The sequence below is a fragment of the Oncorhynchus tshawytscha genome, linkage group LG13, assembly GCF_018296145.1.
Source record: "Oncorhynchus tshawytscha isolate Ot180627B linkage group LG13, Otsh_v2.0, whole genome shotgun sequence".
NCBI classification, from domain to species: domain Eukaryota; kingdom Metazoa; phylum Chordata; class Actinopteri; order Salmoniformes; family Salmonidae; genus Oncorhynchus; species Oncorhynchus tshawytscha.
In genome coordinates, this window is record NC_056441.1 from 68,201,190 (window position 1) to 68,345,368 (window position 144,179).

Genomic DNA, 144,179 nt, shown 5'->3' on the forward strand with positions numbered 1-144,179 from the left:
GGTTCTACTACAATACAACTAGTAAAATGCTCCAATCATGTGTCCCGGTAGTATAATATTTCAAAATAAATCGGTAGGATAACTGGTCCCTTTGAGCACCAGTACCAATACCAGCAACAGTCAGTCCAGCTACAATCAGTAAGAAGGTTAGAGAACTAACCAATCAAATTACCCTTGACAATAGCGACATAGGAGTCACTCAGAGTGCAACACGTGGAAGGGAATCTCCAGTGCACTCTTCCAATGTTTACCACACATGTCACTAATAAATAGAATCCTCCATTCAGGAGGATGGAGTCATTAGAAGTCATTAACCATGATCACACCACGTATGACTGGTCCAATACTTAAAGAGTACGTCCGTCGTGAGGTTAGCTCCTCCGTGGATAACATAGCTATGAAATAGACTTCATACCTATCACCACTACAATAGTGGAAGACACAGTGACTTGTAGTAAAAACTACTACAGACTCCCTCGACACCAATTCTGACTGACCTCCCGGCATTGACCTGAAAATTACCTGACTACGTCAGACTCATTCTGAACAAGTTGCAATCTGCCAGGATACTTGGTTTTCTTCCCTTGACATGCGCGCTTGTGTAAGCATAAACACACATGTACAACGGAACATCCAATTAGGATTTATGCTAGGATCACTTAAGGGTCCAAGAAAAATACCAGCCTTAGTAAAGTTTAACATTTACTTCTAGGCTTTGACTCTACAGCACTCACCAGTTTTCTTCCCAGAAGTCCATAGGTCATCCCTGTAGATTGCCCAAAACTAGTGCCTTACAGCTGTAAACTTATCATATAGTTATCAACTTAGGATAGTGCCTAAGCAACACACCAAGTAGGAAAACCCTAGATATGGAATTAGAGACAATGCCATGATAGTCATTTTGCCAGAGCATTGGATGTATATAGAATACAGTCCAATTATATGATTTTTGTGTAAGAACTATATTTTGTATATCTTTTGTTTATGCTTTCATTCCTTTTCGGTTCAGTTCCTTTGACACTTAGGAAGTGATAGAGCCATAAACAAAGTCCCCATGCAACCATCACTTAGTGCCACAACGCCACTCATTGGGGAATGAATGCAATTATATATATTTTTGTGTGTGCGTTCTTAACATCTGCCTAAGTTACTGCCCAGATCTTCCAGTCTGGACGACGACCAGATGACGGGTCCGAAACGGCGACCCCAAATCCGGACACCGGCGGCCCATACATGTGGCAGCATGCCCCGCTGTCAGAGAGCCTGCCAAGGTAAACCACCAGAGGGGGGGACTGCAACGGCTATCACCAACCAGGACATCCCCTGGCCCTTCCTGGGGTACTTTGCAGCTTCCAGGAAACCTACCAAGATAAATCACTAGAGGTGGCCGCAACGGCGATCACCAACCGGACATCAACTGCCCATTCTTGTGGTGGACTGCTCCGCTCTCAGAGAAGCCTACCAAGTTCTTTCACCAGAGGGGACTGCAACGATGATCTACAAACAGGACATCATGTGGTCATGATTTTATGTTGATTTGTAACTTGCACGACAAACAAGATCCAAACCACTAGGGGGGTGTATGTCATGATGTTGCCCTCTTTGGGTACAGCAAGCCCCATCCCCATCTTCCTGTCTCCTACACACAGGCTGCTGTGGTCAGAGAGAAGTCGTAAATTGCTGGAAGAGATTATCTCCTCATGGCCACAGAGAGTAGAGTTTTCATAGAAGAGAACAAATGAATTTCTTCCACCACACATACCTTGAGGTCCGAACAACATTTATGTTCTGGAGAAGGTATAAAAACCAGTGAAGACTCCAGCTACGAACTGGTCCGTTTGGTACAATTTTGTGAAACTCATGGGAGTCAATACGGCCACATGATCATAACGCTGTTTATATAATAGCCTCAGATATGAGGTTTACATCTAATTGTTGTATAAGATAAATGAGTGAGGATGATACTGTTTGTAAAATTGTGTAATGTGTTTTTAGACTGTTTAATGAAGGAAACTCCAATTCCCTTTTGAGTTGAACTAAATCAGAGTACTGCCCATGAGCACAGTTAGGACCTGGCGTCATGAGACAGCTTTTTCTGCTCTTCCAAATATAACCCCCACCTTGAGAATTTCTCAATAGACCATGTTGCTCTCAATTACGAAAGGACAAAGGTTGCAGACCAGACTGCTGAATCTTTTAACCATCCCACGTGGTTAAACTCTTAGACTATCGATACTGACAGAATAAGAACCAGTCTTTGATATTAATTACTAGTCTGCAGCTAGGAATTCGGTATCATTGAACGCGAAGACCGACGAAACATCTATTCTATAACGACATGAATGAATGTCACTCTGAACTATCCATTCTAACCACGACAGAGAGGGCGGACAAACTCTCCAACAGAAACGAACTTTTTAGCAGAGCGTATATATATATTGATTGCAATTGTTCCCGAATGAGTGAGCGTTCATGTGCAAATAATTAGCATTTCAATTGTTATAATTATCACCTTTGTGTTGTCTCATCTCAGACGACCCAACAATTCCCTTTTGTACACCAAGCCGTGATGCCGGTTTATCCCACTAGGGAAACTCCGTTATCATTTCCTTGTACCTATCTACTGTTTGTTTATGCATTTCTGTGAATTACTTAGTTAGTAAATAAATGATTTAAGACAATTGATGTATGGATGACTCATAGTGAAGACTGGGTTCGTGAAGATAACCAACAATTTACGACGTTTGGAATAAGACTAACGTGAGGCGAAATAAATAATTCCTTAAGAAGACTAATTGATCAGATATTAAAGTATCTGAAAAGTTGTATTGGGAAAATTATAACTTTGTAATCTGAATATTTTCCTTGGTTCCCTGACTTCCTAGTTAATTACAATTGCCTGATTAGTTAATCACGTAATGCTAATTACAGAGAATCTTTGATAAAAACTAAAAGTTGTCAGTTAATGAAAGTAAAGACAGAACAGTGGGATGTACCTTTGAGCGCTACATCCCGAGGTGTTCGTGGCCTGTCTGAAGTTTGCTAGATAGCATTTTGATGATCCAGAAGAAGATTGGGAGAATGTCATATGGTCAGATGAAACCAAAATATAACTTTTTGGTAAAAACTCAACTCGTCGTGTTTGGAGGACAAAGAATGCTGAGTTGCATCCAAAGAACACCATACCTACTGTGAAGCATGGGGGTGGAAACATCCTGCTTTGGGGCTGTTTTTCTGCAAAGGGACCAGGACGACTGATCCGTGTAAAGGAAAGAATGAATGGGGCCATGTATCGTGAGATTTTGAGTGAAAACCTCCTTCCATCAGCAAGGGCATTGAAGATGAAACGTGGCTGGGTCTTTCAGCATGACAATGATCCCAAACACACCACCCGGGCAACGAAGGCGTAGCTTCGTAAGAAGAATTTCAAGGTCCTGGAGTGGCCTAGCCAGTCTCCAGATCTCAACCCCATAGAAAATCTTTGGAGGGAGTTGAAAGTCCGTGTTGCCCAGCAACAGCCCCAAAACATCACTGCTCTAGAGGAGATCTGCATGGAGGAATGGGCCAAAATACCAGCAACAGTGTGTGAAAACCTTGTGAAGACTTACAGAAAATGTTTGACCTCTGTCATTGCCAACAAAGGGTATATAAACTTTTGTTATTAACCAAATAGAGTTTGCTGTGGAAGGTGTGGAAGTGAGCATGGATCTCCAGCTCCCTGGGACTGCCCATAGCCAGGAACTCACAGCCCTCCCACAGACATGCATAATCATCTAGAGGGAGCAACACAACACACGTTATCTGGCGAAAGGCAGTAGGTGTTAGTGATATTCTGGTCAGCATATAATCAACTATGTCTCAGTACTTTTCAAAGGCTTTCTGTTCTTGACTACTTTCCTGTCGGAACTAGAAGCACAAGCATTTCGCTACACTCGCATTAACATCTGCTAACCATGTGTATGTGACAAATAAAATTTGATTTGGTTTGATTTGAAATACTTATTTTCCACCATAATTTGCAAATAAATTAATTAAAAATGTGATTTTGTCTGTCATAGTTGAAGTGTACCTATGATGAAAATTACAGGCCTCTCTCATCTTTTTAAGAGGGAGAACTTGCACAATTGGTGGCTGACTAAATACTTTTTTGCCCCACTGTATGTAAACTTCCGACTTCAACTGTATGTCAGGAGAAGTGCAGTATTATCGTAAGGAGACGTATACTTGGAATACGGAGGAGGAATGGAGGTCTAAGAGAGAGAGGGAGGAAGACTGAGCTTGAGTTGGTTAAAAAGGATGGGAAAAAAGGGAGATGGTTTGTTAAATAGGAATGGTAGAAAGTGGAAGCAGATCGAGCTGAAGACAGGAGGAGAAATGGAAGTGAATGAGGGCGAAGTATTCAAGAAGAGGAAAATAGCAATAGTCTGGTGGCTCCGGTACCGCTTGCCTGTGCGGTAGCAGAGAAAACAGTCAATGACTTGGTTGATGGAGTTTTCGACAATTACATGGGCTTTCCTCCGACACATCACACTTCACAGGTCCTGGATGGCAGGAAGCTTGGCCCCAGTGATGTACTGGGCCGTACGCACTACCCTAGTACCTTACGGTTAGATTCCGAGCAGTTGCCATACCAGGTGGTAAGGATGCTCTCAATGGTGCAGCTGTAGAACTTTTTGAGGATCTGGGGACCCATGCCAAATCTTTTCAGTCTCCTGAGGGGGAAAAGGTCTTGTCGTGCCCTCTTCTCGACTGTCTTGGTGTGTTTGGACCATGATAGTTCATTGGTGATGTGGACACCAAGGAACTTGAAACTCTTGACCCGCTCCACTACAGCCCCGTTGATGTTAATGGGGGCCTGTCCGGCCCACCTTTTCCGTCATTTGGTGCGACGCAGACAGGGTGGCGAGAGTGGTGAAACAGAAGAGTCATTGCCTGTTCTTTTGAGTTTGATGTTGAGTCTTTGCCCGACAAAGTGATGCTAGGATATATAAGTTATCCTGTATGAGCTTTAGTGCCGAATACATTACCTTGTTACAGGTGTCAAGCTTATGGTCATGTGGTAGCAGTGTGTAGAACGGAAGTTCCAAGGTGTGAGAAGTGTCCAGAATGGCATGAGACAAAGGAATGTGTAGCATTGGGGAAAGTAGTGGTATGTGTTAATTGTAGGGGTGCCCATGGGGCTGGGGATCAGAAATGTCCTGTGTGCGAGAGAGGCAGGTTAAGGTTTCCAGGGTTAGAATAGTGCAGAAGTTGTCATATGCTGAGGCAGTGAAGAAAGTAGAGGAAGATGGGTCAAGGGGAGGGATCCTGAGAGGAGTGGTGAGAGTAGTAGATCTGTACCACTACAGAGGTATAGGCCAACAAGTCATATATGTTTTAGTAAGATTGGATTTTTAGCATTTATAGCAATGGTTATCAACTGTACTGCAGGGATGGAACGGAAGTCACAGAAAATTGAGGTTGTGGTGGCAGATGCAGAGAGGTATTTGGGTCTGCAAGACTTGACATCAGAAGTGTTACAGGGTGTGTTAGGTTGTGATGTCCCATCCTTTCAAATGGTTGGCATGGTAGGACTACGTAAATCAAATCAGTTACATACACATGGTTAGCAGATGTTAATGCGAGTGTAGCGAAATGCTTGTGCTTCTAGTTCCAACAGTGCGGTAATATCTAACAAGTCATCTAACAATTCCCCAACAACTACCTAATACACACAAATCTAAAAGGGGCTAATGAGAATATGTACATATAAGTATATAGATAAGTGATGGCCCGAGCAGCATAGGCAAGGTGCAATAGAGGGTATAAAATACAGTATATACAGTACATGTGATATAAGTAATGTAAGATATGTAAACATTATTATACATGGCATTATTTAAAGTGGCATTGTTTAAAGTGACTAGTGATCAATTTATTAAAGTGTCCAGTGATTGGGTCTCAATGTAGGCAGCAGTCTCTGAGTTAGTGATTGCTTTTTAGCAGTCTGATGGCCTTGAGATATAAGCTGTTTTTCAATCTCTCGGTCCCAGCGTTTATGCACCTGTACTGACCTCACTTTCTGGATGATATCGGTGTGAACAGGCAGTGGCTCAGGTGGTTGTTGTCCTTGATTATCTTTTTGGCCTTCCTGTGACATCGGGTGCTGTAGGTGTCATGGTGGGCAGCATGTTTTCCCCCGGTGACGCGTTGTGCAGACCGCACCACCCTCTGGAGAGTAGATTTAAATAGGAGAGTAGGGTGGTACTATTTTTATTTTATTCATTTTTAGAATGTTTTTGTGGGTGCAGTGTTAGATGGTAGGGTATTTGTTTATTTATTTTTTCAAGCAAAGTTTAAGGGAGTTTACTCCAGTCTAGTAGGTGGAGGTAATGAAACATTGGATGCCAACCACCGTTAAACCTCGTCGAAGATCAAGAAGAAGAAGCAGTTACTGTGGGAACTTCCTGTTTGTAGTGTGACCGGAAGTGGATAAAAACATTGGAGGGAACGAAAAATATTCTGACATCTGTTGAAAAGGACTACATAGTCTGTAAGTAAGTTCACATATGGTATTTAGCTGCTAACAATGCTATTATAGTAATGTTTAGGGAGCGTGTCTATTGTATCAGAATCTGTACAAAGATAAAGGGCTAGCATTTGGTAACTAACTAAAGTTTACGCACAGATAGGGGGTGGGGATTGGTTATAAATATATTTGGTTTACGACTCTTTCCAATGTTGGAAATCCCAGCTAGCTAGCTAACGTTATTAAAACTGCCTGCCAGCTAGTTTTGTAATGTCATGTTAGGTATTTGGCACAGTCACATACGTATTTGGCATATGTCCCACTTGAGGCTAGCTGGCTAGCTAAATAGCATTGTTAGTCATATTGGAAAAATAGTGACCAAATGAAGCTTGTGCCAGAATTAATCCAGTTTGCTTATAATGGTGTTGTGAACTGGCTAACTAAATTTAACCTGCTGTTAGGACTGTTTTGGCTATTTAGCTCTAACAACACCTGCTGTTTTTTTGGTTCTAGGGACTACCTACCTTGTGTCCAGCAGCCAGATCACCATGGCGAAAAGGAGGAGCCTGTCCAACCTGGTGGTGTCTTGTAAGTGGGCGTCCTGCACCTTCAAAGGCCACTGCATGGAGGAGCTCAGTGAACACATGTCACTGCACCTGAAGGATCATCTAGGAGACAGAGATGCTATGGAAGAACTAGGTGGGTTTGTGAGGGGACTGGCAGATGACAGCTACATCCGTGTCTCAGTATTGTCCCAATAGCTTCCTTTCCCTAGTCTTTTCCATCAGGTGGAAGCAAATGTAGAATTTGAAATCTTTCTGGCGCCTACAGTCTGTCAGTGATAACACACCTCCAAACGAGCTTCAATGCCTTACAACACTCCTTCTGTGGCCTCCAACTGCTTTTAAATGCTAGTAAAACTAAGTGCATGCTCTTCAACTGATTGTTGCCCGCACCCGCCCACCCAACTAGCATCACTACTCTGGACAGTTCTGACTTAGAAAATGTGGACATCTACAAATACCTAGGTGTCTGGTTAGACTGTAAACTCTCCTTCCAGACTCACATTAAGCATCTCCAATCCAAAATTAAATCTAGAATCGGATTCCTATTTCTCAACAAAGCTTCCTCCACTCAAGCTGCCAACCATACCCTCGTAAAACTTACTATACTACCGATCCTTGACTTCGGCGGTGTCATTTACAAAATAGCCTCCAACACTCTACTCAGCAAATTGGATGTAGTCTATCACACTGCCATCCGTTTTGTCACCAAAGCCCCATATACTACCCACCACTGCGACCTGTATGCTCTCGTTGGCTGGCCCTCGTTACATATTCGTCGCCAAACCCACTGGCTCCAGGTCATCTATAAGTCTTTGCTAGGTAAAGCCCTGCATTATCTCAGCTCACTGGTCACCATAGCAACACCCACCTGTAGCACGCGCTCCAGCAGGTATATTTCACTGGTTATCCCCAAAGCCAACACTTCCTTTGGCCACCTTTCCTTCCAGTTCTCTGTTGCCAATGGCTGGAACAAATTGCAAAAATCACTGAAGCTGGAGTCTTGTATCTCCCTCTCTAACTTTAAGCATCAGCTGTCAGAGCAGCTTACTGATCACTCTACCTGTACACAGCCAATCTGTAAATAGCACACCCAACTACCTCATCCCCATATTGTTATTTATCCTCTTGCTCTTTTGCACCCCAGTATCTCTACTTGTACATCATCTGCACATCTATCACTCCAGTGTCAATGCTAAACTGTAATTAATTTGCCTCTATGGCCTATTTATTGCCTTACCTCCCTACTCTTCTACATTTGCACACACTGTAAATAGATTTTTCTCTTATGTTATTGACTGTATGTTTGTTTGTGTAACTGTTGTTTTTGTCGCACTGCTTTCCTTTGCTTTGCTTTATCTTGGCCAGGTCGCAGTTGTAAATGAGAACTTGTTCTCAACTGGCCTACCTGGTTAAATAAAGGTGATGAAAATAAAAAAGTGATTTCAAAGGAAAGTAGTCAAGAACAGAAAGCCTTTGAAAAGTACTGAGACATAGTTGATTATATGCTGACCAGAATATCACTAACACCTACTGCCTTTCGCCAGATAACGTGTGTTGTGTTGCTCCCTCTAGATGACTATGCATGTCTGTGGGAGGGCTGTGAGTTCCTGGCTATGGGCAGTCCCAGGGAGCTGGAGATCCATGCTCACTTCCACACCTTCCACAGCAAACTCAAGTTCATTGGGGAGCAGATGCTCAAGTCCCACCCCAACTTCCCCAGCTGTACCCAGGATCTCCACAGCAACAACCTGGTCCCCGAGATCTCAGAGGGACTTGTGTGCCAGTGGGAGCACTGTGATGTAAGTTAATAATACCCTGGAGGGTGATTCTGCATCCCACTGTTTGACATCTCCCTTATAATCCACTGCCACCCTCAGTGATTCTGTGTATGTGATGTACTTAATGTTTGTTGTTTTTTGCTACAGAGTACATTTAACAACCCGGAGTGGTTCTATCGGCATGTGGACATGCACGCTCATTGCACTGGTCTCTCTCCTCTCCCAGACCAGCAGCAGGCCATCTTCTGCAGCTGGAAAGGTACTGCTAGGGGCAAGAAAGGGATCACATTATACTGTATCAGCACAGCCTTTCCTGCTGTAGTGCTACATTGAATATACGGATGTTTTGTTGGCCTGCTTCAGCTGATATCCTCTTCATCTGTTTCCACAGGTTGTGATGCATTCTTTAAGATCAAGTACCGTCTGCGGGAGCACCTGCGCAGCCACACTCAGGAGCGTCTGGTGGCCTGCCCCACCTGCGGCTGCATGTTCTCCAGCAACACCAAGTTCTTCGACCACATCCACAGACAGGCCGAGCCAGAGGGTGAATGGGCTCAGCTCTGCCTGGCCAGAAGTCACTGTTTTACAGCTTATAGGCAGATATGTTATTGGCTTAGACATGTACATTTGAATTTGATTGAATGCCCTCTGATTCTTGCAGAGTCCCTGGTGTGTGAGCATTGTGACAAAGGCTTTGCCAATGAGAGACTGTTGAGAGACCATGTACGACAACATGGTGAGTGTGCTGTTCTCCACCACTTTTGTTCAGTATTATTTAGCTCATTTTCCATGTCTGGCTTGGACATGTACATCTATTAGTCAGATTTATTTTAGTTGTAGTGCCATCAATAGGGTTTGTCAATAAGATATTTTGATTGGCTGATGATGGCTGTTGTCTGTGTCCAGTTTCTTTCACTGTAAACCTTATGAGTGATCTATCCTCTGCCTCTCAGTGAACCATATCAAGTGTCCCCTATGTGACATGACCTGCACCTCTCTCGCCACTCTGAAGATCCATATCAAGTTCCGCCACTGTGACGAGCGACCCTTTCCCTGTGACTTCTGTGAGAGCAGGTTGTTCTTCCACAGAGTCATCACAACTTACTGACCCTTATGGGCTGTAAACATATTGTGCACATATTATTTTGCTTACACTTTTGTTTATGATGCATGTCTCCCAGCTTTAAGAACCAGCACGACCTGCGGAAGCACATGGAGACACATAATGAGGGGGCGGCCTACCACTGCTCTGTGGAGGGCTGTGACTACTCCTCCCGCATGGCCCACACCATGAACCAGCACTACAAGAGAGTACACGAGGTACTTGAGACTGTCTGCAGGGGACGCCAAACACTCACTCACTACTCAATAGACCTACAGAATCAAGATCAGTGTCAAAGCTTGACTTTTTCATTTTCAAATATGCTTTTGGGTTTGTGGAATTTTGATCAAGTGTACTCCATTTGACACTTGTGTCATTTTCCTCTGTAGGGTGGAATGGTCTCAAAATACAAGTGTCATCTCTGTGACAGAACCTTCTCTTGGTGTTACACACTCACTCTTCACCTGCGCAAGAAACACCACCTGAAATGGCCCTCTGGACACTCCCGCTTCAGGTATGAACAGCACTTGATCCTTCCCTTGTGTGATTAGTTTACATGAGTTAGTCAGTTTTACCATAAGGGGGTGGTTGTTGATTATTTGGCTTGCTCCAGATACAAGGAGGATGAAGATGGCTACCTGAGGCTGAACATGGTGCGTTACGAGACAGTGGAGGTGACTCAGGAGATCATGAAGAACATGGCTAAGAAGAGGACGCCCCATAAGGGCCCCGGGTCCAGCAGCCGAGCCAAGAGAGCTGCCACCCGGGCAGCCAGGAGTCATGGCTCTCCCCCTGGCTCCTCCTCCCCCTCCTCTTGCTCCTCTTCCTCAGAGCTCTCTGCAGGGGAGGAGAGGTCAGCCCAGCCCAGCCCCAGGGGCAGTGACTCACCTGTGTACTGTGTACTGAGTAACGTGTCTGATATGGGGGATGACCCCGACGCAACCCGGGACGGCTCTGACTCCTGCGGGCCCTCGGGTGCTGTGAGGGCCCTGACTGAGGTGGCCAGGGGTCTGGGGATGGATGTGGTGTGATCACACACACAGACCCTCCTTATTCTAGTGGTCCAAGTAAACTATTGACGTTGCCACATTGTTGTCTCCAACCTTGATCCTGTAGACTAAAGTTGTGATACCAACTTGAATTGTATCTCAATGAATAGGAATATTCCATTCGATGAATGCAGCCATTCATATCTAACGCACTGTCATTCCTTTGTGAAATGTGCACTTGGTTGAAGAAATACAGATCCAGTATCTTCTCAGGACCAGTGTTGGAGACCACTAATGTAGCATTACTGAATCACTCCAATGTTACAGCTGTGCTGCATGTATGATGGCTGGGCTTAACCTGGGATGGACTGTTTATTAAAGTTCACTAAATGTTAGTATCTCTGGAAGAGATGTGACAAGTTGACAAGAATGTGAAGACTGTTAGTGTTTACTATCCCTGATCAAATGTTTTTATTTGTTAGTGTTTTACAGTATTAGCTTTAATGCGGCGAGGGCGTTGGCATCATCAGAATGTGACCCCATTGACAGCAGTTTTGAAATCACCTCAGGTTTTTAGTGTAGAAGTCTCAGGTCACTTTTTTTTAACCTCTTTTCCATTAAGTTATAGGTCTTAGCTTTTCCTTTGTGGTCACTGGATAATCTGATTTCATTAATGCTGTAGCTTTTGATTTGACCAAGTTTTTTTAGATTTAAGTTTTGTCAGTTATATTTTTGTATGTCCATTTTAGGAACAGTAACCAGACTAACTCATGAGTTAACATTTTATGAACGAATTTGCACTTTTATGTTGAACAAAATCATTGTTCATCAATTTACAGGTGTTTTAAGGGATGTAAATCGTTTTCAACACAGTAGTTTGTCCTATATCTGTGTCATACAGGTAATAATCAGAATCACAGAATTTGTCTTGAAGCAGTACCTTGCAGAGTTACAGTTCTAAGGCAAGCAAGCTCACATAATAGCGTCTTCTGATTTCTGTCATTACGAGGTAGTCTTGTGGGGCGCGCCAGACAATGGGAGAGAGAAGGGGACCAGAAGCACCAGTGTGCTTAAGGACCCAGGGGGAAGAGTTCTGTTGGGGAGGCTACTCTGGGGGCTCTGTGTGAGACCCACCATGGAAATATGTGTCACTTGGAATAGGTGGAGGTCAGGAGGCTGGGATGGGGGAGATGGCCTCCCATGGTGGCAGAATGGAGGCTGTGCTGGTAGTATTCCTCTCTGAGCATAGTCAGACGCTCTCTCCATGAGGTAAGCCCTCTCCTGCTGCTTCAGGGCCAGTGAGGGGTGATGGAGTGGGTGCGGAAAGCCGTGATGAGTGTCTGTATGACCAGTCTGCTGCCTTCAACAGCCTGGCCCCCACTACACCACGTGGAGGATCAGCCCTCTTGCTCAGCTCTTGACGGGAGGAGACGGGGAGGTCCATACCTCTGTATACATCCCATAGTGGGTCTCTTAGGGGGGGGGTCCCAGGGAAGTGCAGGGTAAGGGTACTTCTCAGCTCCTGAGTAGGGGATGAGCCGAATAACAGGAGTGCCAACATGAGTCCGGGCCAGTTTACATAAGCTATTTACTGGGTAGAGTACTGGAATAATGTTTCCTATGGTCATGTGCTGCATCCACATGGAGGATGGAGTGTGTATTGGAGGTGTCAGAGATGGTTTCTCTGTGGGGTCCTGGGTTTGAGGGCCTTCATTGAAATCCTGGTCATCCTCTCTGCCGCTTCATCTTCTTGGCCTTTATATAGTTTTCACACTCAAGCCCTCTCTTCCTGACTCCCAGCTACGTCTGCCATTGGACTGCTGATCAGGTTTCAAGGTCATTGTCTGAGGAACAGACTTCTCTTTAGCCCTGTGAAATGTCAAGAGTCCCTGCAACATTGTGGCCTTGATGTTTCTCCACTATGTACTGTTTCTCCTCAATCTTCTCTCTGGGTAGGTGCAGCTGCTTTCCCCATTCCCTGTCCTGAGGTTTCCTGCTTGAATCTTCCTGGTTGTTCAGATTCTGTAAAGCGTTCAGGTTGTCATTCAGAGGACAGGGGTGTCTTCTGCTGCCTGCTCCACCACTCAGGAGTTCCTCCTACTTCTCCATTTGGTGCATTTAGATTGTCTTTGATAGATCATTGGATAGTCTGTTTTTAAGAGGAGGAAGAATAAGCAAGTCAAAGAAATGTGAGTTTCAAAAGGCAATTCCCTCCTTTATGATTATATTGTCATAATACTGAACCAATGCTGAAGGGAGACTGAAGGTGCTACTCACTTAGTGCTAGGATTGCCATTCCACCAAAGGCTGTGGCACTCGTTGTCCCCAAAACTCCAAATGAAGGATGTGTACTGTGACTCTGGAGCAGGAGAACAATGGGAAAATGCTATGTTGAGTAATTTCTCTCTGTGTTAGATTACAGTACTCTAGTGAGATAAGTCATCTTTTTAAGGAGGTTAAGTCTTTGGTCCCTGTCCTCACCTTGGTTAGAGAATGGGGTGGAGGACTGAATAAGGTCCCGCTGACGGTGGATGGCTTGAATCAGGTCAGGACCAGCAGGCTGAGTCAGAAACTCCGGCTTGATACCGAAGTTGATTGCTTGTGAGTCCACTTGCATTTTCTGCTGAGAAATGGGAGGACAGACGGTGCCAGTTATGTGTGGCTTAGATACAAATAATACTTTTTAGAATTTATACACATTTTAGTGGATGTTCAACACATTTTCATACCTTCACCTGCAGTTTATGGTAGTGGATCTGCTATGCAATGCGGACATGCATTGTATGCCATCTTCCTGGTCTCTGAGAGAATATCCAGTTCAGTAGGTCGAAATAGAAACAGAACTCAAAACACTTTTCAAATGAGAACATTTTGGCGATACTCTGAAGATTTAAAATTAAAATGATCTAAAGGGTACTCTTGGGATTCTTCTCACACAAGTAGGTGCTTGTGTGACCCAGTCCTAGGTCCTGGTGCCATGTCTAGAACATTTGATGTCTGACAAAGACAAGGAAATGTAGACTTCTGATCACACACTACTAACTCATGACACCATAACTTGATGATTCCTAAATACTATATATTTTGCCTCTACCCCAACTTCCTAGTTCCCATTACTCTCTTTTCCACTGGTACCTTGGGAGGGTGGAAGGCCCCCTGCAGGGAGCTGAAGGGTCCTGGGTGCCATGGGGGCCAACCCTGGCATCACATGTGGATGGGTCAGCTACAGAGTATAGAAAAGCAGTATATGAGAGAGACTTACATTAGTTGAGAATTTGACAAAAAAAAAAAAAAATTCATTAGATTTGTACAGGCTTCATCAACATAATTGATATAAAACGGTAGTACTTCAAATGTTATTTGTCACATGCGCCGAACACAACAGGTGTAGACCTTAGTGAAATGCCTACTTACAAGCCCTTAACCAACAATGCAGTTAAGAAAATACCTTAAAGTAAGAAGAATAACAAACAATTAAAGAGCAGCTTTAATTGAACTTCTCTGTACATTTCTGTGTGCTGATGTTGGTGTTAGTGGACCTCAGTGGACAGGTAGAGGATGGTCTGGCCAGGAAGCGTGAACTCATCTGTTGCAGCACACTGGGCTCTGAAGAGGACGAGCATAGCAGACATAACAAACACATTCCGTGTAACTGTAATCATTTCTGCTATATTATGTCTGAAGATACTAACATATCTGTAAACAGGACCACTCCAAAAGGCTATATAGGGAGAATGGCAGCTAAGCAGATGAAGATGTACCTGAGTAGGAACTACCTGCTGGTTGCTGGGCAGTAGAAGGCTAGGCACTCACTGGGAGCAGTGGGGTAGGAGGAGATAAGACAGCTGGGGGACACACACACACACACACACACCAACTGATTAATGGACTGCTGAATGTATATTTTTCTCTTGTTTTGTTTGTTCTTTTCCACTCTGATAAGCTACCCAGGAAAGGGCTGAAAATAGCCCACATTAATAAACGGTCGTGGCCAAAAGTTTTGAGAATGACACATACATTTCCACAAAGTTTGCTGCTTCAGTGTCTAGATATTTTTGTCAGATGTTACAATGGAATACTGAAGTATAATTACAAGCATTTACAAGTGTCAAAGGCTTTTATTGACAATTACATGAAGTTGATGCAAAGAGTCAATATTTGCAGTGTTGACCCTTCTTTTTCAAGACCTCTGCAATCTGCCCTGGCCTGCTGTCAATTAACTTCTGGGCCACATCCTGACTGATGGCAGCCCATTCTTGCATAATCAATGCTTGGAGTTTGTCAGAATTTGTGGGGTTTTGTTTGACCACCCGCCTCTTGAGGATTGACCACAAATTCTCAATGGGATTAAGGTCTGGGGAGTTTCCTGGCCATGGACCCAAAATATCTATGTTTTGTTCCCCGAGCCACTTAGTTATCACTTTTGCCTTGTGGCAAGGTGCTCCATCATGCTGAAAAAGGCATTGATCGTCACAAAACTGTTCCTGGATGGTTGGGAGAAGTTGCTTTCGGAGGATGTGTTGGTACCATTCTTTATTCATGGCTGTGTTCTTAGGCAAAATTGTGAGTGAGCCCACTCCCTTGGCTGAGAAGCAACTCCGCACATGAATGGTCTCCGGATGCTTTACTGTTGGCATGACACAGGACTGATGGTAGCACTCCCCTTGTCTTCTCTGGACAAGTTTTTTTCCGGATGCCCCAACAATCGGGAAAGGGGATTCATCAGAGAAAATTACTTTACCCCAGTCCTCAGCAGTCCAATCCCTGTACCTTTTGCAGAATATCAGTCTGTCCCTGATGATTTTCCTGGAGAGAAGTGGATCTTTGCTGCCCTTCTTGACACCAGGTCATCCTCCAAAAGTCTTTGCCTCACTGTGCGTGCAGATGCACTCACACCTGCCTGCTGCCATTCCTGAGCAAGCTCTGTACTGGTGGTGCCCCGATCCCATAGCTGAATCAACTTTAGGAGACAGTCCTGGCGCTTGCTGGACTTTCTTTGGCACCCTGAAGCCTTCTTCACAACAATTGAACCACTCTCCTTGAAGTTCTTGACGATCCGATAAATGGTTGATTTAGGTGCAATCTTACTGGCAGCAATATCCTTGCCTGTGAAGCCCTTTTTGTGCAAAGCAATGATGACGGCACATGTTTCCTTGCAGGTAACCATGGTTGACAGAGGAAGAACAGTGATTCCAAGCACCACCCTCCTTTTGAAGCTATTCGAACTCAATCAGCATGACAGTGATCTCCAGCCTTGTCCTCATCAACACACACGCCTGTGTTTAATGAGAGAACTTCCGGCGCCGACAGAGATGGCCGCCTCGCTTCGCGTTCCTAGGAAACTATGCAGTTTTTTTACATGTTATTTCTTACATTGGTACCCCAGGTCATCTTAGGTTTCATTACATACAGTCGAGAAGAACTACTGAATATAAGAGCAGCGTCAACTCACCATCAGTACGACCAAGAATATGACTTTCGCGAAGCGGATCCTGTGTTCTGCCTTTCACCCAGGACAACGGAATGGATCCCAGCCGGCGACCCAAAAAAACGACTTCGTAAAAGGGGGAAACGAAGCGGTCTTCTGGTCAGACTCCGGAGACGGGCACATCGTGCACCACTCCCTAGCATTCTTCTCGCCAATGTCCAGTCTCTTGACAACAAGGTTGATGAAATCCGAGCAAGGGTAGCATTCCAGAGGGACATCAGAGACTGTAACGTTCTTTGCTTCACGGAAACATGGCTCACTGGAGAGACGCTATCGGAGTCGGTGCAGCCAGCTGGTTTCTCCACGCATCGCGCGGACAGAAATAAACATCTTTCTGGTAAGAAGAGGGGTGGGGGCGTATGCTTCATGGTTAACGAGACTTGGTGTGGCCACAACAACATACAGGATCTCAAGTCCTTATGTTCACCTGATTTAGAATTCCTCACAATCAAATGTCGACCACATTATCTACCAAGGGAATTCTCTTCGATTATAATCACAGCCGTATATATTCCCCCCCCAAGCAGACACATCGATGGCTCTGAACAAACTTTATTTGACTCTTTGCAAACTCTTTGCAAAAATCCATATATCCTGATGCTGCATTCATTGTAGCTGGGGATTTTAACAAGGCTAATCTGAAAACAAGACTCGCTAAATTGTATCAGCATATCGATTGCGCAACCAGGGCTGGAAAAACCTTAGATCATTGCTATTCTAACTTCCGCGACGCATATAAGGCCCTGCCCCGCTCTCCTTTCGGAAAAGCTGACCACGACTCCATTTTGTTGATCCCTGCCTACAGACAGAAACTAAAACAAGAAGCTCCCGTGCTGAGGTCTGTTCAACGCTGGTCCGACCAATCTGATTCCACACTCCAAGACTGCTTCCATCACGTGGACTGGGATATGTTTCGTATTGCGTCAGACAACAACATTGACGAATACGCTGATTCGGTGAGCGAGTTCATTAGAACGTGCGTTGAAGATGTCGTTCCCATAGCAACGATTAAAACATTCCCAAACCAGAAACCGTGGATTGATGGCAGCATTCGCGCGAACCACTGCTTTTAATCAGGGCAAGGTGACCGGAAACATGACCGAATACAAACAGTGTAGCTATTCCCTCCGCAAGGCAATCAAACAAGCTAAGCGTCAGTATAGAGACAAAGTAGAATCTCAATTCAACGGCTCCGACACGAGGTATGTGGCAGGGTCTACAGTCAATCACGGATTACAAAAAGAAAACCAGCCCCGTCACGGACCAGGATGTCTTGCTCCCAGGCAGACTAAATAACTTTTTTGCCCGCTTTGAGGACAATACAGTGCCACTGACACGGCCCGCAACCAAAACATATGGACTCTCCTTCACTGCAGCCGACGTGAGGAAAACATTTAAACGTGTCAACCCTCACAAGGCTGCAGGCCCAGACGGCATCCCCAGCCGCGCCCTCAGAGCATGCGCAGACCAGCTGGCCGGTGTGTTTACGGACATATTCAATCAATCCCTATACCAGTCTGCTGTTCCCACATGCTTCAAGAGGGCCACCATTGTTCCTGTTCCAAAGAAAGCTAAGGTAACTGAGCTAAATGACTACCGCCCCGTAGCACTCACATCCGTCATCATGAAGTGCTTTGAGAGACTAGTCAAGGACCATATCACCTCCACCCTACCTGACACCCTAGACCCACTCCAATTTGCTTACCACCCAAATAGGTCCACAGACGATGCAATCTCAACCACACTGCACACTGCCCTAACCCATCTGGACAAGAGGAATACCTATGTGAGAATGCTGTTCATCGACTACAGCTCGGCATTCAACGCCATAGTACCCTCCAAGCTCGTCATCAAGCTCGAGACCCTGGGTCTCGACCCCGCCCTGTGCAACTGGGTACTGGACTTCCTGACGGGCCGCCCCCAGGTGGTGAGGGTAGGCAACAACATCTCCTCCCCGCTGATCCTCAACACTGGGGCCCCACAAGGGTGCGTTCTGAGCCCTCTCCTGTACTCCCTGTTCACCCACGACTGCGTGGCCACGCACGCCTCCAACTCAATCATCACGTTTGCGAACGACACAACAGTGGTAGGTTTGATTACCAACAACGACGAGACTGCCTACAGGGAGGAGGTGAAGCCCCCCGGAGTGTGGTGTCAGGAAAATAACCTCACACTCAACGTCAACAAAACTAAGGAGATGATTGTGGACTTCAGGAAACAGCAGAGGGAACACCCCCCTATCCACATCGATGGAACAGTAGTGGAGAGGGTAGCAAGTTTTAAGTTCCTCGGCATACACATCACAGACAAACTGAATTGGTCCACTCACACAGACAGCATCGTGAAGAAGGCGCAGCAGCGCCTCTTCAACCTCCAGGAGGCTGAAGAAATTCGGCTTGTCACCAAAAGCACTCACAAACTTCTACAGATGCACAATCGGGAGCATCCTGGCGGGGTATCAGCAACTGCTCCGCCCTCAACCGTAAGGCTCTCCAGAGGGTAGTGAGGTCTGCACAACGCATCACCGGGGGCAAACTACCTGCCCTCCAGGACACCTACACCACCCGATGTTACAGGAAGGCCATAAAGTTCATCAAGGACATCAACCACCCGAGCCACTGCCTGTTCACCCCGCTATGATCCAGAAGGCGAGGTCAGTACAGGTGCATCAAAGCTGGGACCGAGAGACTGAAAAACAGCTTCTATCTCAAGGCCATCAGACTGTTAAACAGCCACCACTAACATTGAGTGGCTGCTGCCAACACACTGACACTGACACTGACTCAACTCCAGCCACTTTAATAATGGGAATTGATGGGAAATTATGTAAATATATCACTAGCCACTTTAAACAATGCTACCTTTATATAATGTTTACATACCCTACATTATTCATCTCATATGCATACGTATATACTGTACTCTATATCATCGACTGCATCCTTATGTAATACATGTATCACTAGCCACTTTAACTATGCCACTTTGTTTACATACTCATCTCATATGTATATACTGTACTCGATATCAGCTACTGTATCTTGCCTATGCTGCTCTGTACCATCACTCATTCATATATCCTTATGTACATATTCTTTATCCCCTTACACTGTGTATAAGACAGTAGTTTTGGAATTTGTTACTTAGATTACTTGTTGGTTATTACTGCATTGTCGGAACTAGAAGCACAAGCATTTCGCTACACTCGCATTAACATCTGCTAACCATGTGTATGTGACAAATAAAATTTGATTTATTTGGCCTGAATGCCAAGCGTCACATCTGGAGGAATCCTGGCACCATCCCTTCAGTGAAGAATGGTGGTGGCAGCATCATGCTGTGGGGTTGTTTTTCAGCAGCAGGTACTGGGAGACTAGTCAGGATGGGGGAAAGATGAACGGAGCAAAGTACAGAGGGATCCTTCGATGAAAACCTGCTCCAGAGCGCTCAGAACCTCAGACTGGGGCAAAGCCCAGACTTGAACCCATTCGAAGATCTCTGGAGAGACCTGAAATGGCTGCAGCGATGCTCCCCATCCAACCTGACATGGCTTGAGAGGATCTGCAGAGAAGAATGGGAGAAACTCCCCAAATACAGGTGTGCCAAATTTGTAGCGTCATACGCAAGATGACTGTAATCGCTGCCAAAAGTGCTTCAACAAAGTACTGAGTAAAGGGTCTGAGTACTTACAGTTGAAGTCGGAAGTTTACATACACTTAGGTTGGAGTCATTAAAACTTGTTTTTCAACCAGTCCACAAATTTCTTGTTAACAAAGTATAGTTTTGGCAAGTCAGTTAGGACATCTACTTTGTGCATGACAAGTCATTTTTCCAACAATTGTTTACAGACAGATTATTTAACTTATAATTCACTGTATCACAATTCCAGTGGGTCAGAAGTTTACATACACTAAGTTGATTGTGCCTTTAAACAGCTTGGAAAATTCCAGAAAATTATGTCATGGCTTTAGAAGCTTCTGATAGGCTAATTGACATCATTTGAGTCAATTGGAGGTGTACCTGTGGATGTATTTCAAGGCCTAACTTCAAACTCAGTGCCTCTTTGCTTGACCTCATGGAAAAATCAAAAGAAATCAGCCAAGACCACAGAACATTTTTTTGACCTCCACAAGTCTGATTCATCCTTGGGAGCCATTTCCAAACTCCTGAAGGTACCACGTCTGTACAAACAATAGTACGCAAGAATAAATACCAAGGGACCACGCAGCCGTCATACCACTCAGGATGGAGATGTGTTCTGTCTCCTAGAGATGAACTTACTTTGGTGCAATAAGTGCAAATCAATCCCAGAACAACAGCAAAGGACCTTGTGAAGATGCTGGAGGAAATAGGTACAAAGTATCTATATCCACAGTAAAACAAGTCCTATATCGACATAACCTGAAAGGCCGCTCAGCAAGGAAGAAGCCACTGCTCCAAAACCGCCATAAAGAAGCCAGGCAATGGTTTGTGGACAAATATCATACTTTTTGAAGAAATGTCCTCTGGTCTGATGAAACAAAATTAGAACTGTTTGGCCATAATGACCATCGTTCTGTTTGGAGGAAAAAGGGGGACACTTGCAGCCGAAGAACACCATCCCAACCATGAAGCACGGGGGTGGCAGCATCATGTTGTGGGGGTGCTTTCCTGCTGGAGGGACTGGTGCACTTCACAAAATAGATAGCATCATGAGAAGGAAAATTATGTGGATATATTGAAGCACCATCTCAAGACATCAGTCAGGAAGTTAAAGCTTGGTCGCAACTGGGTCTTCCAAATGGAAAATGACCTCAAGCATACTTCCAAAATTGAGGCAAAATGGCTTAAGGACAACAAAGTCAAGGTATTGGAGTGGCCATCACAAAGCCCTGACCTCAATCCTATTGGAAATTTGTGGGCAGAACTGAAAAAGCGTGTGCGAGCAAGGAGGCCTACAAACCTGACTCAGTTACACCAGCTCTGTCAGGAGGAATGGGCCAATATTCACCAAACCTATTGTGGGAAGCTTGTGGAAGGCTACCCGAAACGTTTGAACCAAGTTAAACAATTTAAAGGCAATGCTACACTCAATTAGTTTTTGGTAAGTAAACTTCGACCCACTGGGAATGTGATGAAAGAAATAAAAGCTGAAATAAATCATTCTCTCTACTATTATTCTGACATTTCACATTCTTAAAATAAAGTGGTGATCCTAACTGACCAAAAACAGGGAATTTTTACTAGGATTAAATGTCAGGAATTGTGAAAAACTGAGTTTAAATGTATTTAGCTAAAATGTATGTAAACTTCTGACTTCAACTGTATGCGTCAGCAACCACAGCTAATGAAGTAACTGAAACCCTTAAAGAGTTGCAGTCCGTTTTGGAATGGGTAGCCAGTAATAAATTGTTCCTGAACATCTCCAAAACTAAAAGCACTGCATTTGGTACAAATCATTCCCTAAGTTCTAGACCTCAGCTGAATCTGGTAATGAATGGTGTGGTGTGGGTGTTGAACAAGTTGAGGAGACTAAATTACTTGGTGTTACCTTAGATTGTAAACTGTCATGGTCAAAACATATTGATTCATTGGTTGCAAATGTAATGGATGTGAAATGGCTAGCTTAGTTAGCGGTGGTGCGCGCTAAATAGCGTTTCAATCAGTGACGTCACTTGCTCTGAGACCTTGAAGTAGTGGTTCCCCTTGCTCTGCAAGGGCCAGGGCTTTTGTGGAGCGATGGGTAACGATGCTTCGTGGGTGACTGTTGTTGATTTGTGCAGAGGGTCCCTGGTTCGCGCCCGGGTATGGGCGAGGGGACGGTCTAAAGTTATACTGTTACACAAAGATGGGGAGAGGTCTGTCTGTAATAAAGAGATACTCTGTCTTTTCACAGTCCCCAGGTCCAGAACAAATTCAAGGAAATGTACAGTATTATACAGAACCATAAGTGTATGGAACTCCCTTCCATCTTATATAGCACAAGTTAACAGCAAACCTGGTTTAAAAAACAAAGAAAGCAACACCTCACGGCACTACGCCTCTCCCCTTGTGACCTACTTGATGTGTATATGTACTGACATGTACACTATCATTCAAAGTTTGGGGTCACTTATAAATGTCCTTGTTATTGAAATATATATATTTTTAATGGTCTATTAAAATAACATTAAATTGACCAGAAATACAGTGTAGACATTGTTAATGTTGTAAATTACTATTGTAGCTGGAAACTGCTTTTTTTACATGTAATTTTTTAGAAGATCTACGTAGGCGTACAGAGGCCCATTATCAGCAACCATCACTCCTCTGTCCAATGGCACGTTGTGTTCACTCAACTGGCAGCCTCATTAAATAGTATCCGCAAAACACCAATCTCAACGTCAACAGTGAAGAGGCTGGCCTTCTAAGCAGAGCTCCTCTGTCCTGTATCTGTGTTCTTTGCAACTCTGCGTAGAAGGCCAGCATCCCAGAGTCGCCTCTTCACTGTGTGTCAAAGAAGCAGTGTGACGCATGGCTCTCGACCTTCGCCTCTCCCGAGTCCGTATGGGAGTTGGAGTGATGGGACAAGACTGTAACTACCAATTAGGGGTAAAAAATTAAAAAAAGGATTCCAAAAGGTTTCTTCGGGCTGTCCCCATGGGATGGGACCCTTCTTCAGACCCTAGGTTTTAGAGAGCACTTTCTTTTCTAAGAGTGTAGACAAATAATGTCATTGGAGTTATAATTGATCATATCTACCAAGTGATGTCAGACAATGTGACATTCCCTCATTCTAGGAAAATCCCTAGTCATTTAGAAAATCTCATCAGCTATATGGCCAACTGGTCTGATACTGACACGAGCTAAGGCAAGTTTTACTATGGAGCTATACAGTGCCTTGCGAAAGTATTCGGCCCCCTTGAACTTTGCGACCTTTTGCCACATTTCAGGCTCCAAACATAAATATATAAAACTGTATTTTTTTGTGAAGAATCAACAACAAGTGGGACACAATCATGAAGTGGAATGACATTTATTGGATATTTCAAACTTTTTTAACAAATCAAAAACTGAAAAATTGGGTGTGCAAAATTATTCAGCCCCCTTAAGTTAATACTTTGTAGCGCCACCTTTTGCTGCGATTATAGCTGTAAGTCGCTTGGGGTATGTCTCTATCAGGTTTGCACATCGAGAGACTGAAATTTTTTCCCATTCCTCCTTGCAAAACAGCTCGAGCTCAGTGAGGTTGGATGGAGAGCATTTGTGAACAGCAGTTTTCAGTTCTTTCCACAGATTCTCGATTGGATTCAGGTCTGGACTTTGACTTGGCCATTCTAACACCTGGATATGTTTATTTTTGAACCATTCGATTGTAGATTTTGCTTTATGTTTTGGATCATTGTCTTGTTGGAAGACAAATCTCCGTCTCAGGTCTTTTGCAGACTCCATCAGGTTTTCTTCCAGAATGGTCCTGTATTTGGCTCCATCCATCTTCCCATCAATTTTAACCATCTTCCCTGTCCCTGCTGAAGAAAAGCAGGCCCAAACCATGATGCTGCCACCACCATGTTTCACAGTGGGGATGGTGTGTTCAGGGTGATGAGCTGTGTTACTTTTACGCCAAACATAACGTTTTGCATTGTTGCCAAAAAGTTCAATTTTGGTTTCATCTGACCAGAGCACCTTCTTCCACATGTTTGGTGTGTCTCCCAGGTGGCTTGTGGCAAACTTTAAACAACACTTTTTATGGATATCTTTAAGAAATGGCTTTCTTCTTGCCACTCTTCCATAAAGGCCAGATTTGTGCAATATACAACACACAGGTGGATTGTATTTATCATCATTAGTCATTTAGGTCAACATTGGATCATTCAGAGATCCTCACTGAACTTCTGGAGAGAGTTTGCTGCACTGAAAGTAAAGGGGCTGAATAATTTTGCACGTCCAATTTTTCAGTTTTTGATTTGTTAAAAAAGTTTGAAATATCCAATAACTGTCGTTCCACTTCATGATTGTGTCCCACTTGTTGTTGATTCTTCACAAAAAAATACAGTTTTATATCTTTATGTTTGAAGCCTGAAATGTGGCAAAAGGTCGCAAAGTTCAAGGGGGCCGAATACTTTCGCAAGGCACTGTATATCAAACCAAAGTTTATTGGTCACATACACAGATTTGCGGATGTTATCGCAGGAGCAGTGACATGCTTATGTTTCTAGTAACAGTGCAGAAACAAGCATTTCACTGCACCTGCAAATCTGTGTACGTGACCATTAAACTTTAATTTGATATATACTGTAGCTCCATAGTAATAAATCAAAGTGTATTGGTCGCGTACACAAATTTGCAGATGTTATCGCAGGTAACAGGTTCTTTTGAAAAACATTATAAGGGAACTTGATAACAGCTTGAAAACAGGGGTCTCTATTCAAACAGATCTGCTTTAACCAACATCCATAGCGGGTGTTTTGGCGGCATTGGAGGTGGAACTACATGCTGTAAAATACAACAGCAGCTCCTGGCATTGTACCTAGGCTGAAAGAAATCCTCATTATTTCGTTGAATGATTTTTCCATTTGAGCGTAATTATTTCTATATAGCCAACACTTTCTCGTTTTGAACTTCTAACGCGTGTGGCGGTTGTGGCTTTACAACGATGATCAAGAGCAGCTCCAACACAGTTACACCTCCTGACACAGCCGAAACATTAGCTATGCAGGTGTCGGCTATCTCCGGTTAACTTTTGATTTGATTGAATCTAGGCCTTCGGTGTGTTTCACAGGACAGGACACTCTAGTTGCAAAGACCACACAGTCTAAAAAAAAATATATAAAAAATATGCCAGTTATGGTTTGCATTATTAGAATAATCCAATTGAGGACTTTGGCTTTACAAATCCATTTAATTGATTTGTGCCAGTGTGCCAGATTACTGTCCACATTGAGACAGAAGTTCATAGAGAATCACCAACGCATATAACCTGCAATTAACTCACTTTGCTGAAAACCTCCTGTGAACAGAAAACAAATCAACAAATCCCCCTTGGATTATGCTTGTTCGCCATGCATGGTGTTTCTATAGTGAAAGGGGCTTTGGGAGTCTCATAATGGATTGTTGGGATCTCTTTAGGGTGATGCCCCCCTTTCAAACCCCTCTCTATGGATGGAACAACTGATCCCTCTCTCTGCAGGGAGTAAATCCCTTGGTGAGAGATGGGGTTTGTATGGGGCAGAGTTGATGCAATACGATGGGGTGGGGCCAGCATTAGGCCTGAGGCAATACAGAGAGAGAACATTAGCCCTCTAATAATGTAGACATTATTAAATGCATTTCTATAGCTTCTAAAATATTTTTTACAATGGTGGGGGAGTGCCAAGTTGGAGGCACAGTGGCTTCAACACAGTGCCCCCTTTCTGTCATCTAGTGTATACATAAAGCATTGGGTTAAACCTGTGTTTGGAGCTGTCAGCCAGTGGGATAGGTATGTCCTCCCTTCCTTTACTTCCTGGCTGTTTGTGTCAGTCATCACAGTGCCATGGCTGCCCTGACCTCTCTAACCCCTCTGGGCCTGAGAGATCCAATGGCTTGATCCCTCCATTCTCATAAAGACAAGATTAGCTGGAGGTTAACCACTCCTGTTCTCTAAATTGCGTCCTTGCCTGCACACAAAAAAGAGACGCCAACGAAGGACATGTATGTGAAAACGGTCAAGAATACAGAACACCCACACATAATCCAAAGAAAAAATTAAGTTACACCCTTAATTTACAATGTAAGCTACTGTAAGTATTTCAGTCATCTCAATTGGCAGGAAACAGTCCATTAACCAGTTTGCAGCCCTCTCTGTGTGCGTGTCATAGTAAAGAAGAGGTTGAGCTGATAACTAAAACACACTCACACAGTTGTCTGTACTTGCTGACAGATTCCAACATGGTTCTCAGCTCTTTGAGAGAAACAGAGTGAAACCGAGTCTCTCCAAACATCTTCTCCATTCAAAATAGTCTCAAAGACACAACAACTGATAAAATCAGCTAATAATAAATACAATGTGCAGTAGCCCATACCATATTATGGATACCAGATCATGGAAAAAATATGTTTATTCGTACCTATGTTACAAATCATTACCAATTTAGTAAATCCGGACAAACATTTTTACGTTTTCAGACCTTCAACGATCATGCCTTTGAAACAGGCAGACATAAACACACATATACTAACCTATCTATTGCGCCAATGCATGTCCAATTTGTCAGCCAACCTTAGCAGCAATCCAAAAAGGCAGGCAAGTGGCTTACTCCAATGAATAAATGCTTATCGGAATTCGGAAGTGATTCAAAATCCAGCCTCTACAGCATGAGACTAATTTGGCTCTAATTTGGCATGAGACAATCCTCTGTCTGTCTGTAGGGTCTGTAGTGTCAGGTAACACTCAGCAAATACTTCTTCTACCTCGCTTTGTCTTACTCACCCTTCCTCTCTCGCTTTCTAGCACTCTCTCTCCTCCTCATCCACCCTCTCTCTTTCTCTCTCATCTCTCTATCATTCACACTCAGTCACTCAGACAGCCCAAGAGATGGTAATGGGGTTACATGGGGATGTCGATTCTCTAAAGGGGGATCTGGAACAGAACATTTAACCCCCTTTACAACCCAAATAACCATAACTACTCTGCGTTAGACCAGAGGCCTGAGCTACTACTCTGCGTTAGACCAGAGGCCTGAGCTGCCCTAGGAATGCCAAACTTAAGACACACTTACATAATAAACATTACGACTACTACGTATGAATACTGGCTATAGGGGGGTTAAAACTTTTCATACCACATTGGATATATGTCAAGCCCTGACCGTAGAGAGTGTTTTATGTCTCTATTTTGGTTTGGTCAGGGTGCGATTTGGGTGGGCAGTCTATGTTCTATGATCTATGATTTTCTATTTCTATGTGTTTGGCCGGGTGTGGTTCTCAATCAGAGGCAGCTGTCTATCGTTGTCTCTGATTGAGAACCATACTTAGGTACTCTTTTCCCCCACCTGTTTTGTGGGAAGTTAACTTTGACTTTGTTCAGGGCACATAGCCCAAAGTGTCACGGTTTGGTTTTGTTCTTTGTTTTGTCGGTGTCATTTTTAATAAAGAGAAAATGTACGCTTACCATGCTGCACCTTGGTCCAGTCCTTCAGCCAGCCGTGACATAACTTCCCACCACCAACGGACCAAGCAGCATGGTAAGGTGGACTCCTGGACATGGGAGGACGTTCTGGACGGCAAGGGAGTCTACACATGGGAGGAGATCCTGGCGGGAAGGGATCGCCTTCCATGGGAACAGGTGGAGGCAGTTAGGAGAGCAGAGGCAGCCGCAGAAGGAACCAGCGGTATGTGGGAACACGGCTGGCAAGGAAGCCCGAGAGGCAGCCCCAAAAATATTTTTTGGGGGGGCACATGGGGAGTGTGGCAGAGTCAGGAAGCAGACCTGAGCCAACTCCTTGTGCTTACCGTGGAGAGCATGGGACTGGTCAAGCCCCGTGCTATGGGGCGATGCTCACGGTGTCGAGGCGGAGCATTCACAGGCCGGTGTGCTCGGTGTCAGCGTCCCGCATTTGCCGGGTGGAAGCTGGCATCCAGCCAGAACGGGTGGGGCAAGCTATGCACTCGAGACTACCAGTGCGCCTCCACGGCCCAGTGTATCCGGGTGCCTCGGCCAAGAAAGAGGCCTCCTGGATGTCTCCCCAGCCCGGTGAGTCCTGTGTCTCCCTCCTGTCCGGCGCTGCCAGAGTCTCCCTCCTGTCCGGCGCTGCCAGGGTCTCCCTCCTGTCCGGCGCTGCCAGGGTCTCCCTCCTGTCCGGCGCTGCCAGGGTCTCCCTCCTGTCCGGCGCTGCCAGGGTCTCCCTCCTGTCCGGCGCTGCCAGGGTCTCCCTCCTGTCCAGGGGCCCGCTACAAGGGTCCCCAGTCTGGGGTCGGCGGCGAGGGTCCCCGCTCTAGAGGCGCCACCTAAGTGGGCCGAGCCAGAGGTGGAGCGGGGTCTATGTCCCTCGCCAAAGCCGCCACTGCGGAGAAATGCCCACCCAGACCCTCCCAGGTTCAGGTTTTGCAGCCGGAGTCCGCACCTTTGGGGGGGTACTGTCACGCCCTGACCGTAGAGAGCGTTTTATGTCTCTATTTTGGTTTGGTCAGGGTGTGAGTTGGGTGGGCAGTCTATGTTCTATAATTTTCTATTTCTGTGTTTGGCCGGATGTGGTTCTCAATCAGAGGGAGCTGTCTATCGTTGTCTCTGAGAACCATACTTAGGTACCCTTTTCCCCCACCTGTTTTGTAGGAAGTTAACTTTGACTTTGTTCAGGGCACAGCCCAAAGCTTTCACGGTTTTGTTCTTTGTTTTGTCAGCATAATTTTTAATTTCGAGAAAATGTATGCTTACCATGCTGGACCTTGGTCCCATCCTTCAGACAGGCGTGACAATATACCAAGACCTCCATACAGGTAAATTAAATGGCCAAGCTTAACTTTCCATTTAGAATTTAAAATACAGAGAATTTATGGCGGGCTGTCTAATCTTCCACTACTTAAGTGAGTAACCTTTATCTCAATTGAATTAAACCAGCTGTAGCAGTTCTTCTTGGCATTGTATACAAACATTAGATTCTGAGCATATACAGTACAGAAGTTACATGAATGGACTGAACCCCTCATTTCATTGATCTGAACACAGTCACCTTTCTATGTGTTTACAGCCGTTTTATTAGGCTGACCAACATAATGGACTGCTGCTTCTCTACTGAATGACAAATGGGAGATTTATACTGAACAAAAATATAAACACAACATGTAAAGTGTTGGTCCCATTTTTCATGGACTGAAATGAAAGATCCCAGAAATGCTCCATATGTACAAAAAGCACATTTGTCTCAAATTTTGTGCACAAATTTGTTTATATTCCTGTTAGTGAGCATTACTCCTTTGCCAAGATAATCCATCCACCTGACAGGTGTGGCATATGAAGAAGCTGATTAAACAGCATGATCATTACACAGGTGCACCTTGTGCTGGGGACAAAAGGCCACTCTAAAGTGCAGTTTTGTCAAACATAATACCACAGATGTCTCAAGTTGAGGGAGCGTGCAAATGGCATGCTGATTGCAGGAATGACCACCAGAGCTGTTGCCAGTGAATTTAATGTTAATTTCTCTATCATAAGCCGCCTCCAACATCACTTTAGACAATTTGGCAGTACGTCCAACTAGCCTCACAACCACAGACCATTTGTAACCACGCCAGCCCAGGACCTCCAAATCCTGCTTCTTCACCTGTGGGAGTGCTGAGGAGTATTTCTGTCTGTAATAAAACCCTTTTGTGGGGAAAAACTCATTCTGATTAGCTGGGCCTGGCTCCCCAGGCTCCTCAACGTAACCAAGACTGAGATGATTGTGGACTACAGAAAAAGGAGGACTGAGCATGCCCCCATTCTCATCGACGGGGCTGTAGTGGAGCAGGTTGAGAGCTTCAAGTTCCTTGGTGTCCACATCAACAACAAACTTGAATGGTCCAAACACATCAAGACAGTCGTGAAGAGGGCACAACAAAGCCTATTCCCCCTCAGGAAACTAAAAAGATTTGGCATGGGTCCTGAGATCCTCAAAAGGTTCTACAGCTGGAACATCGAGAGCATCCTGCTGACTGGTTGCATCACTGCCTGGTACGGCAATTGCTCGGCCTCTGACCGCAAGGCACTACAGAGGGTAGTGCGTACGGCCCAGTACATCACTAGGGCTAAGCTGCCTGCCATCCAGGACCACTACACCAGGCGGTGTCAGAGGAATGCCCTAAAAATTGTCAGAGACCCCAGCCACCCCAGTCATAGACTGTTCTCTCTACTACCACATGGCAAGCGGTACCGGAGTGCCAAGACTAGGACAAAAAGGCTTCTCAACAGTTTTTACCCCAAGCCAAAAGACTCCTGAACAGATAATAAAATGGCTAGCCGGACTATTTGCATTGTGTGCCTCCCCCCAACCCCTCTTTTACGCTACTGCAACTGCAACATCATATGTGCATAGTCACTTTAACCATACCTACATGTACACACTACCTCAATCAGCCTGACTAACCTGTGTCTGTCTGTAGCCTCGCTACTTGTATAGCCTTGCTACTGTATATAGTCTGTCTTTTTACTGTTGTTTTATTTCTTTACTTATCTATTGTTCACCTAATTCCTTTTTTGAACTATTGTGTAGAGCCTGTAAGTAAGCATTTCACTGTAAAGTTTATGTAAAGGATGTGAAACGCTAGCTTTGTTAGCGGTGGTGCGCGCTAAATAGTGTTTCAATCGGTGACGTCACTTGCTCTGAGACCTTGAAGTAGTGGTTCCCCTTGTTCTGCAAGGGCCGTGGCTTTTGTGGAGCGATGGGTAACTATGCTTCGTGGGTGACTGTTGTTGATGTGTTCAGAGGGTCCCTGGTTCGCGCGAGGGAACGGCCGAAAGTTATACTGTTACATTGATGCTGTTGACCCGGATCACTGGTTGCTACGGAAAAGGAGGAGGTCAAAAGGGGGGTGAGTGTAACGGATGTTAAATAGCTAGCTAGTTAGCGGTGGTGCGCGCTAAATAGCGTTTCAATCGTGATCACTCGTGACTGTAATGGTAATCTCATTAAGGCTCCTAAATTCCTGATTTGATTTAGAGCAACAGGAGTGTGAACAACAGGTGGAATTATAGGTAGTGTTGCCAGAGTCTCTCATTTAGCTATGTTATAAAGACTGACATGATTCAATGAGGCAGAGGAATAAACCACCATTGAAATCAGTTCGCTGTGATGGAGCAGGAATAAGAAGTTTCTGCACTGCAAGAGCTGCCCCGGTCATCTGTAAGCATTGTCATTGTGAAGTGGAAATGTCTAGGAGCAACAGCGGCTCAGCCGCAAAGTGGTAGGAAACACAAGCTCACAGAACGGGACCACCGAGTGCTGAAATGTGTAAAAACCCTCACTACCGAGTTCCAAACTGCCTCTGGAAGCAACATGATGCACAATAACTTTTCATCAGGAGCTTCATAAAATGGGTTTCCATGGCCGAGCAGCCACACAAGCCTAAGATCACCATGTGCAATGCCAAGTGTCGGCTAGAGCAGTGTAAAGCTTGCCGCCATAGGACTCTGGATCAGTGGAAACACGTTCTCTGGAGTAAGGAATCATGCTTCACCATCAGGCAGTCCGGAGGACAAATCTGGATTTGGCAGATGCCAGGAGAACGCTACCTGCCCTGATGCCGATTGCCAACTGTAAAGTTTGGTGGGGGAGGAATAATGGTTCGGGCTAGGCCCCTTAGTTCCAGTGAAGGGATATCTTAACAGTACAGCATGCAAAGACATTCTAGATTATTCTGTGCTTCCAACTTTGTGGCAACAGTTTGGGGAAGGACCTTTCCTGTTTTAGAAATGGTTTGACGAGATGGGTGTGGAAGAACTTAACTGGCCTGCACAGAGCCCTGACCTTAACCCCCATCGAACACCTTTGGGATGAATTGGAACGTTGACTGTGAGCCCTACATCAGTGCCCTACCGCACTAATGCTCTTGGCTGAATGGAAGCAAGTCCCCGCAGCAATGTTACAAAATCTAGTGGAGGCCAGAAGAGTGGAGGCTGTTATAGCAGCAAATGGGGGACCAACTCCATATTAATGCCAATGATTTTAGAATGAGATGTTAGACGAGCAGGTGTCCACCTAGTAACTGGGAGCAATGAGTTGTGTACATTCACATGCTTTGAAATCGTTGAGAGCGCCGATTGGTTGATGGCAAACCAGCAGCGTTAACCGTAAACTGAAAGCAAAGCTATCATGCATGTACACAAATTAGTGTTAAAAAACATGTTAATTGATTGCTTTTTATGTTTTGTTGCATTTGCATGGGAGAAGTCGGAGCTCAGAAATGGTAGATGAGTTTCCCACTGGAAATTACCAGTTGGAGGGGCATTCAAGCAGATTTTTCCCAGTGTAAGAGCATCATTTGAGGAGTCTCCGGAAGCATGAGAGGAATGGGAGATAGAGGAATACTGCACTACTGAGGCAGAGGGCTCGAAGTGAGGACGACTGGCTACTATTCTGAACTTCGTGTGGTGAGCTTTCTGGCGCCCAGAGCAGCTGAAGCATCACCCAAGTCGGTGCTACACAGTGGAAGAGAAGTCCAGTGGCTATAAGTCAGGCTGGTTCCCAGACTTTCCCTCTACAGGATCAGCAGCAGACTCCATCAACTACCATCCTTTGACCAGCTCTCTCTACTCAAGCCATGAACTGACCACCCCTCTCTTCAGAGGATGCAGCTTTCAAATACTTGGCCTCTATTGATTGAACTGTCATGATATATTGCTTGCTTTTTTTTGCTCTTGAAGCGCTTTGAGATTTTATGAAAAGCACTATAGAAATGTAATAAATTATTTGCTAGATGTAATGAAAGCAGAATTATGTTAAGTGAGATTCCTGGAGAACCAGCTCACACATCAGCCCTTTGATCTCACATCCCCTCAGCCTTGTGTGAATCCATACTAGAACCACATGCCAATAAATACACATGTTAATTTGTCCTTACTGTACACTGTTTGGTCCCCAGATGATTTCAGTGTGACTAGAATAGTATTGTTGCACAAAAATTGCCCTCAATTACACAGCTCTGGCACACTGTCCCTAATGCCCACTAACCAATAAGGCAACTAAACTCAGCAAAAAAAGTAACGTCCTCTCACTGTCAACTGTGTTTATTTTCAGTAAATTTAACGTGTTAATATTTGTATGAACATAAGATTCAACAACTGAGACATAAACTGAACAAGTTCTACAGACGTGACTAACAGAAATGGAAAAATGTGTCCCTGAACAAAGGAGTATCAAAATCAAAAGTAACAGTCAATGCAGCTGGTGGCCACACCAGATACTAAGTACTGCAGTGCATCTCCTCCTCATGATTTGCCAGTTCCTGCTGTGAGATGTTTCCCCACTCTTCCACCAAGGCACCTGCAAGTTCCCGGACATTTCTGGGGGGAATGGCCCTAGCCCTCACACTCCGATCCAACAGGTCCCAGACATGCTCAATGGGATTGAGATCTGGGCTCTTTGCTGGCCAAGGCAGAACACTGACATTCCTGTCTTGCAGGAAATCACACACAAAGCAGTATGGCTGGTGGCATTGTCCTGCTGGAGGGTCATGTTAGGATGAGCCTGCAGGAAGGGTACCACATGACGGAGGACGACGTCTTCCCTGTAACGCACAGTGTTGAGTTTGCCTGCAATGACAACAAGCTCAGTCCGATGATGCTGTGACACATCGCCCTGGACCCTCAACCTCCAAATCGATCCCGCTCCAGAGTACAGGCCTTGGTGTAACACTCATTCCTTTGACGATAAACGCGAATCCGACCATCACCCCTGGTGAGACAAAACCGCAACTCGTCAGTGAAGAGCACTTTTTGCCAGTCCTGTCTGGACCAAATCAAATCAAATTTTATTTGTCACATACACATGGTTAGCAGATGTTAATGCGAGTGTAGCGAAATGCTTGTGCTTATAGTTCTGACAATGCAGAAATAACCAACGTGTAATCTAACCTAACAATTCCACAACTACTACCTTATACACACAAGTGTATTGGGAAAAAGAATATGTACATAAAGATATATGAATGAGTGATGGTACAGAACGGCATAGGCGAGATGCAGTAGATGGTATCGAGTACAGTATATACATATGAGATGAGTAATGTAGGGTATGTAAACATAAAAGTGGAACAGTTTAAAGTGGCTATTGATACATGTATTACATAAAGATGGCAAGATGCAGTAGATGATAGAGTACAGTATATACATATACATATGAGATGAGTAATGTAGGGTATGTAAACATTATATTAAGTGGCATTGTTTATAGTGGCTAGTGATACATTTTTTACATCAATTTCCATCAATTTCCATTATTAAAGTGAGCTGGAGTTGAGTCAGTATGTTGGCAGCAGCCACTCAATGTTAGTGGTGGCTGTTTAACAGTCTGATGGCCTTGAGATAGAAGCTGTTTTTCAGTCTCTCGGTCCCGGCTTTGATGCACCTGTACTGACCTCGCCTTCTGGATGATAGCGGGGTGAACAGGCAGTGGCTCGGGTGGTTGTTGTCCTTGATGATCTTTATGTCCTCCTGTGACATCGAGTGGTGTAGGTGTCCTGGAGGGCAGGTAGTTTGCCCCCGGTGATACGTTGTGCAGACCTCACTACCCTCTGGAGAGCCTTACAGTTGTGGGCGGAGCAGTTGCCGTACCAGGCGGTGATACAGCCCGACAGGATGCTCTTGATTGTGCATCTGTAAAAGTTTGAGTGCTTTTGGTGACGAGACAAATTTCTTCAGCCTCCTGAGGCGCTGCTGCACCTTCTTCACAACGCTGTCTGTGTGGGTGGACCAATTCAGTTTGTCCGTGTTGTGTACGCCGAGGAACTTAAAACTTACTACCCTCTCCACGACTGTCCCATCGATGTGGATAGGGGGGTGCTCCCTCTACTGTTTCCTGAAGTCCACAATCATCTCCTTTGTTTTGTTGACGTTGAGTGTGAGGTTACTTTCCTGACACCACACTCCGAGGGCCCTCACCTCTTCCCTGTAGGCCGTCTCATCGCTGTTAGTAATCAAGCCTATCACTGTAGTGTCGTCCGCAAACTTGATGATTGAGTTGGAGGCGTGCATGGCCACGCAGTCGTGGGTGAACAGGGAGTACAGGAGAGGGCTCAGAACGCACGCTTGTGGGGCCCCAGTGTTGAGGATCAGCGGGGTGGAGATGTAGTTACCTACCCTCACCACCTGGGGGCGGCCCGTCAGGAAGTCCAGTACCCAGTTGCACAGTGGCGGGGTGGAGACCCAGGGTCTCGAGCTTGATGATGAGTTTGGAGGGTACTATGGTGTTAAATGCTGAGCTGTAGTCGATGAACAGCATTCTCACATAGGTATTCCTCTTGTCCAGGTTAGGGCAGTGTGCAGTGTGGTTGCGATTGCGTCGTCTGTGGACCTATTGGGGCGGTAAACAAATTGGAGTGGGTCTAGGGTGCCAGGTAGGGTGGAGGTGATATGGTCCTTGACTAGTCTCTCAAAGCACTTCATGATGACGGAAGATAGTGCTACGGGGCCGTAGTCGTTTAGCTCAGTTACCTTAGCTTTCTTGGGAACAGGAACAATGGTGGCCCTCTTGAAGCATGTGGGAACAGCAGACTGGGATACGGATTGATTGAATTTGTCCGTAAACACACCAGCCAGCTGGTCTGCGCATGCTCTGAGGACGCGGCTGGGGATGCCGTCTGGGCCTGCAGCCTTGCAATGGTTAACACGTTTAAATGTTTTACTCACGTCGGCTGCAGTGAAGGAGAGTCCCCAGGTTTTGGTAGCGGGCCGTGTCAGTGGTACTGTATTGTCCTCAAAGCGAGCAAAGAAGTTATTTAGTCTGTCTGGGAGCAAGACATCCTTGTCCACGACGGGGCTGGTTTTCTTTTTGTAATCCGTGATTGACTGTAGACCCTGCCACATACCTCTTGTGTCTGAGGCGTTGAATTCCAACTCTACTTTGTCTCTATACTGACGCTTAGCTTGTTTGATTGCCTTGCGGAGGGAATAGCTACACTGTTTGTATTCGGTCATGTTTCCAGTCACCTTGCCCTGGTTAAAAGCAGTGGTTTGCGCTTTCAGTTTCACGCGAATGCTGCCATCAATCCACGGTTTCTGGTTTGATGGTTCGATGGCAGCAATGGTGGGTTTGTGCCCATAGGCGACGTTGTTGCCGGTGATGTCTGGTGAGGACCTGCCTTACAACAGGCCTACAAGCCCTCAGTCCAGCCTCTCTCAGCCTATTGCGGACAGTCTGAGCACAGGCCTTAGAATTGTCCTTAGAATTTCTAAGCAAACAGCTGGAGGCAGGGCTTTCTCCTATAGAGCTCCATTTTTATGGAATGGTCTGCCTACCCATGTGAGAGACGCAGACACAGACTCGGTCTTAACCTTTAAGTCTCTATTGAAGACTCATCTCTCCGGTAGGTCCTATGATTGAGTGTAGTCTGGCCCAGGAGTGTGAAGGTGAACGGAAAGGCACTGGAGCAACGAACCGCCCTTGCTGTCTCTGCCTGGCCGGTTCCCCTCTCTCCACTGGGATTCTCTGCCTCAAACCCTACTACAGGGGCTGAGTCACTGGCTTACTGGTGCTCCTTCATGCTGTCCCTAGGAGGGGTGCGTCACTTGAGTGGGTTGAGTCACTGGCGTGGTCTTCCTCTCTTGGTTGGCGTCCCCCCTTGTGTTGTGCTGTGGCGGAGATCTTTGTGGGCTATACTCTGCCTTGTCTCAGGATGGTAAGTTGTTGGTTGAAGAAATCCCTCTAGTGGTGTGGGGACTGTGCTTTGGCAAAGTGGGTGGGGTTATATCCTGCCTGTTTGGCCCTGTCTGTGGGTATCATCGGATGGGGCCACAGTGTCTCCTGACCCATCCTGTCTCAGCCTCCAGTATTTATGCTGCAGCAGTTTGTGTCGGGGGGCTAGGGTCAGTCTGTTATATCTGGAGTATTTCTCCTGTCTTATCTGGGTGTCCTGTGTGAATTTAAGTATGCTCTCTCTTCCTTTCTCTCTCTCTGAGGACCTGAGCCCTAGGACTATCTGGCCTGATGACTCCTTGCTGTCCCCAGTCCACCTGGCCGTGCTGCTGCTCCAGTTTCAACTGTCCCAGACCTGTTTTCAACTCTCTAGAGACAGCAGGAGCGGTAGAGATACTCTCAATGATCGGCTATGAACAGCCAACTGACATTTACTCCTGAGGTGCTGACCTGTTGCACCCTCGACAACTACTATGATTATTATTTGACCATGTTGGTCATTTATGAACATTTGAACATCTTTGCCATGTTCTGTTATAATCTCCACCCGGCACAGCCAGAAGAGGACAAGCCACCCCTCATAGCATGGTTCCTCTAGGTTTCTTCCTAGGTTCTGGCCATTCTAGGGAGTTTTTCCTAGCCACGATGCTTCTACACCTGCATTGCTTGCTGTTTGGGGTTCTAGGCTGGGTTTCTGTACAGCACTTTGAGATATCAGCTGATGTAAGAAGGGCTATATACAGTGCCTTGCGAAAGTATTCGGCCCCCTTGAACTTTGCGACCTTTTGCCACATTTCAGGCTTCAAACATAAAGATAAAACTGTATTTTTTGTGAAGAATCAACAACAAGTGGGACACAATCATGAAGTGGAACGACATTTATTGGATATTTCAAACTTTTTTAACAAATCAAAAACTGAAAAATTGGGCGTGCAAAATTATTCAGCCCCTTTACTTTCAGTGCAGCAAACTCTCTCCAGAAGTTCAGTGAGGATCTCTGAATGATCCAATGTTGACCTAAATGACTAATGATGATAAATACAATCCACCTGTGTGTAATCAAGGCAGGTCCGAGATACTGTTGTGAAGAAGTTTAAAGCCGGATTTGGATACAAAAAGATTTCCCAAGCTTTAAACATCCCAAGGAGCACTGTGCAAGCGATAATATTGAAATGGAAGGAGTATCAGACCACTGCAAATCTACCAAGACCTGGCCGTCCCTCTAAACTTTCAGCTCATACAAGGAGAAGACTGATCAGAGATGCAGCCAAGAGGCCCATGATCACTCTGAATGAACTGCAGAGATCTACAGCTGAGGTGGGAGACTCTGTCCATAGGACAACAATCAGTCGTATATTGCACAAATCTGGCCTTTATGGAAGAGTGGCAAGAAGAAAGCCATTTCTTAAAGATATCCATAAAAAGTGTTGTTTAAAGTTTGCCACAAGCCACCTGGGAGACACACCAAACATGTGGAAGAAGGTGCTCTGGTCAGATGAAACCAAAATTGAACTTTTTGGCAACAATGCAAAACGTTATGTTTGGCGTAAAAGTAACACAGCTCATCACCCTGAACACACCATCCCCACTGTGAAACATGGTGGTGGCAGCATCATGGTTTGGGCCTGCTTTTCTTCAGCAGGGACAGGGAAGATGGTTAAAATTGATGGGAAGATGGATGGAGCCAAATACAGGACCATTCTGGAAGAAAACCTGATGGAGTCTGCAAAAGACCTGAGACGGAGATTTGTCTTCCAACAAGACAATGATCCAAAACATAAAGCAAAATCTACAATGGAATGGTTCAAAAATAAACATATCCAGGTGTTAGAATGGCCAAGTCAAAGTCCAGACCTGAATCCAATTGAGAATCTGTGGAAAGAACTGAAAACTGCTGTTCACAAATGCTCTCCATCCAACCTCACTGAGCTCGAGCTGTTTTGCAAGGAGGAATGGGAAAAAAATCTCTCGATGTGTCTCTCGATGTGCAAAACTGATAGACATACCCCAAGCGACTTACAGCTGTAATCGCAGCAAAAGGGGGCTGAATAATTTTGCACACCCAATTTTTCAGTTTTTGATTTGTTAAAAAAGTTTGAAATATTCAATAAATGTCGTTCCACTTCATGATTGTGTCCCACTTGTTGATTCTTCACAAAAAAATACAGTTTTATATCTTTATGTTTGAAGCCTGAAATGTGGCAAAAGGTTGCAAAGTTCAAGGGGGCCGAATACTTTCGCAAGGCACTGTATATCAAACCAAAGTTTATTGGTCACATACACAGATTTGCGGATGTTATCGCAGGTGCAGTGACATGCTTATGTTTCTAGTAACAATGCAGAAACAAGCATTTCACTGCACCTGCAAATCTGTGTACGTGACCATTAAACTTTAATTTGATATATACTGTAGCTCCATAGTAATAAATCAAAGTGTATTGGTCGCGTACACAAATTTGCAGATGTTATCGCAGGTAACAGGTTCTTTTGAAAAACATTATAAGGGAACTTGATAACAGCTTGAAAACAGGGGTCTCTATTCAAACAGATCTGCTTTAACCAACATCCATAGCGGGTGTTTTGGCGGCATTGGAGGTGGAACTACATGCTGTAAAATACAACAGCAGCTCCTGGCATTGGTGTAACTCGGGCAGTTGTTGCCATCCTGTACCTGTCCCGCAGGGGTGATGTTCGGATGTACCGATCCTATGCAGGTGTCGTTACATGTGGTCTGCCACTGAGAGGACAATCAGCTGTCCGTCCTATAGCGCTGTCTTAGGCGTCTCACAGTACAGACATTGCAATTTATTGCCCTGACTCCTTGCAGCATGCCTAAGGCACGTTCAACACAGATGAGCAGGGAGCCTGGGCATCTTGCTTTTCCAGAGTCAGTGGAAGAGCCTCGTGTCCTAAGTTCATAACTGTGACCGTTACTGCCTACAGTCTGTAAGCTGTTAGTGTCTTAACAACCGTTCCACAGGTGCATGTTCATTAATTGTTTATTGAACAAGCATTGGAAAGTGTTTAAACACTTTACAATGAAGATCTGTGAAGTTATTTGGATTTTTCCAAATTATCTTCGAAAGACGGTCTTGAAAAAGGGACAGTCCTTTTTTCACCTGAACTTAGCTACCCTTCCAATGGGATCCCATTAGACTGAAAATAAGGCAGTGATTGGATGAGGCTTTGGGATGAGATGTTCTTAGTTAGCCAATTCCACTTTTACTGACCTGCCAAATCCCTTTAGTTGGGGTAGGGGCTAAATGAGGGTAACCCTAAACCTGTGGTCCATTAAGGATCCATCTGAAACCCACCCATGGCCCAGTCAACCCCTAAAACATCTCATTAAAGTGCCAATCCAACACTCAACCAGCAGTGAGGGAGTGGCTAACAAGGAAAGAGGTAACATTTGCATTAACTATGATATATTTAAAAGCAAGGGTTAGAATTATGTACCGGTAGAAAGCGCTCCATTTCCCAACACTGCAAACAATGTTTTCATAAAAGAGACCAAGAAAAATGATAGGTAGACGCACTTTATTCCTAAAACAGAAGCTGCGGCACACATGTATATGTACACACACACACATATATACACACACACAAAAACAATTCTCTAAATCCGTCATATAAAATACATATATATATGTATATATAATCTGACAATCTGTACCTCACATACCATTTAACTGAATGCATTGAATTACTGTGCAACAGACTCTGCCACTGTAGCTGAGCTGTAAGTCCTGTCCACTCAAAAGGAAGGGATATAAATGCCCAACCTACCTATCTGTACATCAGGGGAATTAAAATGTAAATACCCTTTAAAAAAAATTACTCTAAAAGCAGCCTACAGCAAATGCAGCTTACAGTTTTGTAATTCAAAAAAAATGTGATTACATTTTAAACCAATTCCTTTTAAAGTGAGATGGCAATACACACCATCAGATTTTTATATATAAAAGAAATAAAAATGACAAATTTAAACTTACAATAAATAATATATATGCAGGCATTTCATTAAGCTAACATTTTATCAGAAGATAATTAAAAAGACAACTTATTCTCCTTTATGAAAAGTCCCTTATCCAAAATGATAAAATGGACACTTGGCATTTGATTGATAGGACACCTCCAGTGCTGCCATGGAGACGCTGGCTGGGGGAGATTCCTTATGGCCAAGCCCCCACCCTGAAGTGTTGAGGGTCCATCCACTCCAGGAAACACCCTCCCATTAGTTTCATGAGCTTCATAGATTCCACTTGATATCCTTGTTCAGAGCATGTTCATGATAAAGTTGTACATCTGATTGAGCACCACAAAGTGAACAGGGAGACAGGATCGCCGGTCTTGAGTGGCAGGGTCACACGTCAGCCAGGAGAGGGCATTGTACTGCTCCAGCACAAACCTGTCAGGGGCAGAGAACACATAACTATGTATAACTATACATTCAATTCCCCTCTTAACTAATAAACCTATGCTCTGCCTATCAAATCAGTGTATTTCCCATGGCTTTCATTCCATATTGAGCAGTGTACCTGAGCACATCTGAGGTGTGGTTGGAGTCCAGAGGGTGGGAGTGTTTGCTGTGGAGAAGCTCATCTGATTGGACCGAGGACACGTGCAGGTGCAGGGAGGCCTGGGGAGTGACGACAGACAAGAGGTCAGCTAGATTAACACAAACTTCACATCAGTTTCATTAGAAAAGGGAAACATTCAAATGACAGGACTCCTGATCAAGTACGCATTTAAGTAAAGCATAAAAGTGCTGCTGAGTTTTATGACCAGAGGAGAACAAACGTCTTTGAGATCAGAGTGAGTGTTAGGTTAACTGTCAGAGGAGTAGTAGGTAGGTACAGTACCAGTCAAAAGTAAGGACATATATTCATTCAAGGACTTCTTTATTTTTACTATTTTCTAATAGTGAAGACATCAAAACTATGAAATAACACACATGGAATAATGCAGTAACCAACAAAAAAAGTTAAGAATCTCAAATATAAACTATATTGTTTTACAAAGTAGCCACCTTTGCCTTGAAAGGTTTGCACACTCTTGGCATTCCCTCAACTAGCTACATGAGGTAGTCACCTGGAATGCATTTCAATTAGCGGGTGTGCCATGTTAACCTAATTTGTGAAATTTCTTTCCATCTTAATGTGTTTGAGACAATCAGTTGTGTTGTAGGGGTGCTATACAGAAGATGATATTTTACCAAATAGGGCCAAGTCCATATTATGGCAAGAACAGCTCAAATAAGCAAAGAGAAACAAAAACAGTCCATCATTACATTCAGACATGAAGGTCAGTCAATCCGGGGAAAATAAACACTTTGAAAGTTTCTTCAAGTGCAGTCGCAAAAACCATCAAGCGCTATGACGAAACTGGCTCTCATGAGGACCGCCACAGGAAGAAGACCCAGTTACCTCTGCTGTAGAGGATAATTTCATTAGCGTCAACTGCATCTCAAAAAGCAGCTCAAATGCTTCAGAGTTCAAGTAACAGATATCAACTGTTCAGAGGAGACTGTGTGAATCAGGCCTCCATGGTCAAATCACTGCAAAGAAACCAATACTAAAAGCCACCAATAAGAAGGAGAATTGCTTGGGCAGAGTAGGTGAACGGATGATCCCCGCATATGTAGTTCCTACCGTGAAGCATGGAGGTTTTGTGATGATTTCTAAATTAATCACCAGCAAAGCATCAAGGCACACTTAACCAGCATGGCTACAACAGCATTCTGTAGTGATACAACATCCCATCTGGTTTGAGCTTAGTAGGAATATCATTTGATTTTCAACAGGACAATGACCCAACACACCTCCAGGCTGTGTAAGGGCTATTTGACCAAGGAGAGTGATGGACTGCTACATCAGATGACCTGGCCTCCACAATCACCTAAACCTCAACCAAATTGAGATGGTTTGGGAGGAGTTAGACCATAGAGTGAAGGAAAAGCAGCCAACAAGTGCTCAGTATATGTGGGAACTCCTTCAAGACTGTTGGAAAAGCATTCCAGGTGAAGGTGGTTGAGAGAATGCCAAGAGTGTGCAAAGCAGTCATCAAGGCAAAGGGTGGCAACTTTGAAGAATCTCAAATATATTTAGATTTGTGTTATTTAATAGTTGATCATTTTTAAAACTATTTTCTACATTGTAGAAGTTAAGGAAAACCCTGGAATGAGTAGGTGTGTTCAAACATTTGACTGGTACTGTAGGTACCTTGAGGAACAGTGGGCACTGGTTCTGTGCCTGGGGGCAAGCGGACCAGAACCAGTCAGGCAGGGGGCCAGCCTTGGCTGTGGAGATTAAGTAGCCCAGGGCCATAGGCTGCTGCAAGATGTTCAGGGCCTCCTCGTGGGACTCCATACGATCTGTGCTCTGGCCCTGGAACACACCGGGACGTAGGTTGACACCAATACTTATTCAACCTTCATTTACCAGCAGTCAGGTAAGCATCCTCCTGCTGGTAGTGTTGTGGAGAGGCTTACCTTGCTGCCGTCTCCCCCCTGGTGATAGTGTCCACCGGGGGAGTGAACGGGGGAGGTGGTGGGGGAGTTGGGCAGGATGTTGATGAGATCAGGGTCCACCATATCATTATCAAACAGGTCAAAGATGCCCATCCCATCTGAACCATCTATGAAGAGGGATAAACAAAGGCTCATTCAAGACTATGTCCCATTAGCTCAGACAGAGAGCTGCTCTGTCTCCGTTTCAGTAATATCACCGTGTGGAGCCAGACTACAGCTAGAACCTAGAAAGGCATCAACATTTACAGTGTGTGTGTGTGTGTGTGTGTGTGTGTGTGTGTGTGTGTGTGACTGACCAGGGTTGATGGGGTTGAAGGCGATGTCTAAGTTCTGTTCGGTGGTGGCGTTGTTGACCTGCACCATTGCCGAGGTGGGGAACACCAGGATGTGGGTGCAGGACGTGTCCTGAGGAGTGCTCAGCTGGGACGTCTGCATGTTCAGAGTGGTGCTGCGGCCGAACACTGAGCCTGTCGACACAGAGTCTACACACAGCAGAGAGAAGGGTTAACATGATACAGACATCACCAAAACATTTCAGGAAATTCAGTGGACTCACAAAACAGGGGAAGCAAGGCCATTGCTCAAGGTTCAACTTCTGTTCATTTTTACCTGGCATGATGACAAAGGAGCCTTGGGGCTCCATGGCAACCAGGCAGGCGCTGAGGATGCTGGGAGTGTCTGCGGCAGAGATGCCACACATCCTGCAGGTCTCCTTGAGGCGCTTGCTGAGAGACTGCAGGTTCCTCCTGCTCAGCAAAATACTCCAGTCTGGAACAGAGGGAGACAGGGAGGATGTCATCAGGGCACATCAAATCATGTACAACTCACTGTATCACTTACTGCAGCTAAACGATTGCTGCAGCTGTACATAGTCCATCTGTAAATAGCCCACCCAATTTACCTACCTCATCTCCATACTGTTTTTATTTATTTACTTTTCTGCTCTTTTGCACACCAGTATCTCTACTTGCACATGATCATCCATCACTCCAGTGTTAATCTGCTAAATTGTATTATTCGCTCCTGTGGCCTATTTATTGCCTACCCCCCCCTCATGCCTTTTGCACACAATGTATGTAGACTTTTTCCCAACTGTGTTATTGACTTGTTTGATTACTCCATGTGTAACTCTGTTGTCTGTTCACACTGCTATGCTTTATCTTGGCCAGGTCGCAGTTGTAAATGAGAACTTGTTCTCAACTAGCCTACCTGGTTAAATAAAGGTTAAATAAAATAAATGCACTACATGAACAAAAGTATGTGGACACCTGCTCGAACATCTCATTCCAAAATCATGGGCATTAATATGGTGTTGGGGCCCCCCCTTTGCTAATATAACAGCCTACACTCTTCTGGAAAGGCTTTCCACTAGATGTTGAAACATTGCAGCAGGGGCTTACTTCCATTTAGCCACAAGAGCATTAGTGAGGTCAGGCACTGATGTTGGGCAATTAGGCCTGGCTCGCAGTCAGCGTTCCAATTCATCCCAAAAGGTGTTCAGATGGAGTTGAGGTCAGGCCTTTGCCAGTCAAGTTCTTCCACACCAAATCAACAAACCATTTCTGTATGGACCTCGCTTTGTGCATAGGGACATTGTCATTCTGATACATTAAAGGGTCTTCGCCAAAATGTTGCCTCAAAGTGGAAGCACAGAATTATCTAGAATGTCATTGTATGCTGTAGTGTTAAGATTTTCCCTCACTGGAACTAAGGGGCCTAGCCCGAACCATGAAAAACAGCCCCAGACCATTATTCCTCCTCCACCAAACTTTACAGTTAGCACTTTGCATTGGGGCAAGTACATTTCTCCTGGCATCCGCCAAAACCAAATTTGTTCTCCGGACTGCCAGATGGTGAAGCATGATTCCATACTCCAGAGAACATGTTTACACTGCTCCAGAGTCCAATGGAGGTGAGCTTTACACTGCTCTAGCCAACACTTGGCATTGCATGGTGATCTTAGGCTTGTGCGGCTGCTCAGCCACGGAAACCTATTTTATGAAGATCCCGACGATTGGTTCTTGTGCTAACGTTGCATCCAGGCACAGTTTGGAACTTGGTAGTGAGTGATGCAACAGAGGACAGATGACTTTTAACACGCTACACACTTCAGCGCTCGGGGGTCCCGTTCTGTGAGTTTGCGTGGCCCTTGCACTTTCCACACACTTACAGTTGACCGGGTCAGCTCTAGCAGGACATACATTTGACAAACTTACTTGTTGGAAAGGCAGCATCCTATGATGGTGCCACGTTGAAAGTCACTGAGCTCTTCAATAAGGCCATTCTACTGCCAGTGTTTGTCTATGGAGATTACATGGCTCAGTGCTCGATTTTACACACCTGTCAGCAACAGATGTGGCTGAAATAGCGGAATCCACTAATTTGAAGGGGTGTCCGTGTGTGTGTGTGTTCACACACAGTCAAATGTTTGGACACACCTACTCATTCAAGGGTTTTTCTTTATTTTTATTATTTTCTACATTGCAGAAGTTAAGACAAAACTATTAATTAACAGTTATGGAATTATGTAGTCACCAACCAAGTGTTAAATCAAAATATATTTTATATTTGAGATTCTTCAAATAGCCACCCTTCATGACAGCTTTGCACACTCTTGGCATTCTCCTAACCAGCTTCATGAGGTAGTCATCTGTAATGCATTTCAATTAACAGGTGTGCCTTGTAAATTTGTGGAATTTATTTCCTTAATGCGTTTGAGCCAATCGGTTACGTTGTGACAAGGTAGGGGTGGTATACAGAAGATGGGGCTATATGGTAAAAGACCAAGTCCATATTAAAAATGGCAAGAACAGCTCAAATCAGCAAAACAAGAAACAAGTCCATCATTGACTGACCTTCATGTCTTAAAGTAATCTGGAAAATATCAAGAACTTGACGTTTCTTCAAGTGCAGTTGCAAAAACCATCAAGCACTATGAAGAAACTGGTACTCATGAGGACCGCCATAGGAAAGGAAGACCCAGAGTTACCTCTGCTTTAAAGGATAAGTTCATTAGTTACCAGCCTCAGAAATTGCAGCCCAAATAAATGCTTCTGAGTTCAAGTAACAGACATCAACTGTTCAAATCGCTGCAAAGAAACCAGTACTAAAGGCCACCAATAAGAAGAAAGAGACTTGCTTGGGCCAAGAAACATGAGGAATGGAAATTAGACCAGTGGAAATCTGTCCTTTGGTCTGATGAGTCCAAATTTGAGATTATTGGTTCAACCGCTGTGTCTTTGAGACGCAGAGGTGGTGAACGGATGATTCCTGCATGTGTGGTTCCCACCGTGAAGCATGGAGGTGGTGGTGTGGGGTGGGTGCTTTTCTGTTGACAGTGTAGGTGATTTATTTAGAATTCAAGGCACTTAACCAGCATGGCTACAACAGCATTCTGCAGCGATACGCCATCCCATCTGGTTTGCGCTTAGTGGGACTATCATTTGTTTTACCAATAGGACAATGACCCAAAACACACCTCCAGGCTGTGTAAGGGCTATTTGACCAAGAAGGAGTGATGAAGTGCTGAATCAGATGACCTGGCCTCCACAATCACCTGACCTCAACCCAATTGAGATGGTTTGGGATGAGTCTGACCGCAGAGTGAAGGAAAAGCAGCCAACAAGTGCTCAGCATATGTGGGAACTCCTTCAAGACGGTTGGAAAAGCATTCCTCATGAAGCAGGTTGAGAGAATGCCAAGAGTAGCTACTTTGAAGAATGTAAAATAAATGTTGATTTGCATAAGACTTTTGGTTACTAAATGACTCCATAGGTTTTATTTAATAGTTTTGATGTCTTCCCTATTATTCTACAATGTAGAAAATAGTAATAAAGAAAAACCCTTAATTGAGTAAGTGTGTTCAAACCTTTGGCTGGTACGGTGTGTGTGTATGTATACACACACACACACACACACACACACACACAGTTGAAGTCAGAAGTCTACATACACCTTAGCCAAATACATTTAAACTCCGTTTTTCACAATTCCTGACAATTAATCCTTGTAATAATTCCCTGTCTTAGGTCAGTTAGGGTCACCACTTTATTTTAAGAATGTGAAATATCAGAATAGTAGAGGGAATTATTTATTTCATCTTTTGTTTCATCACATCCCCAGTGGGTCAGAAGTTTACATGCACTCAATTAGTGTTTGGTAGCATTGCCTTTAAATTGTTTAACTTGGGTCAAACATTTTGGGTAGCCTTGCACAAGCTTCCCACAATAAGTTGAGTGAATGTTGGCCCATTCCTCCTGACAGAGCTGGTGTAACCGAGTCAGGTTTGTAGGCCTCCTTGCTTGCATACGCTTTTTCAGTTCTGCCCACAAATTTTCTATGAGATTGAGGTCAGGGTTTTGTGATCCCCACTCCAATACCTCGACTTGGTTGCCCTTAAGGCATTTTGCCACAACTTTGGAAGCATGCTTGGGGTCATTGTCCATTTGGAAGACCCATTTGCGACCAAGCTTCAATATATCCACATAATTTTCCTCATGGTGCCATCTATTTTGTGAAGTGCACCAGTCCCTCCTACATCAAAGCACCCCACAACATAATGCTGCCACCCCCGTGCTTCACGGTTGGGATAGTGTTATTCGGCTTGCAAGCCTCCCCCTTTTCCCTCCAAACATAACGATGGTAATTATGGCCAAACAGGTATATTTTTGTTTCATCAGACCAGAAGACATTTCTCCAAAAAGTACAATTTTAGTCCCCATGTGCAGTTGCAAACTGTAGTCTGGCTTTTTTATGGCGGTTTTGGAGCAGTGGCTTCTTCCTTGCTGAGCGGCCTTTCAGGTTGATATAGGACTCCTTTTACTGTGGATATAGATACTTTTGCATCTGTTTCCTCCAGCATCTTCACAAGGTCATTTGCTGTTGTTCTGGGATTAATTTGCACTTTTCATACCAAAGTACGTTCATCTCAGGAAGACAGAATGCGTCTCTTTCCTGAGCGGTATGACGGCTGCGTGGTCCCATGGTATTTATATTTGCGTACTATTGTTTGTACAGATGAACGTGCTACCTTCAGAGGCGTTTGGTAATTGCTCCCAAGGATGAACCAGACTTGTGGAGGTCTACATTTTTTTTTCCTGAGGTCTTGGCTGATTTCTTTTGATTTTCCCATGATGTCAAGCAAAAAGGCACTGAGTTTGAAGGTAGGCCTTGAAATACATCCACAGCTACACCTCCAAGTGACACAAATTATGTTAATTATCAGAAGCTTCTAAAGCCATGACATCATTTTCTGGAATTTTCCAAGCTGTTATTAAAGGCACAGTCAACTTAGTGTATGTAAACTTCTGACCCACTGGAATTGTGATACAGTGAATTATAAGTGAAATAATCTGTCTAAACAATTGTAGAAAAATGACTTGTGTCATGCACAAAGTAGATGTCCTAACAGACTTGCCAAAACTATAGTTTGTTAACAAGAAATTTGTGGAGTGGTATAAAAACTAGTTTTAATGACTAACCTAAGTGTGTCAACTTCAACTGGGGGGGGTGTGATATATATATATATAAACACACACACACACACACACACCTCTCTGTGTGGCATACATACATCTCTGTGCGGCATACCTCGTAACTCTCCGTGGCCAATCCTGCCCAGGCGGCCAATCACCACCCTCCAGGGAAGTGATGTCACCTGTACCAAGCCTAGACACCACTCCCACAGCTTCTGCAGGCCCAGCCGTCTGGCTGAACCCTTTTTCCTCCGAGCCCTTTACAGAGGACACAACAAAGTCACAAAATAGACAGATGCTGAATTGAATTTGAGTGTCTACCAACTTACATGTGTGTCACTAACCTGTTTGGCACGTCAATGCTGATGATGCATGTCTCCAGCAGCTCTCCTGATTGGTCAGTACAGGAGGCCAGGAGCCAGCGCTGGTCATGCGACAGGCAATAGCCCACAAACAGCACATTGTACTTCTGAGAGGCCTCTCCGAACGTCTCCCCCAGCTCTGTCTGCTTGTCCTTGATGGGCGCCAGGATGAAAGGTGGAGTGTACAAACGCAGACACTCCGGCCTCTGCATAGGTGTGAAAGTCAAAGGGTCAGACCAATGGTTCCTTGTGTCACTTAGCAAGCTGCATTTAGTAAGCCGTTGTGATTTATTCAACAGAGCAGTGGTCTCTTGGATCATCAAGGTATATGCAAGGAGTTGCCAAAGACCAGGATGTTATGTTAAACAAACCATTCACATTGTGACAAATTTCTAGAACTGATAAGCAATCTAAATCAATCCATTAATAATATTTGTGAGGTTTTAGTGCCGTTTCCTATGTGTTGTTTACCTCGGAGCTCCTCAGTGCCATGTCAATGGCCAGGCCAGGGCCGAAGCCCGTCAGAGCCTTGATGTTGGTGTTGCTGGGGAGGGGCCGTCTGCACTGGGTGAACACCGAAAAGGCCAGGGACTTGAGGTGCTGACCATAGAGATGGCGCTCCTCAATGCGCACTGGCTGCAACAAGTACTGGCAGGGAATGATCTGACCAACACAACACATAGTTAGAAACCAATGTTTTAACCACACCAACCCCACAGGTGTTTGAGAACTGTTGTCAAAAGAGCCAATGTGCTGAACATAAATATGAATGGTCTGCAGTCTGGCTACATGTGTCAAGTCCTCCATTACCTGCACAGACACAGAGTTTCTGATGTGAGGCGGCAGGAACTGGAGCATCTCCACATAGCAGCGCAGCAGACCCAGCGTCCACACACTGGAGTGGGTGTCCCTCTCCCCGTCCTCGTAGCTGAAGGGGTCCACGATGTAGACCACAATGGCCGGGGGGAACGTCACTGCATGGGACTCTCCGTCTGTAGGGACACCAACCTTATCTCTCTCCAACGTGCTATAAAGAGAGAATCACTCGGGTCAAACAACCAATCAACTAGCTTTATGTATTAGATTAAAGATATTTAGCAATCCAAATGTTCTCTTCCAGACAAGCCGTGGATAAAAATGGGAGATGGGTAAGGTCGTAACTCAGCCTATTCCAAGTGCGTGTAAATTACAAACTCAGGGCTACAAGTGGTGCTAAAGAAAATCCGTTTGACTAAACCAGAGGACGTCAGATGGTGAGGGTACATACGTCTCCACGGGCTCAGTGGTGGCCTGGGGCTGGTTGGCAGTGGGGCCAGTCTCTCCTGTGGTCTGAGCACCCGACTGGGGCCCGTTCTGGGAGACACTGCCCTGCAGGCCTGATGTCCCGTATGGTGTGTAGGAGCTGGGCTTGGCTGAGGGCATTCCTACCCCCCCTATCCCTCCCACTGCCTGGGAGCCTATGGTGGAGGAGGGTGGGGTGCTGTTGGTAGGCTGGGCACTGCTGCTGCTGGTGGAGCTCTGGGGGACTGAGGAGGGGGTGGTGGTGGAGCAGGGGGACTGGGAGGAGGAGGACTGGGGAGAGGCCACAGTGGGGCTGCGCTGGTTCAACAAAGAGCTGTCCAGAGACTGCCCAGCCAGGTATGGAGCTGAGGAGAGTAACAAAAAAGTTGAGAAAAAGAAGACAGATATTGTCAGATATTATTAAGAGACACCCAACTTGCCTTTGTAGAAGCCAAACCAAAAATGATAAACACAAGAGATCCCAGCTCTTATTCAGTACAATCTCCTGAAATAGAAGATGGCAATCTAATGAACGACGTACCCAGGTCATGCCGGCACACTTGGGCGTAGAGTTTGAGTTTGCTGAAGGCCTCGCTGTTCCCGTTGCTGCTGGCCATTTTGAGGAACCAATCACTGAGGGGCTGCTCTGCCAGGTTCCTGCCTTCTGCCGTACCAACCCGCAATATGCCATCTGCATGAGTCTTACAGATTGGTCTGTGCTGACCCAGTCGACAGGCCTGCAAAGAGAAAATCATGGGTAAACGTACCAATTTTCTTAAACATTTCTATTTTATTAGACTATGGGGGGGGGTGTCTATCTGCTTACCTCGTACACGGCCGTAAGGTCCTTGAAGAAGCTCTTAGCACCGCGGAGCAGAGCCTCGTTCTCAGGACAGACGACTACATATCCAACGTCCCTGTGGGAGCCGAAGGGGTCCAGCAGCAGCTTCTCCCAGTAAGGCAAGCCGAAGGGCGACAGCACCACAAAGTCATACTCATACCCCACCAGGAAGGTAGGGATGGGGAGGGGCTCTGGAGACTCGTCAGTGCCTAATGGTTCAGAGAGGAGGCATAGTCAGACTCATTGCAAAGTTTAGTTAAGGGCGGCAGGAAGCCTAGCAGACAAGAGCATTGGGCCAGTACCTGAAAAAAATGCTTTGTGTAAACAAGATATAAAGTACTTAGAAAAGACAACAGACCTATATATATTTTTTATAATATTTGAGAACTAACAAAATAAAAGCTAGACAATCAGGGTGAATGACATTTAGAAAACAATGCATTTTGTAGTATGGATTTTGTCATTATGTTGGAGCAAAATAACACAGCATTTTATTTGATTTATTTTACCTTTATTTAACCAGGTAGGCAAGTTGAGAACAAGTTCTCATTTACAATTGCGACCTGGCCAAGATAAAGCAAAGCAGTTCGACACATACAGCAACACAGAGTTACACATGGAGTAAAACAAACATACAGTCAATAATACAGTATAAACAAGTCTATATATAGTCTACCCTATTACAGGGGCTGGGTCACTGGCTTACTGGGGCTCTCTCATGCCGTCCCTGGAGGGGGTGCGTCACCTGAGTGGGTTGATTCACTGTTGTGGTCATCCTGTCTGGGTTGGCGCCCCCCCCTTGGGTTGTGCCGTGGCGGAGATCTTTGTGGGCTATACTCAGCCTTGTCTCAGGATGGTAAGTTGGTGGTTGAAGATATCCCTCTAGTGGTGTGGGGGCTGTGCTTTGGCAAAGTGGGTGGGGTTATATCCTTCCTGTTTGGCCCTGTCCGGGGTGACCTCGGATGGGGCCACAGTGTCTCCTGACCCCTCCTGTCTCAGCCTTCAGTATTTATGCTGCAGTAGTTTATGTGTCGGGGGCTGGGGTCAGTTTGTTATATCTGGAGTACTTCTCCTGTCCTATTCGGTGTCCTGTGTGAATCTAAGTGTGCGTTCTCTAATTCTCTCCTTCTCTCTTTCTTTCTCTCTCTCGGAGGACCTGAGCCCTAGGACCTGAGCTCCAGGACTACCTGACATGATGACTCCTTGCTGTCCCCAGTCCACCTGGCCATGCTGCTGTTCCAGTTTCAACTGACCTGAGCCCTAGGACCATGCCCCAGGACTACCTGACATGATGACTCCTTGCTGTCCCCAGTCCACCTGGCCATGCTGCTGTTCCAGTTTCAACTTCCACCTGACTGTGCTGCTGCTCCAGTTTCAACTGTTCTGCCTTATTATTATTCGACCATGCTGGTCATTTATGAACATTTGAACATCTTGGCCATGTTCTGTTATAATCTCCACCCGGCACAGCCAGAAGAGGACTGGCCACCCCACATAGCCTGGTTCCTCTCTAGGTTTCTTCCTAGGTTTTGGCCTTTCTAGGGAGTTTTTCCTAGCCACCGTGCTTCTACACCTGCATTGCTTGCTGTTTGGGGTTTTAGGCTGGGTTTCTGTACAGCACTTTGAGATATCAGCTGATGTACGAAGGGCTATATAAATAAATTTGATTTCATTTTGATTTATATACAATGTGAGCAAATGAGGTGAGAAGGGAGGTAAAGGCAAAAAAGGCCATGGTGGCAAAGTGAATACAATATAGCAAGTAAAACACTGGAATGGTAGTTTTGCAATGGAAGAATGTGCAAAGTAGAAATAAAAATAATGGGGTGCAAAGGAGAAAAATAAATAAATAAAAATTAAATACAGTTGGGAAAGAGGTAGTTGTTTGGGCTAAATTATAGGTGGGCTATGTACAGGTGCAGTAATCTGTGAGCTGCTCTGACAGTTGGTGCTTAAAGCTAGTGAGGGAGATAAGTGTTTCCAGTTTCAGAGATTTTTGTAGTTCGTTCCAGTCATTGGCAGCAGAGAACTGGAAGGAGAGGCGGCCAAAGAAAGAATTGGTTTTGGGGGTGACTAGAGAGATATACCTGCTGGAGCGTGTGCTACAGGTGGGAGATGCTATGGTGACCAGTGAGCTGAGATAAGGGGGGACTTTACCTAGCAGGGTCTTGTAGATGACATGGAGCCAGTGGGTTTGGCGACGAGTATGAAGCGAGGGCCAGCCAACGAGAGCGTACAGGTCGCAATGGTGGGTAGTATATGGGGCTTTGGTGACAAAACGGATTGCACTGTGATAGACTGCATCCAATTTGTTGAGTAGGGTATTGGAGGCTATTTTGTAAATGACATCGCCAAAGTCGAGGATTGGTAGGATGGTCAGTTTTACAAGGGTATGTTTGGCAGCATGAGTGAAGGATGCTTTGTTGCGAAATAGGAAGCCAATTCTAGATTTAACTTTGGATTGGAGATGTTTGATATGGGTCTGGAAGGAGAGTTTACAGTCTAACCAGACACCTAAGTATTTGTAGTTGTCCACGTATTCTAAGTCAGAGCCGTCCAGAGTAGTGATGTTGGACAGGCGGGTAGGTGCAGGTAGCGATCGGTTGAAGAGCATCCATTTAGTTTTACTTGTATTTAAGAGCAATTGGAGGCCACGGAAGGAGAGTTGTATGCCATTGAAGCTTGCATGGAGGGTTGTTAACAGAGTGTCCAAAGAAGGGCCGGAAGTATACAGAATGGTGTCGTCTGCGTAGAGGTGGATCAGAGACTCACCAGCAGCAAGAGCGACCTCATTGATGTATACAGAGAAGAGAGTCGGTCCAAGAATTGAACCCTGTGGCACCCCCATAGAGACTGCCAGAGGTCCGGACAGCAGACCCTCCGATTTGACACACTGAACTCTATCAGAGAAGTAGTTGGTGAACCAGGCGAGGCAATCATTTGAGAAACCAAGGCTGTCGAGTCTGCCGATGAGGATGTGGTGATTGACAGAGTCAAAAGCCTTGGCCAGATCAATGAATACGGCTGCACAGTAATGTTTCTTATCGATGGCGGTTAAGATATCGTTTAGGACCTTGAGCGTGGCTGAGGTGCACCCATGACCAGCTCTGAAACCAGATTGCATAGCAGAGAAGGTATGGTGAGATTCGAAATGGTCGGTAATCTGTTTGTTGACTTGGCTTTCGAAGACCTTAGAAGAGGGGGAAGAGGGGGAAGAGAAGAGGGGGATGACGGCAGCTGCTTTCCAATCTTTGGGAATCTCAGACGACACGAAAGAGGTTGAACAGGCTAGTAATAGGGGTGGCAACAATTTCGGCAGATAATTTTAGAAAGAAAGGGTCCAGATTGTCTAGCCCGGCTGATTTGTAGGGGTCCAGATTTTGCAGCTCTTTCAGAACATCAGCTGAATGGATTTGGGAGAAGGAGAAATGGGGAAGGCTTGGGCGAGTTGCTGTTGGGGGTGCAGTGCTGTTGACCGGGGTAGGAGTAGCCAGGTGGAAAGCATGGCCAGCCGTAGAAAAATGCTTATTGAAATTCTCAATTATGGTGTATTTATCAGTGGTGACAGTGTTTCCTATCTTCAGTGCAGTGGGCAGCTGGGAGGAGGTGTTCTTATTCTCCATGGACTTTACAGTATCCCAGAACTTTTTTGAGTTAGTGTTGCAGGAAGCAAATTTCTGCTTGAAAAAGCTAGCCTTGGCTTTTCTAACTGCCTGTGTATAATGGTTTCTAGCTTCCCTGAACAGCTGCATATCACGGGGGCTGTTCGATGCTAATGCAGAACGCCATAGGATGTTTTTGTGCTGGTCAAGGGCAGTCAGGTCTGGGGAGAACCAAGGGCTATATCTGTTCCTGGTTCTAAATTTCTTGAATGGGGCATGTTTATTTAAGATGGAGCATTAACCATGGCAAAATGCATGTAATTGCAGGAAATTAGATTTAAAAGGGAAAAAGATTCTCAGCTCCATGCAGACATTTATAGATTTGAAAGAATTCTCTTCAATTCAGCTGCGCCGAAAGGCCACCACCTAAGCAACTTTTTGATACAGAAAAAGCCCTGGATGCATTCATCTTTAAGTAGTATTATTATCATCATTATCCTTGTGTTTACCGTAGGATCCCCTGCCGGCCATCTTGTGAAACTGCTGCCAGGTGAGAGGTCCCTGAACTCCCCAGGACCGTATGCTCCTCTTCTTCTGGATGGCATCCTGGAGTACAGGCTGGAGGGAGAGCAACACCCGCAGCACGTCCTGAGAGAACAGCCTGCTCACTTCTGCAGCTGGAGGGGGAGACAGTAGGTGGGAGGGATCAACATCATACAAACACACATCCAACCAAGAAGACTGTGTTTCACATAAGAGTAGGAAGAAAGGAAAAGGAGGAAGAGAGCAGGAGGGGTAACAAGTTTGTGCATTGTCAATGAGTGAAGGAGTGGACTCACCTTTGCGTTTAGGCCAGTTGTGTAGACACGTACTCTTAACCAGTGCCTCGTCCACCTTGCCTCCTGACATGTTGTCCATGAACTGCCGGCCATGCTCCAGAGCCATGTAGCAGTCGTTATAGCAGTCCCTCTCCTCCACCCGTAGACAAAAGCGAGAGGGGCCTGAGGACAGAGCCCTGGGGTACTCCACCCCAGCCATGGGGGAGAATGGGTTGGTACACTGGTCCTGCAGCAGCAGGATGAGCTCGTCTGGGGGCCTCTCTTTGGGGTTGCCTGTCCTGTGAAGGGAGGCAGCGTGCAGCTCCTGGAAACGCCTCTCAGAGTCCCGGCCAGCGTCTGAGTCGCGCCCCACCAGGTCCAGCTCGTCCTCCAGGAAGAGCCCAGCCGAGCTGCCGTAGCGGCGGTTGACCACGGCGCTGAAACCGCAGGTACAGGGGTACTGGGCCTCGCCATTGTCATTAAGATACACGCCCACATCTGCACCACGGATGTTCATGTTGCACACGCACACGCAGCAGCTGTCAAAGTTACAGTCCTTGAAAAGGTTCATGACGGACTCGGAGAGGATGAGGGTGACGTAGAGGCTATGGGCCTCAGGGATGGAGGGCACGGTGGCTGGCTCCACTGAGCTGAGAGGTCGGCAGGTGGAAGGGGTGGAGGCGGGCGAGTAGAGGTCAGAGTTGTCATATTTGAGCGATCCCTGGACACTGGCTGGCCCTCTTGGGGTGCGTGGGGTACGGGGAGTGCGTGGGGTGGGGGCGGAGAAGCGGGGTGTGGCTGGGGAGGGCAGGATGCCCGTGCCGCTGTTGCTGGGTGGGGCACTGTTGGACATGAAGGGCGTGTGGGTCTGAGGTGTGTAGCTCTGGTAGTCTGGCTCAACACTGGGGATGTTACTGAAATAGGGAGACAACAGCACAAACATTAAAACTCCTGACACACAAGTGGGTACATGACTTGTATAATTCAAGGGGACCAGTCTGATTGGTTACCTGTCTTTGGTGAGGAGGCCCATGGATGGCACTGGGGGTATGAGCTCCAGTTTGCCCATGGTCCAGCTGGGTGTGTAAACACAGTCCTCTGGCAGCTTGATGGGCATCATACACTGACTGGGCAGCATCTTCAGCGGAGCAAACATGGAGCAGCCCGTGAATGCCTTGCACGCCTCCGACTTGTAAACAAACGAGAAGTCCTGGAGGTAGATGGGGGAGAGAAGGAAAATAAGCCACTATAATACTTCAGCAAGTCTAAGCTTGGAGAAAGTATTGAAGCTGACAACAGCATGACTAGACAGAGTATGTTAAATAAGACGTCAGTGTTATTCCACCCCCCCCAGAAAAAAAAAAACTTACACTACAAGCACTTTGCTGATACCCTGTACTTACTATGACATGTGGTTGTCTCACTGAGCTATCCTTAGATGAATGCACTAACTGAAAGTCATTCTGGATAAGAGCAACTGCTAAATGACTAAAAGGTTCATGTCAAATCGAGACCCTCCACACTAGACTGAAGTTAAAGGCCCATTACAATTTAAACATTTATTTTCCTGTGTTTTAGTAATATTTCCACACCACGAGGTTGGAATAATATTGTGAAAATCATAATGCCCTTTTAGTGTAAGAGCTGTTAGAAAAGACCCATGAAATTTCTGTCCATTTTGGTGGGATGGAGTTTTGGCATTGCTTGGGGATGTCACCAGGCGGTATAAGTCACTAGACCAATAACAAAGAGTTTCAAACCTCTGCCAATAACGGCTCTTTTTCAGGTTACATATCCCTCATTAGGCCCCACACTCCAACCACCCCGAAAGTCCTAGCAAAATTCTTGCTTGAGAAATTGCTCTGGCAATTTGCTAAGACGCCATTTGTTATTTTTGACCATTTTCATAGAAAACAATAAGAGTAAGTTCTTCATTATTACCCAGAAATGATTTTCAATCAAGATAAAAACAGCTGCATTGGGCCATTAAGATACCTTGATCTCAGAAGGCTTGGGGCTGCAAAAGCCTTCCTCCACCTCCATCTTGTAGTGGCTGCTAAACTGGCTCCCATCCAGCAGAGTGAGGCCCAACCCACCCTCCAGGCCACCATAGTCCTTCCCCCCAGTGTTCATGGGGGAGTAGCCCATGATGTGCTGTTCCAGAGAGGGGGGGGTGGGGAACATCTTGTGCAGGTCAGCAGAGCCTGGCGACAGGAAGGTGAACAGAGGAATCACCCCATTGTTTGGTAAATGAATGTAGGACACAGTGATGACCTAAAGAGAAACTTGGAATTGGAGAAAGTGAACATACTTATGCAGGACAGAGGGTCCAGATTTGATGTTTTGTGTTCCTTACTGCCAAACTTGTCTCCATGTACTCCTGCTCTCCTGGATCCAGGCTGTTGGAGACAGATCATTTTAAAAAGGCTTTGAACAGAGAGCTTTTCTAAGACTTTACACAATGTTCTGTTAGCAAAGTATCAACTTAAGATACGGAAATGGACAAAAGGATATGTAACCCAAACAATGTTGCCCCCCATGTAGATGAGAACTACAGTGCCTTCAGAAAGTATTCATACCTCTTAACTTACTCAAAATGTTGTTAACGCCTGAATTCAAAATGGATAAAAGTGTTTTTTGCCCACCCATCTACACACAATACCCCATGACAAAGTGAACAAATATTTTGAGAAATGTTAACAAATGTATTAATAATGAATTGCAGAAATATCTAATTTACATAAGTATTTACACCCACAAGTCAACACTTCGTAGAAGCACCTTTGGCAGTGATTCCAGCGTTGAGTTGCCCTGGGTACGTCTATCAATTTTGCACATCTGGATTTGGGGATTTTCTCCCATTCCAGATTTACTCAAGCTCTGTTAAGTTAGATGAAGAGCAGCAGTGAACAGTAATCTTTCCACAACAGATTTGGGCTTTGGCTGGGTCACTCAAGGACTTACACATTCTTGTTCTGAAGCCCTTCCAGCGTTGCTTTGGCTGTATGCTTTGGGACATTGTCCTGTTGCAATGTAAACCTTCGCCCCGTCTAAGGTTGTTTTCACTCTAAAGCAGGTTTTTAATCAAGGATTTGCCTGTATTTTGCTCCATTCATTGTTCCCCTATCCTTACCAGTCTCCTAGTCCCTGCCGCTGAAAACCCTCCCCATAGCATGATGCTGCCACCACCATGCTTTACAGTAGTGGTGGTGTTAGACGGGTGATGAGCTGTGCCTGATTTTCTCCAGACATAGCACTAGGCATTCAGGCCAAAGAGTTAAATTTTTTGTCTCATCACACCACAATATTTTTGAGTCTTTCATGTGCATTTTTGCAAACTCCAGGTGTGCTGTCTTGTGCCTTTTTCTCGGGAGTGGCTTCAGTCTAGCCCAAATTGGTGAAATGCTGTAGACTGCTGTCCTTCTGGCAGGTTCTCCCATCTCAGCCAATGAACTCTGAAGCTGTCAGAGTGGTTATTTGGTTCTTGGTCACCTCCCTTGCCTAGGTCCTTCTTGCCCAGTTCGGTCAGATGGCCAGCTATAGGCTGGATAGTTATATATTTTATATATTTCCCAATGATGGAGACCACTGTGCTCTTGGAAACTTTCAACACTGGAAATGGTTTTATAACCTTCCCAGATATGCTTCATGACAATTCTCTCAGATCTAAAGACAGTTCCTTGGACTTCATGTTATAGTTTCTGTTCTTACATGTACTGTCAACTGTGGGACCTTATGTAGACAGGTCTGTTTCTTCCTAAAAACAATTTAATGGGCCACAGCTGGACTCCAAGTTGTAGTAACTTCTCAAGGACGATGAAAGGAAAGTTGATACACCTGAGCACAATTTGGACTGTCACAGCAAAGGACTGTATTTCATTTTCAAGAAATTTGCAAAAATCTATAAAAACATGTTTTCACTTCATCAGTATGGGGTAGCGTGTGTAGATGGGTGAGAATTTTTATTTAATCAATTTTGAATTCAGTCTAACGCAACAAAATGTGTATTATGTCAAAGGGGATGAATACTTTCTAGAGGCACTGTATACTCTACTGACCGCAAGCTCGTCTTCGTCTGAGTTGAAGAGGTTGTCCAGATCGTTGATGGACACAGCCAGGTCTGTCTCATGGATGAGGCTGGTGGAGGGTATAGGCTTCCCACCGGCCGCACCCTGACCATCTGCACACACAAAGGAAGTGCCATCAGTAACCACTCTGGATGACCATTTTATTGAAATTCCACTCGTAGTTTTATAGGAGTGATAAAAAAAAAGAAGGTTTTCAACAATAAAGGAGGAAATGCTCACCATCTGCTGAAGTCCCACTGCCATCGTCACCCTAAACAAACACCAGCGTAAAGAAATGCATTATTCTCTTGGCATCTGCTACATCACTGGCTCCCAACCAGGGGTTACTTGGTCTATCCACAGTGGGTACTTGAGAAGACCAGAAGCTTACTGGTAAAATGTACATGGGTACTTCAGGGGTACTCCAGGCAGAGCAAAATTCAGTTGGTACAGTACGCAAAAAATGTTGGGAACCACAGTGCTACATCATCCCATAAGCAAAAGTGGCATACACATGTCAACTGAACTAACAAATCCGACCACATTAGGTAGGATTAGGGAAAGGGTGTAGGGATAACTATGGAATTAATTCTTAGAAACTCATGTTTGAAACTCACCTTGTGTCTCTTGCTGGTTTCTCTCTCCGATCCTGGTTTGTCCTTCTTGTCAGTGAAGGTGAACTCCTCGTCTCCCTCCACGAAGGCGTAGGGGTCTGGCTCCTCCTCATGGTCCTCGTCAGCCATGGCAGCCGCCAGGTGGCTGTTCCTCCTCTGGGTGTAGGTTCTCACCAGGTCGTCAGACACCTTCAAAGGCCTGCCAGAGCCAGACATCAACCTGGGAGGAGACAATGTTACGTAGATGTTCAGTAATCATGTGAAATCAGGGGAAACTGCATATATAATGCTCAAAGTGGATGTACAGAGAGGGAGAAACCAAATATCTATCATAGCCACTCATCACCTTGGTGCTTGTAGTAAGGTTTATCATTACATCTTGAAAGAGAGGGGGTAGTGTACTCACTCTGTGACAGAGACAATGTTCTCCTGCCCTCCTCCTCCCCCAGAGTCATCCTGTAGTTTGTCCACAGGCAGCAGTGGTGTCAAGAAGTCTGAGGCCTTCTTCCGTGGCAGGTTGAAGTACTTCCAGGGGTTGTGGGCCGAGTCTTCGTTGGGGTTGATGGCTGAGCCCACGTATGCAGTGGGTTCCAGGGATTCAGGGTAGGTATGGGGGAAAGGCAGGGGCAGATCAGACAAGGTCTTCTGAGGCAGCAGGCAGGGCTCAGAGGAGGGGGGGTAGAGGTGTTGGTGGATGGGCGTGGAGGAGCTCTTCATGGCCCCAGGGTCTTCCTCCCCGTGCTCGCAGGGGTGGGGGCTGAGAGGTGGGGGCTGGGGGGAGCCAGCCAGGTCTTGGGAGGTCCCGTGGGTGTGCAACATGGGGGCTTTGGAAGGGGCTGTGTCTATGTGGTGCAGGTTCGGGTAGGGTCCCTCATCCTGGGTTCTAATACACAGCCTCCGGGGCTCCATGGCCTGCTCCTCAAACACATAGCTGCGGTGGTGAAAGGGTGTCTGGGGCCTCTTCTGCTGCTTCTCCCCCTTCTCCAACTTCTCGCCCAGCTTGTGTTTGGGCGGCGGCTGTGGGGGCTTGCCCACTGATGGGGGGTTTCCTGAGGTGCTGCCTAATCGTTGCTTCTGGTTTTTATGCCTGGGGTGAAGAGTCAAAATATTGGAATAGCAATTTACTGAATGTTCATTTCCAAGATGTTTGTGATAAAAATTAGACCCCGTAAAGGACTCTGGTGAGTTACAGAGAACAATTCACATCAGCCTAAAACACATGTCAAGCAAGGCCCGCGGGCCGGATCTGGCCCATGATACATTTCTATCTGGTTTGCACAATGATTTGGGTTGTCAATTCATTTTGGCCTGCTTCCATACCGCCCACGACGCTCTGCACTACAAGTCCTAGCAAGCACTGCCAACTTGATGAGCTCCAAAGAGAGTGCATTGCCACACACACACCCCTCCTCCCAGACCCACACATACACCCACCCAACCAGGAGCCAGCTAGTGCGCTGTATCACCTCATTTGCAGTAGCCAAGCTGTTTTCCTTAATGGTACTGAACGAATCTACCAGACCAAAAGTTTAAGTTGTAGGCTAAATGTTGATGCCAGGTTTCAGTTCCATTGCTGTAGCCTACAGACAATGCCATCTTTGATGTCAAAAAGTTATTAGATAAAGGATTCACACGAGTATAAATTAATACTAAAGCACACAAGTGAGTATGAGTTAAAGGTTGAGTCATCGACTTTATGAAATTACAGCTTGATGTGCTGTCCCATTTACAGAGCAGCAGAGGGAAAAGGCACAGGCAGTCCTCCTAAGCTACTAAAATGTTTAATTCTGGCTTCGGTTTAGAAAACTTAAAACAAAAAAAAAATCTGCAACAAAACACTTCAAATATTATTTATTTTGGGCGCAGCATGTTAGCCAAAGCACATCTGCAAGCATAGGCTGGACAAATATATGCTATATTCAGCATCCTATGTAAATGTAAAAGTGGACATCATAAAGGGGCATATTTTTTAAAATAAATATGGTCAGTTTGGGTCGCAGTTCTATTCACGTTTTATTCTAAAAACAAACATAGGCCATGTCTGGACTGTAAATTCATTGTGTTTTTTCAATATGGCCCGTGCGGTGATTGAGTTGGACACCCCTGGCCTAAAACCCCCACCGTTTTATAAAACGTGATCCACAGTACCTTGAACAGTTGCAGTGTGCCCTATGCGATGACTCCACAAAATCCCATACTCCCGTTTTGTCCCCCTCCTCCTCCTCACAGGTGCCATTGGTCAATGTAGCAAACTTCCTCCTGACAAAGAACCAGACAAACAGAGCTCAGCAGACAGCCTCTCCTTCAATAGACCAGTAGTATATGAATCAGTAGGGTGAGGTGACAGGTAGTGTACATACTTGCTCTGGGCCCGGTTGGTAGTGCACTCCTGCCACACGCTCTCCACCACCTGGGCAGCCAGCCTACGGGGGATCTTGCTGCCATGGATACCGCTGCTGTTGGAGCTGAAACCATCCACTGTCAAGCACAGCTTTAACCACCTCTGGGCTGCCTGATGATCTATAGCAGAAAAGATAGAGAAACACTTAAGTGATAATGTCCAAGAAGCCGGTGTTTGGAGGATATACAGTATTGGCAGAGGTGTTAGCCAAGAGACAAAACACTGGCTTCAAGGGCATTATCACTTTTATAAGACTGGTTACCAACAAACTCAAAATAATTGACATTTTCATTTAAAAAAAAGTTACTCTAATCAATTTATTCATACTATTTCATCCTTCCGTGAGACATAGTCCTGACACAAATCTAGGGCTGCTACCTATGCAGGCTGGTTGTTGGTTCTATCGGTTAGGTTAGAACCAGTCGTTAAAGTATTTTTGTTTTAAATCTAAGGATCGACCCAGTCGTTTGTTCTAAAAGTTCCATTGCCACAATGGCTGGTAACGTTCTTATGCCTTGCTTGCTAGCCAGCCAACTTTGGCTAACAGTCACATCAAACAGCACAGCCAGAACAGCAGCAAAGTAGCTGAATATTGTTTAAGCTGTTTTTCTAGTAAAATAATTTGGGATACATCCATAACAATGAATGCGCTAATGATGCACAATTTCACCTGGCATATAACATTTGCTCTCTCGCCAGGCCACTGTTCAGAATAGATTGCCAACTGCACAGCTAAAACAATAACTTCGAACTGAAGCTGGAATGACAGCAAACTAGCGGCATTTTGTGATTTTCTATTGATATTTATGTAACCCCAGTAAAAAAAGAAATGTCCTCTCACTGTCAACTGCATTAATTTTCAGCAAACTTAACATGTGTAAATACTTGTATGAACATAAGATTCAACAACTGAGACAAATTGAACAAGTACCACAGACGTTACGAACATAAATGGAATGTGTCCCTGAACAAAGGGGTGGGGGTCAAAATAAAAAGTCAATGCAGCTGGTGGCCACACCAGATACTAAGTACTGCAGTGCATCGCCTCCTCATGGACTGCACCAGATTTGCCAGTTCCTGCTGTGACATGTTACCCTCACTCTTCCACCAAGGCACCTGCAAGTTCCCGGACATTTCTGGGGGGGGAATGGACCTAGCTCTCACCCTCCGATCGTACAGGTCCCAGACATGCTCAATAGGATTGAGATCCGGGCTCTTCACTGGCCATGGAAGAACACTGACATTCCTGTCTTGCAGGAAATCACACACAGAACGAGCAGTATGGCTGGTGGTATTGTCATGCTGGAGGGTCATGTCAGGATGAGCCTGCAGGAAGGGTACCACATGATGGAGGAGGATGTCTTCCCTGTAACGCACAGCGTTGAGATTGCCTGCAATAACAACAAGCTCAGTCCGATGATGTGACACACCGCCCAAGACCATGACAGACCCTCCACCAGTTTTTGCCAGTCCTGTCTGGTCCAGCGACGGTGGGTTTGTGCCCATAGGCAACATTGTTGCCGGTGATGTTTGGTGAGGAACTGCCTTACTGGTTAGGCCTACAAGACCTTAATTGCCTACCGTCTGTAAGCTGTTAGTGTCTTAATGACCATTCCACAGGTGCATGTTCATTAATTGTTTATAGTTCATTGAACAAGCATGGGAAACAGTGTTTAAACCCTTTACAATGAAGATATGTGACGTTAATTTGTAAAAATCCAATAATTTTTTAAAGACAGGGTCCTGAAAAAGGGAGGTATCTTTTTTTGCTGAGTTTTTTATGCTGATTCATGATAATCGACTGGCTCGTCCTGACATCAGACACGTTCATTACTATGGGACAGCTGGAAATCAAATGTAATATTGAAACAATGTTGCAAACGTCAGAGACCGGCAAGGTTAATACAAATCTCCTTAATACAAATCTTTTAGTGTTGATCTATTACATAAATTGCCTGGCTGGGCTGATGAGACAGTGGATTGAGCAGTCAGATGAAACCGAGTAAATACGTATTACAACGTCAGATTTAGCCAGTGGTAACTTGTGGAATAGACATCGCCTGGAAGGCGGTATTTATCCAATCAGCATCCAGGATTAGACCCACCCGTTGTATAAATTAATAATACTCAGTATTAGTAAATCCTTCTACTTACCAAAATAATCAGCTATGAGTTTCATGTACCTATCTAGGGAGTTTTTCCTAGCCACTGTGCTTCAGCATTGCTTGCTCTTTGGGGTTTTAGGATGAGTATCTGTATAAGCAATTTATAAAATAATTTAACCTGAACGCATCAATGTTTAATCATTCAAAAGATGGACACTGAAGCCAGACAGCTACTCATATCCTATTACACCTGCAGTGTTTTTGGTCCTAATAGACTAATTAGTAAATGGTAAGGATACCCGTTTGGGCCTCCTCTGGTGATGTGGGAGGAGTAAGGGTGACAGAGGACATGGCATGGTCTCTGTGGGTCCCTTGGCCCTCACACAGGATGGCTGAGGGGTTGGCTGAGCCCTGGGGGGCTAGGGCAGGGAGGTCTGACTGGGGAACCAGTACTAGACAGGCAGGGTACACCATCCTCACTCCAGCTGGAACAGATCAGCACAACACATTTTGTCAGTGACAGCCTCATTCAGAAAATAAACACAATTGCAATACCACATACTAACCATGAAAATAACACATCCACACACTGGACAACACGAAACTGTAGCAACATCCCCCATCTTACCAACAAGGACCTCCACGGCTGCTAGTGAGTCGTCCTCCCAGTCTGCATCCTCCATCTTGTCCTCGGGGCGGTCCTTGGCGCTGGGGCTGATGGGATAGAACTGCCTCCACTCCTCAATGAGTTTCTGGGTGGGGTGGTCAGACATCTTGAAGGACTGACCCGTGACCGTCCCGTTCAGACCATATGGACTCAAGATGACTGTGGAAAGGAGAGAGGGGATATGAAGTGTCAGCACAGGTCAGAATAGAGTCGTGACTAGAGATAAATGAATTATGACAGCAGGCAAGACTATGCTTGAATTATAAATGCTACTGCAGCGGCATTGCCTTTGACAAAAAAATATAATTAAAATCTATGGAAATCACAGTATCTAACCAATGACAGGTAGTTTAACTTATCTCAATAGGCCATGGCTGGTTAGACCCACCTTGCAGGGGGCTGGCATTCTGCTGTGCCAAGCTCAGGTGCTCTTCACTCAGTCGCTGGACAGATTGGTGCTGGGCAATCTCTACGCTCGTGCACACATTACTGTCCCCGTGCAGGAAGAAGGTGAACGCACACGACAGGTGTTCACTGCAGAAGGGATGGAAAAACACGGTCAGTCTCAGATCCACCTGGAAATATTGGTAAGACATTCCTTAGAGAAGCAATCAGAGTGAAACATAAGATTCAATGTCTTATCAGATACAGAAAGCAAAATGATTTATTCTCATTTGGATTCACTGTTACAGGTTTCCTAAATGCAAAAGAAAACAATTAAAAGGGTTGAACAGGGAGGTATGTTGTCCTTGACCTGACAGGATACTTCAGACAGGAAAGAAAAAAAACTATACCAAAACAATCTACAGTCATATGAGGCTGTAAGCAGGGTTTGGGCTGGAAATGAAACTGAAAGGCAAACAAAGATTTGCTGCTGTATGCAGAGTAAAGATCTTCTTGCATGATTTGACAAACGGAGCAAGTCAGGATACACTGGTTTATTACAATCGGTGCCATCTTTCTTTCTGCCTCAGGCTCACTCATGTTATACGTGCACTGAACAGTTAACAGTAAATGTACAGATTTAAAAAAAAAAAAACGACATCCAGGGTTTTCTTCTGGATCAAAAAGGAGCGTAGGTGGTGGGTGTGGCGTGGCAATGAGTGCGGTCGGCAATGCCGAATCTCTACACCACCATCTCGGTTGTGTAGGCATTTTTAAGCCAATCTCCTGCAATTTTCACCATGGAGTGGAGATCATGAAATTTGCACAAAAAAAATATGTTCTACATATTCTGCCATGGAGTAGGGAATGTTGTAGTTTTAAAGTTAACTTCCTGCCATTGTATGAATTTTGCCATGGCTAATGCTCAAACAAAATCAAAACTGCTAAATTAATCATTTTGGGGATTTTCAATTCTCCCTGTCTAGATTTTATGTTGGTGATTGAAAACTAACAAATACATTATTACAAAAAAGTAGGTCTATCTTTTCAACATGTCCATCCCAAAAGTGAAATATTTTTTTAAATTACACCGTTTGGACGCTTTGGCGGCCCGCCCAAGGATTACAATGGCCGAAAAATCCCCGTTTTCCAGTTAAATCGTAACAAAAACTTTGATTTTCTATTAGGTTGAATCAAAGGTGGGAATGTTGGCAAGAGAAGGCACAAGACAGGGTTATCAATGTCAAACTAATCTTTACAATCAAAACTTTTACAGTCTGTGTTACATAGATAGCAGCTCCAGTACTTTGCTGGAAGGATAATAGTCTCAACATCCCAGAAATACAACTGACGACAGGCCATTGGTCTGTTCCTAGAGCGACAGGCCCATGTCTTCACCAGAGAGAAAGCAGCTGGAAATCCCAATGAGGGCGCTCCACTAAAACATGCCCACAAGAAAAGAAAACTGCTTCCCCAAATGCGTTCTGTTCTTTAAAATCACAATTTAACCAACACCCATCTATTTTTGTGACTACCTGGACCTATCAATTCTTTTTTAAGTATTGAAACCAAACCATATGGATTTGAATGAAAAGTACTTGAATAAACATGAAACAGTAAATATAAGCAGCAAACCATTTCAAATAGGCTACATGCCATATTAAAACAGCATATAAACACTAAACAGGTCAGCAGCAGGAAGAAGGAATTTAAATAAAATATGTTGGTAGGGTACATTATGCCAAGGCTATAGCCTACAAAGAAATACATTGTGAAGCATTGCGAGTGAAACACAATAAGCTGGTAAGGAAATAAACCCTTGGCATCTAAACATTTTGTTATATTAAATCATTAGTCTATAAATTATAAGCTGTGACTTACTTAGAATTAAAAACAATTTACACAACCCCTTTTTCATGATATCCAATTGGTATTTACAGTCTTGTCCCATCGCTGCAACTCTCGTAGACTTGGGCTGTGCAGAGATGCAGAGTAAAAAAAAAATGGTAGGCCCAAAAAGGTTTTTAGGCAAAATAACACAATCAAAACAGAAAGCTCCTTGAATGGGGAAATATGCCAGGCCTATTGGGCCAAAATCAATTATGGCCTATTCTATAAATAATACAACGGAAATTAAGGAAACTTTTAAGAGATCTGATTTTTAGTTTATAAATACTTTCCTACAATGATACACTTAGTTATGACTCAGTTATCTACCCACCACATTCCTTTCTTTTAGCATGTGCACAGAATAAGTATCTTGCTTTTGGGATATCTGTCTTCAGATTCCACAATGATTATTTAGTTGTGGACACTACAATCACCACACTCCCTCCCTTGGTACTCATCTTTGTAAGTCACCCTGATTTAGCACTTGTGTGCTTTATTGGTTTCTTTATGAAAATATTTAGCTAACTCCAAGACAGTGGCTAAAGCAAGGGGATATAGCAAGGTAGACTACAAATGCATGCAAGTAGACTACAAATGCATGCTGGGGTGGGCATGCCCTGAGCTGGTGAAAAGAGCGCTCCTAGGCACGCTCCGCTCTACTCACATACTGTCTTATATGCCATTAAAACCTACTTCCAGGTCACAATGGCTGCTTACTGTGAGGAAAATGGTCATTGAGGCCTGGCCTTCAACCAGCATGGACAACAGACAGATTATTTTAGTTTCAGTTAAAAGTGATCCTCCAAGACACCTATAGACCAAAATGTGATCACCTAGTTAAAAAATAACAGACTATTATAAAATTGAAATGTTGAAACAAGGCTTTATTTCCTCACTAGTGGCTGCACAGCCAAGCGGGCTAAACACCAAAATAGTTCCCGTTGACAAGGTTTGTGTAAAACCATAATGCAGACTCAGCATTTTTCCAAAGACCAGACAGAGTATAGGTGACAGTGAGACCGCTGAATCTCACTCACACACCAACTCATTTTCACCAAGTCCAAGGAGGCACTGCTCTTCTTCAACACCCACTTGTAGAGCTCTTCATCCTGAACATTGTGGCCAATTCTCACACACTTCACACCCGTAAACACACTATGACAGCTTAACACCCCAGTGATCATGCACTGCTTGAATTAGCAGGGCAAGCGAAACAGGCAGGGCGCAAATTAGCCCATTAGGGCTCTCCAGGATTCCCCCAGGCCCCATTTGAGTGCAGGGGGAAGCCAAAACTGTGATGTCATTTCACTTAAAGGCGCCTGCATGCTTCCCAGCCGAAGAGTTCTTGCATATATTATGACTACATAAGCTGTTAAGGCAAAAAAAAAATGTAGGGCGCAAGCCAATGTCTATGCCCCTTTATCTAGGTTTGGTCAACAGTAGGGATTGTTCAATTAAGTATTTGTTTGTTTTCCCGCACATTGTTTTCATTGAGAAATACTGTACCAAACATCTTAGATGTAAAATTGCTCGACTAAGATATTCTCTGCAAAAACCTCAGAATGAATGACAGATTTATTTGAATAATTCTGACTATTTTGAGGAAGTGTATACTTGCTACAGCGTCTCAAATTGACAAACAGTACTATTGGTGCTTTTTTCTTGTTTTTCAAGCTACAGTCTTTTAAAGGCTCATGCGAGCACACTCGTTTGGTCAGCCTAGCCGCCAGGAAAACTAAAGCATGCTGACGCATAACAGGGCAAAAATTAATACAGTATGCATGTCTACTCACAGCAGCAGAAAATAAGTATCTGCTGCTTGTTCAGCCTGAGAAAAGGCACCACATAGATTCCCTAATGTTCCCAAATTATCTAATGGCAGTGTAGTAGTTGTCTGGAATCTGAGGTAATTTATAGATCAGAATCTGTGCAGGGCTGACTCACGTGAACAAGCATACATTCACCTGCCCCCACTAAAATACTATCTACGGACAACAGGAAACTCTCCAGACATCCAAGAAGTAATCCAGCAGAGCTATTAACAGAAAAGGATACTGAAGTGTGAATGGCTACTAAACATATGCTGCCTTTGAAGAGCCAAGTGTCCTAGGGGGATTTCAATGAATCTATCAATCCAACGAACCTCAGGGTTTATTTCAAGAATAAATCATAAGAGACAAAAGCATCAGATAGGGAGTCACTGACAAAGTGTGTACATTTCCATGGCCTTGTGTGTTACAAAGCACATGCCCGAACATCAACTAAAAGGAAAACTATCACATTTCACATGCTGACAAGATCAGGCATGCGCGTGGGTCCGCCATCGCACAAATGTTGATTTTGTCCATCCACACCAGATGCGATCAGGACACGCAGGTTGAAATATCAAAACGAACCAAGAACCAACTATACTCATTTGGGGACAGGTCGAAACACATGAAACATGCATTGCAATTCAGGTGTTGCTAGCTAATTTGTCCTGGGATATAAACATTGGGTTATTTTACATGAAAAGCACAAGGTCCTCTTCTCCGACAATTATTCCACAGATAAAAGGTTAAACCTAGTTAGTTTCTAGTTATCGCTCCTCCTTTGGTTGCCAACCGCCATATAAGGTGCATTACCACCACCAACTGGACTGTGGACCACATTTCATCTTTCAATCACCCACATAGGTATATGATCCAAAAAAACAAGGATGAGAATGGAGAGGCGGTGCTTGCAGCGCGTCAAAATAGAACAAAGTTATATTTTAGAGCCTGGCTATGGAGACACTCAATGACGCGAGCAGTTTGGATGAAATAGTCGAATAACGTGTACATTTATTTTGTAACAAGAGCAGTGTGTTCAGCATGTCAGAAATGGCTGAATTTCACACAAGACATTAATGCACGTCAATAACACCTTCCATTGGCATTCACTCAATTTACTATAGGCCTACATTTGTGGCCAACCAATTTACTATTCTTGGCAGATGTTTTTAATCCAGTGCAATACATTACTAAAACCAATAAGGAATTACACTGGATCAGGATGCCTGGTTGAACTGCTGTAGAAATGTATTAGAAAGTCACCAGAGCACTCTGCAAAACTGATGAAGATATCAATACACTGGTTACAGAAGAGGGTTAATATGGGGACTCTTACCTCTTACTGATGGGCTTCTCATCCTTCTCATAGGGCTTGACAAACCACTTGCCAATACGGACAAAGCTACGGTTCATGAGGCAACGCTCCAGCAGGTTGTGTACAGCTTTGAACAGGAGTGTGCGGCACTCGTAGGACAACCCACTCTCCCACTCGCCTTCCTCTTCACCTGAGCCAGGGAGAGAGCAAAGACAGTCAAATAGCTGCTGAATGCTCCATCAACATCACAACTTTAAACTGTAAACAAGAACTAAAAGGATTGGTGGTGTTGCCATTTGTTATGGGTTCAAACAAGATTGAATAGGAATTTTCAACTATCTGCCAATGTTTACGATGAAACTCAACACATTATGCAACTATGGAAATAATATGTTAAAGGAAAAATCCACTAAAAAACAGCAGTCAAACTGTGTAGCTTTCATGGACATTCAAGAAGCAAAGTGTCACCACCCACACAATCATGATGCATTATATCCAAAAGATAATTTGAGTGGAGTTTCCCTTTAAGCTTCCATAATGAACTGTTGCAACAGTTTGACGGGTGGTGGGGATACAAAAGGTAATTTCACCTGACTAGTGTAGGATAGATACTAAACAAAAATGTTCACTTTGTTTTATCAGTGGCAAGGACTATAAGATCTAGCCACCAGACAGCCACTTAGCTTCACCCTGTAGGCAGCTAACTACTGTAACAGGAGCTGCAACTCCAATGAAAAAGCAGCTATTATGATTTAGGCTTTCAGCTGACCAGTGTCATGGTGTGCAACCCCCCCCAACAACAAGTAGACCTTAAAACTGTAGGCCCGACATGTAAACTACTCGCATCTTTTGGTAGTGAAAGATGCAGGTAGTCATTGAAGTGCATCAGGCTGTGGACTACTGGACAACTCATCTGAGCAGTGCCTTGAATGACTCTGGCAGCCTCTCTCCAAAAGTCAGAGTTTATCCTAACTCCAACGCCATGTGAGCCACAAACATAACCTTCCCGTAGCAGAGGCTTGCCCTTACTTGACAGATCGTGGTGGATGAGTTCGGCGAAGCTGGGGTCGTCCCCCCACCAGAAGAGCCAGAGCTCACGGCGGCCCGGGGTGTGGTGCCTCCGCCACACACTTAGCACATCGGCCGCCAGGCACCGGCTGAAGCTGCACAGGATGGGGTCTTCCTCTGTCACGGGAAAGAGGATGGGCGAGGAGGTGGGCCCCTGCCACACAAAACGTCGCCATTTTATCCCAGTCAGGTCAGCCTGGGGGATGGGGTGAGAAAAGAGAGAGCTGAGACAGAGGTCCAATCCCAAATGGACACTAGAACCTATGCACTTGTAGAGATCTGAGAGGATTTCACAGGTGCAACTAATATGGTAATCGCTCTACCTTGCCCTCTGATAGGCTCGATGGAAGTTTCACCATATTCCTTGCAAGATCTCTGAAAGTACGTAGGGTCCATTTGGGATTTGCCCAGAGACAAGAGGCAAGCCGGCTGAATGTAAAGCAGTGCAGTAGTAGCCTAACTCCTGGGACAACTTTAACAGCTGCTTTATCTAACCAGTGTGAAGTACCCCCAAATACAAAATGGAAAGGATGCAGTTGTTCCTTTGTGTGCAACCTAATCTTCCAAATCATTAGTCTTTAGGGTTCAAAGGGTGGGAAACCCATTTCTATCAAAGTATTTAGGGCCAATGGTTATTACCTAGAATATTCAATATAGAATAGCTTTGAATGCTATGTGACATTTTCTAGAACAAGAATATAGAATCAATTCAAAATATGACAAGACATTTCTTATATCCTAGTTAATAAAATATACAGTTTCAGAATCACTAAAACTATTGGCCTATAGTTGATATAAGGTACACTTGTCTTAGTACCATGTTGAAAGTTCTATCCATAAGGGAGTACCACATCACACTACAATGAGGAAGTGTGCAACTCACTAGCTTCATGAGTTGTAGTTGACAGCACTGGTGATAGGAATGCTCACTGAAGAAAACAATACTGTAGACCTAGTCATAGGCTGACTCATATTGTTGGCCTAAAAAGTTAGCCATAACTAACTAACCAAGCATCAAGTTGTAAACAAACGCTAATGTACACTATGACTATTTGCTAAGAAATAGTTAGTTGGATAGAAGAAATTGAAATCAAATATATAGCTAATGGTAATGAGGTGAAGAAGAATCATTAACATCTCACAATGACAGACAACCTCACAAAATAACCTGAACATTGCATGCCAGTTAGCCAACATTAGCTAGTTAGCGAAATGATTGCTAGCTAAGTAAGAATGTAGTTGAATCTGGTGTACTTCAATTGCTATAAACTAACATCGTATCAAAAAGTATTAATGTTAGCGAACTACAGTTAAGTCACTTGCAAAATTTCATTAGACAGTAATCTAGAACAGGCCTTGACGCCTCCAGTCAGCTGCAGTCAAGCGGTTTAGCTTGCTGTCTGCCTAGCCAAAATGGCTTTATGGCCTCAGTTTGAGCTAGCTAACGTTAGCATGCCAACATAGTTTAATCACTCACCAGGCAAAATAGGTTGGAGTGGCAGTCCTCTAAACTGGCCCCGTTTGGTACAAAACATGAACTCATTCTCACAGCGTGGTTGAACAATCCATCGTCTCAGTTACCGAGAAGAGCAATATTCAGCTAAGTTATTTGATCTGGATATCGAGTATTTAGTCAACTAACCCAGAAAACTAAGAGGCTAACTTGCTAGTTATTTATACAACCGGTTGATGCCTAGCCACTATGCTAGCTTCTTGCTTGCTAAACAGTCTCGCTGTCTTAATAGCCAGCTAGCACAACTAGCTAGTTAGCTTTCTACGCTAACAAATTCATCAACCCCCACTTAGAGTCCGTTTTCTTACTTTACTTCATAATACGTTAACTAAAATATCTACACGAACCATACCACAGCTTCACCATGAAGTGATGTAATCTAAAACAAGTTCAGAGCAAAGAAACGCTCCCCTCCCCGAGTTAAGCTATCTAGCTAACATAGCAAAGTCCGACTAAATAAAACAGTTAGCTAACACCACCCTTATATTCCCCATAGTCGCCGGAATCCGATAAAACTATCAAAACTTTCACTAAAATACTGACATCATGATGTAAATGTCCAGTAAGGGTAAGCATTTGCGTTTACTGATTCTCGGGTCCTGCAGGTTGCCATTTGAATTCAAGGATTGAATTCTTTAATGGCGGCCAAGAGGACAACTCTGCCTCCCAACTCCCATTGGCCAATTTGTGGCAATGGGGGGGGGGGGTCACACTATAACTGATAGCTCGTAACTGTGTTTACTGATCAAACCAATGACATCTTTGTATCAAGCCAACTCATCCTATAATGATCATTATGCTTTCAGGCTCCAGCCAGCCATAATCTAATGGAAATAGTACAAAAAACGGAACCTCTCATCCTGGTCCCAGTCAGTCAATCACAGGTAATCCTCCTCAGGTAGCCAAGTGGTTAGAGCGTTGGGCCAGTAACCGAAAGGTTGCTTGATCGAATTCCTGAGCTGACAAGGTACAAATCTGTCGTTCTGCCCCTAGACAAGGCAGTAAAATTAACCCACTGTTCCTAGGCTGTCATTGTAAATAAGAATCTGTTCTGAACGGACTTGCCTAGTTAAATAAAAAGACAGAACTACTGCACAATATGTCAACAAAACAGGGCACAATAGGACAGTTTTACTAAATGTTTGCATTTTTGCAAGTTTTCCCTGTTCTTTATTAGAGAAAAGGGTAAATAGAGGTAAAGGAGGGGGAATCATATCTCAAACATACACAGCTGTTTGGGGGAGCTCTGACAGAAGTGTGGCACACTTTCAACTCCAGCCGATGACATGAGGGTATAATGTTTAATTTCCAGGGCACTCTAGTGTCTACAAATAGATGTATTAATTCACATTATTTTGGAGATTTCTGTTACAGCTATCAGAATACATTTCTGAAATACTCCCCATACAATTTCAGGTGTAGAGTGACAGAAAGCACCCTTGTTGATTATTTTATGTTTGTCACGAGTGAAACTCTTGCATCCAATGTACAGTACCAGTCAAAAGTTTGGACACACCTAGTCATTCAATGGTTTTTCTTTATTTTTTTAAAACTATTTTCTACATTGTAGAATAATAGTGAAAACATCAAAACTATGAAATAACACATGGAATCATGTCACCAAAAAAGTGTTAAACAAATCAAAATATATCTTATATTTGAGATTCTAGTAGCCACCCTTCGCCTTGATGACAGCTTTGCACACTCTTGGTATTCTCTCAACCAGCTTCATGAGGTAGTCACCTGGAATGCATTTCAATTAACAGGTGTGACTTGTTAAAACCTCATTTGTTGAATTCCTTTCCTTCATAATGGGTTTGAGACAATCAATTGTGTTGTGACAAGGTAGGGGTGCCCTATTTGGTAAAAGACCAAGTCCATATGGCAAGAACAGCTCAAATAGGCAAAATGAAACGACAGTCCATCATTACTTTAATACATGAAGGTCAGTCAATACAGAACATTTCAATAACTTTGAAAGTTTCTTCAAATGTAGTCGCAAGAACCATCAAGTGCTATGATGAAACTGGCTCTCATGGGGAACGCCACAGGAAAGGAAGACCCAGAGTTACCTCTGCTGCAGAGTATACGTTCATTAGAGTTACCAGCCTCAGAAATTGCAGCCCAAATAAATGCTTCACAGAGTTCAAGTAACAGACACATCTCAACATCAACTGTTCAAAGGAGACTGCATGAATCAGGCCTTCATGGTCAAATTTCTGCAAAGAAACCACTACTAAAGGACACCAATAATAAGAAGAGACTTGCTTGGGACAAGAAACATGAGCAATGGACATTAGAATGGTGGAAATCCAAATGGGAGATTTTTGGATCCAACCACCGTGTCTTTGTGAGATGCAGAGTAGGTGAACGGATTATCTTCGCATGTGTGGTTCCCACCCTGAAGCATGGAGGAGGTGTGATGGTGCATTGCTGGTGACACTGATGTATTTAGAATTCAAGGCACACTTAACCAGCATGGCTAACACAGCATTCTGCAGCAAAACCATCTGGTTTGCACTTAGTGGGACTATCATTTGTTTTTCAACAGGACGATGATACAAAACTCACCTCCAAGCTCTGCAAGGGCTATTTGACCTACACTTTTTGATATATGACCAAATACTTATTTTCCACCATAATTTGCAAATAAATTCATGAAAAATCCTACATTGTGATTTTCTGGATTTTTTCCCTTCTCATTTTGTCTGTCATAGTTGAAGTGTACCCATGGTGAAAATTACAGGCCTCTCTCATCTTTTTAAGTGGGAGAACTTGCACAATTGGTGGCTGACTAAATACTTTTTTGCCCCACTGTATACATATATATACCGTTGAAGTCAGAAGTTTAAATACACTTAGGTTGGAGTCATTAAAACTCATTTTTCAACCACTCCACAAATTTCTTGTTAACGAACTATAGTTTTGGCAAGTCGGTTAGGACATCTACTTTGTGCATGACACAAGTAATTTTTCCAACAATTGTTTACAGACAGATTATTTCACTGTATCACAATTCCAGTGGGTCAGAGGTTTACATGCACTAAGTTGACTGTGCCTTTAAACAGCTTGGAAAATTCCCAAAAATTATGTCATGGCTTTAGAAGCTTCAGATAGGCTAATTGACATGATTTGAGTCAATTAGAGGTGTACCTGTGGATGTATTTCAAGGCCTATCTTGAAACTCAGTGCCTCTTTGCTTGACATTATGGGAAAATAAATGAAAATCTGCCAAGACCTCAGAAAAAAATGTAGACTTTCACAAGTCTGGTTCATCATTGGGAACAATTTCCAAATACCTGACGGTACCACATTCATCTGTACAAACAGTAGTAAGCGAGTATAAACACCATGGGACCACGCAGCTGTCATACCGCTCAGGAAGGAGACGCGTTCTTTGGTGCGAAAAGTGCAAATCAATCCCAGAACAACAGCAAAGGACCTTGTGAAGATGCTGGAGGAAATAGGTACAAAGTATCTATATCCACAGAAAATGGAGCCCTATATCGACATAACCTGAAAGGCCTCTCAGCAAGGAAGAAGCCACTGCTCCAAAACCACCATCAAAAAAGCCAGACTATGGTTTGCCAAACGTAAAGCACGGGGGTGGCAGCATCATGTTGTGGGGGTGCTTATCTGCAGGAGGGACTGGTGCACTTCACAAAATAGATGGCGTCATGAGGAGCAAGATTATGTGGATATATTGAAGCAACAGCTCAAGACATCAGTCAGGAAGTTAAATCTTGGTCACAAATGGGTCTTACAAATGGACAATGACCACAAGCATATTTACAAAGTTGTGGCAAAATGTCTTAAGGACAACAAAGTCAAGGTATTGGAGTGGCCATCACAAAACCCTGACCTCAATCCTATAGAACATTAGTGGGCAGAACTGAAAAAGCATGTGCGAGCAAGGAGGCCTACAAACCTGACTCAGTTACACCAGCTCTGTCAGGAGGAATGGGCCAAAATTCACCCAACTTATTTTGGGAAGCTTGTGGAAGGCTACCCGAAACGTTGGACCCAAGTTTAACAATTTAAAGGCAATGCTACCAAACACTAATTGAGTGTATGTAAACTTCTGACCCACTGGGGATGTGATGAAAGAAATAAAAGCTGAAATAAATAATTCTCTCTACTATTATTCTGACATTTCACATTCTTAAAATAAAGTGGGGATCCTAACTGACCTAAGACAGGGAATTTTTAATGTCAGGAATTGTGAAAAACTGAGTTGAAATGTTTTTGTCTAAGGTGTATGTAAACTTACGACTTCAATTGTATGTGTTCTCTTCACTATTATTCTACAATATAGAAAATAGTAAAAATAAAGAAAAACCCTTGAATGAGTTGGTGTGTACAAATATTTGACTGGTACTGTATATAAACATGAACATTGGTGCGAAGACCAGTCTTGCACGCAATGCATTTTGACCAAACTGTTCCCCGTTCTTTTGATCCAGATTTCTGGGGAGTATTATACCTCATATTTAAAGGGATACATTACAAAATCACATTTGTTTCCTTACCCTGTAAGCAGTCTATGGACAAGGTATGACAGCAATCCAAATATATGGTTCATTATGAGACTAAACGCTATCAGTATCATTGTTTTTAGGGGCGGCACGTAGGTTGGTGGTTAGAGCATTGGGCAAGTAACCGAAAGGTTGCTAGATCTAATCCCCGAGCTAACAAGGTAAAAATCTGTCGTTCTGCAAAAAATCATTTCTTCTTAACTGACTTGCCTAGTTAATTTTTGGGAGGCAAAATCCAAACAAGTGCATCTAGTCATGCAGTACCACTTACCACCACATGGCAGCAGCCCCAGTATGAGAAATGTATTTTCACCGAAGTTGGCAGCAGCCACCCAGTCTGGCTCTCAGTTTGGGTACTGCTGGTTTATAGGACAGAAGCAGAGATTTTTCCACTAATTTATACATGAGGTTGTTGATGCTGGCAAATATTATTCAAGGCGAGCTGGTACGACAGGCTGGAAAGCTGAGTTACTGACTTGAACATATTTACTTTATACCAAGGTTTGCTAGGCAGCAAAATTGAACCTAGGCAGGATACGAACCAGGATATTCAACATGTTTTAAAGTCTAGTCATAGTCCCGGGTCTGTCACAGCAATTCTAGTCCAACTAAGCAATGGTACCTTTCCAACAATTAAAAATACACTGAGTTATTATTCATGTTTACCATTATAGAAGATATGCATGTACTCATTTAGCTTTTACATGACGCAACATTCTCTTCTCTATCAGCACAACAAATACAGTGCCTTGCGAAAGTATTCGGCCCCCTTGAACTTTGCGACCTTTTGCCACATTTCAGGCTTCAAACAAAGATATAAAACTGTATTTTTTTGTGAAGAATCAACAACAAGTGGGACACAATCATGAAGTGGAACGACATTTATTGGATAATTAAACTTTAACAAATCAAAAACTGAAAAATTGGGCGTGCAAAATTATTCAGCCCCTTTACTTTCAGTGCAGCAAACTCTCTCCAGAAGTTCAGTGAGGATCTCTGAATGATCCAATGTTGACCTAAATGACTAATGATGATAAATACAATCCACCTGTGTGTAATCAAGTCTCCGTATAAATGCACCTGCACTGTGATAGTCTCAGAGGTCCGTTAAAAGCGCAGAGAGCATCATGAAGAACAAGGAACACACCAGGCAGGTCCGAGATACTGTTGTGAAGAAGTTTAAAGCCGGATTTTGGATACAAAAAGATTTCCCAAGCTTTAAACATCCCAAGGAGCACTGTGCAAGCGATAATATTGAAATGGAAGGAGTATCAGACCACTGCAAATCTACCAAGACCTGGCCGTCCCTCAACTTTCAGCTCATACAAGGAGAAGACTGATCAGAGATGCAGCCAAGAGGCCCATGATCACTCTGGATGAACTGCAGAGATCTACAACTGAGGTGGGAGACTCTGTCCATAGGACAACAATCAGTCGTATATTGCACAAATCTGGCCTTTATGGAAGAGTGGCAAGAAGAAAGCCATTTCTTAAAGATATCCATAAAAAGTGTTGTTTAAAGTTTGCCACAAGCCACCTGGGAGACACACCAAACATGTGGAAGAAGGTGCTCTGGTCAGATGAAACCAAAATTGAACTTTTTGGCAACAATGCAAAACGTTATGTTTGGCGTAAAAGCAACACAGCTCATCACCTGAACACACCATCCCCACTGTCAAACATGGTGGTGGCAGCATCATGGTTTGGGCCTGCTTTTCTTCAGCAGGGACAGGGAAGATGGTTAACATTGATGGGAAGATGGATGGAGCCAAATACAGGACCATTCTGGAAGAAAACCTGATGGAGTCTGCAAAAGACCTGAGACTGGGACGGAGATTTGTCTTCCAACAAGACAATGATCCAAAACATAAAGCAAAATCTACAATGGAATGGTTCAAAAAATAAACATATCCAGGTGTTAGAATGGCCAAGTCAAAGTCCAGACCTGAATCCAATCGAGAATCTGTGGAAAGAACTGAAAACTGCTGTTCACAAATGCTCTCCATCCAACCTCACTGAGCTCGAGCTGTTTTGCAAGGAGGAATGGGAAAAAAATTCAGTCTCTCGATGTGCAAAACTGATAGAGACATACCCCAAGCGACTTACAGCTGTAATCGCAGCAAAAGGTGGCGCTACAAAGTATTAACTTAAGGGGGCTGAATAATTTTGCACGCCCAATTTTTCAGTTTTCGATTTGTTAAAAAAGTTTGAAATATTCAATAAATGTCGTTCCACTTCATGATTGTGTCCCACTTGTTGATTCTTCACAAAAAAATACAGTTTTATATCTTTATGTTTTAAGCCTGAAATGTGGCAAAAGGTCGCAAAGTTCAAGGGGGCCAAATACTTTCGCAAGGCACTGTATAACCAAATGTCCCCATTCAGTAAGTAATTGACACTAAAAGTGAAAGAATGTAAAAAGTAAACATTTGTTTTTATTGAGGCCCTCATGAATTGATCCATCATTGATATAGCGTGATACATTTCTTTTGTATTAAGACAAAGCTATGTTCAGAACCTCAGCTTATTGATAACCCTCCTAATCATATTTTCCATTAACAATAATTCATGATTTCATTCCGAGCCAGGAAGCAATCTTCAAGAAATACTGTCAAATCTCCCAAGTGTTCAGTGGAAGCAATTAATTCATCATAAGCATTCAATCATCAAACAAGAAGGACTTTGGATGATATTTTATATACTGCACATTTTATACATGTTCTCATTCCTTTTTTTGTGGTAGAATGGAGTAATAAAAACAAGTTAGATTCAAAGTGATGCCCCGGCCCGCTGGTCCAGTCCTGCTAGGGGTCAGGGTGAAGAGGTCAAGGGGACCTGAGGGAGTGGCCCAGTCCGCCGAGCTCAGCTGCAGCACACTGGAGATGAAAGCCTGAGGGAGACTTCAGGTAGCGATGGTGTGTAGAACTGAAATGTAATGTTTCATAGTCTCTAGTGTCTTTATATTTAAAAAATAAGAGAAGAAATATCAAAGAAAAAATAAAATCCTCTAAGATGAGCTGCTGGTCATAGGTTAATGCGTAGATGCTCGGGCCGCTTGGCCATGACAGGGTAGGCCTGTTGTTTGAACTGGGACAGGTTGGCTCCAGAAGGCTGGCGGATGGGAAGGGGCGCAGAGGCCTCAGAGCTGGCCTGCACTTCCATCTGTTCTGAGGCGGACACCTCCATGACCTGCTCCTGGGGCGACTGGAGACATAGAGAGGATCCGCCGGGCATCAAGGGGCCCCGGGGCCACATGTCACCAGCAGAGAACTTGAAAGGGCTGAAAATGAATAGGGGACATACTATGACTGTGATGATGTGGCATATTCAATGTTACTGCACAAGCTATGTAGGAACAGCCGTAGAGGCTGAAACAATGGAATACCTGACTGGTGTTCTTGGGCTCCCCAAAAACCGTCGGGGTGAGCGGATTTTTGGCTCAAATGAGAATTTTTCCTTGACGTTTTCAAGTACTGATGGAGCAACATACGTAAAGCCCTGCAGAAGCAATGACAGAGGTGGTTATGGTCACCAGTACTGCCTACAAATGTATTAAGGAGAAATTAAGGTGAGCAAAGTTACTAGGCTCGAATTTAGTCAACCTTGTTCTATATAGATTGTGCATGTTAAAAACCTTTTTTTTAACGATAGAGTATAGCCTATGGCTGGATTTATATTTTTTCCTATGCTACATTAATTTGGCAGACCTAACTTGATTGACCCTCTTTCTATTACAAGGCCTAGTCTATGAGAGGCCTAATCATATTTGTCTGAATATTTTGTTCAGCGCCTGTTGATGAGTCATCAACAGAAAAATGATTTCAAGTTTATCAAGACATTTTGCAGGAGAATGTAAGGCTATCTGTCTGCCAATTGAAGCTCAGTTGTGTATGCAACAGGTCAACAACCCAAAACACAGAAGTAAATCAACAGCAGAATGGCTTTAACAGAAGGAAATACGCCTTCTGGAGTGGCCCAGTCAGAGTCCTGACCTCAACCCGATGGAGATACTGTGGCATGACCTCAAGAGAGCAGTTCACACCAGACATCCCAAAAATATTGCTTAACTGAAACAGTTTTGTAAAGAGGAATGGTCAAAATTCCTCCTGACCTCTGAGCAGATCGGATCCACAACTACAGAAAACGTTTGGTTGAGGTTATTGCTGCCAAAGGAGGGTCAACCAGTTATTAAATCCAAGGGTTCACAAACCTTTCCTACCCTGCACTGAGAATGTTTACACAGTGTGTTCAGTAAAGACATATAAACGTATAATTGTTTGTGTTTGCTGTATAACGATTGTTGTGACTTAGATGAAGATCAGATAACATGTTATAACCAATTTATGCAGAAATCCAGGTAATTCCAAAGGGTTCACATACTATTTCTTGCCACTATGTATACTGAACAAAAATAAAAACAATATGTAGCCGAAATAAAAGATACCAGAAATGTTCCATACACACAAAAACTTATTTTTCTCAGTCTGTGCACAAATGTGTTTACATCCCTGTTAGTGAGCATTTCTCCTTTGCCAAGATAATCCATCCACCTGACAGGTGTGGCATATCAAGAAGCTGATTAAACAGCATGATCAATACTCAGGTGCACCTAGTGCGGGGGACAATAAAAAGGCCACTGAAATGTGCAGTTGTCACACAGACAATGCTACAGATGTCTCAAGTTTTGAGGGAGCATGCGATTGTCCATCAGAGCTGTTGCCAGATAATTAAATGTTAATTTCTCTACTATAAGCCGCCCCAAGTTGGTTAGAGAATTTGGCAGCACGTCCAACCGGCCTCACAACCGCAGACCACGTGTAACCACACCAGCCCAGGACCTCGACATGCGGGATCGTTTGAGACCAGCCACCCAGACAGCTGATGAAACTGAGAAGTATTTCAGTCTGTAATAAAGCCCTTTTGTGGTGGAAAACTCATTCCGATTGGCTGGGCCGGGCTCCCCAGTGGGTGGGCCTGTTTCCCAAGTGGGCTGGCCTATGCCTTCCCAGGCACACCCATGGCTGCACCCCTGCCCAGTCATGTGAAATCCGTAGATTAGGGCCTAATAAATTAATTTCAATTGACTGATTTCCTTATATGAATTGTTACTCAGTATAATCGTTGAAATTGCTGTGTTTATATTTTTGTTCAGTATAAAATGTCTTTAGAATGTTTATTTTACCTTTATTTAACCAGGCAAGTCAGTTAAGAACAAATTCTTATTTTCAATGACGGCCTAGGAACAGTGGGTTAACTGCCTGTTCAGGGGCAGAACGACAGATTTGTACCTTGTCAGCTCGGGGGTTTGAACTTGCAACCTTCCGGTTACTAGTCCAACGCTCTAACCACTAGGCTACCCTGCCACCCCATGTGCATGTAACAAAGAAAGAAAAAGCTGTAAAAACAAAGGGGTGGTGGACAGGCCAAAAAACAAATAATAATAAAATAATGTAATCCCTAACAAGATATGTAGCCGTCTTACCAGAAAGGCTTGGTTAGCGCTTTCACTCAGCGTGGAGTCGTCTGGGCTGTCTACTGGTGTCTGGCTGGTGAACTTAGAGTCAAACTGGCTCACATCTTCAGCAGATTTCTATGGATACAAGAGATCAGGTGTGTTACAGAGTCTAACGCCTGTGAGAGCTTGAAAGGTTGTCTAAAACAAAATGGAAGCTCTTCTGTTGCTTACCAGGAAAGGCTTGAATGGAGGCTCCACTTTCCTGGCCAGGAGCTCTTCCCAGTTAATGTGTCGGAAGAAGGGATGAGCCTAAGGAAAGAACATCAGAAAATAATTATAACGATAAATTTCAATACTTCCCTTTCCCCTCTCACTTTTGAACACTTCTATTTATGGTCATCTTCTGTTATTTTATGATCAAAGGCTTGAGACAGAAAGTGGTGCTTGCCAGAATGGGGTAAAATCTCAAACTCTCCTGCCCTCAAGGATGAGGTTACAGTTTATTCTTGACAGCATCAAGTCACTCCATCCAACATTTTTCCATTCCTTCGCTTGTTCTCACCTGCACCTCTGTAGCATCTCCGGCCCCTGCTCCAAGTCTTGACGAGGCATTTCTCTTCAGCAGCTGAAAAACAAGAACTAGTATAAATACATAAGTCATTACAAAAATAAAAGGTTTAAACAAATAGTCACCCTTTTCAGGAGATCTCTGGCTTCTTGTGTGAGGTAGGGTGGGAGGTTCAGCTTGCATTTTAAGATTTTGTCAATGGTCTTCTTCCTGTTTTCACCAGTGAAGGGTGGCTACATTTGAAGAAAGAACAAAATAATAACATTGGGTCAACACCACTTTATTGTAATAGAAGTTGTTGTATTACCACATCATTATAAGCAGGAGGCTATGAGAGAAGTTTTGTACTCACCGCTCCAGTCAGCATATCGTACATAAGCGCTCCAAGACTCCACCAGTCCACTGCTCTGTTATGTCCACTTCTCATCAGGATCTCTGGGGCCCTGATACAATATCCATTTTTTTTTTTAAATACACATTTTCATGGTAGACTGAGGCAGTCAATATATAAAAATTGCAGAGCTTTCAACAGATTTACATGAAGAACAGGTGGTGTGTATTTTACAAAGTGTGACTTACATGTACTCTATGGTGCCACAGAAAGTATGGGTGACTGTGCCGCCGTGGATGGACTCTTTACACAGCCCAAAGTCAGTCAATTTCACATGGCCTGGAAAAACACAACACAGAAACAAGTCAGCCAATTTCACTTTGAGGTGGATATGCAGAACATTTAGTAAATTACATTTCCTGCAGAATATATTGATGGGGAGGAAATCAAGTTATATATCTCAATATTATTTTATATTTTTGCTACTGTAGGTAGCATTAGCTAGCGCTAGTCAGCTGTTAGCCAAAACTCTGGTGTTTGTCATCCTATATCTTGTTCCCCATCTTTTTAAATAGTGTTGCAAAATGTTTTCACCACTTATTTCAATGACTGATAAAAACTTGTTTTCACATGCTCTCTTGTCTCTCAGCAGCAGACTCACATGCTGACCGGACCAGACACGCCACCTGTGCGAGCGTCGCAAAATACATTTAGAAATCCAACACTGCCAACACACTGTCAATGACACTGACTCTACTCCAGCCACTTTAATCATGGGAATCGATGGGAAATGATGTAAATATATCACTAGCCACTTTAAACAATGCTACCTTATATAATGTTACTTACCCTACATTGTTCATCTCATATGCATACGTTGATACTGTACTCTATATCATCGACTGCATCCTTATGTAATACATGTATCACTTGCCACTTTAACTATGCCACTTGGTTTACATACTTATCTCATATGTATATACTGTACTCGATATCATCTTCTGTATCTTGCCTATGCTGCTCTGTACCATCACTCATTCATATATCCTTATGTACATATTCTTTATCCCCTTACACTGTGTATGACAGTAGTTTTTTTTTGGAATTGTTAGTTAGATTACTTGCTCGTTATTACTGCATTGTCGGAACTAGAAGCACAAGCATTTCGCTACACTCGCATTAACATCTGCTAACCATGTGTATGTGACAAATAAAATTTGATTTGATTTGATTTGAAATCCATGTTATTCAATTATTGCACCCACACTGCTTGCACGTGCCAACGAGCGTCTGCGTTGCCAAGGGCTAAAATAGAACTCCTTTCTATTTCTGACGCAGATCGCGCTGAAAGGCCTGCCTCTCCCATCTCCTCATTGGTTTATAGATGCAGGTACCCACGTGCCATCTCCTCATTGGTTATACCCACGTGGGTGATTGAAAGACAAACTGTTTTGCCGGTAGTCATGGTAATACTATGAAAGTTTATCACCATATAAGTTCAACGATGAAAAAGCCTGGAAGGAGGAGAGATGACTAGAAACGATTCGGTTGGTCGTTTTATGTGTGGATTAATTTGTCGGAGTGGAGGACCTGTCAGAGTGCTTTTTGACCGCCCCCAAATTAATGTAATTGGTTCAGTTTGTTTTGATATTTTAACTTGCGTGTCGTGATCGCGTTTGGTGTAGGGGGACAAAATAAATGTATGCACAATGGCGCACGCGCGCAGCCGGTTTGGGTTCCGTGTTATAAGTGAGCAATATTTTTGGAATACCAAATTGCAATAAAATCGCAGTATCGAATCGCAATACACATTGAATCGTGAAAATCACAACCCATATCGAATCAGCACCTAAGCGTGTCTCATGAGGTCCCTGGCAATTCCCAGCCCTAATGTCTAACATGAAGTGCATATACATGCACAAATATGGATGTATTTACAGCCAATGTAGCATCAAATATGGTCTGACTTGCAGTGAACATGATTGCAACTCAGGACATTTGTTCTGACATCCTTGCCCAGCTCCAGCATTACCTTGGTTGTTAAGCATGATGTTTTCAGGCTTCAGGTCTCTATAGATGATGCCTTTCTGGTGCAGATGGCCCAGAGCCATGGAGATTTCTGCCAGGTAAAAACTGCAGATAAGAAAGAGACCACATTTACATTGTATTATTTTCTGTGCCAGGCACAGCCAACACCTGGTTCCCCAATCTTCAGTTTACTGCTTTTGTAAATTGCATTTTCCCTTTCACCAACTAACATACTGGTGGAGGATATTCCAAAGTAGTGTCTTAGTGCAGTGGATGTAAGAAAACTGCCACTGGTATGACAATATTGCCTTTCGTCATCTCTACTCACCAGGCTGTGTCTTCCATAAATATCCCCTCTCTTTCCAGTTGCATAAACAGCTCTCCACCTGAAAATAACAAATTAATTCAAACTGAAACAGACGTTAAAAAAAACGATGCAATTGTAATGATGTACAAATGCACAAAATAATTGTGGGGGGACTACACCAAATGAACCCATTTACATTTTGAATCCTGACATTGACTGAATTTCACATACCATAGTGTGAATTTTTCTGTAACTCTAGATGTGCACAGACAGGAAGGGATGGTAGACAGGATATAGACACTATTACATACATCCCTGTGCCCAAGAACACTAAGGCAACCTGCCTAAATGACTACAGAACCGTAGCACTCACGTCCGTAGCCATGAAGTGCTTTGAAAGGCTGGTAATGGCTCACATCAACACCATTATCCCTGAAACTCTAGACCCACTCCAATTTGCATACCGCCCAAACAGATCCACAGATGATGCAATCTCTATTGATGATGCAATCTCCTTTCCCACCTGGAAAAAAGGAACACCTATGTGAGAATGTTGTTCATTGACTACAGCTCAGCGTTCAACACCATAGTACCCTCAAAACTAATCACCAAGCTAAGGATCCTGGGACTAAACACCTCCCCCTGCAACTGGATCCTGGACTTCCTGACAGGCTGCCCCCAGGTGGTGAGGGTAGGTAGCAACACATCTGCCACGCTGATCCTCAACACTGGAGCTCCCCAGGGGTGCGTGCTCAGTCCCCTCCTGTACTCCCTGTTCACCCACGACTGCATGGGCAGGTACGACTCTAACACCATCATTAAGTTTGCTGACGACACAACAGTGGTAGGCCTGATCACTGACAATGATGAGACAGTCTATAGGGAGGAGGTCAGAGACCTGGCCGGGTGGTGCCAGAATAACAACCTACCCTCAACGTAACCAAGACTAAGGAGATGATTGTGGACTACAGGAAAAGAAGCACCGAGCACATCCCCATTCTCACCAACAGGGCTGTAGTGGAGCAGGTTGAGAGCTTCAAATTCCTTGGTGTCCACATCAACAACAAACTAGAATGGTCCAAACACACCAAGACAGCCGTGAAGAGGTAACGACAAAGCCTATTCCCCCTTAGGAAACTAAAAAGATTTGGCATGGGTCCTGAGATCCTCAAAAGGTTCAACAGCTGCAACATCAAGAGCATCCTGACCGGTTGCATCACTGCCTGGTACGGCAATTGCTCGGCCTCCGACCGCAAGGCACTTCAGAGGGTAGTGCGTATGGCCCAGGACATCACTGGGGCAAAGCTGCCTGCCATCCAGGACCTCTACACTAGGTGGTGTCAGAGGAAGGCCCTAAAAATTGTCAAAGACCCCAGCCAAAGACTGTTCTCTCTACTACCGCATGGCAAGCGGTACCAGAGTGCCAAGTCTAGGACAAAAAGGCTTCTCAACAGTTTTTACCCCCAAGCCATAAGACTCCTGAACAGGTAACCGAATGGTTACCCAACATTTTTGCATTGTGCCCCCCCCCCCTCTTTTACACTGCTGCTACTCTCTGTTTATCTTATATGCATAGTCACTAACTATACATTCATGTACATACAACTGAAATTGGCCCGACCAACCAGTGCTCACGCACATTGGCTAACCGGGCTATCTGCATTGTGTCCCACCACCCCCTCTTTTTACGCTTCTGCTACTCTCTGTTCATCATATATGCATAGTCACTTTAACGATACCTACATGTACATACTACCTCAATAGGCCTGACTAACAGGTGTCTGTATATAGCCTTGCTACTCTTTTTTTCCCGCACCATTGGTTAGAGCCTGTAAGTAAGCATTTCACTGTAAGGTCTACACCTGTTGTATTTGGCATACATGACCAATAAACTTTGATTTGATTATGGTTAGATGTAATGAGCAGAGGCCCATTAAGTGTTGATGTAAAGTATGCAAAGGCCAACATCCTGTGTGTGACAACCAATTCAGATGATTTGAATCATGATTTTGGTGAAACCATCCTTTGGTATAAGAAAAGAAACCATCTGCATGACTGGGACTTCTAATATGGAAGGAGATTCAGTCTGGCTCCCCAGCAACTCTTGGGCAACAGGAAGAGTGTGGAAAGAATGGATGGTTGTTTATCTTCTGGTGAATAGGTCATTTGGTGTAACTGCCTTTGTGACCCCTGATTTACTGACCGCTGAGGTACTCCAGGATGAGGTACAGCTTTCCCCCCGTCTGGAAGGCGTATATGAGATCCACGATGAAAGGATGCTTCACTTCCTCCAGGATGTTCCTCTCCGCCTTGGTGTGGGCAGTGTCCTTAGCATTGCGTACAATCATAGCCTGCGAGGCCCCAAAACATTCATGACCATTAGTCACGTTATTACCACTAGTCTGCCATTTCAAAAGCCACATGATAAAATACATTTCATTATCAGTTCACGACAAGCAGCCACTGTCAAGAATGTGCTAACACTGAACTCAGTGTTGCTTAGAATAGTTCTGTTTGAAATTAAGCAATTGGTTTTTCAGTGCATTTTTTAAGCATAGCTTGTTGGATAGATCTTGATGAAGTGGTAACTGACTGCATCTGTCATTAAAGGCAATTTCACTTTCACTGATCAAGCAAAAACACTATCTATTGTGCAAAATCTAATGGACTGAGACAGCTTCTTAACAGCCAAGTCTGCAGCAGCGAAGATGGCTAACTACCAACAAGACCTTACCCACCAACAGGCTTCAAGGAAATATTTGTACACAGAAGCAACATAAAACAATGTTTATTTGTCATATTTACTAAGTTTGAGACAAAATTGAGAGACACTTAAGGGCTATGCATGCTGTCAAATGATGTACTAAATGTAAATAAATGTGTTTGAATGTTGTTTTTAGGTACCTTCTTTAAAACCTTCATTGCAAATATCTTCCCCGATGCTGCTCCAGCAACTTTTCGAACTTGAAAAACCTACAAAAAGAAAAAGGCAATAACCAGTTCAACACAATGGGCCAGGCCAAATAATGACAAGTGTGACATGGAATAAAAAAAATGTCATAAAATGAATCTTATGAAAAGATATTTGAATAAGAGGAGGATACCTTTCCATAACCGCCCTTTCCCAGCACTCGCAGCAGTTCAAAACACTCCGGCCTGATGTTCTCTGTTCCTTGATTGACGTTGTCCTCAGATATCTCAATTTTCTCACAGTCGTCCAGATTGCTGAGGAAAGAAGTCATGCAATTATATGCTCACTTTCAATACACTGACTGTAGCACGGTACAATTACTAACTACTCAACATAATGATTTAATCGACCAGTTCTTGATAATGCTAAGTGTTAACACTTACAATTCAAAGCCGCTGCACTGGTCCATGAAATCGTTGATCTGAGTCTGACAGAAAATGTGAATTAAAAAACAAATCTGCTTTATAACTGAAATCACTGCAGAGCCATAGAACCGCAGTAGCATCTCATTAGATTCAACAGGAATGTTGATTATATTTTAAAAGTGTTCAATCTTAGACGCAAGGACAACTGAAATCAATGCAATATTAGTTAAAACATTAAGTCAGCACAAGCCAAGATTTGAGAGCATACCATCATTAATTCAGAATCCTGGATAGCGGATCTTGAGCTGTAGACTGCTTTTCTTGACAGCCTAGGCATTTACCCCTAATTTACGTTTATTATCTTATAAATGTTAAGAAGTCTTTATGGAGGTAAATATTTTACACCCCAAAAAACATGTGACGTGATATTTAGTGTTGCCCAAAATCCTTGACAAAGGGCACTGAACATGAGATGCGATTACATACGAAACGTTTACGCTAAAGTTGTCATTCTTGGTAGCTGTCAGTGCAAGAATAGTTATTTCATACCATTTAAACATGGCCCTATACAACCAATTCACTAGCTAGTTGTCGCAAATTGTTCATAGATAGACCTATCAGAACTGTGGATGTCCACTATAACCATGATTAAAAGCTTGTCCAAATTGGGATCTGCCTGTGTCCACATAAGGACCTCCACTCCAGTCCATATTGTTCCAAACTGCAGAAGTGCCAAAATAAACTGTTGCACGCCAGCAACCAAAGCACGCTTGCTTTTGCTGCACACAGACCGTCTAGCAAATTTAAAAATAGTATATTCAATATTAGTATAACGCGTTACGTATGCAAATGTCGTAATGCAATGTATAACAACTATCTCGCGAAAGCTGAGAACAAGTGACAGCTCATGAGTGTTAATTTAGCTGGTTGATCTATGCGGCTAGCTAATGTTAGCTGGTAGCATTGTCCAAATTGGGCCTAATGCATTGGTAACAAACCAAGACGACAGGCCTATCTATACCTAGTAAGCTAGCTAACATGGCTATTGGAAGTTACATCGAATACTCGTGGAACCACACGCGACAAAATCGAGAAAATTACCTCCTCGAGCTCATCGTCGGAGACATTTTCCTCCGGCTGATCCAAATCGATATCGAATATACCCGCCATCGCTGCTCTCGTTCAGTCCGTGAAAGTAGCTCGCGCTCCCCGCCTCATTGACAAACACACATCGCCGCAGCCATAACCGGCTACTACACTGAGCATGCGCACCACGCAACCAACCAAGTGAAGCGCGGACATGATCGATTTGTTGCAGGAAACACGGCGAGCTTCAAACCAGACTGGAATACAAACATAAAACTGTCATTGATAGTTGGAGGAAACATAGCTATCAAGTTTATTTTCCATACGTATTCATCGAACATTTAGGCGAACATGCTTGAAAACAACAGCTTTTGCAAGCAGGAATAATAATGTCCATCGTGACAGTGCAACTTGGACAATGTGGCAACCAGGTAGGCCAAGAGTTGTTCGAGGTGATCAGCAATGATGCAAATGATACGCAAAGAAAGGTTTACAGTGAATGCAGCAGTGAGCGTTTCTTCAATGAGACTGCAAATAGAGGTAAGTTACCCGGGCGCGAACCAGGGACCCTCTGCACACATCAACAACTGACACCCACGAAGCATCGTTACTAATCGCTCCACAATAGCCGCGGCCCTTGCAGAGCAAGGTCTCAGCAAGTGATGTCACTGATTGAAACGCTATTTAGCGCGCACCGGTAACTAAGCTAGCCGTTTCACATCCGTTACACTGGTGCACCTCTTCTAACATTTAAACTTAACAGATGTGTATTTAACCTTTAATGTTGTCTTTGCACAGAACTCGTGGCAAGGTCAGTGCTGATTGACATGGAACCCAAAGTCATCTCACAGAGTATTGCAAAGACTGGCAAATCTGGGAAGTGGAGATATGGGGACCGTTCACACTTCAGTCAGAAACAGGGTTCTGGAAACAACTGGGCAAATGGGTAAGGATGTTTTCAATGTGCAGAATGGAGGGGCTAGCCACCTTGTAATTATAATGGCTCTGAATTTTTCATGACCACATGACCTGACATGAAAAACTGGTCTGGTGACATCATGTACAGTGCATTCAGAATGTATTCACACCCTTTGACTTTTTCCAAATTTTTGGAAACGTTACGTTACAGCCTTATTCTAAAATTGATCAAGTAAACATTTTTCCTAATCGAACTACACACAATGTCCCATAATGACAAAGTGAAAACCGGTTATTAGAAATAACAAACAGAAATACCTTATTTACATAAGTATTCAGACCCTTTGTAATGAGACTCGAAATTGTGGCCGCCATCATTCTTAAATGGAAGAATGTTGGAACCACCAAGACTCTTCCTAGAGCTGGCCACCCTTCCAAACTGAGCAATCGGGGGAGAAGGGCCTTAGTCAGGGAGGTGACCAAGAACCCGATGTACACTCTGACAGAGCTACAGAGTTCCTCTGTGGAGATGGGAGAACCTTCCAGAAGGACAACCATCTCTGCAGCACTCCACCAATCAGGCTTTTATGGTAGAGTGGCCAGACAGAAGCCACTCCTCAGTAAAAGGCACATGGCAGCCAGCTTGGAATTTGCCAAAAAGCACCTAAAGGACTCAGACCATGAGAAACAACATTATTTGGCCTGAATGCAAAGTGTCCTGTCAGGAGGAAACCTGGCACCATCTGTACAGAGAGATCCTTGACGAAAACCTGCTCCAGAGCGCTCAGAACCTCAGATTGGGTCGAAGCTTCACCTTCCAACGGGACAATGGCCCTAAGCACACAGCCAAGACAATGCAGGAGTGGCTTCGGGACAAGTCTCTGCATGTCCTTGAGTGGCCCAACTAGAGCCCGGACTTGAACCCGATTAAACATCTTTGGAGAGACCTGAAAACAGCCGTGCAGCGATGCTCCCCATCCATCCTGAAAGAGCTTGAGAGGATCTGCCGAGAAGAGTGGGAGAAACTCTCCAAATACAGGTGTGCCAAGCTTCTAGCGTCATACCCAAGAAGACTTAAGGCTGTAATCGCTGCCAAAGGTGCTTCAACAAAGTACTAAGTAAAGGGTCTGAATACTTATGTAAATGTGATATTTCTGTTTTTTTATTCTTAATACATTTGCAAAAATGTCTAAAAACCTGTTTTTGCTTTGTCATTATTTTGTGTAGTTTGATGAGGGGGGGAAAACTATTTAATCCATTTTAGAATGAGGCTGTAATGTAACAAAATGTGGAAAAAGTCAAGGGGTCTGAGCACTTTCCGAATGCACTGTAGTTAGGAAAAACTCTATGCCCGCACCTGACAGCAGTGTCCATAGCACTATAATATGACAACACTGTGTTTTCTTTTCTTTGCGTGTAGATACTGTGTCCATGGACCACGTCATGAGGAGGTAGTGATGGACATTGTGAGGAGGGAGGTGGAGCACTGTGACTGTCTGGCAGGAATCGTGGCCATGATGAGTGTGGCAGGGGGCACAGGGTCAGGGGTGGGCACATACGTTACTCAGTGTCTCCGGGACACCTACCCAAACTCCTTCATCCTCAACCACCTGACATGGCCCTATGGCACTGGAGAGGTAAGAGGCTTGCTTCAGCACCTGCAAAACATCACAGAACTGTCAACAAATGTGTATATACAGTGCCTTCTGAAAGTATTCAGACCCCTAGACTTTTTCCCACATTTTGTTACATTACTGCCTTATTCTAAAATGGCTAAAATAAATCATTTTCCTCAGCAATCTATACACAATACACCATAATGACAAAGCAAAAACAGAAGGGAGAAACTCCCCATATACACGTGTGCCAAGCTTGTAGCGCCATACCCAAGAAGACTGTTGTAATCGCTGCCGAAGGTGCTTCAACAAAGTACTGAGTAAATGGTTAGAATACTAATATTTCCGTTTTTTTATTTTTAAATTAGCAAACATTTCTAAACCTATTTTTGCTTTGTCATTATGGGGTATTGTGTGTAGATTGATGTGGACAAAAAACTATTTAATCGATTTTAGAATAAGACTGTAACGTAACAAAATGTGGAAAAAGTCCAGGGGTCCGAATGCACTGTAAAGGCCAAACATTTATGTTTTAAAATAGACATATTTCCTATGGAATAAGAAAGTAATATTGCAAAGCATTTACTTTTTACATTCGTCATTTAAAAGACGTTCTTGCCCAGAGCGACTTACAATTATCTTAAAATAGCTAGGTGAGACAACCGCATTTCCAAAGTAGAAATGGAAAAAACATTACACCGTTACAATAATATAATTTTTGAAGGTAGAAACAACATCATCAGTACTCTTTGGATGACTAGTTTTCACTAATTGCTGTATTGTGCTTTCCTTTTGAAGGTGATAGTCCAGAACTACAACTCTGTGCTCACACTGTCACACCTCTACCAGCTCTCAGATGCCATTCTGGTTCATGAAAATGACACGGTTCACAAGATCTGTGCTCAGCTCATGAATATCAAACACATATCATTCAGGGACGTCAACAAAGTCATCGCCCACCAGCTAGGGAGTGTTCTGCAGCCTGCACTCACTGGTGACTCCCATGGTATCTACAATAGAAACCCCATAGGTAAGTACTGAGCAGCATTAACACTGTACTGTAACAACACACATTCTGTACATATACACACATAAACATATGCCCCCTTCAAGTGTAGTAGGTGGATGAAATAAACCAGTGTGTCAGAAAGTATTGAAGTTGCATATCACACACTGTGTTTCCAGGTCAACTGATGAGCAGCCTGGTGTGTCACCCAGAGTACAAGCTTCTCAGTGTGTGCAACATTCCCCAGGTGTCCAGCTCCTCTATGGCTTACAGCATGTTCACCTGGCCGGGCCTGCTCAAACATCTACGTCAGATGCTCATTGCCAACTCCAAAATGGAGGAAGGCACGTGTTGTGTTCTCATAGTGCATTGGTCAGAAATGAGTGCTGTACTAGTCTTGAACACTAGGAGTCTGTATTAGCTAACTGAAATTCCAAATCAATCTATGTCCCCATGCAACTCAACATGGGTCTATTTATATTGATGCTGTTTAGTCATGAATTGTATTGTTTTTTTTTTGTGTAGCCATGCTAGTTTGTATAAGCTAGCTTCTCCATCATGTGTTTACTGTTTGATGTTAATGCTCTGAGGACTGTTGTTAATCAGGCATCGACTGGCAGGTGCGAGCCCCCTCTCTCCAGCCTGAAGGGACAGAGAGGACCGGGAGTCACAGACGACCAGGCTTCAACACCTCCCTGGCCAACCTGCTCATACTGCGGGGAAAGGATGTGAACGATGCAGAGATAAGTAAGAGACCAGTACATAGGTGTCTAATTACTATGGGACATTAGACTTCAATATAGATAGTAGTTGATTCATTCTAGAATCCAAAACAACTTTTGAATGTTTTTAAATCTATAGGTGGATTTCAGCATCCGAGTCTATATACCCCCTGGCTTCCAGCAGATGAGGCTTTCAGCATGTGGAAAACCCCAGTCCCGTTTAACAAGTATGAGAAGTCTGCTATACTGGTCAGCAACAGTCAGACTCTGTTGAGGCCTCTGGACAACATGGTGGGGAAAGCCTGGAACATGTTTGCCTCCAGGTACAGTTAGACACATCATGTAAACATGGCATGCATGTTCACTTATATTGAAGTTTTCCAATGGTAGACTAATGATTTAAACTACCTCATTCACAGGTTATTGGGTTTCCACATATTGATGGTGTCTTTGCTTCCATAGGGCCTACATTCATCAATACACTAAGTTTGGGATCTCAGAGGAGGATTTCTTGGATAGCTTCACATCTCTTGAACAGGTCATCTCTAGCTACAGTCAACTTTGATGCTACGGTCTGCTTTGGACCAGTACGATACTGTTTGGATAGGACGAAAACCAGGATTCACTCAACTGCAAATTTGGACAATGCACTTTCAAGGTAATTTCTGATTGAGCTAACATGCAGTGTTTAGCGTGAATATGGTCTCTGAACATTGCCTTTAAACATGCATTGCGATCAGATTGTATTCCGGCCTAAGCCAATAAAAACTTGCAGGGAGCTTATGCTATATTGGCATGTTATTGGACAGGAGATTTAACATTACACACGTACTGTTCTCTTGTACCAAAGGAGTCAAAGAGCATTAATGTTGAAAGAATTACATGTACACTTTTGTAAAATGAATTTATACAAATAAAATTCCATTATTCAAGTACATTGAGGGGTATAAATACAAGTAACACGTTTTATATGAACAAGGCTTTTATTGAAGATTTTTCAGAAAAGACCAAAATGCACACAAAACAGCCATGATGCCTTACAAAGATGTCTTTGTTGGGAAGGTAAGTTTGATTTGAATCATTAGCCATAAAAGGTACTGAAATTAGCACATGCTTTAAAGGTTGTACCATAGTCAAGACAGCACTCTTCAGATGGTTAATACCCAGAACTTCAGACAGCTTACAGGCTTTTGTTGCCATGTGATTCAAACAGTCAACACCAGTCTGATAAGCTATCTGACAGGATGGGAGAGGGAGTAAAATAACTGCAACAATCAGGACCAGGTCTGTACAAACCAGCTTCAGAAAACATATTTTCCGACAGGACAATAAGCCGTGATGATATACAACTCGCTCATATATCTAGTTTCAAATTACAACATATCAATTTCATATTTAAATACATTATTCTCCCATTTACAATATAGCGATCCATATGCTTTTTGAGAATCTTGGCACTTACCTTTTGATGTTAATTCTTTAAAAGCGGTTCAAGCATTTTTTCAATCTTGGTGGTCTGAGTGCCTAAGCACTATTACCTCAACAGTAGAAGATGCTCTATATACAATAACATGGGGCAAGCTTACAAGAATGGAAGCAATTGTTTAAATAGTAAGAGAAACTCAGACATGGAAACAAGAACGATTTAGGCATTTTTATATATTCTGCTCAAAGACCGTCTAAATGTACAGAATAAAAATGACAAAGTTAGCTGAATGTAATGTTAAGTTACAAATCCTTTTTGTTCCGTTTTGGTCCAAGTTAGTTCGTCCAGATCATTCAAAATACATATGCATCCATACCGTCCCAAAAATATTTCCAGGATGTGCAAACCAATAACACATTGATCCGACTTGATATTGCTATTTCCAAAAAACACAAATGACAGATGGTCTATTTCTGATCAACAGGACAAAACACAAGAAAATGTAACCCTGAAAACATCCTTAGCATCATATCAGCATACAATGTCTGAGTCCATCCATACAGTGAAAAATTTGGTACAAATCAAGTCTAGTGATTTAAGAACTGTGTTCAATGGAAGTAGGACCCTCCACCTTGCATAAGGCATTGCAGCTGGTATAGCTGCCAGCAAAACAGTTGACCTCCAGTTTCTGCTTAACTGCTTTCGGTTACTAGTCCAACGCTCTAACCACTGGCAGGGTAGCCTAGTGGTTAGACCATTGGACTAGTAACCGAAATGTTGCAAGTTCGAATCCCCGAGCTGACAAGGTACAAATCTGTCGTTCTGCCCCTGAACAGGCAGTTAACCCACTGTTCCTAGGCCGTCATTGAAAATAAGAATTTGTTCTTAACTGACTTGCCTAGTAAAATAAAGGTAAAATAAAAAATATCCTATCACACACTAAACACAGATGAGGGGAAACTACAAAACCTTAAGGACAAACAAACAGTATACATCCGTAAGCACACACAGAATAGTGCCAGTTCAGCCTCTTAAGAATGGAAAAGGACAAGGTTAGTTTGAGACAGAGCTGAGGGACTCTCAGCAGTCAGTTGGTGAGTCTCTTATCACTTGGTTTTCTCCTCAGTGTACCTCTGCTGCCGACTCTGTTGTCGTCGCTTGGCGTAGCTCTGAGCCATGGAGTTGATGATGGAGAAGATAAAGTAACAGACCATGACCAGAACCACCTTCTCAAAGACCCATGACAGCCAGTTCTCAGTCTGCACAGAGAGACATGCATACAGTGGAATATTACTCTTGACGAACACGAATGCATTACAATTTGTATTATCTTGGCAATCAATAAAATCACATGCTTTGTCTCGACTTAGGAAGGATGGATGATGGTAATAGTGCTCTTACCGCCGGGGTGCCAGCGCCAGTGTGGTGGTGGAGTTTACTCCTCTGGGCCTCCAGGTACTCACTGAAAGGCTTCTGTATGGAGGGACCTACCCTCGGCAGAGACCTGACACAGTGGCAGGGCAAGGAAATCCACAGGCAAGGGAAAAGAGGGAGGGAAAGACAGACAACATTATATCCCAGAGTACTTACCATATCAGCAGTATCCCTTCACATGGTAAAATAATGAGGCTTTGTCGAGGGAACCCGTGGTCCATAGGACCAGGGTTTAAAGAGAGCAGTCTATTGCTCATGATGTCAAGAGTTCCAATTTCTATGTTTCTAGTTAGGCATCACGTCTAGCTGGGAGTTCCCACTGCCAGTGTAGTGGCTGAGAGCACACAGCAGAGTGAAGTGAGGCAGTCCTCATCTCTTATTTATTCCTGAGATCCCTATAAGAAACCAGTCTGAGCCCAATAACCAGGAAGTGACTCAATATGCTGTCATCACAGCCTTATGGGTGGAAACAGATCAAACTAGACGTGTTCATCAATATGACTGTCCATATGGGAGGGAGAGCAAAGGATTAGATCACTGTGTGGGCCCCTCAGTTCATCAGAGCTCTTTACATTATAGTTACAGGGAATGCAGACAAATTGATTGGAAGAGAACCCTCAGACACCACAACTTGATGTACCAGAGTAACACCACAATAATTCATAGTTGACAGTACTATACCAAAATAATTGGTATAATTTAATCAATGTATCACAACCATCATTAAATAAAATATACAAACATGGTTACAGTTTTTTTTTTTTATGCAGGTGTTAATATAAACTTCATCTAAAGCTTAACTAGACAGATTCAAAACAATTTACTATCGGGGTAAAAAGTTAATTGTAATTGCTGATCTTAAACAAAGGGATATGGCATGCCCATTCCCAGGCTAACTTTGAGTGACTCACTCAGCCACACACAAACTGCTGCAATCATCAACAGTTCCGATTCAACGTTCAAGCACCAGTGTAACACATAGCGAGTCAGACCAGTCAAACAATTGCAATGATAGCAAGCAATTGTTCTTTCTCACGCGACTCATTTTAACTGTAAATAAGATGGCACTATAAACTGATCATTAGTTGTAAGATTTGTATTTTATTTGTTCATGATAATTTAAAAAATTGGATGAGAAGAAATAGTCAAGGAAGAGCTGAAGATTTAAGCTCATTATGTTGGATGTGTTAAATGGAAGTGATGATTTATTTTTCTTTCATACAATGGCTTGCGAAAAAATGTACCCCCCCTTGGAATTTTTCCCTTTTTGTTGCCCTACAACCTGGAATTAAAATGTATTTTTTGTGGGTTTGTATTATTTAATTTACACAACATGCCAACCACTTTTAAGATGTTAAATGTTTTATTGTGAAACAAACAAAGACTAAAAAACTGAACTTGAGCGTGCATAACTATTCGTCCCCCCAAAGTCAATACTTTGTAGAATCACCTTTTGCAGCAATTGCAGCTGCAAGTATCTTGGGGTATATCTCTATAAGTTTGGCACATCTAGCCACTGGGATTTTTATTCCCATTCTTCAAAGCAAAACTGCTCCAACTCCTTCAAGTTGGATGGGTTCCGCTGGTGTACCGCAATCTTTAAGTCATACCACAGATTCTTAATTGGATTGAGGTCTGGGCTTTGACTAGGCCATTCCAAGATGTTTAAATTCCCCTTAAACCACTCAAGTGTTGCTTTAGCAGTATTCTTAGGGTCATTGTCCTGCTGGAAGTTGAACCTGTCCCAGTCTCAAATCTTTGGACTGAAACAGGTTTCCCTCAAGAATTACCCTGTATTTAGCGCCATCCATCATTCCTTCAATTCTGACCAGTTTCCCAGTCCCTGCAGATGAAAAACATCTCCACAGCATGATGCTGCTACCACCATGCTTCACTGTGGGGATGGTGTTCTCGGGGTGATGAGGTGTTGAGTTTGCGCCAGACATAGCGTTTTCCTTGATGGCCTAAAAGCTACATTTTTGTCTAATCTGACCGGAGTACCTTCCATATGTTAGGGGACTCTCCCACATGCCTGTATGCTTATTTTCTTTAAGCAATGGCTTTTTTCTTCCGTAAAGCCCAGCTCTGTGGAGTGTACGGCTTAAAGTGGTCCTATGGACTGACACTCCAATCTCCGCTGTGGAGCTTTGCATCTCCTTCCGGTTCGCTTTGTTGCCTCTCTGATTAATGCCCTCCTTGCCTGGTCTGTGAGTTTTGGTGGGCGGCCTTCTCTTGGCAGGTTTGATGTGGTGCTATATTCTTTCCATTTTTTAATAATGATTTAAAGTGGTGCTCCGTGGGATGTTCAAAGTTTCAGATGTTTTTTTTATAACCCAACCCTGATCTGTACTTCTCCACAACTTTGTCCCTGACCTGTTTGTAGAGCTCCTTGGTCTTCATAGTGCCACTTGCTTGGTGGTATTGCAGATGCTGGGGCTTCCAGAACAGGTGTATATATACTGAGATCATTGCACACAGGGGAACTTTATTTAAGTGTGACATCTAACTAATTATGTGATTTCTGAAGGTAATTGGTTGCACCAGATCTAATTTAGGGGCTTCATAGCAAAAGGGGGTGAAAACATATGCACGCACCACTTTTACATTTTTTATTTAAGAATTGTTTTGAAACAAGCAATTTTTTCCCTTTCACTTCATCAATTTGGACTATTTTGTGTATGTTCATTACACGAAATCAATTTAAATTGTAATGCAGCAAAAGGAAAAACACCAAGTGGGACAAATACTTTTGCAAGGCAGTACATCCTGCAGTTATTGTTTCCCTGCTGCTGTCAGGGAGATTCTGGTTCAGTCAAAGCTAAACTGCTGTGAGTCAGAACAGATTCCATCTGATAGGTGGTCAGCCAGCCATGTGGGGAATTGGTTTGCGTGTAAGGGAGATACCCTTAAAGGTAAACACACACATCTGACTTTGATGTTAAGCTTTTATGATGGTATTTGATCAGAATGATCAACCCCCCCCAGGGCTTGACAAATGTAGGCTACACTCTACATATTCAAGCCTGTCTCACAATACAGCACTGCCCCTTTAAGGCTCTCTTGGAGGATGGTTGACCACCCTGGTAGCATATAAAATACTGCAACGTTACAATTACAACAAAATACTTGGTCTTTATAAAATAATTCCCTCCAGGGCTCGAAATTAAGGGTGTCCCGTCGACAAATACTTTATGTCTACGGTACAGAACAGACTCTTGGACAGTTCTGGGAAGATTCATACAACCACTGCACAAAATTTTAAAAAGCAATGATGCTGATGCAACAGATCAGACAGTTTAGCTTAGAATGTTGATACAGTAGTTTTATTTCTTCATATAATGTCAACAATGTGCACATGGCTGTAGGCTGTGCGCAAATGTTCCAAAATGCAATTAGTGGGAAATCACCGCTCACTACATAGAACATGAGAAAAATGCTGTTTTCAATGGCATAGGCTATTAGACCCAAGTGTTTATAAAAATAATTCCCATGGTCTTATTTTGGTTAGGCTACTTTGAAAAACAGTTTTAAACAATTCATTTAAACACATTTTTATTTTTTTACTTAACAAGAGGACAAGCATCCATGTTGAGCCCCTGCCCCCCAGTAAAGCACCTCTCTCTTCATCTATATGCATACATTAACAGACACATACTCACCCGATCAGAGACACCATCTGTTCCACTATGTGCTTGCTGAACGTTATAATAACAAACAGTTTCTGTGGGAAGACAAATGAATCAACTGGGTGATTAGTGATCAGTCTCGGTCATAGACAGTGAGACCCTGAGTCGCCATCTGCACCGAGTTGGGGGACATATCCTATGAACACAGTGACACATTCCATCCCAGCCAAATCTGGACAGTAAAAGACCCATGAGGTCTGAGGGAGAAGCACAAAGCCTCCCCCGGACCCTGGTCCTCCTCAACCCTGGAGGGCTTTGTCAGAACTGGTGAGATCACTGGCTGCTACCACGGAGATGAATTGCTCTGGTTAGAGGGCTCAGCTCTCACCACCACGACTCACAGAGAGACACAGTCAGTCTCTCACCGTCTGGGAGTAGATTAGTCACTGTGGCAGACTCAACAATAAAGCCTACAATTAAGAGTTTTATCTGGTTTACATAAAGCAATGGCTCTCATTAAAGTGCTCTACATACTCCTTTCATCTGGAATGGTCTTCTACAGCAGCACTAGAAGTACTTCAACATACAGACACCATGGAATTACAGCCAACTGAACATATTCTGACATTGTCTGAATGTCTAATTGGTTAGTACAACTAAAATATTTACTTGTATGTGCATCTTGACGATGGCTTTCCCAATAAGCGTCGCTCCAAAGAAGGTCCAAAATGGTACCAGGAAGTGGCCACATGTTATACCAGCCAGGTCAAACAGAGGATTAGGTATCTGAAAGACAGGTCATAACATGTGAAAATATATCCTGTAATAGAGTGCATTTGAATTTTTACCTTCATTGCCATAACTTCATTGCAACCAACATCAACATTCAGTGATGCGCTTTAATAATAAAGGCCTCAACTTTAAATAACAGTATAAGATAACAGAGTGCACGTCAAGTCATCAAATGTAGGCTTGGACTTACCGAGGCGCAGGCTAGAATCCCAAAGAATCCCACTTTCTGCACCATGTTCTGAACGCCCAGTTTTGCTCTTGTGACAAAATCCTGGAAACATAGTTCAACAGTTTATCAAATATTACATTTATGCTTAATTAACACATTAACAAATCATTTCTTCAATAATATCAATATCATGATATATAACCAAACTGAAAAACAAGTCTTATGTAATTCTGAAAAGGGTGTTACTTGATAAAGAATTCATGTAGTATAACAAATGCTATCAGATGGGCTATTATCTTTTCCTTTGATCTCTTTAAGCAGCTCTGCTAAAAGTCCAAGCCAAGAGTTGTTGGCAAAGAACTGTTGAACTCTTATGATCTGATTGATATACACTACATCAAAATCAATGACGTCTTCAGTGATAATGTGTCAACCCTTGCCCTAAAACTATTCCGTTGTAACAGTCAGGTCAAAAGCATTGACAGGAATCTGTATATCGAGACCTTAGGACTTACAAGGTTCCACCTGACATTTGTCAAGGAGTTATTCATATAGAGTTGTTCTTTAGGAAGTCCTTCACATGTGACATATGTCAGATGTGAAAAAGTCCATTTACAATGAAAAGATCTGAACCTGTGCAAACACCTTTGAACTTGGTGCTATAAAGGTTATATCTGAAATCCAACCACACAGAGCTGGGTTGTCAATAAAAAAAAGAATGTATGTCGATGTACTTTTTGAATCATGAAAGAGGAAGAAGACATCACAAAACAGTCTGGGACTTGAAAAATACTCATCTCAAAACCATACAATTTGCAGATAGAACCTTTCAGTACCAAGTCCTTTGTTCATATCACAGGTTATGGTCCTCTTTTGCAAGTACTTTTTTTCACCACTTTTTCAGAAAAATTAACCTTTATCTGAACTAGGTAAGTCAGTTAAGAACAACTTCTTATTTACAATGATGGCCTAGGAACAGTGGGTTAACTGCCTTGTTCACGGGCAGAATTACATTTTTAGCTTGTCAGCTCGGGGATTCAATCCAGCAACCTTTCGTTTACTGGCTCAACGCTCTAACCACTAGACGACCTGCCACCCCTTAATGGAAGGAGTATTTCACTAAAACTACAAACATACCACATTTTATTGATAACTAGCAAGTAGTTTACTGAGTTTGGGTGTCAGAGACCAGAAAAATATATCAGTTTACTCATCCAGAGCTAAGCTTTAGCAATGTTGCTAGTTCTGCATAGGATATAGTGCATTTGTCATTTTAGTGAACTAACGACCGTGTAATGAAGATTAATATATTTGCTGATGTGATTATAAAGAAGGAAGGGTATTCTCTTTATTTAATCATTAAAATGTCTACCTATTGAAATAATTGTAACATTCTGATAGAACCTTATGGCTGAACTTATATTGACATTTCAGAAACTTAAGGTTCAACCTGTGTTTGCACCCCACTTAAAATAAAAATATTTTTAATTTTTGTTTTTACAAATGTTGGATTGGGTTTGGATACTCTGTAATTTTAGGTACCTTTAAGGTGAGGACCTTAAATGGGTTATGAAAGAAGAATTCACTTCCAAACAGTTCTGAGATGTTGGATGTAAAAACTTTGATGCTCAATATCTCAAAACTATGCTTTGCGCTGATAGAACCTTATAGTCCCATGGTCACAATATCTTAATAATAAATGAGTATGCAGTGGTACACACATTTACTAGTAAAGACATGATAAGATATTACTTCTTTATTTCAGATTCCATTAAGTGAGACTAGACTGGAGGAAAATCTGATTCTTAATCTGAGCTCTTTGCTTAGTTAGCAATCTAATCTTAGGGGTAGGCACTGGTTGTCATGTCAGTAGCCTGTTCACATTGCCTGTCCTTCAATTGAAAGGATAATGAAAGAAAGACCTTAGGGATGATTAAAGGGGAGCTTGTTTCACGGTGACTCACTCCACTAGCAACTGTTACTGGAAATGGTGGGAGGGGCTTTCAGAAAAGTCATGTGATAACTGGAGACCAATCACAGGCCAGATAGAGAAGTCAGTAGATAGTGATGGACAGTTAGGTAGAGTTCCATCCCCAAATAAAATACTGAATGAGAGTTTATAAGACTACAGAGACTTGGATGGAATGGGGCATTCAAGAGGCAGGCTACTATACTGTGAGAGGGGAGGACAGAGTCCCCACTCACCTGAGCAGTCTGTGCCTGCTCCAGCATCTCCTCAAACTCCTCATAGTCTTCGTCGTCTGGGTCTGCTCCAGATAGCCTGGCTGCTCGGGCCATGAAGTAGGGGGGCAACTCCCCAATAGCTGTACCTGCACCCTGGAGAGACAGTCACACACTTAGTTCAGTTTGGTTTAGTTTAGCACTGGTTCATACCAGAGTCAAGCATAGCTCTATGGTCTCTCACTACTAGAGAATCTCTTCGGTGAGGTTACGTGAGGTCAACTGAAGACTATCATTGTTGAGCCCTCAAGATGCCCCGATTGTTCTAAACCCAAAGGAGCGGTTTCCCAAGGCACAGATTAAGTCCTGGACCAAAAAATAAAAACTTTTTAAAAATGGACATTCCCCATTGAGCTTGCTTTTTAAAAATCCAGGACTAGGCTTAATCTGTGTCCGGGAAACCACCCAATAGAGTTCACTAGAACGTTGAGCCTAGACTTTAGGTTAATTGTACTTATTTTTGCCATTGAAGAAAGGCATGTTTACTCACCCACATACAGGCTTCCAGGCGGACCTTTGAGACAATGGACCAGAGTGAGATGCTGCCCTCCACTCCTCCCTCTGGACAGATGATCTGGTCTGGGTAGGGGGGCTCGGGGAAGTCTGTAGAACCACACTCGTACGCAGCCAGGGTGACTGATGCTATGTGTGGACCCTGAGAGCCAGAGGATGGATATTCTTTCATTCAACTGAACATGTACAGTTGACACACACTAGAGCTGGGATGATAAACCGAAAATTACCGACACCACCTTCTTCTTACCGAAGCATTTAGCTTAATTTGTTGATTTTGCTACACAACAATGCAATCTGAGAAGCACCTGACCTTTGCTCAAAATGCTATTGCGGGACAAAGACCGTTTTCAAAGCAACTACTGTTGTTCTAGTTACAGAGGAGAGTCCCAGCTTTCTGTGAGTATGCCAATGCGTTTCTCACCTCCTAATATTGAGTTCATAACACCACTTTACAACCAGTGTAGGCTTTAGTTAGTATGGTTTTGATGCGCCCGCAGAGCCCAGTGCGCCATTTGCCTACATCAAGTAGCATAGGCCTAGCGCTGGAAAGTGTTTGTAGGACATTAGACTACATTTACTGATATATTCATCGATTAGTCTACATGACTATCTAGCTACAATATCATATTTAGAGTTTTGAGTTCCCACTTCCTCAGCTAGTGAATAATAGCATCTACAAAGATGTCAGCAGATTCTCTACAGAGGCAAAAATAAATCTGATAATTTCAGATCCTATTTTGACAGGTTGTACATCAAAATATTAATCATGCATTTGCTGGATATGTTAGATGAAATCATAGGCTACCACCTCAGTTGTCTTACTTGGCACTGGAATAATACGTTTTGAGCCGTATCGCTAATGTAAAGTAACTGTCAAAAAAACAAAACAATTGGTTGTAATCGAGCAAAATAGTTACATTTAATAGCAATATGACTTTTTGTACACAGCTCTAGCACTTACCCCCCCAAAAATAGTGTTGTTATTTATTGCTGATTTTTTATTTTTTTTTTTATTTTTTTTAAATGGGTCAATTTAATGCGATATGGATTTTTGTCCATGTCGCCCAGCTTTAGCCACCTGGCTTCAGTAACAAGTAAGGGCAGTCAGGGAACCTGAAACCACAACACAGGAAGCCTAGTATGCCATATCCTATTGAGATAGACAGAAGACAATTAGTCAGTGCTGATCCCCATAGCTCTCCTAGAGAAAGCGAGCGGACATGCTGGGGAGTCTTCTTTTCACAATACGGGTTCACAAGGTCTCAATCCCTGCCTTTCCATTCCTTCCATTACAAATCCATACTCGTTTCGCCATGATGATGAGTCAATGATAACAAAACAATACCTTTTCATTATTTGGAAAGAAATAATCCACAAAACACACCAAATGAAATGCACGGTGGCCATTGCCTTGAATGTTTAGCAAAATAAGAAGAACAGTCCCTACATTTCCATCTGAATCCAGCATTACCAGACTCATGAATCATACAATTATGCTTGTAACCCCCAGCTGAATGGGAGGATGGTCTCTGCTCCTTACTATGGGGCATCTAATTCTTTAGGTCTGAGGTAAATCCATAGCAGCTCTTTAGAGGGCAGATGTTTCTGGCACCATTCAACTTGGGACTTTCCAACATGTTGACCTCACCTCAGTATCGTAAAGTGTGCACATAGCCTAACTATTTTATCACAACCTCACCATTATCCAGATAGTAGGAGGATATATTGTTTTTAAGTGGAGAGTACAAAAAAAACAGTTAAGCAAGCACTCTCTCATATCAGCACATATTTACACAAGTGGTTGATATTTTAGTGATGCCTTGATTAAAATATAAAGCAAACATACTGGTAATAGCCAAATTAACATTTGTACAATACAAAGTAGGCCAACCGCTATAGAAATCATGACATTGCATCTTTGAATGAATATAGCATCATTTAAGTGTTTATAAGTTGTATTAGACAAAATGGGGCCTACCACTATACAAATCATGATACTGACACTGTCTTTATGAATTCATATTGAATAATTTGAGTGTTTGTAAGTTGCATTAAAGAGCTACAGTTTCTCATTTTGGAAAAGATGACTGAAAGCTGATGGAAATAACCACCCTCACACGGAGTGGGGAGATGTGGGAAAGGGAATAAGGTCATACACACGTCTAGGGGAGATGACACGTCATGAGGTCAACACCACCAACACTACCAGAGGCTGTGGTTTACAGGCCTGTCTCTACTAGTGGGTTTAGGTAGTATTTAGTGAAGAAAATTGGTCGTTAGGCATAGAATTGGAAGGACTATCAAAGTAAATTGTATTTCCAAAGCAGTTATTTCAAAAGTTTAGTAGAAACCGTGCAATTTCCCATTTGTAATTGTGGAGCTGTTGACTCAAGGGTATCTACATCATAAGATCTAGTGAACAATTGCCACCTCACTGAAGAAAATGGGGACCTCGGCAGAATCACTTCCTTGTCTTCGTCACAGTTGAATGCTTAATTTCACCACAGCCAAGATGGATGTCACAAACATACCACACAGTGAGGAAGGAGCGTGACTCAACCACAGTCACATTATGATCACTCATCAGGAACTAGGGCTGTGGCGGTCATGAAATTGTCGGACGGTAATTGTCATGCAAATAACTTCCGTTCCATACTATCCCAAAGATGGCCTATTGGGTTGAGGTCTAGGGACTGCGCTGGCCACTCAAGTAAACAAAACTTGCTGTCATGTTCCATGCAATGTTTTTCTACTCCTCAATTGTCTAGTGTTGTTGATCGCGTGCCCACTGGAGCACTCAATGATGAGTGGTTGTCTCATCATTCTCGGTAAACCCTCAACAAAAGTTGTGTGAAAAGCCCTGGAGAGCGGATGTTTCTGAGACACTCGATCTGGCGTACCTACCATCGACGATCATACCACGCTCAAAGTCACTTATGTTACTCATTTTGCCAAATCTTAACTTACAATCGAACATTAACTGAATCCCTAGATGCCAGTCTGCCTGCTTTACATAGCAAGCCATGGCCACGTGACTCACTGTCTGTAGGAGCTATCCATTTTCGTTAACGGGGTGGTGTACCTAATAAACTGGGAGTATATTGTTTCAGGTGACAAAACATGTTTCGTTTAGTTACTTTTTCCTCAACTTGTTTCTCTTAACTTCATAGCAAGTCAAGCTAGCTGCACTGCAGAGCAGCTAGTTAACTAGCCAACTAAATGCTAGGCTGAAGATACCAGTGTAGCTAGCGACCTCCACCTAATAATCATCATAAAAAACAAACGTCATTACCATCAAAATAAACTTAAAACAGGAGGCAACTGTCATAATATAATTGGCTTAACAGCCAATGTGTATTATTCAAGTCATAAATGGACTCTTGCAGCAGATAGCCTAGTGGTTAGAGCGTTGGACTAGGAACTGAAAGGTTGCAAGATCGAATCCCGGAGCTGACAGGGTAAAAATCTGTCGTTCTGCCCTTGAACAAGGCAGTTAACCCACTGTTCCTAGGCCATCATTGAAAATAAGAATATGTTCTTAATAAAGGTAAAATACAAATAAAATAGCTGGACTGAAAACTCAATGTTTGAAAAATGTCAAAGTATGCTTTGTCCGTCTGACAATGGAGCCTTCAAAAGGGGGCATTGCGATTCCTCCTAGTTGTGGACGTCCCCAATGAAATGCATGACATCCGGCGTAACAGTGTACTTATTGGTAATGTGAACGAGGCTTAAGTCTGCAACTCAAATGATTTAAAAAAGTTCCATGAAAGACATGAACTCTGCTCTGTTTGTGGCGCAGGCTACACACACTTCAGTCTCTAATTCACAATTTGACAAGCACTTGATAATATTCTCACCTATCAGACTATTCTTAATAGAGGTCGACCGATTAATTAGGGTCGTTTTCAAGTTTTCATAACAATCGGAAATTGGTATTTTTGGACACCGATTTGGCCGATTTAAATATATATATATATATATTTTTTTTTTAAATTTTTACACCTTTATTTATCCTTTATTTAACTAGGAAAGTCAGTTAAGAACACATTCTTATTTTCAATGACTTCAATGATTTTTACCTTGTCAGCTCGGGGATTCAATCTTGCAACCTTACAGTTAACTAGTCCAACGCTCTAACCACCTGCCTCTCATTGCACTCCACGAGGAGACTGCCTGTTACGCGAATGCAGTAAGAAGCCACGGTAAGTTGCTAGCTAGCATTAAACTTGTCTTAAAAAAAACAATCAATCATAATCACTAGTTAACTACACATGGTTGATGATATTACTAGTTTATCTAGCGTGTCCTGCGTTGCATATAATTGATGCGGTGTGTATTCGCGAAAAAGGACTGTCTTGCTCCAATGTGTACCTAACCATAAACATCAATGCCTTTCTTAAAATCAATACACAAGTATATATTTTTAAACCTGCATATTTAGTTAATATTGCCTGCTAACCTGTCTCGTTGCGAACTCTGTGAAGACTATTTCTTCCGAACAAAGACAGCCAACTTCGCCAAACGGGGGATGATTTAACAAAAGCGCATTTGCCAAAAAAGCACAATCGTTGCACGACTGTACCTAACCATAAACATCAATGCCTTTCTTAAAATCAATACACAGAAGTATATATTTTTAAACCTGCATATTTAGCTAAAATAAATCCAGGTTAGCAGGCAATATTAACCAGGTGAAATTGTGTCACTTCTCTTGTGGTACTTGCACGCAGAGTCAGTGTATATGCACGCAGAGTCAGTGTATAATCAAATGGCCAATGTTATGACATAACATTGAAGGTTCTGCAATGTAACAGGAATATTTAGACTTATGGATGCCACCTGTTAGATAAAATACGGAATGGTTACGTATTTCACTGAAAGATTAAACGTCTTGTTTTTCGAGATGCTAGTTTCCGGATTCGGCCATATTAATGACCTAAGGCTCGTATTTCTGTGTGTTATTATGTTATAATTAAGTCTATGATTTGATAGAGCAGTCTGACTGAGCGATGGTAGGCACCAGCAGGCGCGTAAGTATTCATTCAAACAGCACTTTCCTGCATTTTGCCAGCAGCTCGTCGCTGTGCTTCAAGCATTGAGCTGTTTATGACTTCAAGCCCATCAACTCCTGAGATTAGACTAGTGTAACCGACGTAAAATGGCTAGCTTGTTAGCGGGGTGCGCGCTAATAGCGTTTCAAACGTCACTCGCTCTGAGACATGGAATGGTTGTTCCCCTTGCTCTGCAAGGGCCGCGGTTTTTGTGGAGCGATGGGTAACGCTGCTTTGAGGGTGGCTGTTGTCGATGTGTTCCTGGTTTGAGCCCAGGTAGGGGCAAGGAGAGGGACGGAAGCTACACTGTTACACTGACAATACTAAAGTGCCTATAAAGAACATCCAACAGTCAAAGGGATATGAAATACAAATCGTATAGAGAAATTGTCCTATAATTCCTATAATAACTACAACCTAAAACTTCTTACCTGGGAATATTGAAGACTCCTGTTAAAAGGAACCACCAGCCTTCATAGGTTCTCATGTTCTGAGCAAGGAACTTAAACGTTAGCTTTTTTACATGGCACATATTGCACTTTAACTTTCTTCTCCAAGACTTTGTTTTTGCATTATTTAAACCAAATTGAACACGTTTCATTTTATTGATGTATTATATTAAGTTAAAATAAGTGTTCATTCAGTATTGTCGTAATTATCATTACATAATAATTTTTTATTTATTTAAATCGGCCGATTAAATCGGTATCGGCATTGAAAAATCATAAATCGGTCAACCTTCTTAATACTACACCAGCTCTGACTCTCGTTGTTTGTGGCAGGGCTTGAAAACTATTATTACGGACTAAAGGGAAACCCAGACGCAAGCTGCCCAGTGACGCAAGCCTACCAGACGAGCCAAAATATTTTTATGCTCGCTTCGAGGCAAGCAATACTGAAGCATGCACGAGAGCACCAGCTGTTCTGGATGACTGTGTGATAACGCAATCGGTAGCCGATTGAGCAAGACCTTTAAACAGGTCAACATTCACAAAGCCGCAGGGCCAGATGGATTACCAGGACGTGTACTCAAAGCATGTGCGGACCAACTGGCAAGTGTTTTCACAGACATTTTCAACCTCTCCCTGTTTGAGTCTAATCCCTACATGTTTCAAGCAGACCACCAATAGTCCCTGTGCCCAAGGAAGCATAGGTAACCTGGCTAAATGATTACTGCCCTATAGCACTCACGTCGGTAGCCATGAAGTGCGTTGAAAAGCTGGTCATGGCTCACATCAACAGCGTCCTCCCGGACACCCTAGACCCACTCCAATTTGCATACCACCCCAACAAATGACGCAATCTCAATCCACACTGCCCTTTCTCACCTGGACAAAAGGAACACCTATGTGAGAATGCTGTTCATTGACTACAGCTCAGCATTCAACACCATAGTGCCCACAAAGCTCATTATAAGCTAAGGACCCTGGGACTAAACACCTCCCTCTGCAACTTGATCCTGGCCTTCCAGACAGGTCTCCCCCAGGTGGTAAGGGTAGGCAACAACACATCTGCCAAACCGATCCTCAACACTGGGCCCCTCAGGGGTGTGTACTTAGTCCCCTCCTGTACTCCTTGTTCACCCACGACTGCTTGATCAAACATGACTCCAACACCATTAAGTTTGCTGACGACAACAGTGGTAGGCATGATCACCGAAAACGATGAGACAGCCTATAGGGAGGAGGTCAGAGAACTGGCAGTGTGGTGCCAGGACAACAACCTCTCCCTCAATGTGAGCAAGACAAAGGAGCTGATTGTGGACTACAGGAAAAGGAGGGCAAACAGGCCCCCAGTGACATCGAAGGGGCTGTATTGGAGCGGGTCGAGAGTTTCAAGTACCTTGGTGTCCACATCACCAATGAACTATCATGGTCCATACACACTAAGACAGTCGTGAAGAGGGCACGACAAAACCTTTTCCCCCTCAGGAGACTTAAAAGAATTTTGAATGGGTCCCCAGATCCTCAAAAAGTTATACAGCTGCACCATCGAGAGCATCCTGACCAGTTGCATCACCGCCTGGTATGGCAACTGCTCGGCATCTGACCGTAAGGCACTACAGGGGGTAGTGCGTACGGCCCAGTACATCACTGGCGCCAAGCTTCCTGCCATCCAGGACCTATATAATAGGTGGTGTTAGAGGAAAGCCCATAATCGTCAGAGACTCCAGTCACCCAAGTTATATACTGTGATCTCTGCTACCACATGGCAAGCGATACCGGAGCGCCAAGTCTAGGACCAAAATGCTCCTTAACAGCATCTACCCCCAAGCCATAAGACTGCTGAATAACTAATCAAATGGCCACTAATCAAATGGCTATTTACATTGACACCCCCCCATGCAGTCACTTCACCCCTACCTACAAATTACCTCAACTCACCTGTACCCCTGCACATTGACTCGGTACCGGTACCCCCTGTATATAGCATCGTTATTGTTATTTTATTGTGTTACCAAATAAAATTAAAATTAAAATAAAAAGTAAATATTTGAACTCTTCTTGAACTGCACTGTTGGTTAGAGACTTGTAAGTAAGCATTTCACAGTAAGGTCTACACTTGTTATATTCGGCGCATGTGACAAAAAGTTAGATTTGATTAGAATTTAAATATGGTCTTTAAATGTAGCCTACTAATTTTAACACAAGTGTATAAAACAGACTCAATTTGTCGGGGTGTAGACTCTACAAGGTGTTGAAAGCGTTCCACAGGGATGCTGGCTCATGTTGACTCCAATGCTTCCCACAGTTGTGTCAAGTTGCTGGACCATTTTTGTGAAAAACCCAGCAGCGTTGCAGTTCTTCATACAAACCAGCACGCCTGGCACCTACTGCCATATCTCGTTCAAAGGCACTTAAATATTTTGTCTTACCCATTCACCCTCAATGGAACACATACACAATCCATGTCTCAATTGTCTCAAGGCTTAAAAATCCTTCTTTAATTAACCTGTCTCCTTAAAAAAAGTTTTTTTTTTTTAAAGGCCCCCCCAATTTAAAAAAAATAATATAGCCTGCGCTCGAATAGCAAATGGAGGAAGCTCTTCCCTCAGTCTCTCATTCACAATTTGAATTAGCAATAAGAATTGAGCAATAAATAGCAGCACAAGAAAGCTTGGATCCTCTTAAAATATTGGTCAGTCAAAACTCTTTACATACATGATTGTTCAATGACTGGGTTTATAACAGTGTCACTAGACTCTGTAGTTGGTAGGCTCTCCAACTCTGTTGCTTAGAGTTATTTTCCACTTTAGTTGTGATACGAACCTTGTCAAAACATATCGGCTAGGATACATGATGAATGCGACTATGATTTGAAAAAGTCGCAAAAACTGTCTTCCCTTAGACTGCACACGCTGGCCATCATTCACAAGTGATTATTATTATTATTTCACACTATTCTCAATTTAATTTTGTCTTTACATATGCCAAATAATGTGTGTGAAATTAGTTTTGATTTAGAATGGGCCATTATCAAGCACCTGTAGGAACAGGGGGGAAAAAAAGATGTCAGTGAATGGAGGACACTTTTCCCGTGGTTAATTTTCATGCCAGATAATCTACTCTGGTTGTAAAATAAGCAATGTGCTTAATATTAGGAAAGTTGAGAAATAAATATAGTAGGATAGCCTATAGAAAGCTGATAGGATCCTCTTCAATAGAGGCCATCAAAATGATTTTTTGCATAGCCTATAGAAATGTTGCACATCATGGGCTTATAGGAACACTTATTTCATTCTATGCATCAACCAGCTATGAGGAGCTGGCTCTCGCTGCGTAACAGGTGATCCTATTCTGCTCAAACTCAATGTCAGGGCTCTCTTTCAGTGTTTGATTAGATTTTCGATTGCATTTGCATTGATGTGAGAGTGATTATAGGAACAGATCGCTGAGTACCAGGTCATTAGCAACCGGCCGTTAGCAAGTTTGGTAGGCTACTAATGACCATCGGTGGCATCAGAGCGCAGTTTTGGAGAAGCCTAGTTACCGTGACTCAACTGTCACATGGAATTTGAATGCGGGTGTAGCGGTAATACGGTCACTGTAACAGCCCTAATCAGGGCCCAGTTTTTCAAAAGTTATCTATTTGGACTTAGTCCAGATAGATAACTTTTGAAAAACTGGGCCCAGCGGTGAAAGGCAGATCTGTGGAGAACTGAACACACAAAGAATGAGATAGGAAGTGAGGCCACCCACTGGACAAACTGTGGATATGTATTACATTTCTGGTAGTGGTCAGCGTTAAACATCACTCAGATGATGAAAATACCCTGTGCACAAAACATGTCCCTCTTGCTCAAAGATAAGCCTGTCAACTAATTCACCGTAACTATATATTTTTGTATCTATTGTGCCAGTTATGGAACAACAAGCAGAGCTAACAGCCTCACAAAAATATCCAATGTCACATACTGTGCCAGCATTCTCAGATAAGTAATTACTACAGAGATACAGCAGGCTTTTCCACTGTCTGAGTGTGATAAGTTAGCTTATGTTTTTGTTGGCACAGCTGACAGGCAAGGAAAGGGTGGTTATCTTACTTACCAGGTATAGTAGGAAGGTATGTAGGCCAGTCCCAAGGCCTACTGAGGACAGGATGCCCAAACCTACCCAGTAGGCACACCACAGGAACCTCTTCTCCAGGTACTGCACATACTGCAAAGGAGAACAGACAGGAGGGGGAAAGAGAAGTAGAGAGAGTTTTAGGCTTTTGCATGGACATAGATAGCCATAACATACTGCAAAATACATTTATCCTTTGGAGAGAACATTGGTGACCTATATTATGCTAAGGATAGTGGTGGAAAAAGAGGAATTGTAAAAATTGTACACCATAATATCAACATATAAACTACGTTACATCCAATGTATTGGCCTGAGCCTCAAGCAAAAACATTTGTCTCCTCAGATGACCTTTCCTCTAGAAATGCTGTGTATCTGAATGAACAGTTACTTATCTTTAACCATTAAACATCTCAAATAAATCAATTACAGAGGAGGTGATAGAGGTTTCTGTTTCTCTCCTTCCTTACCTTCTGGTGTGCTCCCTCAGTGGAGTAGGCAAGGGAGAAGAGTGAACACAATACCAGGATCAAGAACACTGTACCCCTTCTTTGCCATAACCTATAGAGGGGAGAAGTAAACAGTTTATTAGGTACAACTATTTAATGACTAGACTGGCAAACTGAAAAAAAGCTTTCAATTGAACAGTTGATTTCTAGTTTTACTGTTAAGTAGTGGTGGTTTACTTTAATGTCCATTCCTTTAGTGTGATGAAGGTTTCCAAGAGGAAGTAGTTTAGTGTGACGATAGGCCTCCTCCACAGCACCAGAGCGAGACGCTCCTCCCGATCTTTCTGCCTCCTCTCACTCACCGCAGAGTCTGTAGATACCAGAGCACACTCTTGAGGTCAGACTAACTTATAAAGTGGGATAGTTTAAAAAAAGTTACTGCATTATCCAATTATTTTGCTGGACACCAGGCAGTGACACAGGAAAGCCCTAAAAATTGTCAAAGACTCCAGTCACCCTAGTCAAAGACTGTTCTCTCTGCTACCGCATGGCAAGCAGTACCGGAGTGCCAAGTCTAAGAGGCTTCTAAAACAGCTTTTACACCCAAGCCATAATACTCCTGAACATCTAATCAAATGGCTACCCAGACTATTTGCATTGTTACTTTTTTGTTGTATTTTCTTAAAACTGTATTGTTGGTTAAGGGCTTGTAAGTAAGCATTTCACTGTAAGGTCTACACCTGTGGTATTCGGCGAATGTGACAAATACAATTTAATTTGACATAAGACTATTGTGACTTTGACAAAGTCATGTGACGGTCTAGGCCTAAGTAGGAACATAAAAATAGCAATTGGTGGTGTTCTATAGTCTAGACCTTTTAATCATTTAGTAGTTAATTAACTATGGAATAAGTTAGTACCCAACAGCTTGGGACCATTCTGGCAATACTGGAATGTTGCAAGAAGAACTGCCAAGAGAATATTTTTTTGCAGTTGCTGCTTACCAATAGCAACACACACCATTCTCCTTCCTTGGTAAAACTGTTTATCTTTTCTCCATAAAAACACAGCCTAATGCTGGTTCACTTGGAGAAGTTTCAAAACCAACCTGCAAAATGTCCATTCTGTTTGTCTTTGGTTCCTCGCTTCTGTGGTTGTTCACAGCTTGCCCCATTCTTTGCCATCTCATTCACTGTTGAATCGACCAGACAACCTGAAGACAAGACCACCAAATACGTTTTTTTTTAGGGTTTTGGCCTCTGTCAACGGTAGGAAGCACATTAGCTAGTTATTGCTTGTCACTAAATGACAGCTAGTGGAAGATGTTGCCACACGCTAAAGTTAGCTTGCCAACCGGCATACAAGCTAACAAACAGCTGATAACAAGTAACCCTTATTCACGACTCAAACTCCATTGGAAAACATTGACCGGCTGTATAAACCATGGGTTTTCAAGAACTAGCTAGCAAGTAACGTTAAAGTGTGTAATATCACTCCCTTAGCAAGCTGGCTGGCTGGAGTGAGTTTATAAAAACATAGTTAGCTACAATTAATTATTCAATGTTTAGAACTATGAATAACGGATTATTAACTACAGTAACCCATTGCATGTTGACGTCGCTAGTTGGCCAGATAGCTCTGTCTAGCTAAGTGGCTAGCTAACGACAATGTGGAAATAGTATAGGCTACAACAACCATGGAAACATGTTAGGATCTAGTTACTTAAGTTGTTGTGTTGACTGTAATGCCACAACTCTGTTCACATTCGAAAATGATACATATTCTAGACAAATATAAATGTGTTAGTCACACAAATTGAATTAAATGAGCTGTCATACCTCCGAGTCTTCTTCCTGGAGGAATGTTCTTCTTCTATGGTATATTGGCGATCGCACAACTTCATGTGCATCCCGCCACCTACTGTGCGGGGTGGAAACAGGATTCCCAAAAAGTAACAAAATACCGAACTACCAAAAAATAAACTAAACCAAATCAAACAACTTTTCAGTAAAAAAATAAAACAGATCTTATTCCTACACAGGCTCAAGGTGAACCTGGGAGGGTCTTCAGATGTAAAATTCTTTACAGTCCCAAAACCTTTTCTGCCGCAGCCATAATAATGTCCAGTTTTTTAGACTTCTTTGAGACTTGTGCTGTACAGTTTATACATGTGGCAATGAATGCCACAAAATACACCTTTTTAACACTCAGGGTATCTTTTGACTGGCAGCAAACATTTACCGCAAACTATAATGCATTCACTACCATACAGTATCTTCACTTGTTTTTTCAATTATTTTAATCGCCTCCACATAAGACATTCGATTGACCGCTCAAACTTTTGCCACCTTTGTCTCCTTCACCCTTACAGGACACTCCAGGAACATCTAAAACAACAAGACCGACAGACTTTCTTATTTTTCTCCATTCATCGAGCAAGTCAGATGCTCAGCACCAAGCACCAGTGTTGGGGAGTACAAAAAATTACAAGAAAAACTGTAATTGTAATCCGTTACGTTACCAGCAAAAATATTGTAATCAGATTACATATACTATAGGTCTATAGCAAATGCAGCAAATGGCATTCAATTTTCACATGTAAATAGCACTTTTCATTAGTGCTGAAAGCATGCCATTCCATGGCGCAGCATTTATTTTTCAACTCGAATCAATGAGCCCAATCAGTCCTCCATGACAACAACATCATAAACAACACAGTAGGGCTGGCTAATAAGTCCTTTGTTTTGGGTTTATGCTCAGGTAAAACAATTTGGCTAATCTATACTTCCATATTTCCAAGTCCTATTCTTGAAGATCAAGGGGTATAATATTTATTGGAATGACTGGAATTCTGATAGACTTTGGTGTAATGTAAAGATATTATTTAATCGTATAATTATGTTGTAGAAAGTGATGGGTTCGAAAAAGCCTACATAACCAATCCATAAAATTTAACATCCATATACAGTATGGCCAGCTATGTAAAGTTTAACATTGATTTATCCTGCAATAGATATCGTTCAGTTGGTAACATACATTTTGTCATCTTCGAATGCCTCTTAAGTGAAAAGTAATCTAAAAGTAACTGAATGTAATCAGATTACATTACTGGGTTTGGGTAAAAGTTAAGTTACCGATTACAATTTTGGACAGGTAACTAGTAACTGTGACGGATTACAATTAGAAAGTAACCTACCCAACCGTGCCAACCACACCAGGAATTTTCTCCAGGTATTCAACCTGAACATCCATCGTCAACCCTGAGATGACTCCTTTGACGGGTGCTCTACTCCGAAGTTCAAAACACAAAACTTCTGTTGTTCAGATTCTTTTGAGGCTCACTGCAATCTTCCTCTGTTCTTCAGAAATACAATTGATCAAAATAAGACCATTCGTGGTCACTCTGACAGACTCCACTTTTCCCAGTGTGTACATCACCATTTCTGACACCTCAAATGGGTTTCCCACATATGCATCCTTACTCAACAAATGCATCCCGGGCCCTCCCGAGTGGTGCAGTTGTCTAAGGCAGTGCTAGAGGCGTCACTACAGACCCGGGTTCAATCCCGGGCTGTGTTGCAGCCAGCCGCGACCAGGAGACCCATGAGGCGGAGCACACTTGATCCAGCGTTGTCCGGGTTAGGGGAGGGTTTGGCCGGCCGGGGTGTCCTTGTCCCATCCCGCTCTATTGACGCCTTGTGGTGGGCCAGGAGCATGCACCCTGACTTCGGTCACCAGTTGTATGATGTTCCCTCCTACACATTTGTACGGCTGGCTTCCGGGTTAATCAAGCAGTTAATCAAGCAGTGTGTCAAGAAGCAGTGCGGCTTGGCAAATGCCTAGCTCTCAACCTTTGCCTCTCCCGAGTTTGTATGGGAGTTGCAGCGATGGGACAAGACTGTAACTACCAATTGGGGAGAAAAAGGGGTAAAACGTTTTTTTTTTAAAAACAACAATATATATATATATATATATATTTAAACGCATCCCAACAAGAAGTGATTCATTATCATTCAAACAAGTATCCCAGTGGCGATTTTAGCATGTAAATCTTTCTGGCATGCATAACCTTATGCATGCCAGAAAGCAACTACACAACACTAAACAATACATTAATTGCTCTATGACGGTGACAAACAGTGACCACAAACTGTTAGGGCCTACATAAAGCTGTCCCAACAGCAGAGTCCCAACAGCAGTCCCAATGCCTTACCACTGCTATACCTGGCTATCAGCGAAGCCTTGTCTGGAAGCCAAACAGTTCACTCAGCCTCATTAAAAAAACATAGCTGATATGGCTGACTTGCTAAAACAAATGTGGTATCTACTGACAATTGATATCAGAGATCAAGGTAAGACCCAGATACAGACTGTCGAAGTAACTATGTTTATTGTAGCAACAGGGGCAGGCAAAGACAGGTCAAGGTAGGCAGGGGTCGAAAATCCAGGGTAAGGCAAAGGTACAGGGACTCAGGGTAACTCAGGTTCAGGGACTCAGGGTGACTAAGGGTCAGGGACAGGCAGAGTTCAGTAATCTAGAGGTGGAGCAAAGGTACAGGATGGCAGGCAGGCTCAGGGTCAGGCAGAGAGGTCAGGGTACAGGGTCAGGACAGGCAAAAGTCAAAAACCAGGAGGACGAGGAAAGAGAGGCTGGGAAACGATAGGAGCTTACAGGAAAAACGCTGGTAAGCTCGAAACAAACAAGACGAACTGGCAAGAAACAGACAGAGAACGCAGGTATAAATACATAGGAGATAATGGGGAAGATGGGCAACATCTGGAGGGGGGCGGAGACAAGCACAAGGACAGGTGAAACAGATCAGGGCATGACGATTGAGGTGTACAAACTATGGCATAAGGTGACGATGTGTGGATAAGAGGCAATCTGTCATTTCGATTAAGACAAGGACAGACATAGTCAATGTAACTATTTGTTCAGCACTTTTGAAATGTACAGCGACAGAATTCAGAACATAGGCCGTTTTTACAGTATTCTCCCTGTAAACCAAGTCAGAACCACAGGATAAATAAAGGGGGCATATAAGCTGACAATGAAAGCTCTTACAATATTCAATGATGACATTTCTCTAAAACAGGCTATAGGCTAAATGTGTACCACCAAGTCAGAACAGTAGGCGAAGATGTGAGGGGAACAGGGACCAAATTATTAGGGTGAAGCACATGGTCTACTAACAGCTTACTACACAACATACACTTAGCTACAGCATACATATCTCCATGGCATATGACGTGCAGCACCATACAAGACATTTTTGGACTCACCTTGTTGTGCTATGCTCACTGTCCTTCGTGGGCAAATTTTGTTGTCAAACTTAGTCATCAAAGTCTGGCATTATCTGGATTTATGGTGCTTCAAGATAACTGGGAACTCTGACAAGGCTCGGATAAGGAACTCTGACAAAAACAAGGTTGAGTCATGACGTCAGTGATCTTCAGGTCGGAGCTCTAGAAAGAGGCCCAAGTTCATGACTTGGAATTCCGAGTTGGATGACTGTTCAAAACGTATTTTCCCAGTCGGAGCTAGTTTTTTTCTGAGTTCCCAGTTGTCTTGAACTCACTGAAGTCTGAGATTTCCCAGTTCAGATTCAGAGTTTTCAGTTGTTTTGAACTTGGCATAGGTCATGCTAGATTGACAGCATGGTCAATGTTGAATGTTTATACTTTTAAGCTTGGAAAAGATACCCTAAAACCCAGACTTGGACCACACACCCACTCCACTGAAAAGCAGGCTAGTAATTGCATTGCAATGCTTGCAGTTAGCCACTGATTCCTTCCAAACCACTCATTGTTGAATTTGCATGTTCAACTTTTTGTGTACAACATGCCGACAAGCTCTATATATGTAATGTATACAATAGCTATGTATTTATACTATGATCCTCCCATTTAATGGAATGCCCACCTCCTTCATATGGTGTGTCTGCTAAAATGTTTTACCTGGTTCTTCAATGATAAATAGAACAGGTAAGGTTAACTTTGATTCTATACAAGTAAAGATCAACAAAATCCAACTTATCACATGGAATGTGCATGGGCTCCATGATTGAAAAAAGAAGCATATGGTTTGAAACCTTTAAGGAATTGTCAGTTGATGTGATTATCTTGCAAGAGTTACATTTAAAAAAGAGAGAGAAATGTAACTTAAAGAGGAGCTGGGTTGGAGATAAATAAGAATACAACATTTTAATTTCTATACCAGCACATGAACAAAGAAGGCCATTTTCTAATGTTGAATTGTGCCTTACATGGTTTGAAAATATATATTGATTTGAAATGTATACCCCACCAGAGGCAAATGTGATGTTTTTAGATAGAATTCAAGCTATATTAGATCAAATACAGATAGGAAGTATTATTTTAGCAGGTGACATAAATTATACATTCGATAAGACTGATAAACGTAGTAATAAAAAGGGCTAATTTAGGGAGCTTCCAAAGAGGCTGAACATTTTCATCTCTACAAATTATTTACAGGACACCTAGAGATTATTATTAACTACAAAATACTATTCCTTTTTTTCTCAAAGTAAGAAAAACTATTAAAGAATTGACTACATTTTTATTTTTAAAAATGCACTCAACAATTTAGTGGATAAAAACATTCATGATATAGTGATATCGGATCATTCTCCGGTATCATGTTTATTACACCAATAGAAAAAACAATTGGCGACAGAATTTGGAGAATGAACAGGGTGCATCTTCTGGGCCCTAAATGCATTAAATACTTAAACAAAAAAATGACAACCTTTACAATTACAAATGTAGACACAGAGGACAGAGAAAAGCCGATCCAAAATATAATTTGGGATGCCTATAAGGCGAACATTAGGAGATGATAATTTACTCTCCATTTACAAATTGTTATACTCTGCTAAGGTTAAATCTGATTTAGAAATTAAAACGAAAGAATAAGGAATCACTATCTCAGAAAAAGACCATAAAATGACAAATAAACATGGTAATTACAGTATCTCGCAGCTCTCACAAAACGAATGCAAGATGAACCAGTTATAATTTTCAAAGGCAAAGACACAAACACTGTAATTAGAAACAATGAGATTAATGACCATTTTAGAAGCTTTAATTAAAATGTACACTACCATTAAAAAGTTTGTTCAAAATTAAAATAATATCAAATTGATCAGAAATACAGTGTAGACATTGTTAATGTTGTAAATGACTATTGTAGCTGGAAATGGCAGAATTTTTAGGAAACATCTACATAGGTGTACAGAGGCCCATTATCAGCAATCATCACTCCTGTGTTCCAATGGCACGTTGTGTTAGCTAATCCAAGTTTATCATTTTAAAAGGCAAATTGATCATTAGAAAAACCTTTTGCAATTATGTTACCACAGCTGAAAACTGTTGTGCTAAATAAAGAAGCAATACAGTTGGCCTTTAGACTAGTTGAGTATCTGGAGCATCAGCATTTGTGGGTTCGATTACAGGCTCAAAATGGCCAGAAACAAAGACCTTTCTTCTGAAACTCGTCAGTCTTTTCTTGTTCTGAGAAATGAAGGCTATTCCATGCGAGAAATTGCCAAGAAACTGAAGATCTCCTACAACCTTGTGTACTACTCCCTTCACAGAACAGCGCAAACTGGCCCTAACCAGTATAGAAAGAGGAGTGGGAGGCCCCAGTGCACAACTGAGCAAGAGGACAAGTATATTAGAGTGTTTAGTTTGAGAAACAGACACCTCACAAGTCCTCAACTGGCAGCTTCATGAAATAGTACTCGCAAAACACCAGTCTCAACGACAACAGTGAAGAGGCGACTCCTGGATGATGGCCTTCTAGGCAGAGTTGCAAAGACAAAGCCATATCTCAGACTGGCCAATAAAAATAAAATATTAAGATGGGCAAAAGAACACAGACATTGGACAGAGGAACTCTGCCTAGAAGGCCAGCATCCCGGAGTCGCCTCTTCGCTGTTGACGTTGAGACGTCAGTGACTCAACCCACTCAAGTGACGCACCCCTCCTAGGGACGGCATGGAAGAGCACCAGTAAGCCAGTGACTCAGCCCCTGTAATAGGGTTAGAGGCAGAGAATCCCAGTGGAGACCAGGAAGGGTGGTTCGTCACTCCAGTGCCTTTCCGTTCACCTTCCCACCCCTGGGCCAGACTACACTCAATCATAGGACCTAGTGAAGATATGAGTCTTCAGTAAAGACTTAAAGGTCGAGACAGAGTCTGCGTCTCTCACATGGATGGGCAGACCATTCCAGAAAAATGGAGCTCCTATAGGAGAAAGCCCTGCCTCCAACTGTTTGCTTAGAAATTCTAGGGACAATAACGAGGCCTGCGTCTTGTGACCAGAGCGTACGTGTAGGTATGTACGGCAGGACCAAATCAGAAAGATAGGTAGGAACAAACCCATGTAATTTTTTATTTTTCCTTTATTTAACCAGGCAAGTCAGTTAAGAACAAATTCTTATTTTCAATGACAGCCTAGGAACAGTGGGTTAACTGCCTGTTCAGGGGCAGAACGACAGATTTGTACCTTGTCAGCTCGGGGGTTTTGAACTTGCAACCTTCCGGTTACTAGTCCAACGCTCTAACCACTAGGCTACCCTGCCTCAGTAAAACTTTGAAATCAGCCTTAGTCTTAACAGGAAGCCAGTGTAGAGAGGCTAGCACTAGAGTAATATGATCAACTTTTTTGGTTCTAGTCCAGATTCTAGCAGCCATGTTTAACACTAACTGAAGTTTATTTAGTGCTTTATCTGGGTATCCGGAAAGTAGAGCATTGCAGTAGTCTAATCTAGAAGTGACAAAAGCAAGGATACATTTCTCGGCATCATTTTGGGACCGAAAGTTTCCGATTTTTGCAATGTTACATAGATGGAAAAAAGCTGTCCTTGAAACAGTCTTGATATGTTCGTCAAAAGAGAGATCAGGGTCCAGAGTAACGCTGAGGTCCTTTACAGTTTTATTTAAAACAACTGTACAACCATCAAGATGAATTGTCAGATCCAAGAGAATATCTCTTTGTTTCTTGGGACCTAGACCTATAACTTTTTGTTTTGTCCTAGAGGTAAAATATATACTGAAAACAATAGTGGTCGTATAACGGAACCTTGAGGAACACCAACATTTACAGTTGATTTGTCAGAGGACAAACCATGGACAGAGACAAACTTATGTCTTTCAGACAGATAAGATCTAAACCAGGCCAGAACTTGTCCGTGTTGAACAATTTGAGTTTCCAATCTCTCCAAAAGAATGTAGTGATTGATGGTATCAAAAGCAGCACTAAGGTCGAGGAGCACAAGGACAGATGCAGAGCCTTAGTCTGACGCAATTAAAAGGTAATTTACCACGTCCACGAGTGCAGTCTCAGTGCAATGATGGGGTCAAAAACCAGACTGAAGCATTTCGTATACATTGTTTGTCTTCATGAAGGCAGTGAGTTGCTGCACAACAGCTTTTTCAAAAATGTTTGTGAGGAATGGGAGATTCGACATAGGCCAATAGTTTTTTATATTTTCTGGGTCAAGGTTTGACTTTTTCAAGAGAAGCTTTATTACTGCCACTTTTAGTGAGTTTGGTACACATCCGGTGGATAGAGAGCCGTTTATTATGTTCAACATAGGAGGGCCAAGCACAGGAAGCAGCTCTTTTAGTAGGTTATTTGGAATAGTGTCCAGTATGAAGCTTGAAGGTTTGGAAGCCATGATTATTTTCATCAATGTGTCAAGAGATGTAGTATTAAAAAACGTGTGTCTCCCTTGATCGTGGCAGTGTTGTGCAGACTCAGGACAACTAAGCTTTGGAGAAATACACAGATTTAAAGAGGAGTCCGTAATTTCCTTTCTAATGATCATGATCTTCTCGTCAAAGAGGTTCATGAATTTATCACTGCTGAAATGAAAGCCATCCTCTCTTGGGGAATGCTGCTTTTTAGTTAAGCTTTGCAACAGTATCAAAAATAAATGTAGGATTGTTCTAATTATCCTCAATTAAGTTGGAAAAATAGGATGATCGAGCAATGGCGAGGGCTCTTTGATACTGCACGCTACTGTCTTTTATGATTATTCAAGTTCGTGTTACTCAGCTGTGCCTGTTTCCCTGCCTGACACATCTGTTTTTTCTGCAACTCGTACAAGCTTCCACGGATCTGCACTCCATATCTCCCTGCGTAACAATAAATATTTTGGTTAATTCATTTTCCTCATCTGAGTCTGCTCTTGGGTTCCCCCTGTGTCGCTCCGCCTAACAGTACGATCTGGCCAAGGGATTAACCCAGCAGACTCCACTACTCTTCACCAAACTCTTGTTGGTCAAGGCACCCTTCTTGAGCAACATGACAAAGCCCTGAAAGCCCTGCTAGAGAACATGAAGGAGTTTTCAAGGAGTCTGACCTGCAGGACCGAACCTCCGCCCAGAGTTCACAACCAGTCTCGAGTCCTTCTTCTCCTCCCCGGGAGCCCTTTGTTCCGACTCCTGAGCGCTATGATGGTAATCTTGACACTTGCAGAGCCTTTCTTGTGCAATGTTCACTAGTATTTGAGCAACAGCCCTACTCCTATGCAAGATTTATTTTTGATTGGCTGCCGTCGTGGAGTAGCACTTTCCTGGGCCACTGTGGTATTGGGAGAGACAGTCAGCTATTTGCTTCTTCTACGGTAACTAATTTCTCTCACTCTCCGCATTGACAACCGTTTCTGTGATCGCATCGTATCTCACTATCCGCATTGACAACTGTTTCCGTGATTGCTCTCCTTCTCCGACTGCATCACATTTCCAGGCATGTTCTAATCCTGAAACCATGCAGCTCGGCCATACCCATCTCCAGAGGAGAGGCAGCGGTGTATCAGTAATAGGAGCAGTCTATATTGTGGCCAGGTTGGTCACCTGGTCTCCACTTGTCCCTTGTGTCCAGCAAAAGAGGGGGCTCAGCAGTAGTGGGGATATACTGAGCCAAATCGCCTGCCCATCATCTCCCAGACCCCTGCTTGAGGCCAACCTTGTTTGGCAGAGCCAGGCTTTTCCTCTGCCTGCTCATCAATTCAGGCACCAGCGAGCGCTTTCTGAACCGAGGGGTCGTTAATCAGTTGGGTCTAGACACTGTTTCACTCGATTCACCTCTGGATGCCAACGCTCTCAATGGAAAGCTACTCTTCCAAGTTTTGGAGAGAACTGTTCCTCTTATCCTGCCCTGTCTGCACCCCAGTCCATTCCAGAACCACCCCCAGACTAGTCTTCTGTTCCTCCAGAATATCACTGTCTAGCTCATGTATTCAGTAAGCACCACACCCCATCACTGCCGCCTCATCGGCCGTACGACTGTGCTATTGAGTTTCATCCTGGAGCTCCTCTCCCTAGTAGCAGGTTGTATAACCTCTCGCCCGAGCAAGAGGCCATGGAAGAATACATCCAGGACTCCCTGGCTGTCGGACATATTAGGCCTTCCTCTCCGGTGGGAGCTGGGTTTTTCTTTGTCAAGAAGAAGGATGGGTCACTGAGGCCATGCATAGACTTCTATGGGTTGAATATTATCACTGTCAGGAACAAGTATCCCTTGCCACTCATCAGCGCTGCTTTTCCCCCCCTTCATGGCGCTACAGTGTTTACTGAACTTGACCTCCGGAATGCCTACCACCTTGTCCGCATCAGAGAAGGGGACGAGTGGAAAATGGCGTTCAACACACCATTTTGAGTATTTGGTCATGCCTTTTGGTCTCACTAACGCCCCTACTGTTTTTCAGAGCCCGGTTAATGATGTCCGGAGGACGTTTTGTTTTTGTCTATGTGGATGACATTCTTATTTTTTCGAGGGACCAGGAGGCTCACAAGCTACACGTCCACCAAGTTCTCCAAAGGTTGTTGGAGAATAAGCTATTTAAGGCTGAGAAATGTGAGTCATGTTTCCTCTGTCCTTCTTGGATTACATTATTGCTCAAGGACAGCTACGAATGGACCCTGCCAAGCTTAGGGCAGTCAGAGTGGCCTGTGCCCGCGAATCTGAAGCATTGCAGCGTTTCCTGAGGTATGCCAATTTTTCTAGACAATTCATCCGTGACAATCATTGGCAGCTCCTCTCACCTCCACTCATTCCACTGGTCCCCTGAGGCAGAGGCAGCGTTCCGGGAACTCAAGCGCCGCTTCACTTCTGCTCCAATCCTTACTCAGCCAGACCCAGAACTCCAGTTCGTTCTCGAGGTGCATGCTTCCAACACCGGGGTAAGCGCAGTCCTGTCTCAACATTCTCCCTCTGATCAGAAGCTCCATCCTTGTGCCTTGTCCCGCAAGCTCCCACCTGCAGAGAGAAATTTTGACATAGGTAACCGGGAACTCCTGGCTGTTAAGCTGGCTCTTGAGGAGTGGCGTCACTGGTTAGTGGGTTCGGTCTTTCCCTTCATTGTGTGGACGGATGATACAACTCTAGCCTACATCCAGACCACCAAACTTCTGAACTCTCAGCAGGCCAGATGGGCATTCTTTTTTGGAAGTTTCAACTTCACACTCACTTATCGCCCCGGATCTAAGAATACCAAGCCTGATGCCCTCTCCTGTCAGTTCACCGCAGACAACACAAGTTCCAATCCAGAAACCATTATGCCATCCTCCTGCATCGTTGCTGCTGTCTCCTGGGAGATTGCGTCCCGTGTTCGTCAGGCTCAGCAGAACCAGCCTGATCCTAGAAACGGTCCTTGTAAGGCTCTGTTTGTGCCAGATTCAGTTCTTTCTGATCTTCAATGAGCCCATTCTACTCACCTCACCTGTCACCCTGGCATAAACCGGACTGTCTCCTTCCTGCATCAGCAATTTTTGGTGGCCGACAATGGAGTTAGACGCTCAGGAATTCATCTCAGCCTGCTCGATTTGTGCTCGGAACAAAATCTCCACCAAAACTTCACCTGGTCTGCTTCGTCTTCTTCCCATATCCAGTCGCCACTGGTCACACATAGCTTTGGACTTCGTCACTGGCCTTCCCCCATCGAATGGTAACTCAGTTATCCTCACTATTATTGACTGATTTTCCAAAGCGGTTCACTTCATTCCCCTCCAAGCTTCATTCCTCCCCGGAGACTGCGGACCTGCTGGGATCCCATGTTTTGCGGCTTCATGGCAACCCTAGTGAAATTGTTTCTGACAGAGGACCCCAGTTTACATCCCAGGTATGAAGAGCCTTCTGCACAGCTCTGGGTATTAATGTTAGCCTTTCGTCTGGATATCACCCCCAGACCAACGGCCAGACCGAGCGGGCCAACCAGGAGTTAGAAACTGCAATACGCTGTGTGTCTTCGGCTAACCCTGGAGTGCCCAGCTACCCTGGGTGGAATATGCCCACAACACCCTCATATACCTGATGAGGCATTTGTCTCCCTTTGAGTCTGCTCTGGGTTACCATAGATGTTACTATGGAATACTGAGGTATAATTACAAGCATTTCATAAGTGTCAAAGGCTTTTATTGACAATTATATGAAGTTGATGCAAAGAGTCAATATTTGCAGTGTTGACCCTTCTTTTTCAAGACCTCTGCAATCCGCCCTGGCATGCTGTCAATTAACTTCTGGGCCACATCCTGACTGATGGCAGCCCATTCTTGCATAATCAATGCTTGGAGTTTGTCAGAATTTGTGGGTTTTTGTTTGTCCACCCACCTCTTGAGGATTGACCACAAATTCTCAATGGGATTAAGGTCTGGGGAGTTTCCTGGCCATGGACCCAAAATGTTTTGTTCCCCGAGCCACTTAGTTATCACTTTTGCCTTGTGGCAAGGTGCTCCATCATGCTGGAAAAGGCATTGTTTGTCACCAAACTGTTCCTGGATGGTTGGGAGAAGTTGCTCTCGGAGGATGTGTTGGTACTATTCATGGCTGTGTTTAGGCAAAATTGTGAGTGAGCCCACTCCCTTGGCTGAGAAGCAACCCCACACATGAATGGTCTCAGGATGCTTTACTGTTGGCATGACACAGGACTGATGGTAGCGCTCACCTCGTCTTCTCCGGACAAGCTTTTTTTTCGGATGCCCCAAATAATTGGAAAGGGGATTCATCAGAGAAAATTACTTTACTCCAGTCCTCAGCAGTCCAATCCCTGTACCTTTTGCAGAATACCAGTATGTCCCTGATGTTTTTCCTGGAGAGAAGTGGCTTCTTTGCTGCCCTTCTTGACACCAGGCCATCCTCCAAAAGACTTTGCCTCACTGTGCGTGCAGATACTCACACCTGCCTGCTGCCATTCCCGAGCATGCTTTGTACTGGTGGTGCCCCGATCCCGCAGCTGAATCAACTTTAGGAGATGGTCCTGGCACTTGCTGGACTTTCTTGGGCACCCTGAAGCCTTCACAACAATTGAACCACTCTCCTTGAAGTTCTTGATGATCCGAGTGGTTGATTTAGGTGCAATCTTACTGGCAGCCTGTGAAGCCCTTTTTGTGCAAAGCAATGATGACTGCACGTGTTTCCTTGCAGGTAACCATGGTTGACAGAGGAAGAACAATGATTCCAAGCACCACCCTCCTTTTGAAGCTTCCAATCTGTTATTTGAACTCAATCTGCATGACAGAGTGATCTCCAGCCTTGTCCTCGTCAACACTCACACCTGTGTTAACGAGAGAATCACAGACATGATGTCAGCTGGTCCTTTTGTGGCAGGGCTGAAATGCAGTGGAAATGTTATTTTGGGATTCAGTTCATTTGCATGGCAAAGAAGGACTTTGCAATTAATTGCAATTCATCTGATCACTCTTCACAACATTCTGGAGTATATGCAAATTGCCATCATACAAACTGAGTCAGCAGACTTTGAAAATTAATGTCATTCTCAAAACTTTTGGCCACAACTGGTGGATTGGGAGAGATACGGGCCTGAGGAGCGCTGCTGGGTGCCCCGTCGTCACATTCTGGATCCCTCCCTCCTACATGATTTTCATACCTCACACCCAGACAAGCCGGGTCGTGCACCAGGTTGCGTCTGTGGGGGGGTGGGGTACTGTGACATCTGCTACGCCCTTTGGTGTTCACCTGGTGTCTTCTTGACCTGCAGTTAGTCCCCCCTGTCCACTCTCTCCCTCTGTGTGGTTAGAGACAGGTGTGCTGGAGTCAGAGCAGATCCCTACCAGCTGCAACTCATCCCATAATCAAGACCTTTACAAATACTCCTGCCACTTCCACTCTGCCAGATTGTAATATCTGCTCAGTCAGTTCATGATTCTAGCCATTTATGATTATTCAAGTTCCTGTTACTCTGCTGTGCCGGTTTCCCTGCCTGACACGTTTATCCTCTAATTGCAGTTTACTGCTCTCTGGCTCCTGTTTCCCATTCCACATCACCCAACTACCTAGCTCTGGATTACTCACCACCACTACCTTGGACTTCCCTCAGGACCTGTTTACCCTGTTCTACTCAACTAACTCCAACCTCAGTCTCCACATCTGTTTTTTCTGCAACTCATCCAAGCTTCTCCAGATCTGCACTCCATATCTCCCTGTGTAACAATAAATATTTTGGTTAATTCATCCCTGTTTCCTCATCTGAGTCTTCTCTTGGGTTCCCCTGTGTCGCTCTGCCTAACACGAACAACTGGGTCGTTTCCATAGATGCAGAACAAGACTGAATGACTGGGTTGTTTCTCTGACAACGGAACTGATAGAACAAATGACCAGCCGGCTTGGGTAGCAACCTTAGATTTGTGTCGGGACTATATCTTGTGGAAGGATGAAATGGTAAGAATAAATTAATCATAATGTTTTTCATGAAAACATGTGAATCATTACATATGTTGGTAACCTAAACGTGTTAATGCCCTTGTGTAAGTGACTGCAGAGAAGTCAGGCGCAGGAGAGCAGAATTGGGTAGCAAACAGAGCCCTTTATTACGGTCACCAGACACACGGCACTAAGAAAAATAAACAAATACGGGTTGACATAACCCAGCGCAAACCAGTCTGACGTACACATACACGTAACAACAAACAATTCCACACACAGACATGGGGGGAACAGAGGGTTAAATACATGTCAAATAATGAGGGAATGTAAACCAGGTGTGCGGGAAAACAAGACAAAACAAATGGAAAATGAAGAGTGGATCGGCGATGGCTAGTAGACCGGTGACGTAGACCGCCGAATGCCGCCCGAACAAGGAGAGGAACCGACTTCGGCAGAAAACATATCAGTTTTCAAACAATGTAAAATGTAGTTTTGTTCATTTAGTTAAAGCCGCATACAAACATGGTCTCTTTTGTTTGTTTTCTTGAGTAAGGCAGCTCCAAAATGAAGGTGTTTCAGCCTAGCTCAGTGCTTTCTGTGGTGGTGGGGCAGGCCAGCAGAAAATACGGAGCATTGCACTGTGATTGGCTCAGTGTTCGGTCACTCATGGGGACACTACGTCACAGCCAGGTTTAAGGGTAGAGCTCGAAAATTCAAGCACCTTGGGTGCTGCCATAGAGTGACATTAGAAGTGCCCATCCAAGAAGGCTCAAGGTCGTTGGCCACAGATAAAATTACATCAAATCACGTTATAGCTACAGTAGTTTTGATTGGACTGATCATGTCAACATCATACTTTCAAAATCTTGGCTAGCAGTCAAGAATCAAGTTCACAATCTACTGTCAAATCCTTTTTAATCCTTGTCATAATGAAGATAAATAACAAAGAGATATTATAGATAAAACGTATTGATGCTCATCGGCTATTGGACTTAAACATTACACAAGATGGAAATGGCAAATTCAACAATGAGTGCTTTGGAAGGAATCAGTGGCTAACTGCAAGCATTGCAAAGCAATCATTAGCTTGTTATTCAGTGGAGTGGCTGTCTGGTCCCAAGATTAAGGGTCTCTTTTCCTAGTTTAAAATTATAAACATTCTAAGCTTTCATTGTCTGCTTATATGCCCCATTTATTTATCCTACAGTTGTGACTTGTGTACAGGGAGAACGCTGTAAGAATGGCTCATGTTCTGAATTCTGTAGCTGTACATTTCAAAAGTGCTGAAAAAATAGTTACATTGACTATGTCTGTCCTAGCTCGCTCATTAATGTCTTAATCAAAATTACTGATTGCCTCTTATCCACTTGTCATTCCCTTATGCCATAGTTTATACATCTCAATTGTCAATAGAAACTACATTTGTTTAAGCAAGTCAGCCATGTCAGCTATTTTTTTTAAAGGCAGTAAATGAGACTGAATGAACTGTTTCGCTGCCAGACAAGGCTCCGCTGATAGCCAGCTGTAGCAGTGGTAAGATGTTAGGACTGCTGTTGGGACTCTGCTGTTGGGACAGCTTTATGTAGGCCCTAACAGTTTGAGGGCACCGTTTGTCACCATTATAGTGCAATTAATGTATTGTTTAGTGTTGTGTTGTGGCTTTGCTGGAATGGATCCCACATTATTTATTTTTTTGCCCACCAAGATTTACATGCTAAAATCACAACTGAATAGAAAATGTATTTCCATGACAGAATTAAACATTTATTTTGGATTGACTAATGTAGATATACTGAACAAAAATAGAAACACAACATGCAATAATTTCAATGACTTTACTGAGTTACAGTTCATAAGGAAATCAGTCAATTGAAATGAATGAATTCGGCCCTAATCAATTTTTTACTTTTTCGTGGTATCCATTTGGTAGTTACAGTCTTGTCTCATCACTGCAACTCCCGTACGGACTCAGGAGAGGTGAAGGTCGAGAGCCACGACCCTCCGAACACGACCCAACCAAGCCCACCCACTTGGGAGCTAGGCCCACCTACTAGGTTTTTCCCTACAAAAGTGCTTTATTACAGACAGAAATACTCCTCAGTTTCCTCAGCTGTCTGGGTGGCTAGTGTCAGACGATCCTGCAGATGAAGAAGCCGGATGTTGAGGTCCTGGGCTGGCGTGATTGCACATGGTCTGCGTTTGTGAGGCCAGTTGGAAGTACTGCTACATTCTCTAAAACAACTTTGGAGGCGGCTTATGGTAGACATATTAAAATTACATGCTTAGGCAACAGATCTGGCAACAGCTCATTCCTGCAGTCAGCATGCCAATTGATCACTCCCTCAAAACTTGAGACATCTGTGGCATTGGGTTGTGTGACAAAACTACACATTTTAGAGTGGCCTTTTATTGTCCCCAGCACACCTGAGTACTGATCGTGCTGTTTAATCAGCTTCTTGATATGCCACACCTGTCAGGTGGATAGATTATCTTGGCCAAAGGGAAATGTGTAAATACACACAGCTGTAAAACTATTTGTGCACAAAATTTGAGAGAAATAAGCTTTTTGAGCATATTGAACATTTCTGGGATCTTCTACTTTAACTCATGAAACATGACACTAACCCTTTACATGTTGCCTTTATACTCTGTTCCGTGTAGTTTCAAATACATGCAACTTAAAAGTTAAATATCACAAAATGTTGATTTGAAATCTTTTGGACGTTAGAGCAATCTTGAGGGAATTGTATTTGAGTCAGAAAAGGATGATCATATGATAGGGAAGATACGTATATAAAACCTTGATGAGAGCATATCCAACTGAAAATATTTTAGAGAAAAAATATAAACTAAAATATATGTTGAATCCAGTTTTATAAACCTGTGTAGAATGTATTATACAAGAGACAAAATTCACAAATCCTACCACACAATGGCAGAGCCATGTCTTAAAACCTGTTAAGGCTAGGGCCGCTAGCGGAACCTTTCGACAACATCCGGTTAAATTGCAGAGCGCATATTTTATTTTATTTGAAATATTTAACTTTCATACAATCACAAGTGCAATACACCAAATTAAAGCTTAACTTCTTGTTAATCCAGCCACCGTGTCAGATTTCAAAAAGGCTTTACGGCGAAAGCAAACCGTGCGATTATCTGAGGACAGCACCCCATCATACAAACAAATGACAATCATATTTCAACCCGCCAGGCGCGACACAACACTCACAATCGATATAATTCATGCCTTAACTTTGAAAATCTTCTGTTGGCATTCCAAAATGTTCCATAAACATCACAAATGGTCCTTTTGTTCGATATATTCCGTCGTTATATCTCCAAAATGTCAATTTATTTGGTGAGTTTGATTCAGAAAAACACCGGTTCCAACTCGCCCAACATGACTACAGATGACCTAATAAATTACCTGTAAACTTTGTCCAAACATTTCAAACAACTTTCCTAATCCAACTTTAGGTATTTTAAAACGTAAATAATCGATACAATTTAAGACGGGAAAAAACTGTGTTCAATAGCGGATAAAATGAAAGTGGAGCGACCAGGTCACGCGCCCCCAAACAAAACAGTCCACTTGGATATACACCCAGAAAGGAAAGGGCTACTTCTTAATTTCTCAAAGGAAAAACATCAACCAATTTCTAAAGACTGTTGACATCTAGTGGAAGCCATGGGAACTGCAACCAGATGCCTCAGAAATCTAGATTCACATTGAAAACACAGTCCCCTCAACAACAACAGGCATAATTTCAACAGTTTTAGAAACTTTAGGGTGTTTTCTATCCAAACCTACCAATTATCTGCATATCCTAGCTTCTGGGCCTGAGTAGCAGGCAGTTTACTTTGGGCACGCTTTTCATCCGGATGTGAAAATACCGCCCCCTAACCCGAAGAGGTTTTTAAGTGGAAAACTAATAATGACTCAATAATCCATGCTTTCTGGGAATGCTATACAGTCCGGAAGTTGTGGGTAGAGCTAGAAAGTTGTCTGTCAGATGTACTACAATGTAAATTTCAAGACATGGCATATGTAGTGAGATACCCGATGGGTTGGACGATTCCCTTCTCATCACTCATCTTGAAAAAACGTAGACAAAAAATGTGGAAATCAATCAATCCGCCATCATTAACACAATGGGAAAAAAATCTAAATATTTTATTTATTAAATATTGAAAATGCGCGGGCTACAGTGAGAAACAAAATTGAGTTTCAGGCCATGTGGAGGAAAGTAATGCAAGTTCTGGAGATGGGGGGGGGGGGCTAGTGGGTCTGGGTAGGTGTGATGTAGTTGATTGATTGTTTGTATGAGGTTGTCTATGTTTTCTATTTTTTATCAAATAAATCTTATAACAACAAGAAATATATACCATTGGCTGGAACTGTGATAAAGCTGGTTAAAAAAGTGTACAAAGCTGATGAAGCTGGTTGAAACAGAAAGTTATATTTAGCATTTGTGAAATTATTTTGATGTCATATGAAAGTAAAGGGCTTTATATTTTTAAAACTGTATCACAATTGCAATTCAGAATCGATTCACGTTTAGATGGAGTATTTGGCTGTTTTGGCTGCCAGAGCCAGTCTATCTCTGAAAATAACATACAGTATTTGGACCTTAAGGAATAAATGGTAGGCTCCAAAAGAGTACATCTTGGGCTAGGTTGAATCTAGAGGCATGGACTCAGCATATGAACAGTATAGCAGGGTATTGATCAACCCCTCACATTGTGCACAGGTTTGAGGTTATTCTAAACTAAATGCACAGGGAATCATTAATCACAATACTTGTTTTCAGTATTTAATTCATTATTTTATTTCATTCTCAAGTCAATTCTACGAGACTGCACCTGCAGAACCCAGTCCTAAAATCTATGACTTTTAAGGTGTGTTTTCAGATTTCCCCTTACAGAAAATCTCTTCCCACACTTGTAGCACTGGTGAGGTTTTTCGCCAGTGTGAATAAGCGTGTGACGTTTAAGGCCTCTTGCCGTAGTAAAACGTTTTGTGCACAGGGTGCAGGGGTATGGAAGCTCTCCTGTGTGAGTTTGCATGATGCTTTGAAGCCCTTCCCACAATGTTCACAGGTGTAGGGACATTCTCCTGTATGCGATAATGTATGCAGCCTCAGTTCTCCTGAGCTAAGGAATGCCTTACCACAGATGCTACATAAATAGTTTTTCTCCCCTGCATGCATCCGCATGTGTCTTGCTAGATGTTGGACAGATGTTTTCCCACAAATAGTGCAACAGTAGGGACGCTCCCCAGTGTGTGTGTGCTCACATGCCATTTGAGTGAACCTGCACACATGAATCTTTGGTCACAGTGAGAGCATTTGAATGGTTTTTCCCCTGTGAGAGCACGCTGATATTTCATACCACACCTGGAAGAAAATCTTTTCTCACACTTGTTACAATGGAATGCCAATGTGTGAATTCCTATATGTACTTTCAGGGTTTTTGAAAACCTTCCCACAATGAGTGCACTTGTGGGTCTTGGTGGATTATTGGTGCATAGGGAATCCTTTTAGTGCTGCTTGAAAGGGGGTTCATCATCCCCAGATTCCTCAGAACATAACTCCTAGATGCCTAATCCTGATGTGCTGGTGGAGTTTTTAAATTTTACTGTGAGAGAATGGACAGAGGGAGCATGCAAGAATTCAGAATGACATGTTACAATTCATCCTGCAATGACAAGATCAGGAGTGTAGATTGTATCAGAGGTGATGTTATTAATCATTTGCTAACATGAGATCAGTGTTTAAATTCCTGAATTCCCTTACCGTTACTGGGACCTGGGATACACGGACCATAAGTCTCTGCAGTTGAAATGCCCATCTGTTCCTATTGCTCCAAATCCTGCCTTATATAAACTTATTCATTGCAATCGTCATCTTCCCAGTCCTCTTCACTCTGTCTCTCTTCCATTTGCTCTTCTTCCTCCTCCACTCTGCCCCATTAGGTTGTACTCCACTCTACCCCCAAGCCTTAAGACTACTGAACTACCGACTACCCCCCCCCCTTTGGTTTTGTACACTGTTGCTACTTGCTGTTTATTATCTATGTATATTCACTTATCCCCTACCTACATGTACAAATTACCTCAACTAACCTGTATCCCCGCACACTGACTAGGTACCGGTACCCACTGTATATAGCCTCTATTTTTTTGTGCTACTTTTATTTTATTTTGTACTACAAACGTTCTCGAAAACTCTTCAGCGAGCAGGCCTTTCTAATCGACCTGGCCCGGCTATCCTGGAAGGATATTGACTTCATCCCGTTAGTAGAGGACATTCTTTAAAAGTGCCTTCCTCACCATTTTAAATAAACATGCCCCTTTCAAAAAATGTAGAACCAGGAACAGATATAGCCCTTGGTTCTCTCCAGACCTGACTGCCCTTGACCAGCACCAAAACATCCAGTGGCGTACTGCATTAGCATTGAATAGCCCCTGTGACTTGCAACTTTTCAGGAAAGTTAGGAACAAATATACACAGGCAGTTAGGAAAGCTAAGACTAGCTTTTGCAAGCAGAAATTTGGATCCTGTAGCACAAACTCAAAAAAGTTCTGGGACACTGTAAAGTCCATGGAGAATAAGAGCACCTCCTCCCAGCTGCCCACTGCACTGATGCTAGGAAACACTGTCACCACTGATAAATCCACTATACTTGAGAATTTCAATAAGCATTTTTCTACAGCTGGCCATGGTTTCCACCTGGCTACCCCGGTCAACAGCCCTGCACTCCCCACAGCAACTCGCCCAAGCCTCCCCCATTTCTCCTTCACCCAAATCCAGATTGCTGATGTTCTGAAAGAGCTGCAAAATCTGGACCCCTACAAATCAGCCTGGCTAGACAATCTGGACCCTCTCTTTATAAAATGATCTGCCGAAATTGTTGCAAACCCTATTACCAGCCTGTTCAACCTCTCTTTTGTATCGTCTGAGATCCCCAAAGATTGGAAACCTGCCGCGGTCATCCCCCTATTCAAAGGGGGAGACACTCTAGACCCAAACTGCTACAGACCTATATCTATCCTACCCTGCCTTTCTAAGGTCTTCGAAAGCAAAGATAACAAACAGATTACCGGCCATTTCGAGTCCCCACTGTACCTTCTCCGCTATGCAATCTGGCCATGCACCTCAGCCACATTCAAGATCCTAAACGATATCATAACAGCCATCGATAAGAGACATTACATTGGATGCAGTCTATCACAGTGCCATCCGTTTTGTCCCCAAAGCCCCATATACTACCCACCACTGCGACCTGTACGCTCTCGTTGGCTGGCCCTCGTTGGCCTGGAATGCAAAAATCACTGAAGCTGGAGACTCATATCTCCCTCACTAGCTTCAAGCACCAGCTGACAGAGGAGCTCACAGATTACTGCACCTGTACATAGCCCATCTGTAAACAGCCCATCCAACTACCTCATCCCCATACTGTATTTATTTATCTTGCTCCTTTGCACCCCAGTATCTCTACTTGCAGTCATCTTCTGTACATCTACCATTCCAGTGTTTAATTGCTATATTGTAATTACTTTGTCACCATGGCCTATGTATTGCCTTTACCTCCCCTATCTTACCTCATTTGCACACACTATATATAAACTTTTTTTCCTACTGTATTATTGACTGTATGTTTGTTTATTCCATCTGTGTTGTTGTATGTGTCAATCTGCTGTGCTTTATCTTGGCCAGGTTGTTCTCAACTAGCCCACATGGTAAAAAAAAAAAAATCCACTTCCCATGAGAAGCCAGATATAACACAATTGAGGGGTGCTCTGTTCCTAAGAGACACACACAGGACACTTCAAATTTAACAATTCGGGTGAGACGCAACACACGTTTCTTCTGATCCTTAGAAGCACAAAAAAATCTAAACAAGCCCGCCTCTCGTGATCCTCACAGCCTTCACTCTACCCAGCACTCTCTCCATCAATTTGGATATCTCAAATGTATTCCTCTAGGTAATTCGATCAACTGCTCCTCATTAATAAACCGTACTCCTACATGATACGAAATTACATTCTCATCGCGGTACACTACTTTGTTCCGTTTCCCATTATTTCGGTCAATGTTCCAATTATCCTTGATTCTACAGCAATTAGATTCAGAATCCACTTCCGCCATCTTTTCCTCTCAAAACCCGCTCAGAGTCCCTGTGATCAGTGTATGGGCGGCGTTGGGGTAAAACGTGCTAGTAGGATAACGCCGGATGTTGATGGTGGTACCAGAAATTAACAAACCATCACATCTTTCTTTCCATCCTCTATCTGTCTCTCCAGAGCCTGCTGTACTCAGCATGTTGGTGAAGTGATAGCTAGCTAAAGAAAAATGCCGGAGTCCCGATATCACTGGTCAGGGGATGAGGTGAATGCCATCGTCTCAATATGGTCAGACGAGGCAATACAGCGTGCATTACGTTCGTCTGACTCTGAGTATCGAGGTGCCGCCAAGGTGTACCATGAGATCTTTGTGCGCCTTCGCAAATTAGGTTATAAGGGAACCGTCCAGCAATGTCGTGACAAACTAAAAAAACTAAAGGGTCAGTACAAAGAAATTAAGTCAAACGGTCCCGACCGCCGGAGTTATTTTCCACCATCATGGTTCGATGCCATGGACGCTGTACTGGGACAGCGACTCAGAAAGCCAGTACTGAGAAGTGACAAAGCCACCGTATCACAAAAAAACGGTAAATTGTTTTTCTTAATTTGCTTTAGAATCCGATAACAGGTCGTGTACAGATTGCTATCTGCTGCGTTCACGTACTAGTCGGAACTAGGAAACTCAAATGTCCGACTTGAAAACTAGTTGTAAAACATGAGCTCTGAGTTTCCCACTTGAAACTACCAGAATCAACCAGTAGGAAGTTTGGGCAAATACGTACATTTTAACCCCGTGGTTCTCGGTAGTCATGTCAGAGTGACTCGGGCTCCCGTGTGGCGCAGCAGTCTTAGATACTGCATCTCAGTACTAGAGGTGTCACTACAGACACCCTGGTTCGGATCCAGGCTGTATCACAACCAGCCGTGATTGGGAGTCCCATAGGGCGGCGCACAATTGGCCCACCGTCGAGTTTGGCCTTTGTGGGCAGTCATTGTAAATAAGACTTTGTTCTTAATTAACTGACTTGCCTAGTTAAATAAAATAAAAAATACTTGCCTACTTCGGATGAACGATTTAAAAGCGTTAACGAGCTTGGAAGGAAGAACCATTCTCACCATAAACCCCAACATTAATGGTGTCATAATACCCATAAAACCTAGCGATCAAACAGGAAAATGGTTCCAGCCAATTTTCCCGATAAGGGAATTTAGAAACACTTAAAATAAGGTCTGTGTTTCATCTTAACGTTTTGACGGGTCACATTGCCCGAGAGCGATTTGGTTATCTATCCCTGTTTGACAGCTCGGTTTTAAGGGTATTACGAGTCATACTGAGGTACTCAATTGACAGCTGAAATTGTGGCCATGTTTGTTGCCATTTGCAGAGGTGCGTGACGTCAGATTTCAACATGTGGGAAAGATCGGGGTCCAGAGCTCATACCCGAGGTTCCTAGTTGAAATTCCGAGTTGGAAGGGCGTTCACGTACGGTTTTCCCAGTAGGGAGGTCGTATTTCAGAGTTTCCGACATCAGCAGCAGATTTTCAACCAACCTTAATTTGGCGATACTTTGTTCTCAAATCAATAATTACCGGTGTCTTCTAAACTCCCATAGCCAATTGCAGGGGGGATGTTTGAATTTAGAAAATGCTCCGTTATTAAATTAAATACATTTGTACTCTATTAAGTAATCTAATAATCTATTCACTGCCATCTTGTCTGTTTCTGATATTATCTCATTGATCCAGCCCAAAGTGCTGCACATCATGAGCGAGACTCAGAAATCAAGCATCACTTTGAATGACACTCACCTGGGGTGTATTCATGAGAGAGGATCAGAAATAGATTAGATGGCAATGTATACATTGTAGGATTAATTCATGGAACAAAGACTGATTTAATTTAATAACAGCATTTTCTAAATTCAAACTCCCCCTGCACTAGCCAGTTAAGAAGACACCCGGTGACTTCAAGAACGAAGAAAGCGTTGGCAAGTGAAGGTTGGTCGAAAATCTGCTGCTTATGGCTCATTAGCAGCCCGTACACAACCTCGGACACAAACTTTAGTCCTGCGCCGAGGTGGCTAGTTATGGCTAGTTACCCCTGGTTATACTTGAGAACACTAGCCTTGAAAAGTGCAGACAAAGTTTGAATATTCAAACCGGTGCTTGTGGAGATAAATAGATACGCTAAATTGTAATTGCATTTCTAGATAAACCCTCCCTCAAATCCTCAGTCTGGTCTTTAACAGCCCCAAATTTAGGCTATTGTTACTATGTTAATGCTTCACCAAAGCTCCCTTTTGAAAAGTTTCCCATGGCTAGGTCGTCCACAGTCAAAAGAAATTGGCCGGGCTCCTGTATTGGTCCAGTGGCCCTTTTTTCCCCATACACTTTTCAGATGGTATTTACATAACAATGGCAAACTTAATTTTTTTACACCTTACAAAGCAACTGTGTTGATGACACTGACAGAGTTGTTCTTTCTGCAAGCCCCAAGTCTTTAGTATCACTCCCCTGATGGAAACACAATTACAATAGAGCTTACATTAACATACGCAACTGGCGACAAACTGGTGTGGGGTAAGTCTTAGGTGTAAATGCAGTAAGAGTTTATTCAGTCATTATGTTAATGAAAACTAGTGTTGTTTTTTGGAACGTGTACAAATCACATTTTCTTTTTCACATGCTTCGTAAACAATAGGTGTCGACTAACAGTGAAATGCTTACTTATGAGCCCCTCCCAACAATGCAGAGAATAATATCACAATTAATAAATACACAATGAGTAATGATAACTTGGCTATGTACAGTACTGAGTCGATGTGCTGGGGTACTAGTAAATATTTTCTTAACTCTATTTCTTGAACTGCATTCTTGGTTAAGGGCTTGTTAGTAAGCATTTCACTGTAAGGTTCATTTCACCTGTTGTATTTGGCGCATGTGACAAATAAAATTTGATTTGGTAAGTATATACAGTGTATTCAAAGTATTCAGACCCCTTGACTTTTTTCACATTTTGTTACATTACAGCCTTTTTCTAAACTGGATTAAATAATGTTTTCCCTCAATCTACACACAATACCCCAAAATTACAAAGCAAAAACAGGTTTTTGCAAATGTATATATAATTTTAAGATCACATTTACATAAGTATTCAGACCCTTTCTCGGTACTTTGTTGAAGCACCTTTGGCAGTGATTACAGCCTCAATTCTTCTTGGGTATGATGCTACAAGCTTAGCACACCTGTATTTGGTGAGTTTCTCCCATTCTTCTCTGCAAATCCTCAAGCTCTCAGGTAGGATGGGGAGTGTCGCTGCACAGCTATTTTCAGGTCTCTCCAGAGATGTTCAAGTCCGGGCTCTGGCTGGGCCACTTGAGGACATTCAGAGACTTGTCCTGAAGCCACTCCTGTATTGTCTTGGATGTTTGCTTAGGATCGTTGTCCTGTTGGAAGGTGAACCTTCGCCCCAGTTTGACCTGAGCACTCTAGAGCAAGTTTTCGTCAAGGATCTCTGTACTTTTCTCCAGTCATCTTTGACTCGATCCTGACTAGTCTCCCAGTCCCTGTCGCTGAAAAACATCCACACAGCATGATGCTGCCACCACCATGCTTCACCATAGGGATAGTGCCAGGTTTCTTCCAGATGTGACGCTTGGCATTTAGGCCAAATAGTTCAATCTTGGTTTCATCAGACCAGATAATCTTGTTTCTTATGGTCTGAGAGTCCTTTAGGTGCCTTTTGGCAAACTCCAAGTGGGCTGTCATGTGCCTTTTTACTGAGGAGTGGCTTCCGTCTGGCCATTCTACAATAAAGGCCTGATTGGTGGAGTACTGCAAAGACTGCAGTCTTTCTGGAATGTTCTCCCATCTCCAGAGAGGAACTCTGGAGCTCTGTCTGAGTGACCAAGTTTTTGGTCCCCTCCCTGACCAAGGCCCTTCTCCCCCAATTGCTCAGTTTGGCTGGGCGGCAAGCTCTAAGAAGAGTATTGGTGGTTCCATTTAAGAATGATGGAGGCCACTGTTCTTGGGGATCTTCAATGCTGCAGACATTTTTTGCTACCCTTCCCCAGATCTGTGCCTCGACAAAATCCTGTCTCAGAGCTCTACGGACAATTCCTTTGACCTCATGGCTTGGTTTTTGCTCTGATGTGCACTGTCAACTGTGGGACCTTTATATAGACAGGTGTGTGCCTTTCCAAATCATGTCCAATCAATTGAATTTACCACAGGTGGACTCCAATCAAGTTGTAGAAACATCTCAAGTATGATCAATGGAAACAGGATGCACCGGAGCTCAATTTTGTGTCTCATAGCAAAGGGTCTGAATACTTATTAAAATAAGGCATTTCTGTTTTTGATTTGTTATAAATTACCAAAAATGTCTAAACCTGTTTTCACTTTGTCATTATGTGGTATTGTGTATAGATTCAGAAAAAAACAATTTAATACATTTTAGAATAAGGCTGTAACGTAACATGTGGGAAAAGGGTCTGAATACTTTCCAAATGCACTGTATACAGTGCCTTCAGAAAGTATTCAGACCCCATGACTAATTCCACATTTTGTTGTGTTAGCCTTATTCTAAAATGTTTTTTTCTCTCTCAATTTAATCAATCTACACTCAATAACGCATTATGACAAATCAAAAACATTATTTTTATAAGTGTTTGTAAATGTTTTAAAT

The 144,179-nt window shown here is 43.3% G+C and overlaps 6 protein-coding genes across 11 annotated transcripts in view; 3 read left to right on the forward strand and 3 right to left on the reverse strand.

The window, feature by feature from the left end:
- The first annotated feature begins 6,391 nt into the window (after positions 1–6,391).
- zgc:112083 lies at positions 6,392–14,439 on the forward strand. Of its 2 annotated transcripts, none has more exons than XM_024442988.2 (10): positions 6,392–6,532; positions 7,022–7,207; positions 8,647–8,873; positions 9,000–9,111; positions 9,244–9,396; positions 9,514–9,588; positions 9,806–9,926; positions 10,034–10,172; positions 10,344–10,468; positions 10,568–14,439. In XM_024442988.2, the coding sequence occupies exons 2-10, from the start codon at positions 7,057–7,059 to the stop codon at positions 10,983–10,985; spliced, it is 1,521 nt and encodes a 506-aa protein (XP_024298756.1). In that variant the 5' UTR covers positions 6,392–6,532; positions 7,022–7,056; the 3' UTR covers positions 10,986–14,439. The 2 variants fall into 2 exon arrangements, with proteins under 2 accessions (XP_024298756.1, XP_024298757.1); XM_024442989.2 differs by having other exon boundaries at positions 6,416–6,536.
- A 25,836-nt stretch (positions 14,440–40,275) lies between these two features.
- LOC112265572 (mediator of RNA polymerase II transcription subunit 13-like) lies at positions 40,276–74,166 on the reverse strand. The gene is made up of 30 exons (XM_024442990.2): positions 73,462–74,166; positions 71,946–72,180; positions 70,938–71,106; positions 65,905–66,050; positions 65,478–65,675; positions 65,149–65,334; positions 62,704–62,863; positions 62,492–62,602; positions 60,750–61,430; positions 60,347–60,563; positions 59,970–60,000; positions 59,721–59,842; positions 57,974–58,061; positions 57,658–57,866; positions 56,673–56,872; positions 55,684–56,576; positions 55,354–55,521; positions 51,228–51,451; positions 50,943–51,138; positions 50,388–50,766; positions 49,931–50,147; positions 49,592–49,783; positions 49,103–49,326; positions 48,874–49,016; positions 43,894–44,052; positions 43,581–43,766; positions 43,246–43,391; positions 42,977–43,141; positions 41,294–41,394; positions 40,276–41,163 (listed from the first exon to the last, which is right to left on the reverse strand). The coding sequence occupies exons 1-30, from the start codon at positions 73,525–73,527 to the stop codon at positions 41,031–41,033; spliced, it is 6,345 nt and encodes a 2,114-aa protein (XP_024298758.1). The 5' UTR covers positions 73,528–74,166; the 3' UTR covers positions 40,276–41,030.
- A 6,276-nt stretch (positions 74,167–80,442) lies between these two features.
- Positions 80,443–91,315, reverse strand: LOC112265573 (ribosomal protein S6 kinase beta-1). 2 transcript variants are annotated; one of them, XM_024442991.2, is made up of 15 exons: positions 91,159–91,315; positions 90,076–90,119; positions 89,826–89,946; positions 89,626–89,694; positions 88,925–89,072; positions 86,743–86,800; positions 86,419–86,519; positions 84,635–84,725; positions 84,408–84,498; positions 84,181–84,288; positions 84,050–84,112; positions 83,719–83,796; positions 83,515–83,622; positions 81,418–81,530; positions 80,443–81,312 (listed from the first exon to the last, which is right to left on the reverse strand). In XM_024442991.2, exons 1-15 carry the CDS (start codon positions 91,225–91,227, stop codon positions 81,057–81,059), a joined length of 1,518 nt encoding a protein of 505 aa, XP_024298759.1. In that variant the 5' UTR covers positions 91,228–91,315; the 3' UTR covers positions 80,443–81,056. The 2 variants fall into 2 exon arrangements, with proteins under 2 accessions (XP_024298759.1, XP_024298760.1); XM_024442992.2 differs by lacking the exon at positions 90,076–90,119 and having other exon boundaries at positions 91,159–91,296.
- Positions 91,316–91,355: 40 nt separating this feature from the next.
- On the forward strand, positions 91,356–99,573 carry tubd1 (tubulin, delta 1). 3 transcript variants are annotated; one of them, XR_002955786.2, is made up of 9 exons: positions 91,357–91,683; positions 91,942–92,089; positions 93,482–93,698; positions 94,476–94,707; positions 94,863–95,027; positions 95,290–95,430; positions 95,545–95,728; positions 95,868–96,063; positions 97,958–99,573. XR_002955786.2 is itself a non-coding variant. In XM_024442994.2 (8 exons), exons 1-8 carry the CDS (start codon positions 91,533–91,535, stop codon positions 95,968–95,970), a joined length of 1,341 nt encoding a protein of 446 aa, XP_024298762.1. In that variant the 5' UTR covers positions 91,357–91,532; the 3' UTR covers positions 95,971–96,340. The 3 variants fall into 3 exon arrangements, 2 of the variants coding, with proteins under 2 accessions (XP_024298763.1, XP_024298762.1); XM_024442994.2 differs by lacking the exon at positions 97,958–99,573 and having other exon boundaries at positions 95,868–96,340; XM_024442995.2 differs by lacking the exons at positions 94,863–95,027; positions 97,958–99,573 and having other exon boundaries at positions 91,356–91,683; positions 95,868–96,340.
- On the reverse strand, positions 97,045–117,653 carry vmp1 (vacuole membrane protein 1). Of its 2 annotated transcripts, none has more exons than XM_024442996.2 (12): positions 117,516–117,653; positions 116,786–116,890; positions 115,915–116,047; positions 115,699–115,789; positions 115,211–115,321; positions 105,584–105,748; positions 105,058–105,189; positions 102,874–102,954; positions 102,561–102,677; positions 101,925–101,986; positions 98,233–98,335; positions 97,045–98,090 (listed from the first exon to the last, which is right to left on the reverse strand). In XM_024442996.2, the coding sequence occupies exons 2-12, from the start codon at positions 116,859–116,861 to the stop codon at positions 97,938–97,940; spliced, it is 1,224 nt and encodes a 407-aa protein (XP_024298764.1). In that variant the 5' UTR covers positions 116,862–116,890; positions 117,516–117,653; the 3' UTR covers positions 97,045–97,937. The 2 variants fall into 2 exon arrangements, with proteins under 2 accessions (XP_024298764.1, XP_024298765.1); XM_024442997.2 differs by lacking the exon at positions 117,516–117,653 and adding an exon at positions 117,400–117,493.
- Positions 117,654–139,443: 21,790 nt separating this feature from the next.
- LOC112265576 overlaps positions 139,444–144,179 on the forward strand; it is a 15,127-nt gene continuing 10,391 nt past the window's right edge. The window contains exon 1 of the mRNA XM_024442998.2: positions 139,444–140,079. Within this exon, the coding sequence (XP_024298766.1) occupies positions 139,722–140,079 (358 nt within the window). The 5' untranslated portion in view covers positions 139,444–139,721. The remainder of the gene's footprint in view (positions 140,080–144,179) is intronic.

Bases quoted from the DNA above. Each gene is read 5' to 3' on its own strand.
- zgc:112083 (XM_024442988.2), top strand. From the start codon at position 7,057: ATGGCGAAAAGGAGGAGCCTGTCCAACCTGGTGGTGTCTTGTAAGTGG. The intron at 9,589-9,805 runs GTGAGTGTGCTG...TCTGCCTCTCAG, and splicing joins AGACCATGTACGACAACATG to TGAACCATATCAAGTGTCCC. The intron at 10,173-10,343 runs GTACTTGAGACT...TTTCCTCTGTAG, and splicing joins ACTACAAGAGAGTACACGAG to GGTGGAATGGTCTCAAAATA.
- LOC112265572 (XM_024442990.2), bottom strand. From the start codon at position 73,527: ATGAGTTCATGTTTTGTACCAAACGGGGCCAGTTTAGAGGACTGCCAC. The intron at 49,327-49,591 runs GTAAACAACACA...ACACCTATGCAG, and splicing joins TGGCACTGAGGAGCTCCGAG to AGGCCGGAGTGTCTGCGTTT. The intron at 41,395-42,976 runs GTACCTACAGTA...GTCACTCCCCAG, and splicing joins AGTGCCCACTGTTCCTCAAG to GCCTCCCTGCACCTGCACGT.
- LOC112265573 (XM_024442991.2), bottom strand. From the start codon at position 91,227: ATGGCGGGTATATTCGATATCGATTTGGATCAGCCGGAGGAAAATGTC. The intron at 84,499-84,634 runs GTAAGTCACACT...ATATTGTATCAG, and splicing joins TGTGGCACCATAGAGTACAT to GGCCCCAGAGATCCTGATGA. The intron at 84,113-84,180 runs GTGACTATTTGT...CTTGTTTTTCAG, and splicing joins CCAGAGATCTCCTGAAAAGG to CTGCTGAAGAGAAATGCCTC.
- tubd1 (XM_024442994.2), top strand. From the start codon at position 91,533: ATGTCCATCGTGACAGTGCAACTTGGACAATGTGGCAACCAGGTAGGC. The intron at 95,028-95,289 runs GCACGTGTTGTG...GTTGTTAATCAG, and splicing joins CAACTCCAAAATGGAGGAAG to GCATCGACTGGCAGGTGCGA. The intron at 95,729-95,867 runs GTACAGTTAGAC...TTGCTTCCATAG, and splicing joins TGGAACATGTTTGCCTCCAG to GGCCTACATTCATCAATACA.
- vmp1 (XM_024442996.2), bottom strand. From the start codon at position 116,861: ATGGCAAAGAATGGGGCAAGCTGTGAACAACCACAGAAGCGAGGAACC. The intron at 102,678-102,873 runs GTAAGTCCAAGC...CCTGTCTTTCAG, and splicing joins GGATTCTAGCCTGCGCCTCG to ATACCTAATCCTCTGTTTGA. The intron at 101,987-102,560 runs GTAAATATTTTA...GTCTTCCCACAG, and splicing joins TCGTCAAGATGCACATACAA to AAACTGTTTGTTATTATAAC.